The sequence below is a fragment of the Oryctolagus cuniculus genome, chromosome 4 (genome assembly GCF_051225735.1).
Source record: "Oryctolagus cuniculus isolate XC-2025 breed Fujian yellow rabbit chromosome 4, ASM5122573v1, whole genome shotgun sequence".
NCBI classification, from domain to species: domain Eukaryota; kingdom Metazoa; phylum Chordata; class Mammalia; order Lagomorpha; family Leporidae; genus Oryctolagus; species Oryctolagus cuniculus.
In genome coordinates, this window is record NC_142870.1 from 107,578,712 (window position 1) to 107,722,890 (window position 144,179).

The following is a 144,179-nucleotide window of genomic DNA, read 5'->3' on the forward strand; positions in this document are numbered from 1 at the left end:
TCAAATTTCTTCATAGTAAGATTGAGCCCTCAACATACTATCTTTAAAATTTGCCAGCCCTTGGGACAGCCACTCTAGAAATAATGAACTCAATATCCAGTACACTTAATTTCCATAACTGAAAGTTGTAAATAGGTCAACATGACGTAGTCCTGTCCTAAGAATAAGCGTGAATTCCAAAATACAAAGGAGAGAGCAATTACTCATATTTAGATAAAAGAATCTGAATCTAGTGGGAAGCATCAATACTGAAATTTAAATTTAAATAATGGAAGACATTTTGTCTTTAAATGAGGAATGAGGTCATCTTATTCTTACAAATTTGAAAAATAATGTCCACAGGATCTTTTTTCTTTTAAAGATTTATTTGAAAGTCAGAGTTACACACAGAGAGAAGGAGAGGTAGAGATAGAGAAAAAGAGAGAGAGGGTCTTCCATCTGCTGGTTCACTCCCCAATTGACAGCAATGGCCAGAACTGTGCCGATTCGAAGCCAGGAGCCAGGAGCTTCTTCTGGGTCTCCCACACAGGTGCAGGGGCCCAAGGACTTGGGCCATCTTCTACTGCTTTCCCAGCCCATAGCAGAGAGCTGGATTGGAAGTGGAGCAGCTGGGAGTCACACTGGTGCCTGTATGGGATGCCAGCACTGTGGGCTGAGGCTTTAGCTGCTATGTCACAGTGCCGGCCACCACAGGATCTTAAATATCATATTAGTATATTTTAAGATTCTTCAGCAGTAGAAGACAGGCAGAGTTGTTTTTCCGAGATCATGCATTGGAATTTTGCTCACACCGTTCATTTAGTTACTGGTAGATAACTATCTATCTATGATGGTAGATCAGATGGTGTTTTAAGGGAAACTAATTAAAGAATTTCGGAGTCTTAGTGGTTATTTACCTCCTATTTTATTTGAAGGGTCATGAAGGATGGTCATCTTTTATTCTGTATACTTTTGTAGATTTGAAATTTTCACAACAAATGAGTATTTGTGGGTTATTATTTTTTCTCTTTTTTAACTTTTATTTAATAAATATAAATTTTCAAAGTAAAACTTTTGGATTATAGCAGATTTTCCCCCCTATAACCACCCTCCCACCTGCAACCATCCCATCTCTACTCCTTCCCATACCATTCTTCATCAAGATTCATTTTCAATTGTCTTTATATATGGAAGATCAATTTAGTATATACTAAGTAAAGATTTCCTGCTACTTTGCCAAACTAATGTATGAGTTCCAATAGTCTCTTAGAGTTCTTTGGATCCCCTAAATAAAGAATCATGACATCTGCAAAGAGGGATAGTTTGACTTCCTCCTTCCCGATTTGTATCCCTTTAACTTCTTTTTCTTTCCTAATGGCTGTGGCTAAAACTTCCAGTACTATATTGAATAGCAATGGTGAGAGTTGGAATCCCTGTCTGGTACCAGATCTCAGTGGAAATGCTTCCAACTTTTCCCCATTCAATAGGATGCTTGTCACGGTTCTCTTCATAAATGGCTTTGATTGTATTGAGGAGTTTTCCTTCTATAACCAGTTTGCTTAGAGTTTTCATCATGAAAGGGTATTGAATTTTTTTTTTTTTTGACAGGCAGAGTGGATGGTGAGAGAGAGAGACAGAGAGAAAGGTCTTCCTTTTGCCGTTGGTTCACCCTCCAATGGCCGCCGCGGCTGGCGTGCGGCGGCCAGCGCACTGCGCTGATCCAAAGGCAGGAGCCAGATGCTTCTCCTGGTCTCCCATGGGGTGCTGGGCCCAAGCACTTGGGCCATCCTCCACTGCACTCCCTGGCCACAGCAGAGAGCTGGCCTGGAAGAGGGGCAACCGGGACAGAATCCAGCACCCCGACCGGGACTAGAACCTGGTGTGCCAGTGCCACAAGGCGGAGGATTAGCCTAGTGAGCCACGGCGCCGGCCTGGTATTGAGTTTTATCGAATGCTTTCTCTGCATCTATTGAGATAATAATATGGTTTTTCTTCTGCAGTTTGTTAATGTGGTATATCACATTGATTGATTTGCAAAATTGAACCATCCTGGCATACCAGGGATAAATCCCACTTTGCCTGGGTGGATGATTTTTCTGATGTGTCGTTGTATTCTATTGGCGAGAATTTTATTGAAGATATTTGCGTCTATGTTCATCAGGAATATTGGTCTGTAATTTTCTTTTAATGCTGCATCTTTTTCCGTCTTAGGAATTTAGGTGATTCTGGCTTCATAGAAGGAATTTGGGAGGATTCCATCTTTTTCTATTGTTCTGAATAGCTTGAGAAGAATTGGAGTTAGTTCTTCATTAAATGCTTGGTAGAATTGATCATAATGAAAGGACTAAGAGTCAAAGGGATCACATAAACAAGTCTAGTGCCTGCTGATACTAACTGATAGAATAAATAAAGGGGAGAGCGATCCAACATGGGAAGCGAGATACACAGCAGACTCATAGAATGGCAGATGTCCTAAACAGCATTCTGGCCTCAGAATCAGCCCTAAAGGCATTCTGATCTGGCTGAAAAGCCCATGAGAGTATTTCAGGCATGGAAAGCCAAGACACTTTGGGAAAAAAACAAGACAAAACAAAACAAAACAAAAAACTAAATGAAAGATCTCCGCGAGTGACATCCCAGTGGAAAGAACAGGTGATCAAAGAAGGAGGTAACTTTCTCTGAAGGGAGGAGAGAACTTCCACTTTGACTATGACCTTGTCTAAATAAGATAAGAGTCAATGAACTCAAAAAGATTCCATAGCCTTGGAAACTCATGACTGGAGCATAGGGAGATTACTGATGCTATAAACAGGAGTGTCAATTTGTAAAGTCAACCATAGGAGTCACTGTGCACTTACTCCTCATGTAGGATCTCTGTCCTTAATGTGCTGTACATTGAGATTTAATGCTATAACGAGTACTCAAACAGTATTTTTCACTTTGTGTTTCTATGTGGGTGCAAACTGTTGAAATCTTTACTTAATGTATACTAAACTGATCTTCTGTATATATAGAAAATTGAAAATGAATCTTGAAATGAATGGAAGGGGAGAGAGAGCGGGAAAGGGGAGGGTTGCGGGTGGGAGGGAAGTCATGGGGGGGGGAGCCAATGTAGTCCATAAGCTGAACTTTGGAAATCTATATTCATTAAATAAAAGTTAAAAAAAATGCTTGGTAGAATTCAGCAGTGAATCCATCTGGTCCTGGGCTTTTCTTTGTTGGGAGGGCCTTTATTACTGTTTCAATTTCTGTCTCAGTTATGGGTCTGTTTAGGTTTTCTATGTCTTCATGGTTCAATTTAGCTAGATTGCTTGTGTCCAGGAATCTATCCTGTCGCTCCCCCTCTTCGTGGAGGAACGACACAGGACCCTGCGCTGTTCTTTCGTCTGCTCGGCCCTCCCCGGGTTTGCTGCAGGTTCTTCCCGGGTTGGCTGCTGGTCCTTCCCGGGTTGGCTACCGTCCCTTCCACCTCCGTGGAAGGGCGGTTCCCCCTGCCACATTCCCCACTTCCGCGGGGGAGCGGCACACCGCCGGCCGGCTCTCTCGGGGGCTGCACAGGTGTTCCCCTTAGATGTTCCTCGTAGATGTTCCCGGTGCATGCCGTCTCTCTCCTCCTTTATAGTCCTCCTCCGCCAATGCTAACTCGGCTGCCCACACGCCGAGTACGCTGCTCTCCTCCAATCAGGAGCAGGTCCTGCAGCTTGTCAAGTTGGTGAGAGGCAGCTGGGTAGAAGCTGTTGCCTCCTCTCCCAGCGCCATATTGTGGGAGAGCAGATGCATAGAATAAGTCTTAATTCCAGTAACTCAGTCCAGTCCGGGTTGCTCCCCACACTATCCATTTCTGATAGATTTCCCTGTTTGCTGACATACAACTCTTTTAGTAATTTCTTATGATTCTTTTTATTTCTGTGGTGTCTGTTGTTACATATCCTTTTTCATCTCTGATTTTATTGATTTGGGTCTTTTCTCTTCTTTTTTTAGCTAGTTGAGCCAATGGGGTGTCAATTTTATTTATTTTTTCAAAAAACCAGCTCTTCGTTTGGCTGATTTTTTGTAATTTTTTTTGGATTCAATCCTGTTTATTTCTTCTCTGATTTTAATTATTTCTCTTCTCCTACTAGATTTGGGTCTGATCTGCTGAAGTTTTTCTAGATCCTTCAGATGCATTGAAAGCTCATTTATTTGGTGCCTTTCCAATTTCTTGATGTAGGCACCTGTTGCTATAAACTTTCCTCTCAACACTGCTTTTGCTGTATCCCATAAGTTTTGATATGTTGTGTTGTTACCCTCATTTACTTCCAGAAAGTTTTTGATTTCTCTCTTGATTTCTCTATGACCCAGTGTTCATTCAGGAGCATGTTGTTCAGTCTCCATGTGTTTGCATATGCTCTAGGGATTCCTGAGTTGCTAATTTCCAACTTCATTCTGCCGTGGTCTGAGAAGCTGCATGGTATGATTTCAATTCTTTTGAATTTGCTGAGACTTGCTTTATGGCCTAGTATGTGGTTGATCCTAGAGAAGGTTCCATGTACTGCTGAGAAGAATGTAAATTCTTTAAATGTAGGATTGAAAATTCTGTAGATGTCTGTTAGATCAATTTGGGCTACAGTGTTGATTAAATCTGCTTTTTCCTTGTTGATCTTCTGTCCATTTGATCTGTCCATTTCTGAGAGTGGAGTATTGAAGTCCCCCAGTACTATTGTTTAAGTCCCTTAACATATCTTTTAAATAAACCAGTGCCCTGTAATTAGGTGCATATACATTTATAATAGTTACATCTTCCTGTTGAATTGAACCCTTAATCATTATATAGTGCCCCTCTTTGTCTCTCTTAACAGTTTTGTGTTAAAGTTTATTTTGATATTAATATGGCTCCACCTGCTTTTTTTTGGTTTCTGTTGGCATGGAATATCTTTTTCTAACCTTTCACTTTCAGTCTGCATGCATCTTTGTTGGAAAGATGTGTTTCTTGTAGGCAGCAAATAGATGGGTTTTGTTCCTTAATCCACTCAGCCAGTCTGTGTCTTTTAACTGGAGAGTTGAGGCCATTAGCATTCAATGTGACTATTGATACGTAATAATTTTGCCCTGACATTTTCCCAAAGATATTTTCTAGTACATGTTTTGAGCTTCCTGTGATCTTTTGCTGGGAGGTTTTCTTCCTTTACCTTCTTTCATATTGATGGCCGTGTTTCTGTGTTTCTGTGTGTAACACATCTTTAAGCATTTTTTGCAGGGCTGGATGAGTGGTGACAAATTCTTTCAATTTCTGTTTGCTATGAAAGGTCTTTATTTCACCTTCATTCACAAATGGGAGCTTTGCAGGATATAATATTCTAGGCTGGCAGTTTTTCTGTCTTATTACCTGGGCTATGTCTCGCCATTCCCTCCTAGCCTGTCGGGTTTCTGATGAGAAGTCAGCTGTGAGTCTGATTGGAGATCCTCTGAGAGTAATCTGACGTTTCTCTCTTGCACATTTTAGGATCTTTTCTTTATGTTTGACTGTGGTGAGTTTAATTACAATGTTTCATGGTGAGTATCTCTTTTGGTCACGTTTATTAGGGGTTCTATGAGCTTCCTGTACTAGGATGTCTCTTTCCTTCTCCAAACCCGGGGAAGTTTTCTGCTAGTCTGGGAAGTTTTCTGCTAGTATCTCACTAAAAAGGCCTTCTAATCTTTTCTCACTCTCCAAGCCTTCAGGTACTCTTAGAACCCAAATGTTAGGTTTTTTAATAGTATCCTGTAGATTCCCGAAAATATTTTTTAGATTTCTAATTTCCTCTTCTTTTCTTTGGTTTGATTGTATACTTTTCTGTGCTCTGTCTTCTAAGTCTGGTATTCTCTCTTCTGCTTCACTGATTCTGTTTTTAAGGCTCTCTAATGCATTTGTCATTTGATCTATTGAATTCTTCATATCAGTATGATTTCTCTTCATTATCACAGTTTCATGTTCTACTAGTTGCTTCATTTCATTTGATTCCTCCTTAATATTTCATTTTCGTGAGAGAGAATTTATATCCTTTCCAGTAAGGATTCCTGTTTTTAAGAATTTGTTTTTGAGAACTTCTTAATGTTCTTATAAATTTTTTGAAATCCATGTCTTGCTTTTCTTCTATCTCATCATCTTCATAATCTTGAATTGGGGTGTCTTGTGCATTTGGGGGCATCATAGTGTCTTCTTTGTTCTTGTTTCCTCAGTTTCTGCATTTGTTGCTTGGAATTGTGGAGATATTCTTTGGTTTCTTCTTCCCTTGCTGTGGTGGTTTTCTCATTATACTATGACTCTAGATTAAGTGGACTGTCTGCTTTTGATGGATCCTTAGAGGCTTGTGATGGGTGTGGCCAGAGAGCTCTGTTGGGTTCTTCAGGGTTAAGGGTGTGCCAAAGGTGACACACCCAGGTTAGGTGTGGTAAATCTCCCTCTCTCGCTCGCTCTCACTCTCTCTCTCTCTCTTTTTTTTTTTTTTGATTCAGAAGGGAAGTAATTCCACACAGCTGAGCGGAATTGAAGGTAGTCAATGTCTGAAATGTGGCCCCTGTGGGTATAATATTCATCTGCTCTATCCCAAGGACCACACAAAGGATCTGTATAGACCTCAGTGTAAGCTCAAATTCCTCTGCAGTCTCCCACTGGGTTGCCAAGGTTATCAAGTTTGTGTACTCTCCTGAGAGTACTCACGCCTCCAGTACTCCGTGAGTTCTCTCCCACACCCTCAGTTTTTCACAGTCTCAGTTCATTAGCTCCACACATTCACTAGGTCCTAACCTCCTGTTATTTCTCCCTACCAAAGTCAGGTTTTCCTGCTTGGCTGATGGCGGGTGCAGCTTTTATGTATGTCCAGAATGGTGCCTGCTGTTTGTCTTGCTCACCTTCGTAAGGTGAGCGGAGAGAGAGAGACTTGTGTCCATACTGGTCCCTTTTATTTATTTATTTTTTTCTCTCTTCTAGTTAGCCTGGTGAACTTTCCCCAACGTGGTTTCAAGCCTCGTTCCCTCTAAGCTCTTCCTGCCATTTCCCCACCAGTGTCTCGGGCTACTGAGGTTTCGCCTCACCTCCCTTTCCAGTGCTGGTGCATAGACTCCGCGACTGGGGTCTCAAGCCATGGGCACCCCTGCCTTCTATGTAGGTCCACAGTGTCCCACTAGTTCTGGAAGAGTTTCCTCTGCAGTTTTTTTCCCCTGAAACTACATTATCTCCAATTTTATTAAACTATCTTTTCCCAGACTATCAGTGCACGCCCTCACTATTCTGTCATCTTGGAGGACCTGGACTATGAGAATTCTTACACAAACTGGAGAAGCATTTAAATGATTGACAAAGGATTGGTCAACCTTATTTTTAACAATGACTCAACTTTTAACATTCCCTAGAAAAAATAATTTAGCGAGTGAAAAATAAGCCTCTCTGCTTTCGCATCTGGGTTTTGTCAAGTAAAACCATTGCATGAAAGTAGTATCAGCCCAAAGCCAACCACCCAGAATTCATGAAGGACAGCTTCAATTGTTCTCAGTGTTATAATATCAGCTCGTTCATCTATGCATCAAATAAAATCTCTGATTTTTAATTTCTATTTCTGTAAAATAGAGTGGAAGAGAGAGAGGAAAAGGTAGGAGGCAGGGGCCAGCGTTTTGGCACAGTAGACTAAGCAGCAGCACTGGGATCCCATGTGAGTACCGGGTCTTGTCCTGGCTGCACTCTTTCTGATATGCACCTGGGAAAGCAGTGGAAGATGGCCTAAGTGCTTGGACTCCTGAACCCACGTAGGAGACCAAGATAGACTTCCAGGCTCCTGGTTTAGGCCTGGCCCAGACCTGGTTGTTGTGGCCATTTGGAGAGTGAACCAGCAGATAGAAGATTCTTTTCTCTCTCTCTCTCTCTCTCTCTCTCTCTCTCTCTCTCTCTTTCTTCCCCTTCCAAAAAAATAAATACATCTTAAAAAAAGAGAGGAGGAAAAAAACCACATATACACAGCTGCAGAATAGTCGGGAATACATATAAAATGCTATGCACTCATCTTAATGCTTAGCAAAACTAATGTAAAACAGAAGATAAATAATTTGAGGAAGTGGTCGCTATTGCTATTTTTTTGTGGATAGCCATGAGGCAGCCAGGATAATTATTTACTGTTATTTTCACTTTAGGGTAATTACCTCTAATATCACATTATCAAGTCTGGCTTTTCAGTTACTTTATTGTTTGTTTGGCTACAACTTTCTGCTTTCTGCTTCAAGAACTCACATCAGATATACATGCATATACAGTGGAGTTTTATTTATATTTCTCAGGATTTCACTAAGATTTAAAAATTGCCACACAAAATATAATTTAATATTAAATTCAATATTAAAAACAAAATATTAAATTTTATATTAATTCAATCATCCTGTTCCCTTATGTCTTGTGTTGAAAGTAAAACTCTGTATAGCACAAAAGGTGACCTGAGGATAACTGCCCAGCATATTCACGGATTAGTGTTTCAGGCACCAGGCAAACATTTCTCTGCTTGCACTCAGGGGCATTCCCAGCTTCAGGCAGGCAGGACGCACAGCAACATTGCTTTGACACAGAGCAACGTTCGCTTCAACCAGTGACCATAGAAACATGTGATCCATTGCACTGGGAATGGAATACCCTAGACTTCCACCCCCCAGGGAGAACAATAAGCCTGCTTCTGGGCATTCAGTTTTCTAATCACAACTTCCTTCTCACTAAATGGTCTTCAAGTTTTGAATAGCCCAGTCAAAATGTGTTGACACATTGATGAGTTTTCTTCAGTTGATCATTTTCTTTGGTTAGATTTTATATACTTCAGAAATCAAAGATAATTTGGACATTGTTAAATCGTTACACATTTCAGTTGCCTTAAGGATTTGAAAAGGAGCAAAACTAATAAGAAAGAATGCTAATGGGAAGTTCTCAAGGCAGTTTCTCCTTCTTGGCTTCAGGGAACCCAAGAGCGGAATAGTGAATCTGTCAAGGTATGGCTGCCCCACCCTACCCACCAGATGCAGTGCATCCCCGCTTGGTTCTCTCTCTCCCTCCTGACTCATACCCTCTATGGCAACAGAGTCACATGAATTTGAGAAGCAAAAGCTTGATGCTGATGGATTTTAGAAAAACTCTTGAGAGGAAACCTCTGTGTCTTTCTTATGTGCAGATGCAGATACTACTGTGGGGAGCCCTTTTTCTCACTCTCACTTCTCTTGCAAGACAGTAGAATTGTCTTGAATGTGAACTTACTTGGAGACATAGACAAATTGGTTCCTATGCTATCACAGAATTAATGTTGGAGTGCAACCTTGAGTACTGACTCAGCGAACGACCCAGCACCCTCTGGGCTTTGGTTTTGTCATCTGAGAAATGTCATGTTTGACCAGGTGGCATATGAAGCACCTTTCTATTCCTCAAACATACCAGAATTGAGTTTGTTGTTGTTACTGTTTTTAAAATTTATTTATTATTTGAAAGTCAGAGCCACAGAAAGAGGGGAGAAAAGGAGAGAGAGAGAGAGAGAGAGATAGAGAGAGAGAGAGATTCCATTTGCTATTTGCTAGATGGCTGCATTGGCCAGGGCTCGGCCAGGCCAAAGCCAGGAGCCAGGAGCTTCATCCGGTTCTTCCACATACATAGTAGAGGCCCAAACACTTGGACCATCTTCCACTGCTTTCCCAGGCCATTAGCAGGCATCTGGAGCAGCAGTGGAGCAGCTGGGACATGGACCAGCAGGGGATGCCAGCATCACAGGCAGCGGGTTTGCCTGCCACACCATAACACTGGCACCAAACTGTTGCTTTTAATTGAAAGACTTTGCTGCAATGGGATGATCACTAGAACAGATGTACTGGGGCCGGTGCTGTGGCAGAGTGGGTGAAGCTGCTTCCTGCAGTGCTGGCATCCTATATGGGCACTGGTTCAAGTCCTGACTGCTCCACTTCTAATCTAGCTCTCTACTATGGCCTGGGAAAACAGTGGAGGATGGCTCAAGTCCTTGTGCCCCTGGGCCCGCATGGGAGACCAAGAGGAAGCTCCTGGCTCCTGGCTTTGGATCAGCTTAGCTCCAGCCATTACAGCCATCTGATTGTCCCTCATCAGTAAAAGCCAGCAGTGGGGGTTAGCATTAGGGATGAATATTTCTGTTTGCTAGTGCTGCCATTACACAGTACCACAAACTGTATGGCTTAAACAGCACAGATGTATTGACTCACAGTCCTGGAGGCTGAAGTCCAAGGTCACGGTGTGAGTGGGTTGATTCTGTGAGGAAGAATCTGACCCTGCCTCTCCCTTAGCTGCTGGTGGTTTGCTGGGGGTTCTCGTTGCTCCTCCAGTGGAAACATTACTCCTTCTCGGCCTTCATCTTTGCAGGCACTGTGTGATTCCCCCATGTGCAAATGTCCCCAGCTCTCATTCTGTTGAGTTGGAGACCATCCTAATGAGCTCATTTTAATGAAATTCCCTCTCTAAGGATTATGTCAAAATAAGATTGCATTCTAAGGTTGTGGGAGTTAAGATTATAACATATAAATTTGGGGACACAATCCTGCCCAGAAATAGCAGTACCCATAACTGCTCAAGTCCTACCAAATAAAGAAAATGTCACGGAGAGTCTTCTAGGGCCAGCCTCCTGCCACACTCCATCCGCGCTCTCCTGCCTGCTGTTCTGTGTCTAGGACCAGCCTTTGTCTCTCTGGTGACTGCAGTCAACAGCAGTTTGGAGGATTTGCTTGTCACTCAACTTCAGCTTCCATTGGAGGCCACAACTAGACAGGTGCACACTTTCCCGGCCTGACTTGGAGTTATATTATCCAGCCCAATTTCAACACCAAGACTCCCCATCTGAGCCAAAGCTCTGGACCTCCTACACAGCTGAGAGGTAGTGTGAAAAGGAAACCTCAAGTGGTAGATTAAAAATTGCTTGAGAAGCAATAAGGTAAGGTAGGAAAAAGACAATAGGCCAAGGACCAGAGGCAAGATACAAAGACAATAGGCCAAGGACCAGAGGCAAGATACAAATCCAGTTTGTAAAAATGTGTGTTTTGGGGCCAGCCCTGTGGCATAGTGGGTAAAACTGCCACCTGCAGTGCCAGCATTCCATACGGGTGCTGGTTCGAGTCCTGGCTGCTCCACTTCTAATCCAGCTCTCTGCTATGGCATGGGATAGCAGTAGAAGATGGCACAAGTGCTTGGACCACTGCACCCACATGGGAGACCTGGAAGAAGCTCATGGCTCCTGGCTTCGGATTGGTGTAGCTCTGGCTGTTGAGGCCATTTGGGGAGTGAACCAGCAGATGGAAGACCTCTCTCTCTCTCTTCCTCTGCCTCTCTGTAACTCTGTCTTTCAAATAAATAAATAAATAAATAAATAAACATGTGTTTTGTGCAGCCACTGCACCCCCTCGTCCTTCTCTGTTGACTGCCTTCTCACTTTCAGAAGTTCAGGTGGTAGAGAGTTCGCCAGTTCCCCAGGAGCCTCCTTGCTTTCATAGGCACAGAAGCAGTATTACCCAGGACCAGGCGAAAAGACCCATTCACCTCTTATTTTTTCAGAAATCTGGCTTTAGAATTAATTCACTCTACTGGGAAAGCATGATTTTTCAGTTGTCATATAAGGATGTTGGTGCACTGAAAAATAGGAATTAAACAACACACACACAGCGGTTGCTTTTTTAAAAATAGATCAATATAGAAATATCCTGTTCTGTGATGTGTTTCCCACTGATGCTCCATATTCCAAAGCACAGTCAGAAATGACATTTTCTGGAGCCAGTGCTGACATTACCATTGTTAGGGACAATTTTTTAATTGTTATCTATTAAAAGAAAAATATCAGTGTGTTAAGTTCTAAACACTAGCACTGGAATGTTTTATTTTTCTGAAAAGGAGAATTTTATGAAAAATAAAATGTTTATCCTAGACCTTGCCCCACCCACACAACGAATTCCCACTCAAAAACAACTGTAAGCAATTTGGAAGAGATGGGGAACTTGCATCCTGGAGATCAGAGAGAGAGCGCACAGCTGTCTCTTAACTGTGGCCTGAGGACCTATAGGTCACGCAGAGCCCTTTAGGGTCCTTGCATAGGTGAAGCTGTCAGCTATATCTTCCCCTCCCCCAACTGTGTCTGTCATACACTACTTCTGTTTCATATTTAGCCAAGCTCCATGTACAGCTTGACATCTCTTGCCTCTTTTTTTTAAAGGCATTTTTTAAAAGATTTATTTTATTTATTTGAAAGTCAGAGTTACACAGAGAGAGAGAGAGAGGAGAGGCAGAGAAGAGTGGCAGAGAGAGGTCTTCCACCCGCTGGTTCACTCCCTAATTGGCCGCAATGGCCGGAGCTGCACCAATCCGAAGCCAGGAGCCAGAAGCTTCTTCTGGGTCTCCCACACGGGTGTAGGGGCCTAAGGACTAGGGCCATCTTCTACTGTTTTCCCAGGCCACAGCAGAGAGCTGGATCGGAAGTGGAGCAGCCAAGTCTTGAACCGGCACCCATATGGGATGCCGGCGCTTCAGGCCAGGGCATTAACCCACTGCACCACAGGAACAGCCCCATCTCGTGCCTTTTTTGAAGTCACACTTGCACAAAGTATTATAGATTTTCTAAAGCTGTCAGAAGGGAAAAGGAAGAAGATGGGTTGACATTGCACAATCTCCCTCCAACTAAAAATACATTAATTCGTTATTTTCTATTTACTAAATGTCCTGTCTCAGTTCTTTTTGCCATCACAGACTTCTCTCATGTGGGTGCCAGGTGTGGAGGCCACTCTTCCTCTTTCTCCTGAATTCCTCTTTACCATTATTTCCTGTTTTGCAAAACAATTCAGTTCTGCTTTAAATCCTACACCCAAACTTGCAAAATCCAAGCTATCATGAAATCTAGCCAAAGTCTCGTGTTACAGGAGGGTTAGAAATCCTTTGCGTGCCTCACACAGATGGCCCTCAAGAGGCAGGCGTTTGGCCTAGCAGTGAAGAAGCTGCTTGCGATGCCTTCATTTCATGTTGCAGTGCATGGGTTCATGTCTTGGCTTTGCTCTCTGTTCCAGCTTGTTGCTGGTGTGCACCCTGAGAGGCAGTAGATGGTGGTTCAAGTGGTTAGGTTCCTGCAACCCGTTTTGGACACCTGTATTGAGTTCCTAGCTTCCAGGTTTGGCTTGACTCAGCTCTGGCACTTACTGGCATTTGGGAAGTGGACCAACAGATGTGAGCTCTGTCTGTCTCTCTCTTTCTGCTTTTCAAATTAAAAACAATAACAACAATAAAAAAACACAGGGGCCAGTGTTGTGGCACAGTAGGCTAAGCCTCTGACTGTGGCTCCAGCATCCCCTGTGGACACAGGTCCCAGTCCTGGCTGCTTCACTTCCAATCCAGCTCCCTGCTAATGGCCTGGGAAAGCAGAAGAAGATGGCCCAAGTGTTTCGGCCCCTGCACCCATGTGGGAGACCTGGAAGAAGCTCCTAGATCCTGGCTTCAGTTTGGCCCAATTCCAGTCTTTGCAGCCATTTGGGGAGTGAACCAGCAGATGAAAGAGCTCGCTCTCTCGCTCACTCTCTCTCTCTCTAACTCTGCCTCTCAAACAAATAAATAAAATATTAAAAAAATAAAAAGAGCAAAACACAAGGCCCTGAAGAGTTGATGCTGTTAGTGTTAATTCTCCAAAACAGTGTCCTTGAAATTGAACCTCTTTTTACTTCTCTAGCTATTTTCCTTCCCCACATTGTTTACTGCAATCCAAGAGTCAGATACCTAAAAACTCAAAGTTGAGAAAGACATTGTGAAAGGAACAAACCTCCCCTCCCCACTTGACAGAGATAATTACTAAGCCCAACGTAAGATGCTCAGCACTCACCCAGGATGACACAGCTTGTGACAGAGCTGGCAGTGGAGCCCATATCTCTAAAGTCCTTAAACCTCAGCACTCTTTCCACGGCATCAGTGACATTCACAACACTTTTTAAAAGATTTATTTATTTATTTGAAAGGAGAGCTACAGAGAGAGAGAGAGAGAGAGAAAGAGAGAGATCTTCCATCTGCTGGTTCACTCTCCAAATGGCAGCAACGACCGGAGCTGTGACCGTCCAAAGCCAGGAGTCAGGAGCCTCTTCTGGGTCTCCTACCTGGGTGCAGGGGCCATGGACTTGGGCCACCCTCTGCGGCTTTCCCAGGCACTTTAGCAGGAAACTGGATCAGAAGTAGAGCAGCCGGGACTCAGACCAGTGCTCATATGGGATGTCGGTGACACAGTTAGTGGCTTTACCCGCTATGCCACAGCACCAGTCCCAGACATTCACAATATTTTTTATCACAAACAAGTCTGAAGAATATCCATACATGAGGATCCTTCAAAAAGTTTGTGGAAAATACAATTAAAAGGCAGGTTTTTTTGGTGCAAAAATTTTGAAAGCCATGCATAGTTTTTTCATAATACACATGTGCTCTGAACTTTTGGAAGAACAGTTTATATGTGTAAATGTAGAAAATATATGATACTAATTCTGGCTACATCTGACACTTGCTGATATTTTCCATCCTGCACTAGTCTGTTTAGCTTTTTTTTTTTTTAAATATTTATTTATTTATTTGAGAGGCAGAGTTACAGACACAGAAAGGGACAGACAGAAAGAGAGGTCTTCCATCTGTTGGTTCACTCCCTCAATGGCCTCAAAGGCTGGAGCTGGGCTGATCCGAAGCCAGGAGCCAGGAGCTTCTTCCAGGTCTTCCACATGGGTGCAGGGGCCCAACCACTTGGGTTAGCCACTACTGCTTTCCCAGGCCTTTGACAGGGAGCTGGATAGGAAGTGAGGCAGCTGGGACTCCAACTAGTGCACATAGAAGATGCCAGAGCCACAGGTGGAGGCTTAACCTACTATACCACAGCACCAGCTCCAGTCTATTTAGTTTTTAAAAAATGTTCATAACTCTCTAACTTGACCTCAGGCTCTACTAATGAGTTACTGTAAACAGTTTCAAAACAGAGGCCGGGGTTATAGCGCAGTGAGCTAAGCTGCTGCCTGCAACCCTAGGATTCCTTATCAGAGCACCAATTGGAGTCCCTGCTGCTCTGCTTCCAATCCAACTGCCAGCAAATGCACCTGGGAAAGTAGCAGAAGATTATCCAAGTACTTGGACCCCTGCCCCCAGTGTGGGAGACCCAGATGGAGCACCAGGTTCCTGGCTTCAGCCTGGAACAGTCCCAGCCATTGCAACCATTTGGGGGGTGAAGCAGGGGGTGAAAGATTCTCTCTCTCTCAGCCTTTCAAATAAATAAAAATCTAAAAAAGAAAAGTAAAGACTGTACTACAACCCACTCACTATTAATGTTATTTAAAGTCAGGGAATATTCCATAGAGAAGATAAGTTTGTGTTGCAACTCAATACATGGTAAGGTAAATCAAAATAAGTAGATGGCATGGAACAAGATGAGGAAATATGGTGGTTTGTAGCATATAGGTATACACTTGTTTAGGTGAATTATTTGAAGAAATGAAGAGAATAACATAGGAGCCATATGTAATAAATTCTAGCAGGAGTCTGTCGAACAGAATGAATAAGAGATAGAGGGAAATTTTATCATCTGTTCAAAAGTAAAGCTATTTTATAATACAGAGAAAAACCTTAGTTGTATCAACTGTGTAGGAATGGAATGAACCACCGGCAGGGGCTTTCATGTATTCATGAACTGTCACAGTGTTAACAACTCTGAACACTCCCCTCTTGTCTTCACTGTCCCACTCTGAAGTCTGCGGCTTCCTCTTCTGCTCCTCCTAGGTGAAACTCCTCGCGTCAGCCATCAGCTTCTGGGATCGGGTACTTGGGAGACATCTTTCTCCGTTTAGCGCTCTCTCTAGCCCTGTGTGCCGCAGCCCGCGACTTTCAGAGTCCTCACGGTAGCCAAGCTTTGCCCTTGGCTCTGCACCTGCAGCTTCAGGCAGCGCCAACCTGGCATTTTTTCCCCTTCCCTTATCTCTAAGTACTCTCCTCTTGTTCTTGGTGGTTCCCAACAGGCTACTTATACACATACTACCCCCTCACACTGGATCCCTCCTTCCTTTTGAGATCGCATAGTTCCTTGAAGGACTAAGTTCCTTCAAAGTTCACTCCCTCTTCCTCAACAGCCTGCATGAAGTGCTTTGCTCAGAACTCCATTTTGCCTCATTTCCCTGCCCCAGCCCCCACCAGGAAGTACAAGCAAGGCCAAAGCCCAGAGCTGTGAAACTCGGATTTAGTGTCTCATTTGATTGCCGTTGGATATTCCAGCATCAGTGTTGTCCTTACAGTGCTGGCAGAAACTCTATCACTCAGCTGTCTCCAAGACTGCTTTCTCCATCGTGGTTATATTGTAGCCCCTTTCAGAAGCAAGACAGGAATCCTAAAATAAAGAGGAAGATCTGGTTTGACAGCCTTTCTCTCCCTGGATGGACAAATTCCATTCCAGTCCAACCGCTAAGCAAGAGTTTCCTTCTCCTCGTGCTCCCAGTGCTCCGGGTGCCTCTTCCAACCCCCAGCAGCTCCCAGCAACACTTCCAGCTCCAGGTGCATCCCCATCAGTGATTTCGCCTTGCGCTGTAGATGAAGAAGCGACTAGTGATGGAAAAAGGCAAGGGGTAGGAACAAGTCAGAAACTGAGCGGTGCCCGGGAACAACAGAAGGGCCTGTCCATATCTTTCCAGGGACAGGGATATTGAAACCCCTACAGAAATGAATCTAGTGTTCAGAATGAAAGAAACCTAGGACTAACGTGGAGTACAGAAGGAACAGCAGAGTTCAGAGTGAAAACCCAAAGTCTCTAGAGCAGCCAGCTTAGAAAAATACTGAACACTCCTTCCTTCATGTGCCGCCTTCTGGGTAAGTCTCACCCCATCACTCGGATTCAAATTACTTGTTTCACTTCTTCTTCTTTTTTTTTTTTTTTAGACAGGCAGAGTGGACAGTGAGAGAGAGAGACAGAGAGAAAGGTCTTCCTTTGCCGTTGGTTCACCCTCCAATGGCCGCTGCGGCCAGCACGCTGCAGCCGGCGCACCACGCTGATCTGATGGCAGGAGCCAGGTACTTATCCTGGTCTCCCATGGGGTGCAGGGCCCAAGCACTTGGACCATCCTCCACTGCACTCCCTGGCCACAGCAGAGAGCTGGCCTGGAAGAGGGGCAACCAGGACAGAATCCGGCACCCCGACCGGGACTAGAACCCGGTGTGCCGGCGCCGCAAGGCGGAGGATTAGCCTAGTGAGCTGCGGCGCTGGCCTACTTGTTTCACTTCTACAACATTGCTTTGCACTAAAGCACTTCTTTCACTTAAAGTTTAATTGCAGGTATTTATGTTTATATCTTCATGCCTATTTACTTCTATGCCTCTGTGTTTATTGGCACACAGACCCATGCTATGCGCCTAGCAGGTATGTAATAAAGCTCTTGACTTGCAGCCATATCTCTGCTGTATACTGAGTTATTGCTGCCCTTTACCCAGTGCCTCTGCTGTGCCACAACCCATGTTCCCAAGATAATGCTCTTTCCGAGAAGCAAGAGACCAAAGTTCCTAAATCAGCTTGATCTGTGTTCTCTTTCTGGACATTTTTTCATGACACACAGCTTAAAGAATATCCTACCAAACCCAGAAATGTGATCATCAGCCCCTTAGGGAAGGTTGCAATCTCATAAGTTTGTTAAGTGAGAAGAGAGGGCTGCAGAATTGTGATGTTCAAATGGATTCATATGGCTGTCTAGACTATACAAACATTTCTAAGTGCACCTGCTGTGTATTCCCAATAGATGATGCCAGTGTATTTGGTGTCTCATTTAGCGCTTACTAGTTTTCATGTGATATCAAGTATAAACAACAAATGACAATTGAATTGAGAAAAATCCTCTAACTAGAAAATTAGAGATAAGTGTGGGGAGCAACTCGGACTAGACTAAGTTACTGGAATTAAGACTTATTCTGTACATCTGCTCTCCCACAATATGGCGCTGAGAAGGGAGTAAACAGCTTCTACGTAGCTGCCTTTCGCCAACTTGAGTGATGACCTGCAGGAGCTGATCCTGCTCCTGATTGGAGGAGAGCAGCGTACTCGGCATGTGGGTAGCAGAGTTGGGATTGGTGGAAGAGGACTATAAAGGAGGAGAGAGACAACATGCACCAGCAACATCTAAGGGGAACATCTATCTGAAGGAACACCTGAGCAGCCCCTGAGAGAGCCGGCCGGCAGTATGCCACTCCCCCGCGGAAGTGGGGAAAGTGGCAGGGGGAACCGCCCTTCCACGGAGGTGGAAGGGATGGTAGCCAACCCGGGAAGAACCAGCAGCAAACCCGGGGAGGACCGAGCAGACGAAAGAACAGCGCAGGGTCCTGTGTCGTTCCTCCACGAAGAGGGGGAGCGACAGATAAGCACTTACCTTTAATTTGATAAATATGAGTATTTTTAATTTAAGTAGATTGGTAATAGCTTCTTGAAAATCCTTGTCTATTAATTCCATATCATTGTTACTTAGGGGTCCTTTATAATGATAAATTTTTTCTCATTTTTAAGTCTTATATGAGTATTTTCTCTCTCTGCATGTCTAATAAGTCATTCGCAGCATGGTGGATATTTTTAGAGCTGCATTGTTGAAAGGGTGGATTTTCTTTCTTCCTTTAAGTGTTGTTCTATTCTGGCAGGCAGTTCCCATTCCTGCAGATCAGTCTGATGTTTTTGAGAATATTTTTAAGATTTTTTTATGAAAGATCCTGATTTGCATTTACTTTGCAGCTAGATTAGCCCTAATCCGAAAATATTGTTTTTCTTGGGTCTCCACTGCACAGATGCCTAGAGTATACAGAGAGGCCTCCCCTCCCTGGGTGACTGGAACTGGAAAGTCTCAGCCTTCTGGGGGTCAAATAGCTGTTCAGCTTTCAGATCCATCCTGGTGTTTCCTACCCAGTAGCTCTTAGTCTAACTCCATGAAGCAGCAGCCAGGGAATGAGTAGATTAGTAGGCAGGCATTCGAGGGACCACAGTGTAGATTTCTCTTTGCAGCTTCCTTCCCTCTTGTTCTCGGCTCAGTGAGGTGGCCCTGTTGTGCTTGGGTTTCCCCTCCTCCAGCCACAGCCTGAAAAGTGCCTATAGGCACAGAGCTGGGGGTCTCACTTGTTAGTTCCCTTTGCTTTAGGGATCACAGCCATTGCCAATTCAACATCTGAAAAGAGTTACTGAGTATTTTACACCCAGTTGTTTACAATGGGGAGGCTAATCCACCCTAGGTACTTTCTCATGGTTGGAACAGGAAGTAAGGTTAGCTTATTAAAATCTACACTGAGTGGCAAGTGGTTGGCATAGCAGTTAAGGTCTTTTGCTTCGGATGCCCACATCCCACATCCAAGTGTCTGGGATCAAGTCCCAGCTCTTCTTTGAATCCAGCCTGCTGCTAAGGTGATATGTCAGTAATTGGGTTCCTGCCATGCACCTGAGACGCCTGGATTGAGTTCCTGGCTCCTGGTTTTGGTCCAACCCAACCCCAGCTGTTGTGGGCTTTAGAAAGTGAACCAGCAGATTGGAACTCTCTCTCCCTCTCTCTCCTCCTCTCTTTCAGCCTTTCAAATAGATAAAATAATAAATAAATCTTCATTCATCCTTAATTGAGAATATATTCCAGGAATTCGTAGTGACTTTTTAAGACACCTACTACAAATGATTATGCTCTCTCTCTCTCTCTTTTTTTTTTTTTATCAACAAAAGAGACCAAGTTATTTAGCCTAATTACCCTGTAGACATGGTTTCTTTCTTTGGTGGAGCAAGGGATGATCAGGATGTCTGGGCTCTCTGGGAGTTTGTGTAGCCTGAACATGGTGTAAATATCTAGTGACTCCAATAACCCACACCCTTTGTAATGGCTCCCAAAGTGCTTCTCTGTTTGGAAGCTGTTGCCTGGAACTGTTTTTAACGGACTCTAACTAGGAGTTCAACTGAGCTACACCCAATGTTTTATTACGTTTACCTGAAGAGAAACTATCAGGAAAAATATGGATAGGGCACACCGTAGAAAGTAATTCAGACTTCATTATGGTAAGATGAACAGGTGATAGGACCATGACCCATAAGTTTGTTTGTGTAGCAGAATTCCACTTGACGCTTGACTGCATTTTTGTGTGGACGCTAGATTGGGAGGGGAGATTTCTAGCTTTAGCTCCTTTTACATCTCAGGAGCCACCAAAAGGATCCTGATTTCTGTAAACAACTGAAATCGCTGAAGTCACTTCACAAAGCGCTGGGCGGTTGGAGCTTTCCACCTTTTGTTTCGTCCCCTTGGGCTCTGTGACTAACAAGTGCACCAGCTGGACAAGGGCAGTTATTTTCTCCTTTATAATTTTGTTCTCGAGAGTTTGCAAAGGTACTTGGGGGTAATAGAGATTTATGAGTAATCTCCAGGTAAGGCTACTGGACAAGTTCTCAATAGGTTCATTTCCTTTAACCATTCTCCCTTGCCTGAGGTAATACAAACAGAGGAACACACAAATCATCTGGATACTCAGAAGGAGTTGTGGTCTTAACTTTGTGTGTAATTCTTTCCTCAAATATTACACTTACATATCTTGTACTTGCCAATCCGCTGTGGCTTATTTTTTAAAAATAAAAATAATATTTTGTTGCAAACAAACTTTAGGAATATGTTTTTTATGTTTATTGTTTTTTAGCTAGGTCATGGTAGGCTCTGAAAGGATACGAAGTGGACAGGTTTCTTCTGTTCTCATAACCTTGCCACCAAGTTGTAGTGAAAGCACGAATCAGACCAAATTTTTATACAATCAGATATTTATTAAGCAACCATTTATTTGCATGCACGAAGTCATTCACATATTCTGTTCTGAAGAAAACTGGTGAAGTCCAAGCTTTCTGTCCTTTTAGATGCTAGAACAACAATCTTTTTTTTTTTTAAACTTTTATTTAATGAATATAAATTTCCAAAGTACAGCTTATGGATTACATTGGCATCCCCCCCATAACGTTCCTCCTACCCGCAACCCTCCCCTTTCCCACTCCTTCTCCCCTTCCATTCACATCAAGATTCATTTTCGATTCTCTTTATATACAGAAGATCAGTTTAGCATACATTAAGTAAAGATTTCAACTGTTTGCTCCCACACAGAAACATAAAGTGAAAAATAATAGATGATTTTTTAAATGATGATGAAATCAGATCAGACCTATTGTCATGTTTAATCCCAGTGAGAGTCAAGTTGGGAATTGATAATTTCTTCTTCTTTTTTTTTTTAACAGAAGATCAGTTTAGTATACATTAAGTAAAGATTTCAACAGTTTGCACCCACATAGAAACACAAAGTGAAAAATACTGTTTGAGTACTCGTTATAGCATTAAATCTCAATGCACAGCACATTAAGGACAGAGATCCTACATGAGGAGTAAGTGCACAGTGACTCCTGTTGTTGACTTTACCAATTGACACTCCTGTCTATGGCATCAGTAATCTCCCTATGCTCCAGTCATGAGTTTCCAAGGCTATGGAAGCCCTCTGAGTTCTCCGACTCTTATCTTGTTTAGACAAGGTCATAGTCAAAGTGGAGGTTCTCTCCTCCCTTCAAGAGAAAGGTACCTCCTTCTTTGAAGACCTGTTCTTTCCACTGGGATCTCACTCACAGAGATCTTTCATTTAGGGTTTTTTTTTTTTTTTTTTTTTTTTTTTTTGCCAGAGTGTCTTGGCTTTCCATGCCTGAAATACTCTCATGGGCATTTCAGCCGGATCTGCATGCCTTAAGGGCTGATTCTGAGGCCAGAGTGCTGTTTAGGACATCCGCCATTCTATGAGTGTGCTGAGTATCTCACTTCCCATGTTGGATCACTCTCCCCTTTATTTATTCTATTGGTTAGTATTAGCAGGTACTAGACTTGTTTATGTGCTCCCTTTGACTCTTAGTCCTTTCATTATGATCAATTGTGAACTGAAATTGATCACTTGGACTAGTGAGATGGCATTGGTACATGCCACCTTGATGGGATTAAATTGGAATCCCCTGGTATGTTTCTAACTCTACCATTTGGGGCAAGTCAGCTTGAGCATGTCCCAAATTGTACATCTCTTCCCTCTCTTATCCCCACTCTTATGTTTAACAGGGATCACATTTCAGTTAATTTTCAACACTTAAGAATAACTGTGTATTAATTACAGAATTAAACCAGTCATATTAAGTAGAACAGACAAAAAAAACTACTAAGAGGGATAATGTATTAAGTTGTAGAACAACTATCTTAGGTGAAAGATTCAGTTGATGTGGAGATCGCAACATTGCATTTACCCTATATCAGCATTAGGCACAGAAATCCAACTAACTGGAGATCAAGATGTTGGTAATATCCGTACAGATACAAGCTAGAAGACTTACCAGATTCATGTACCTGCCTCATGAGAGTGTTATCCCTAACATAGTGGATTTTAGCCACTTCACATATCCTAAATGTCTTTAATTTTGGAAATATGACTCATTTCTGTCATGTATCATTCTAGTTATTATCTTCATAAATAAAAGCATTTCTTATTTATTTATTTATTTATTTGAAAGTCAGAGTTACACAGAGAGAGAAGAGGCAGAGAGAGAGAGAGAGAGAAAAAGAGAGAGAGGGGTCTTCCATCCGATGGTTCACTCCCCAGATGGCCCCAACGGCGGGAGCTGCGCCGATCCGAAGCCAGGAGCCAGGAGCTTCTTCCGGGTCTCCCACGTGGGTGCAGGGGCCCAAGGTCTTGGGCCATCTTCTACTGCTCTCCCAGGCCATAGCAGAGAGCAGGATTGGAAATGGAGCAGCCAGGTCTTGAACCGGCGCCCATATGGGATGCCGGTGCTTCAGGACAGGGCATTAATCCACTGTGCCACAGCGCTGGCCCCAATAAAAGCATTTCTAATATTTGCCATGCCAATTAGCAAATTGTAGGTATATTTTTGAGGTACATATAGCACACATATTTGGAATAACCATTTCTAGAGGTCAAGATGATTTTTGAACACTAAAAATGTGCATTTTCATTTAAGGTATCAGACTAACCTAAGTCCATGCTAAAGCTATGTGAATGTAAATTACAGATACATTAACCTATTCTTGTACCCAAACCTAAGTATTTCAACTGTAAAAGATCATGTGAAATAAAGCAAAAGAGATTGTGGGCTTCTTCAAACCTGCAATACACAATCTGCTGAGTAAATTTTCAAAGAGGTGATGGTGAGGGTCATGGTGGATAGAACAGGTTATATTTCCTAAACCTAGCTGACCATGGAACTAAGTATCTCATGGGAACAGTGCTCCTTAGAAGGCGTTTTGGCAAATGCTAAGTCTAGCTGAATTATGTAAACAGATTTCAAGGAGAAAACCTGAAGATCAGTGGACTAGTTATGACACAGTAAGAACCACCAAACAATAAGAACCTAACTAAGGATGAGAAAGTGAGAAATCATAGAAAATCCTACTAGACATTTAAAACAGAGAAGTAATTAGGGATATTAACATCACTTTACTGCTTGCCTATAGAGATTTTCATAATCCACGTTGATGTTCTCTATCTCCAGACAGGAATGATATGAATAGGACTCACTATAGAACCTAGTAGTAAAGAGATTACTTGAATGTAACCAAGGGTAAAGCAGTCAAAATTTCTCAAAAGATTTATCCATCCTTACTATCTCTGTACATTGTCCTTCCATCCAATCTTGCACAGAAACAATCTTGTTAGGGTCACTGACTGCCTCTCATTGCCAACCCAAGTGAATGATTTTCAGTCTTCTGACTGAACCTCTCACTAGCCTTGGACACAGCTGATCACTCTCTGCAGCAGGCAGAGGTCTAACATGATTGGCAACCCTAGCTTTGAGCCAGTCTCCCTGGTCCACGCATTAGTCATCACAAAAAGGATGAAAAGTGACTAGGCACAGGAGATGCTGAGGCACCATGGTGTAGCCCTAGACAATACAGCAAGTCAGCACGGAGGGCAGTAGTGTGTGTCCAGAATCCAAATTTAGATCCAGGACACATGGTGAGCTAAAGCCAGTTCCCACAGATTAAGGTCATTATGTTAGAGTTCCATGGTGAAATGGTGTAGCTTTTGACTGGGGCTTCCACAACCCGGCAGAGCCTCATTCTAGACAGGCAGAATACGGTTGCCACTAAACCACCAAAGTTTCCTGGGCTGCTAGAAGAGTAGCAGAAGCCAGTCTTGCTGTCTGTCACCCAGCAAATCTCTTCTGATTTGCTCTGTTAAGAGGGCACTCCGCCAGCTTTTCTCAGAAACTACACTTTCCATAACATTTATGATATGCTACACTGCTTGTTTTCACAAGTCTCAATTCAGTCTTTCTTTTTTGATGTTTATTTATTTTCATCTACTTGAAAGGCAGATATGAGAGAGAGAGAGAGAGAGAGAGAGAGAGAGAGAGAGAGGTTGATTTCATTCTCTGAGTCACTGCCCCAAATGCTTACAATACCCAGAGCTGGACTAGGCCAAAGACAGGAACCTGGAATTCTATCCCTGTCCTCCATGTGGGTATCAGGGTCCCAAGCACTTGAGCCGTCACCTGCTACCTCCCAGGATGCATCAGCAAGATGCTGGATTGGGAGCGGAATAGCTGGTGCATGAACCTGCCTTCCAATACGGGAGGAGGGCTTCCAAGCACTGACTACCCATTGTGCCACAACACCCGCCCCTCAGTCTCTCTTTGCTTGACTTGCACAGCATGGTTTTTCTCTCACCTGTAGTCATTCATCTCTGCTGTGTTTTCCTCATCTTCCATATGTTTCCACGTGGAGCAGCCCAGGGCGCCAACTCTGACCTCTTCTCAGGCACTTTCTAGGTGACCCCATTCAGGGCAGTAGCCTTAAAGCTCATAAACTGACAATTCCAAATTTTAACCCCGTCTTTTTCTCTCTCTTGAACTCTAGATTCATATATTCAACTGACTACCTGTCATCTCTACTTATATGTATAATAGACATCTTCAACTTAATCTGTTCAATTCTGAAATCGTCATATCTCAACCTCCACAAAATGCTACTCCAAAAGTCAGTCCTTGGCACCACGGTGCAATAGGTGACTTTATCGTCCAACCAGCTGCCCATTAAAGAAACAACAATGATGGTCAACTCTTGTCTTTCTCTCAGTTACCATTCTGTGCCCACGAAGAAATCTTGGCTGCAACAGCTTCAGAATATATCTTGTACCACACCACTGTCCACTGCCCACTCTCTGCTTGGATGGCTGAAATAGCCTCTTCATTGGTCTCCTTTCTTCAGGCTTCCTCTTCTGTGTTCTATGCACTACACAACAGCCATGGAGCACCTGAAAACATCAATCAGTTCTTGTCTTTCTCTTCTACTCAACTCTCCAAAGTCATCCTAACAACTCGAGAATAAAATCAAAGCCCCTTCATCGCTTACCAGGCTATCCAGCTCAGGCCATGTGCCCTCTCCGGCCTCATTTCTCACCACCTGACTCTCCCTCTTCTGTTCCTCAAGTTCTCTAGGCATGCTCCTACTCCAGGGCCTTTGCACTTGCTCTCTCCTCTGCCTGAAATTCTCTTCCCACAGAAGTTGGTAATATGGTTTTTAGCTTACCACATTTTGTAGTTAAAAAGGAAAAAAAGACATATTTTTGAAAATTAATTTATTTATGAGGTAAATTATGTTATAACAAATCCACATTGCCCCCCCCACCCCGGGCAGCATATAATGGGATATGCTTGTACATATAAGAGGGCAAGGACAAGTGTAAACTTATAAGATAAAAACCTGAGACCTCACAGGTATTCCTGGATCCAGAATCACTGGATTCCAGTCACTTCAGCTGAATTGCTTTTCACTTCAAAATTTAAATTCCTGCAATTCAGTGAGCAACCTAAGGCACTGGCAGGTCTAATCGTCATGGCCTCCAGGCAGCTTTGGGTCTGGGACCAAGTCGTCCATTGGGCACCTGGGGCACAGGGCCTGGGGCTCACAGAACTTTTAGGAGGACCAGGAAAATGTTTACTTTTTTTTAAAAAAGTATTTTATTGATTTATTTGAGAGGTAGAGTTACAGACAGTGAGAGAGAGAGAGAGAGAGGTCTTCCATCTGCTAGTTTACCTAAATCACTACAATGGCCAAAGCTGGACCAATCCGAAGCCAGGAGCCAGGAGCCAGGAGCCCCCTCCAAGTCTCCCATGCAGGTGCAGGGGCCCATGTGCTCAGGCCATCTTCCGCTGCTGTCCCAGGCCACAGTGGAGAGCTGGATCGAAAGCTGAGCAGCCGGGACACAAACCAGCACCTGTATGGGATAATCACCCATTGTGACAGAGCACCAGCACCGAGCTTTTACATGGGATAAAATGATTTAACATACAATCGTGATATATTCAGCTTTATACCGACACAGTCATAAACTATAACAATAGTTTTTATGAAGCAAGGGGTCCACAAAGCAAAAGTACCCAGGGCCCATGGAAGCCAGTGGTGGCCTGGTTGTGCCGCAAGGGAAGGCACTAGAGTCCAAGATGTTACTGCAAAACTATGAAGTGGAAGCCAGAGAACACTGCAGAGAGATTGCCTCCTTGGGTTTCCCCACGGCAAAAGGAAAACACTGCTTCACAAACATCCCCATACATGACTCCTCCTGCTTAAATCACAGGACAGTTCCTGGACTTGCTGGCAGAGTAGGGGCAGCTGTTTCCTGCTGCCAGGAGGCAGCACGACTTTTGAGGGGCTGGTGTGGTTTGGGTGGTGCATGGAGTACACAAATGCAAAAGGAGCTCTCTCTTTCTGACTGCTCTCTCTCTGCTTCTCAAATAAATAAATAAAATAGCAATGATAGTCACAATAAACGAAAACAGCATAGCTTGGTACAGATTAGGATAGGACGATGCATAGCAGTGTCTGGATGAACCACCCTACCTTAGCACTCTCTCGGAAATAGAACACATACCAAAGTCATCTAGAGAGCTTTTTACAGAGTGAGAGTCTAACATTTTCCCCTTTACAGCCCCAACACTGCCACAGTAAGCCATCGTTTCTGTCACAGTCAGCTATCATTCCTGATAAAAATGTATTTCTCAGTGTGAGGAATCCGGGCAAAGGGGGAAGCCCTGATAACTCATGAAGAGTTAGTGGGGAAAACCTGGTAACTGCTGATATGGAAGACAAAGTTGTATTGAGATAGTGAGCCACGACTTCCTTATCATTTACTGCATCTAGGTACTGTATTGCTTGCACGTATTTCAACTCATTTAGATCTTACCATAATGATACATGGTGGTTATTATTATTGTCACCCCCTCAGGGAGTTTAGGTAACCTGACCAAGCCACATAGCCATGCGCTGGCAGTGCTGGGAGGCAGGCCCCGAGCCTGACCCTAGAGCTTGCACTATGAGCCATGGCTGAATAGAGGAATCAGTAGTTAAAAATGACACCCACACGAGTCACAAATACCTGTCTGTCTGAAGCGTTCGATAAATCTCTCTATTTTATCAATAATGTCATTTGTGTTCTCCACGCCTTGCTTTATATAACTCTAGGAAAGAGCCTGTTTCGTCATCACTGCATTTCCTAACTCAGTGATAACGAAACCCTGCTTGGAGTCAGCCGTTCACCTGGAGGTGCCTCCAAAAGGCTCTTGTTTTAGTAAACACTGGCCACATTATGAAATAGCTGCATTTGCACCTTGTGCTACCACTGGTATTCAAGCAAATCTGGGTTTCTGCATGTCTCCCACTGTTTGCACTAATGTTTCAACATGGTTTTACCCTCTCTGGTGGGTAAAATCGATTTCTCTAGGGCTGGATCTGAACACAGGGACTCAGGCACACCCCAGGTCTTAGTTCAGTACTCCTGCCCTACTGTGAAAAGTCTTAAAAACCCATTGCTGGGGCCGGCACCGTGGCGTTCTAGATTAATCCTCTGTCTGTGGTGCTGGCATCCCATATGGGCACCGGTTCTAGTCCCAGCTGCTCCTCTTGCAGGCCAGCTCTCTGCTGTGGCCCGGGAGGGCAGTGGAGGATGGCCCAAGTGCTTGGACCCTGCACCTGCATGGGAGACCAGGAGAAGCACCTGGCTCCTGGCTTCGGATTGGCACAGCGCCGGCCGTCGCGGCCATTTGGGGGATGAACCAATGGAAGGAAGACCTTTCTCTCTGTCTCTCTCTCTATGTCTGTAACTCTACCTGTCAAATAAATAAATAAAATCTTTAAAAAAAATTGCTTTGCTTCTTTTATTTTCTTATTTTCCTGCTCCTTTTCTGTGGACTTGAGTAGGTCTGCAGAGGCACACAGCTTTTTCTTCAGACTTCGCTGCCCTGCCACACGGCCTTGGTATGGGCTCCACACCCCTCTCCCAACCCAAATGAGAATTGTTACCTCTCAGGGAAGCAGGCAGTCCTTTTGAGAGTTTTTTCTCTGTTAAAGGTATTTTGTACTTCTGGGAAGCACAGGAATGCCATTTTCTGAAGGCACATCACCCAGTCCACTGTTCAAGCATATAGTCCACCCTGATGGAAGACCGGACAACAAACTGTTTCGCCTCTGTATTGATCTGCTCAACTGCTGATGAAACGGGGCCCACGGTAAGCAAGTGCTTTTTCCGCAGAGCACAGTGGTAAGGGCTTATTCTGCCAGTTCTCTTTACTGAGGTGTATGTGTGTTGCAGTTCATATGTCTTTATGATTGTAAAAATAATACATAACTACCAGAGGTATTTGGAAAACAAAGACAAAAAGACAACTATGAAATACTCCAGAGTCCAACTGCCAGAGATAATGTATGCCACTTATATTAAGACATAGCTGTATATCCAGCTGGCCACTAAAAAGACATGTTCTTTTCTTTTTTTTTTTTAAAGATTAATTTATTTATTTGGAAGTCAGAGTCACACAGACAGCGAAGGAGAGGCAGAGAGAGAGAGAGAGAGAGAGAGAGAGAGAGAGAGAATCTTCCATCCGCAGGTTCACTCCCCAGTTGGCTGTAATGTCCAGAGCTGCACTGATCCAGAGCCAGCCAGGAGCCAGGAGCCTCTTCCAGGTCTTCCACGTGGGTGCAGGGCCCCAAGGACTTGAGTCATCTTCTACTTCTTTCCCAGGCCACAGCAGAGAGCTGGATGGGAAGTAGAGTAGCCAGGACTCAAACTGGCACCCATATGGGATGCCGGCACTGCAGGCTGCAGCTTTACCCGCTATACCACAGCACCGGCCCTGAAAGACATATTCTATTTGCTGTTTATTTCCTGTAACTAATTCATTGTGATGTTCATATCATCAGTATTCTTCTACTACATAATCCTTTGTTGATTTATTTAGTTTATAGATTGGATCTAACATTATCTAAATGTAATCGCATAAAATCACTACTATTGAATAGTTAAGTATCATCTGTGTTTCTACTTGATATTTTCCTCTTCCTGGATTCTTAGGTTATTTCCAGTTTTTTCTTATACAAGCAATAATGCAATGAGCATTTTACCCATAAATCTCTTTTTGAAACTATGACTGTTTTCTTAGGATAAATTCCTGGTAGTACAATCGCTGAGTCAAGAACAATGGACATTTTTATGGCCTTTGACACATTTTGCCAACTTCCCCTCCAGATAACGCTGACTTATACCTTCACTGTTTTTTTTTTTTAACTCAATTATTCTTTTCACCTACCCTTTATATTAATACCATGAAATCATGTGCCAACTGAATTCTGAGGTTCACCCTAACACAGGTAACAACTGATGGGTATAAAGGAAGGATGTTGCTGGCACCGCGGCTCACTAGGCTAATCCTCCGCCTTGCGGCGCCGGCACACCGGGTTCTAGTCCCGGTCGGGGCGCCGGATTCTGTCCCGGTTGCCCCTCTTCCAGGCCAGCTCTCTGCTGTGGCCCGGGAGTGCAGTGGAGGATGGCCCAGGTGCTTGGGCCCTGCACCCCATGGGAGACCAGGAAAAGCACCTGGCTCCTGGCTCCTGCCATTGGATCGGCGCGGTGCGCCGGCCGCAGCGCACCGGCCGCGGTGGCCATTGGAGGGTGAACCAACGGCAAAGGAAGACCTTTCTCTCTGTCTCTCTCTCTCACTGTCCACTCTGCCTGTCAAAAAATAAAAAAAAAAAATAAAAAAAAAAAAAGGAAAGATGTTATTTCCTCTAAGGTACCAAGGAATGGGGGAGGGGCATTTCATCTCTGGTTAAGATGCCAGCATTCCATGTTGGAATACTTGGGTTCAATACCTGGCTCTGCTCCTGACTTAAATTCCCTGCCAATAAAGACCCTGGGAGGCAGCAGGCTGGCTCAAGTTATTGGGTTCCTGCCACCCACATGGAGACTTGGATTGTGTTCCCAGCTTCCAACTGTGGCTCTGGCCCAGCCCCAATCATTGAGGCATTTGGGGAATAAACCAGCAGATGGGAGTGCTCTCTTTCTCTAAAAACAAATTTAATAAATGTTAAAAGTAGTTTTAAGGGTAAACCAGGCTTGTTGACAAAACCTGTGTCTCAGGGTTGCTTACTTTAGAACCTCCTTATACCTTTTTTTTAAGATTTGTTTTATTCATTTTGAAAAACAGAATGACAGAGAGAGAGAGAATGAGAATCTTCATATGATGATTCAGTTCCCGCATGGCCTCAATGGCACAAGCTGGGCCAGGCTGAAGCCAGGAGCCTGAAACTCCTTCTAGGGCTCTTACATGGGCTGCAGGAGCTCAAGCGCTTGGACCATCTTCTGCGGCTTTCCCAGGCCATAGCAGAGAGCTGGATTGCAAGTGGAGCATCAGGGACTCAAACTGGTGCTTATGTGGGATGCTGACATTGTAAGTGGCAGATTAAACTCGCTGTGCCACAATGCCAGCCTCTTTCCTTGGAAACTTGGTTGAACTTAACTTGAAAAATGTTGTCCAAAATATTCTTACAATGAGGACACCCAACAATTTGTAGTCAACATCTTTGTCAAGAAAGGAACCCAAAGGCAATTTTGCTTCCACATGCAGTCTGGGTCAATGGGACTTCAGTCGCCACTTTCTGTGCTTTCCGAAATCCTTTTCTACACAAATTATAGAACTTATCAACCCCAAACATTTTATTTTGCCAGTGGGGCTTATCTAGTAATAGCTAGTATTATAGCTTTCAATTGCTTTTGGAAAATTATCTGTTGGGGAAAAGGCTGTTGTTGTTTTTAGACTCCTGTTAAACCATCGAGTTACAGGTAGTGACTCCAGCAATAGGTTTACAACCTGATAGAAAATATATGCCTGTGATTTGCTTGTATAATAAATGGACAACACACACATAACTGAGTTATTGCACACTACTGAGTCATATTAGTAAATTATGGTCAACGTAGTCTTTCTTCTTTCCTGGAACACGCTAACTCACACTAAGCATTTTTCTGATAAAGATTATCTTTCCAAAACATCTGTGCCTCTCCCTTACCAAGCTGTGCATTTATAAATCTAAAATAAAATATGAACAACAGCTCTGATGCTCAAAACAGGAACAGAATTTATAAGTAAAGTTTGTTAAAACAACACTGAAATAATAATTATCAAATAAGTAAAGATTTTTTAAGAACTCCAATAGTGAGACTGGCACCCTCTGCAAGTGCTGATGAGAGTGAATTAGTAAAATCTTTCTGAAAATAACTTAACAATATGCTTTAATTATTTAACAATATGCTTTACTAATTTAATAATATGTTTTATTTATTTATTTGAAGATTTATTTATTTATTTGAGAGGTAGATTTACAGACAGAGATAGGGAGAGACAGAGAAAGGTTTTCCATCTGCTGATTCACTCCCCAGATGGCTACAACTGCTGGAGCTGGGCCGATCCAAAGCCAGGAGTCAGGAGCTTCTTCTGGGTCTTCCACATGGGTGCAGGGGCCCAAGCACTTGGACCATCTTCCACTGCTTTCACAGGCCACCAGCAGGGAGCTGGATTGGAAGTGTAGCAGCTGGGACTCAAACTGGCATCCATGCCGGCGTTGCAGGCAAATGCTTAACCTACTAAGCCACAGCGCCAACCCCAACAATATGCTTTAGTAAACTTACATTTGGGGCCAGCCTTGTGGCACAGTCAGTTAAACTGCCTACTGCAATGCTGGCATCTCGTATGGGAGCACTGGTATCCAGCTCTGTTCTCACTGCTACTGTCTGCCAGCCGTCTTCCAGCTCCGAGTGCTGGGGTCCTGACTCCAGGGCTGCGGCTGCAGTCAACAGCCGCTTACCAATCTTTTCTTGACAGTGAAGAGCTTTTGGCGGCATCTGCTCAGCCACTCCAGCTGCTAGAGACAGAGGAAGAGTAATGTCCATCTTCCTTGGCTGCTTGAGGCCAGGAGTCTCACTATTGCTGGGAATCTCCTCAAACAAGATCTAGGTGACAGTCAGCAAAAATGTGGCATATCCATGATGAACAGTGAAGATGACAAGGCCCCAGTTCTCAAAGGTGGCACCGTCCACAATAAAGGACCCCTCCCCTGCTTAACAGCAAGCTTCTCTCAGCAGCCTAAAACACTACGGACTTGGGGCTGGCGCAGTGGCGCAATAGGTTAACTCTCCACCTGCGGCACTGGAATCCCATATGGGCGCTGGTTCTAGTCCTAGCTGCTGCTCTTCCAATCCAGCTCTCTGCTATGGCATGGGAAAGCAATAGAAGATGGCCCAAGTCCTTGGGTCCCTGCACCCACATGGGAGACCGGGAAGAAGCTCTTGGTTCCTGGATTCGGATCGGTGTAGCTCCAGCTGTTGCGGCCATTTGGGGAGTGAACCAACAGAAGGAAGACCTTTCTCTCTGTCTCTCCCGCTCTCTCACTGCCTGTAACTCTACCTGTCAAATAAATAAATAAAATCTTTAAAAAAAAAATAACGTGAGAGTTATTTGCCTGCCTGTAATAACTTGCTATCTTGTAATCGCTGTCTTCGCTGGACATCCGCCTACCTGTCTGTTAAGGCTCCCTGATTAAACCAGACAGAATCAACTGTAGTCAAAATTGTGACTGGAGCGGCTGGCACTGTGACATAGCAGGTAAAGCTGCTGCCTGCAGTCCCGGTATCCCACATGGGTGTCAGTTTGAGTCCGGGCTGCTCCACTTTCAATCCATCTCCCTGCTAATGCCCCAGTGCTTGGGACTCTGCACCCATGCAGGAGACAAGTATGGAATTCCTGGCTTTGGCTTGGTCATACCCGGCTGTTGCAGCCATTTGGAGAGTGGACCAGGGGATGGAAAAAAATCTGTCTCTTCTTCTCTCTATGTCACTCTGCCTTCCAGACAAATAAATAAATCTTTTTCTTTTAAAACAAATCTGTTCTTGTAAATTTCTCCAGCAACTGTGACCAGCACAGATTGTGAGGAAGTAATACCTGGGTGGAGTGAACTTACAAGAAGCAAGTGGAGCTGCCTGTATGGGGTGGGCACAGTGGGTGCTGTTGATGCCTCCCTCGGCTCCCCATCGCTGAGCTGGTGCCCCAGCTGCTGTATTGGCAGTGCCTTTTCCAGAGAATTGTCTGTGGCCAGTTAGAGTTGCCTCAGGAAGTGTTGTCGTCCCCCGCCCTGTCTCCACATACAGAAATGGTATGTAGCAAAGGCTGACACCAAGCTCCAGTACAGAATAAACAAGGTGGTGCAATCCATGCTCCAGAGCTCCCCCAGGGATGAACCCAGAGTAGGTTCCAGCAGAGCTCTCCTGCCGGCTACGTTTCCTTCCTCTACCCTAACCGGCTTTTGCTGTTCCCCTGTGCTGACAGCTCACCCTCAATAATCACTTGTACAGGAATTCCCAGCTCAGGGTCTGCTTCTAGGGAGTCCCAAACAGTCAACATTAAATATTTTTTTTAAAAAAAAGGTTTTCTTACAATTACAAAGATTTTGATGTCTCAGGTAGCATTTTTTTAATTTTTAAAAAATTTTATTTAAGTTATGCAAGTTTCACATATTTCATATATACAGATTTAGGAACATAGTGACACTTCCCCCCATTCCCACCTTCCCATCCATGCTCCAACCCCCTGTGTGTGTGTGTGTTTCCTTCAAAGAAAACTTTTATTTAAGGAATACAAACTTCGTGCATTTCATAAGTACAATTTTAGGAATATAGTTATTCTTCCCCCCATACCTGCCCTCCCACCCACACTCCCACCCCTCTTCCTCCTCCCTCTCCCATTCCCAGTCCCATTCTCCATTAAGATTCATTTTTAATTAACTTTATACACAGCAGACCAACTCTGTACTAAGTAGAGATTTCAACAATTTGCACAAAAAACAAACAAGGAAAACCTTTCCTCAACCAAGACAAGGGCTGTTCAAAGTCATTGCATCTTCAAGTTAATTTCACTTTTTTTTTTGAAGCTTAATTACCTTTAAAGAAGCACTCAAGAATGATACATCTTTTGCCAGCACTTAGACATAATTATAATACAACTTTTTGAGGACATTGAGTCCTGCTTAGGAGTTAGTACACAGTGACTCTTGTTGTTAATTTAACAATTAACACTTTTATGTATGACGTCAGTGATCACCCAAGGCTCTTGACATGAGCTGCCTAGGCTGTGGAAGCCTTTTGAATCCACAAACTCTGTCAGTATTTACACAAGGCCATAAGCAAAGTTGAAGTTCTTTCCTCCCTTCAGAGAAAAGTACCTTCTTCTTTGATGACCACTTCTTTCCACTGGGGTCTCACCCACCGAGGTCCTTCATGTAGGACCTTTTTTTCCCAGAGCGTCTTGGCTTTCCATGCCTGGAATGTCAGGTAGAATTTTAACTGTAATCCTATATAATTATTCTTTTTAGCAGTGATGATTGACATATTTCAGCTGTTTCTGTTCAATTTTTAGACTTGCCAGAGTGTATTTTGTGGGGAACAAATTTCTCAAAACAACCTATCACTCATAGAAGAAAACAAAGATGCAATGGTAAAAGATTTTATGTGAAATGGTTTGAGAAATACTGCACTATGGATGCTAGTGTTGGAGAGCCACTATGCAAATAGTCCATTAAAGTCTGAGGCAGTGCAGCCAGTGGTTAAAGGTCCCTGGCAGACTGATGTTCAAATCTCAGTTTAGCTATTAATCATTAGTTAGGAGCCTTGCCTAACTTTTCTGTTACCAAGCTTCTTTTTTTGTTTGTTTGGTTGAAGGTTTTTATTTAATGAATACAAATCTTCATATGTACAGCTTTTAGGGATATAGTGTTTCTTCCCCCCATTCCCGCCCTCCCTCCCGCACTCCCATTCCACCTCCCACTCCCTCTCGCATTCCATTTTCAAAAAGATTCGTTTTTAACTGACTTTATGTACTGAAGACCAACTCTTTACTAAGGAGAGATTTCAACTCTTTGCACCCACACAGACACACAAAGTATAAAGTACAGTTTGAAGACAAGTTTTGCCATTAATTCTCATAGTACAACTCATTAAGGACAGAGGTCCAGCATGAGCAGCAAGTGCACAGTGACTCCTGTTGCTGATTTAACAACTGACACTCTTATTTATGAAGTCAGTGATCACCCAAAGCTCTTGACATGAGCTGCCAAGGCTATGGAAGCCTTTTGAGTTCACAAACTCCGTAGGTTTTTAGACAGGGCCATACGCAAAGTGGAAGTTCTCTCCTCCACCAAGTTTCTAATGTGTGAGATGGGTTTTACGTGTTACATGCTTCACAGTCGCAGTGAAAGACTGAATAAAAAGCATTTAGCACAGTGTCAGGCACCTAGAACATTCAATAAACCATGACAAGTAAATGTACATAAATACAAAATGCCTGCCTTGGATTTCAGAGGAAAGGGGGAGGACTAGTTAATTTCCTTGACCACAAAATTCTTTTTATTCTCACCAAGAACAAGAAACAAAGCACACAAAAACAATGAGCTGCAGTTTATAAAAATGCTGATCTGCTAAAACTGGCCATGCTTACTCATCACAATGTGGAGAGCTTTATCTGAAGAATCTGAGCAATGTAAACAGTGAAGCAAGATCGACTTCAGCCAAATGCCCTGAATGACAAACTGGAGCTTTTTGCATTTTTTTTAAAATGAAGAATTGCTAGTTTATTTATAAGAAAATAAGTATCTGCTTGGCTTATATCAACATTAAGTTTCCCTGTTGGTTGCATAGTCTTCTGGCCTACATATTCTTGATCTTGTTGACTTCGTAACAGGTTAGGAGTTAACTTGAAAAAGGGTGGTCTTCCTGCATCTCAGAGCTGAGTGACCCTCCTTGTCCAGCATCCACTGCCCTCCTGGGAGGAATCCCCAGGGCACAGGGAAGCAGAAAGTGAGAAGCTGTCTCCTTGAAGAAAAGGCTTGGTGGCGACTCGATCTCAGGAAAGTCAGTCACTGGGGCCAAAAGCATCCAGCCTAAGGCACTGTGCTTTGTCCATCAGGCACAAGGGGCTTCAGACACAATATGTTTACAAAATTAAGACAATAGCAGGTTGCTAAGGCTTTTATAGTAAGGGCTAAGGCAATATAGACAGCATTTAGCATGGAGGAGAAGCAGTCTCCTCCTGCCCAGGAGATACACATCTCCACCCACTTTGCACCCAAAACAAGATCTGACCCTAACCGTTCCTTGCAGCTTTAATGGTTTCTTGTCTGTAGTGGTCAGGCTCCCTCTGAGTGTTATGTTGCAAGACAAGTTTTCCTGGGACATCCTTTGAAAAACAAGCTCTAAAGAGTGTGTACTTACCAACGGTTTCAAATACCCTGTGTAAGACTGTGTACTTACCAACAGTTTCAAATACCCTGCCAGCTACCCAGTGCCTCCTCTTTGCCTAAATCCTACACTCTTGGTTACAATTTTACCTCGATTTTGTTGGGTGTTCTTAGGAAAGTTACCCCACTTCCACAGGTCAAGGCAAAAGGACCTGTAAATTTGACCTAAGGAAACAGGTTCCTCTTCATTATTTTTCCCCTGGGTTGATAATACGTACAAAGGTCGGTTCATTGGCACTTCCGTGTTTCCACACCATTCTTTTGTAAACACATGTAACATTCAACCGGCATACCTAATAGTAAACCAACTACCATCGCAAGAGCCTAGGCTCTACTACTTAAACAAAATACACAAATTAATAGAAAATGGGAACTTCACAATATAAACACACCGATTTCAACAGGAATAAAAATACAAAGGAGATGTATTCTCTCACTTGCAAAGATGTTGGCAGAGGGGTGGGCATTTGACCTGGTCTTTCAGATGACAGCTGGGACAACTGCATCCCACTTCAGAGTGCCTGGCTGGCTTCACATCTCAGCTCTGGCTTTGGATTCCAGTTCCTTATAATGTGGACTCTGGGAGGCAGCAATGGCAGCTCATGTGGTTGAGTCCCTGCCACCCAAGTGGAAAACCCTGAATAACTTCCCAGTTCTAGGCTTCATCCTGGCCCAGCTTTGGCTGCTACAGAGAGTGCACCAATGGATGGGAGTGTGTGTGCATTCTCTCTCTCTCTCTCCCCCTCTCTCTCACTCTCCAACTCTCCTTCTCAAATATAAAACAAACAGCAACAAAACCCAGCTGCATTCTCTTAAAAAACAAAGATGTTGTAGGAGGCATTCCCCTTCCTGATGATATAGGCAAGAAAGTAGTTAAGGCAAAGAGAAAGAACTGAGACCACCAACCCTCTCCCCGTGATCTAACTATTTTGGAAAAGCTGCACCCAGCACTGATACCATGTGAAAATAATATCATGTGAAAATATGGTTGCGGATTGCATCCCCAGGATCATCTGTAGCCCATTATAAATCATTATAATAAAATTACCATGGTCGACACCCATACTCCCATCATGCTTCTGATGCCTTGACACTTCTTCCCAGCCTCCAGAATGGAAAGAAATGAATTTCTGTTGCTTGCTAGTCATTCAGTATATATAGTATTTTTTGTTATTGCTACCCAAATGGCCTAAAACATTGATCCAGTACAAACCCTAGGGTTTTTTTTTTAAACATGAAAACAAAACAAAATAAAACTGGAGTCCTGGAAATTAGCTGACCAAATCCAGGGCAGACATGGTACTGAGTCATTGTTATGACTCCCCGGCTAAAATGTGTGCTCTTGCAGACCAGACACAGTGACTCATATTTCCTTACATTGCCTTTAGTTTTTTTAAAGATTTATTTACCTATTTGAAAGTCAGAGTTACAGAGAGAGAAGGAGAGGCAGAGAAAGAGTAAGAGAGAGAGCAAAAGAGAGAGAGAGAGAGAAATAGAGGTCTTCCATCCACTGGTTCACTCCCCCAATTAGCCTCAACAGCTGGAGCTGCACGGATCCGAAGCCAGGAGCTTCTTCCAGGTCTCCCACATGGGTGCAGGGGCCCGAGGACTTGGGCCATCTTCTACTGCTTTCCCAGGCCACAGCAGAGAGCTGGATTGGAAATGGAGCAGCCGGGACTAGAACCAGCACCCAAATGGGATGCCGGCACTGCAGGCAGTGGCTCTACCGCTATACCATAGCACCAGCTCCCCTTACATTGATTTTAAACACCAGGTGAATTGCTGGGCTTGGGTAATACAGTTGGTCCTCTGGATCCATGGGCTCCATATCCATGGAGTCAACCAACCCCAGGTGGAAAATATTCAGAAATAATACAGCACCTGCACTGAATCTGTATGAGCTTTTTTTGTTGTCAAAAGTATACTCAAGGATGTGTATAGGTTACATGCAAATACTACACTATTTTACATAAAGAGAATTGCATCTCTGAATATTTTATTGTCCATGGAGGGTCCTGTGACCATTCCTCCAAGGATCCTAAGGTATGACTCTGCTCTATAAACATTTGTAAGTCAACAATATCCTTACCCAGGGCCAGAATGGGTATACACAGATTAAGACTCTGCTTGGGATGGCATCCCATTTGGAGTGCTGATTTTTTTTTTCTTTAAAGCTAGAGTTGAAAGACAGAGGTTGTACAATGTAATACTTTATCCATTTTAGTATTTTTTTTGTTCTAGTACCATTGGTTGAACTCTGTAATTAACACACAATTATTCTTAGGTGTTTAAATTTTAACTGAAAAGTGATACCTGTTAGGAATTTGGTAAACATTATGCTGAGTGAAATAAGCCAATCCCAAAGGGACAAATACCACATGTTCTCCTTGATAGGTGACAACTAACTGGGCACCAAAAAGGAAACCTGTTAAAGTGAAATGAACACTATGAGAAACGGTGACGTGATCAGCCCTCACCCTGATTGCTGATGAGCAATTTGATATGTTATCCCACTTAGTATTTTTTTGTTTGTTCTACTTAATACTTTTGGTTGAATACTGTAATCAATACACAATTATTCTTAAGTGCTAAAACTTAACTGAAAAGTGATCGCTGTTAAATATAAGAGTGGGAATAAGAGAGGGAAGAGATGTGCAATTCAGGACATGCTCAAGCTGACTTACCTCAAACGGTAGAGTTAGAAACATACCAGGGGATTCCAATTGAATCCCATCAAAGTGGCATGTACCAATCCCATCTCACTAGTCCCAGTGATCAATTTCTGTTCACAATTGATCATAATGATAGGACTAAGAACCAAAGGGATCACATAAACAAGACTAGTGTCTGCAAATACTAGCTGATAGAATCAAAAAGGGAGAGAACGATCCAACATGGGAAGTGAGATACACAGCAGACCCATAGAATGGCAAATGTCCTAAACAGCACTCTGGCCTCAGAATCAGCCCTTAAGGCATGCGGATCTGGCTGAAAAGCCCATGAGAATATTTCAGGCATGACACTCTGGCAAAAAAAAAAAAACAAAAAACAAAAAAAACAAAAAAAAAAACCCTAAATGAAAGATCTCCGCGAGTGAGATCCCAGTGGAAAGAACGGGTCATCAAAGAAGGAGGTACCTTTCTCTGAAGGGAGGAGAGAACTTCCACTTTGACCATGGCCTTGTCTAAATATGATCAGAGTCGGTGAACTCAGGGGGCATCCATAGCCTTGGAAGCTCATGACAAGAGCCTAGGGTGATTACTGATGCCATAAACAAGGGTGTCAATTTGTTAAGTCAACAACAGGAGTCACTGTGCACTTACTCCTCATGTAGAATCTCTGTCCTTAGTGTGCTCTACATTGTGATTTAATGCTATAACTAGTACTCAAACAGTATTTTTCACTTTATGTTTCTGTGTGGGAGCAAACTGTTGAAATCTTTACTTAATGTATGCTAAACTGATCTTCTGTATATAAAGAGAATCGAAAATGAATCTTGATGTGAATGGAAGGGGAGAGGGAGTGGGAAAGGGGAGGGTTGCGGGTGGGAGGGACGTTATGGGGGGGAAGCCAGTGTAATCCATAAGCTGTACTTTGGGAATTTATGTTCATTAAATAAAAGTTAAAAAAATAAAAACAACAGTCAAATCACACACACACACAAAAAAAAGACAGAGATTTTCTAAGTGCTGGTTCACTCCCTAAATGGTTGCAATGTGCAATAGCCAGGTCTGGGCCGGGCCAAAACCAGGAGCCTAAAACCCCATCTGGGTTTCTCCATTCCTTTGGGAGATGCCAGCATTTGGGAGGTGGCAGCTTAAACTGCTATGCCACAATGCTGGCCCCTGGAATGCCAGTTCAAGTCCCAGCTGATCTGCTCCTGATCCAGCTTACTGTTAATAAGCTTGGGAAGGCATGGAAGATGGCCCGAGTATTTGTGCCCCTGCTATCCATGTGGGAGACTAGGATGAAGTTCCTGGCTCCTGGACCGAGTATTTGTGCCCCTGCTATCCATGTGGGAGACTAGGATGAAGTTCCTGGCTCCTGGCTTTGGCCTGCTTATACCTGGCTGTTGTAGCCATTGGGAGAGTGAACCAGCAGATGGAATATCTCTGTGTCCTATCTCTGTCTCCTTCTCTCTGTCTCTTCCTCTCTGTCACTATACCATTCAAATAAATAAATAAATCTTTAAAAAAGAAAACCCTACACAATATCATTATCTTAAAATGATGCTAAAAGCTGAAAACCTTAATTTCCTCTAAAAAGAACAAGAGAGACATGTATTTCTTGAATAACTCAGATCTATGCATAAATATTTTAAAATATTAATGTAATTTCAAAAAATAACTGCTAACTTGAATAGTATTCAAGAAAAACCATGTTGTTATATGATATGAGATTATCTAGTACTAGTTTTGAAGACCAGAAAGTCAGAGTGGGGCAGGCATTGTGGTGCAGTGGGTTAAGCTGCTGCTTGGGATGCCCACCTCCCATGGCAGAGAGCCTGGTTCAAATCTGCTTTCAAGCCAGCTTTGTGCTAAAGTGCAGGAAGCAACAGATGATGGCTCAAGGGCATGGGCCCCTGCCACCCACAAAGGAGTCCAGGACTGAAGCCCTGGCTCCTGACTTCAGTCACAGCTGTTAGAGACATTCGGAGAGTAAACTAGCAGATCTCTATGTGTGTGTCAGTCTCTGTCCTTCTCTGTCACTCTACCTTTCAAATGAATGAAAACAAGTAACCATTAAAAGAATTTCAAAGAATTAGAATATCCAAGTCTCTCCTGAAGTGAGAGGGCTTTTTGTACAAAAGCATGTGGTATTGACAAAGCACCAGCCAAACAGAACACTGGACAAGCCAAGAAATTCAGAAACAGCCTCCTGGATACATGAATTACGATTTATGATGGAGTTTGTATGGAAGATGCATGGGAAAATGACAATTCTATCAAGAAAAGGTTCTGGGCTAATTAGCTATCCATTTGGAAGAAAACTAATAGGGGACTTGACTTTGTTCATTTTTGTGTTGCTAACAAAATACCTGCAGCTAGGTACTCATAAAGAAAAGAAGTTCACTTGGTTCACGATTCTGGTGTTTGGAAAGTACAAACAGCTCGGCATCAGCGTCTACTGAGGACTGCCTTATTATGCCACAACATGGAATTTCTGCATCAAGGGTTGGGCAGTGTGCAAAAGGGTCAGGCATGTGAGCTGACCCTGCTTAATAACAACCAGCTCTCATGTGAGCTATTCCAGTCACATGAGAACTGACTCACTCCGGAGAGACAGCTCAAATCCATTCAGGAGGATGGAGCTCCCATGACCCAGCCACCTGCCACTGGGCCCTAGCTCTTAAAAGTTCCACCAACTCAACACCACCATACCAGGAGTCAGGCTCTTAAGATATGAACCTCAGGGAACAAACCACACCCAAACCATAATAGAGGGCCTACCTCACTCCACACCAAAATAAAATAAACATATACAGATGTACAGAGATATTTTATATATGTAAATAGGTAATAGGATATAACATATATTAAAGTATATAGGTTAAAAGCACAAATTTAAGATCTAAAGGTTATATACCAGTTCATATCACTAAGAGAGTGATACCAGATTATTTGCAGCACCCTTAAATAAAAGGGACAAGTATCTAGAAAATATGGAGAATTTCCATGCATGAATTCTTAGCAAGAATTGATAAAACAATCCAAACAAAAAATGGAAAATTAAAAAGATCTCTTTGAGCAATCATTGAACAGGATATGGAAGCCTAAGTGAACAATTACATATCAAAAGATACTCAACTTTATAAGGGAAGGAAAATTAAAGCCACAGTGACATCCCATTATACATCTACCAGACTGGCAAAAACACTCCTTTACTACCAAGTATTGGTAAGAATTCATTGCCATAGGAACTCTTTTATTGCAAGCTGGATTATAAATTGGTACAAGCACTTAAAAAGTTTTTTCTTTTTTCTTCTTTCTTTCTTTGAGAGGCAGAGTTACAGACAGAGGGAGAGAGAGAGAGAGAGAAGGGTCTTCCATCTGTTGGTTCACTTCCCAAATGGTCGCAAATGCCAGTGCTGGGCTGATCCGAAGCAAGGAGCCAGGAGCTTCCTCTGAGTCTCCCACTTGGGTGCAGGGGCCCAGGCACTTGGGCCTTATTCTTCTGCTTTCCCAGGCCTTAGCAGAGAGCTGGATCAGAAGAGAAGCAGCTGGGACATGAACATACTCATATGGTATCCCATATACCGGCACCCGAGGCAAAGGCTTAGCCTACTACACCACAATGCCAGCCCCAGAGAAGTTGTATTTTAGAAAGCAAGAAATTGAGTATCCTCACAAAAGTCAAAATAGCAATTTCTCTGGAAGCAATGAGAACACACAGGAGTGTCTGATTTACTGGATGAGGCATAGACCTTTTTGTATATCAAAGTCTTGTACTAGACCAAGGTTTTACTTATAATCTGGGAGAGTTTCATGGTTTTATGATGATTGCTTAATTATGCATGTAACTATCCTACGCTATCTTCTATATGTATGATATACTTTACAATCAGAAAAACAGTTTTACATTACCAACACTGGACTGAAGATAAAGCAATCTCCAGTCATTACTGTGATGATAAGAACACTGCCCAGGTGGGACAGAGATGCCAGCATCCCATATGAGCAACTCTTGGAGTCCCAGCTGCTCTACTTCCAATCGAGCTCCCTGCCAGTGTGCCTGGAAAAGCAGCAGAAGATAGCTCAAGTGCTTGGACCCTTGCACCCACTCACATGGGACACCCAGATGGAGTTCCAGGTTCTTGGCTTCAGCTATTGTGCTCATTTGGGGAGTGAAATAGCAGATGGAAGATAACTCTCTCCCTCTTTTTCTCTTCTCTCTCTCTCTCAAGCAGCCTTTCAAATAAATAAATAATTTTTTTAAGAAAAAGAATGTAGCTCCGACCTCCTGGCAGCACGGGTAGAGGAGGCAGTGCGGGGAAGAGGTGGCAGCGCCACGGAGGCCACTGAGGGCAGCCAGAATGGATGGCGACACGGCTCGCTGCAGAAGTTTGAAATCGGCAGAATGGAAGAGGCTGGAATTTGTGGGCTAGGGGAGAAAGCAGATATGTTGTATACTGTCAATCAAATGATATTCTTCCACATCAAGACTCAAATTGTGGTGGCACAAGTAACAAGCTTGCATTGGAAGAGGGTGAGAGCAGTGACTTTATAACAAAGAACAGGAATTTGGTGGGCCCAGGACTGCACACAGGAGTCTAGAGAGGAAACTCCTGGGTGAGAAGCTCAGACAGATCCCCGCGATGGTCAGCAAGATTCGGAGTGCAACAGGAACAAAGAAAAAACCTTAGGAAAAGAAGTTGTATTATGATGCAAACCCTAAACACCCTTTCAACCCCAGAGAAGCCGGCAGGTCTCTGTAAGAAATGTGCTGATCTTCTGGAGGAGAGCGGGAATGTTTAGAAGCACATGAAGATTCTGCAGAGAAAAGCAAGCCCAGACTGTGGAAGAAAGTCCACTTGCAAAGTGAACACAGCAAGGCTATCTTGGCAAGAAGCAAACTAGAATCTCTTTGCAGGAGACTTCAGCATCACAACAAGGAGGCAATTGCGAAGCAGGCACCAGGGGAAAGGGAACAGCTAAAGATGGTGCCTGCTAATGTACCTGGGAAAGCAGCAGAAGATGGCCCAAGTGGGAGACCCAATGGCGTTCTAGATTCTATGATTTGGCCCGGCCCAACTTCTGTTGCAGCCATTTGGGGAGTGAACCAGCAGATGGACGATCTCTCTCTCTCTCTCTCTCTCTCTGTTAACTCTGCCTTTCAAGTAAATAAAATAAATCTTAAAAACAACAACTGGCTGGCGCCACGGCTCACTAGGCTAATTCTTCACCTGCAGCACCGGTATTCCGGGTTCTAGTCCCGGTTGCTCCTCTTCCAGTCCAGCTCTCTGCTGTGGCCCGGGAGTGCAGTGGAGGATGGCCCAAGTGCTTGGGCCCTGCACCCGCATGGGAGACCAGGAGAAGCACCTGGCTCCTGGCTTCGGATCAGCGCAGCGCGCCGGCCATGGCGGCCATTTGGGGAGTGAACCAACGGAAGGAAAACCTTTCTCTCTCTCTCTCTCTCACTGTCTAACTCTGCCTGTCAACAACAACAACAACAACAACTGTACGGATGCTAATTCCAGAAGCCTGGAGACCTGAGAACCAGCCTTTCTAACAGGCTCCCCGGGGGCTGTTGGGGCTGATGGTCTGCTGAGCCACCTAGACTATCATGGGTTCTGTTGTCATACTGACTGGAATTCTGATGCCACCAAACATATTACTCTTCCTCATTTATAAAAATGAGATTAATAAGCCTGACCTCATAGGGTTACTGTGATATTTAGAGTTATAATGTTCATCCAGGGTTTAGAAGAGTTCTTGGCACTTAATATTACTCTAAATTTTAGTTATTTTTTTTTTATAAATTGTATTTTCCATGAACTTTTTTTTTAACTTTTATTTAATGAATATAAATTTCCAAAGTACGACTTATGGATTACAATGGCTTCCCCCCCATACCGTCCCTCCCACCCACAACCCTCCCCTTTCCCACTCCCTCTCCCCTTCCATTCACATCAAGATTCATTTTCGATTATCTTAATATACAGAAGATCAGCTTAGTATACATTAAGTAAGGATTTCAACAGTTTGCTCCCACACAGAAACACAAAGTGAAAAATAATAGATGATTTTTTTTAAATGATGATGAAATCAGATCAGACCTATTGTCATGTTTAATCCCAGTGACAGTCAAGTTGGGAGTTGATAATTTCTTTTTTTTTTTTTTTTTTTTTTTTTTTTTTACAGAGGATCAGTTTAGTATGCATTAAGTAAAGATTTCAACAGTTTGTACCCCCATAGAAACACAAAGTGAAATATATTGTTTGAGTACTCGTTATAGCATTAAATCTCAATGCACAGCACATTAAGGACAGAGATCCTACATGAGGAGTAAGTGCACAGTGACTCCTGTTGTTGACTTTACCAATTGACACTCCTGTCTATGGCATCAGTAATCTCCCTATGCTCCAGTCATGAGTTTCCGAGGCTATGGAAGCCCTCTGAGTTCTCTGATTCTTATCTTGTTTAGACAAGGTCATAGTCAAAGTGGAGGTTCTCTCCTCCCTTCAGAGAAAGGTACCTCCTTCTTTGAAGACCTGTTCTTTCCACTGAGATCTCACTCGCAGAGATCTTTTGCCAGAGTGTCTTGGCTTTCCATGCCTGAAATATTCTCATGGGCTTTTCAGCCAGATCCGAATGCCTTTAGGGCTGATTCTGAGGCCAGAGTGCTACTTAGGACATCTGCCATTCTATGAGTCTGCTGAGTATCTCACTTCCCATGTTGGATCACTCTCCCCTTTATTTATTCTATTGGTTAGTGTTAGCAGGTACTAGACTTGTTTATGTGCTCCCTTTGACTCTTAGTCCTTTCATTATGATCATTTGTGAACTGAAATTGATCACTTGGAATAGTGAGATGGCATTGGTACATGCCACCTTGATGGGATTAAATTGGAGTCCCCTGGTATGTTTCTAACTCTACCATTTGGAGCAAGTCAGCTTGAGCATGTCCCAAATTATACATCTCTTCCCTCTCTTATTCCTACTCTTATGTTTAACAGGGATCACATTTCAGTTAAATTTCAACACTTAAGAATAACTGTGTATTAATTACAGAATTAAACCAGTCATATTAAGTAGAACAGACTAAAAAACTACTAAGAGGGATAATGTATTAAGTTGTTCATTAACAGTCAGGGCTATGCTGATCAAGTCACCGTTTCCCATAGTGTCCATTCCACTTCAACAGGTTTCCTTTTTGGTGTTCAGTCAGTTGTCACCGATCAGGGAGAACATATGGTATTTGTCCCTTTGGGACTGGCTTATTTCACTCAGCATGATGTGTTCCAGATTCCTCCATTTTGTTGCAAATGACTGGATTTCGTTGTTTCTTACTGCGGTATAGTATTCTAAAGAGTACATATCCCATAATTTCTTTATCCAGTCTACCGTTGATGGGCATTTAGGTTGGTTCCAGGTCTTAGCTATTGTGAATTGAGCTGCAATAAACATTAGGCTGCAGACCGCTTTTTTGTTTGCCAATTTAAATTCCTTTGGGTAAATTCCAAGGCGTGGGATGGCTGGGTCGAACGGTAGGGTTATCTTCAGGTTTCTGAGGGATCTCCAGACTGACTTCCATAGTGGCTTGACCAGTTTGCATTCCCACCAACAGTGGGTTAGTGTTCCTTTTTCCCCACATCCTCGCCAGCATCTGTTGTTGGTAGATTTCTGAATGTGAGCCATTCTAACCGGGGTGAGGTGGAACCTCATTGTGGTTTTGATTTGCATTTCCCTGATTGCTAATGACCTTGAACATTTTTTCATGTGCCTGTTGGCCATTTGGATTTCCTCTTTTGAAAAATGTCTATTGAGGTCCTTGGCCCATCTCTTAATTGGGTTGTTGGTTTTGTTTTTGTGGAGTTTCTTGATCTCTTTGTAGATTCTGGTTATTAACCCTTTATCTGTTGCATAGTTTGCAAATATTTTTTCCCATTCTGTCGGTTGTCTCTTCACTCTCCTGACTGTTTCTTTTGCAGTACAGAAACTTCTCAATTTGATGCAATCCCAATAGTTAATTTTGGCTTTGACTGCCTGTGCCTCCCGGGTCTTTTCCAGAAACTCTTTGCCTGTGCCAATATCTTGAAGGGTTTCTCCAATGTTCTCTAGTAACTTGATGGTGTCAGGTCGTAGATTTAGGTCTTTAATCCATGTTGAGTGGATTTTTGTGTAAGGTGTAAGGTAGGGGTCTTGCTTCATGCTTCTGCACGTGGAAATCCAGTTTTCCCAGCACCATTTATTGAATAGACTGTCCTTGCTCCAGGAATTAGTTTTAGATCCTTGATCAAATATAAGTTGGCTGTAGATGTTTGGGTTGATTTCTGGTGTTTAAATTCTGTTCCATTGGTCTATCCATCTGTTTCTGTACCAGTACCATGCTGTTTTGATTACAACTGCCCTGTAGTATGTCCTGAAATCTGGTGTTGTGATGCCTCCGGCTTTGTTTTTGTTGTACAAGATTGCTTTAGCTATTCGAGGTCTCTTGTGCCTCCATATAAATTTCAGCACCAATTTTTCCAGATCTGAGAAGAAGGTCTTCGGTATCTTGATTGGTATTGCATTGAATTTATAAATTGCTTTTGGGAGAATGGACATTTTGATGATATTGATTCTTCCAATCCATGAGCATGGAAGATTTTTCCATTTCTTGGTATCCTTTTCTATTTCTTTCTTTAAGGTTTTGTAATTTTCATCGTAGAGATCTTTAACGTCCTTGGTTAAGTTTATTCCAAGGTATTTGATTATTTTTGTAGCTATTGTGAATGGGATTGATCTTAGAAGTTCTTCCTCAGCCATGGCATTGCCTGTGTATACAAAGGCTGTTGATTTTTGTGCATTGATTTTATACCCTGCTACTTTGCCAAACTCTTCTATGAGTTCCAATATTCTCTTAGTAGAGTTCTTTGGGTCCCCTAAATAAAGAATCATGTCATCTGCAAAGAGGGATAGTTTGAGTTCTTCCTTCCCAATTTGTATCCCTTTAATTTCTTTTTCTTGCCTAATAGGTCTGGCTAGAACTTCCAGAACTATATTGAATAGCAGTGGTGAGAGTGGACATCCCTGTCTGGTCCCAGATCTCAGTGGAAATGCTTCCAACTTTTCCCCATTCAATAGGATGTTGGCTGTGGGTTTTTCATAGATTGCTTTGATTGTATTGAGGAATGTTCCTTCCAAACCCAGTTTGCTTAGAGTTTTCATCATGAACGGGTGTTGTATTTTATCAAATGCTTTCTCTGCATCTATTGAGATAATCATATGGTTTTTCTTCTGCAGTCTGTTAATGTGGTGTATCACATTGATTGTCTTGCGCACATTAAACCATCCCTGCATACCAGGGATAAATCCCACTTGGTCTGGGTGGATGATCTTTCTGATGTGTTGTTGCATTCTATTGGCGAGAATTTTATTGAGGATTTTTGCATCTATGTTCATCAGGGATATTGGTCTGTAATTCTCTTTCAGTGCTGCATCTTTTTCTGGCTTAGGAATTAAGGTGATGCTGGCTTCATAGAAAGAATTTGGGAGGATTCCCTCTTCTTCGATTGTTCTGAATAGTTTGAGAAGAATTGGAGTTAATTCTTCTTTAAATGTCTGGTAGAATTCAGCAGTGAATCCATCTGGTCCTGGGCTTTTCTTTGTTGGGAGGGCCTTTATTACTGTTTCAATTTCTGTCTCAGTTATGGGTCTGTTTAGGTTTTTGATGTCTTCCTGGTTCAATTTAGGTAGGTTGCCTGTGTCCAGGAATCTATCCATTTCTGATAGGTTTCCCTGTTTGCTGGCATACAAGTCCTTGTAGTAATTTCTGATGATTCTTTTTATTTCTGTGGTGTCTGTTGTTACATTTCCTTTTTCATCTCTGATTTTATTGATTTGGGTCTTTTCTCTTCTTTTTTTAGTTAGTTGGGCCAATGGGGTGTCAATTTTGTTTATTTTTTCAAAAAACCAGCTCCTTGTTTGGCTGATTTTTTGGAATGTTTTTCTTGATTCAATCCTGTTGATTTCTTCTCTGATTTTAATTATTTCTCTTCTCCTACTAGATTTGGGTCTGGTTTGCTGTAGGTTTTCTAGATCCTTGAGGTGAATAGAAAGCTCATCTATTTGGTGCCTTTCCAGTTTCTTGATGTAGGCACCTATTGATATAAACTTTCCTCTTAACACTGCTTTTGCTGCGTCCCATAAGTTTTGGTATGTTGTGCTGTTATCCTCATTTACTTCCAGAAAGTTTTTGATTTCTCTTTTGATTTCTTCTATGACCCATTGTTCATTCAGGAGCTTGTTGTTCAATCTCCATGTGTTTGCATATGCTCTAGGGATTCCTGAGTTGTTCATTTCCAACTTCATTCCTTTATGGTCTGAGAAGCTGCATGGTATGATTCTAATTCTTTTGAATTTGCTGAGACTTGCTTTATGGCCTAGTATGTGGTCAATCCTAGAGAAGGTTCCATGTACTGCTGAGAAGAATGTAAAATCTTTAGCTGTAGGATTGAAAGTTCTGTATATATCTGTTAGATCCATTTGGGCTATAGTGTCATTTAAATCTACTGTATCCTTGTTGATCTTCTGTCCTATTGATCTGTCCATTTCTGAGAGTGGAGTATTGAAGTCCCCCAGTACTATTGTATTGGGGTCTAAGTCTCCCTTTAAGTCCGTTAACAAATCTTTTAGATAAACCGGTGCCCTGTAGTTAGGTGCATATACATTGATAATTGTTATATCTTCCTGTTGAATTGATCCCTTAATCATTATATAGTGTCCCTCTTTGTCTCTCTTAACAGTTTTTGTGGTAAAGTTTATGTTGTCCGATATTAAGATGGCTACGCCCGCTCTTTTTTCATTTCTGTTGGCATGGTATATCTTTTTCCAGCCTTTCACTTTCAGTCTGTATGGATCTTTGTTGGAAAGATGTGTTTCTTGTAAGCAGCAAATAGATGGGTTTTGTTCCTTAACCCAATCAGCCAAACGGTGTCTTTTAACTGGACAGTTCAGGCCATTCATGTTCAATGTGACTAATGATAAGTGGTAACTTTGCCCTGCCATTTGCCAAAGATAAGTTCTAATATATGCTTTGAATTCCCTGTGATCTTTTGCTGTGAGCTTTCCTTCCTTGGTTTCCTTCCTTTACCTTCTTTCATATTGATGACCGTGTTTCTTTGTTTCTGTGTGTAACACATCTTTAAGCATCTTTTGCAGGGCTGGACGAGTGGCAACAAATTCTTTCAATTTCTGTTTGTTATGAAAAGTCTTTATTTCACCTTCATTCACAAATGATAGCTTTGCAGGATATAATATTCTGGGCTGGCAGTTTTTCTCTCTTAGTACCTGGGCTATATCTCGCTATTCCCTCCTAGCTTGTAGAGTTTCTGATGAGAAGTCAGCTGTGAGTCTGATTGGAGATCCTCTGAGAGTAATCTGACGTTTCTCTCTTGCACATTTTAGGATCTTTTCTTTATGTTTCACTGTGGAGAGTTTAATTACAACGTGTCGTGGTGAGGATCTCTTTTGGTCTTGTTTATTAGGGGTTCTGTGAGCTTCCTGTACTAGGATTTCTCTGTCCTTCTCCAAACCTGGGAAATTTTCTGCTAATATCTCACTAAAAGGGCCTTCTAATCCTTTCTCCCTCTCCATGCCTTCAGGAACTCCTAGAACCCGAATGTTGGGTTTTTTAATAGTATCCTGAAGATTCCCGACAATATGTTTTAGATTTCTAATTTCCTCATCTTTTCTTTGGTCTGACTGTATCCTTTCCTGTTCTCTGTCTTCTAAGTCCGATATTCTCTCTTCTGCTTCTCCCATTCTGTTTGTAAGGCTCTCTATTGTGTTTTTCATTTGATCTATTGAATTCTTCACTTCAGTCACTATCCCAGTTTCCTGTTGTACTAGTTGTTTCATTTCATTTTGACTCCTCCTTAATATTTCATTTTCACGAGAGAGATTTTCTATCTTGTCCATTAAGGATTTCTGTAGTTCAAGAATTTGTTTTTGAGAACTTCTTAATGTTCTTATCAATTTTTTGAGATCTGCTTCTTGCATTTCTTCTATGTCATCATCCTCATAATCTTGAATTGGGGTGTCTTTTTCATTTGAGGGCTTCATGGTGACTTCCTTGTTTTTATTACCTTGGTTTTTGCATTTGTTATTTGTCATACTGGAGATATTTGGTTTCTTCACTGTGGTGCTTTTTCTTGTTATACTATGACTCTAGATTAAGTGGACTATCTGTTTTTGATGGAGCCTTAGGGCTTGAGATGGGTGTGGCCTGAGAGCTCTGTTTGGTGTGCCAAAGGTGACACTCCCAGGTTGGGCGTGGTAAACCTCTCTCTCTCTCTCTCTCTCTTTTTTTTTTTGATTCAAAAGGGAAGTTATTCTGCACAGCTGAACGAAGTTGGAGGTAGTTAGCAGGCAAATGATATACCCACAGGAGCCAGAGATCAGAAGCTCTTTCCCAAGGACCACACAGGGAATCTGTTCGGCCCTCGGAGTGGGCTCAAATTCTCCTTCAGTCTCCCACTGGGTTGCCAAAGTTATGGAATTGTAGTGTCTCTGGAGAGTGCTCACGTGAATTCCGTGAGTTCTCTCCCCCACTGTCTCTTTTTTCACAGTCTCAGTTCAGTAGCACCACAAATTTACTAGGTCCTAATCGCCTGTTAATTCGCCCCGCCCAGAGTCAGGTTTTTCTGCTAGGCTCAGGGCTGGTGCAGACCTGAGGTCGCTCTGCTTATGACATATGTCCAAGATGGCGCCTGCTCTTTGTCTTGCTCGCCCTTGAGAGGTGAGCGGAGAGAGAGAAACCCGTGTCCGTACCAGTCACCTTTTTTTTTCCCTCTCTCTCTCTTCCAGTTAGCCTGGTGAAGTTCCCCCCCCCACCGGGGGGTCGTTCCCTCTAGTCTCCTCTCTCCGCTTGCCTGCCGGTGTCTCGGGTTATTGAGGTTCGGCTCATCTCGCGTTCCAGCGCTGGTGTGTTGAGTCTGCCGCTGGTGTCCCGAACTGTGGGCTCCCACGCTCTCTACGCAGGTCCGCTCCCCTTCCAGCGCCGATGTGTGGACTCGGAGCCCTGGACGTCCCAAGTCTCTCTGCTGTTGTCTGTGTGGCACGCACTCCCCTTCGAGCAGTTGCGCGCAGACCCTGCAGCTTGCGCAGCTCGGTCCCGCGGCTCGGCTTTCACGCGGTGGGCGACCTTGTTCTCCCAGTAGGTCCTCCGATTCACGACCACTGGATCCAGAAGAGTTTCCTCTGCAATATTTTCCTGGTTCTTTTTTCTGAGGCTACCGTAACTCCCCTTTTATTAAACTAAATTTTCCCAGACTATCGGTGCGCGCCCTCACTATTCCGCCATCTTGGCTCCACCCAATTTTAGTTATTTTTAATAGTAACACACAATTATGCCTCTTATGAGATTTATCTAGTCCTAAAAGGAACTAATGAATTACACCAGAGGGCTCTCAGCACAAACATTAGGAAAAAGTATGCCCTGACCACAGCAGGGAGCTGCCACCATTCTCACTCTTTATATAATCTATCCGCACGTCTTGCCTGAACTTGTGAGTTCACAAAGTATTCTAGAAAAACACTTGATTCCCAGAAGACCTACTTATATGGAGGAATAATCTCCCATGTCTTTTTACCAATCAGCTGCACTACATAAGAGGAGATCATTTTTCCAGGAAAATAGCTAAGGCTGGGAATTGATCCAGTTATTTAAAATTGCTGATTAAATCCAACCAGCAAACACTCTCCTAATATAAACCATTTTGAAGCATTGACTGAAGACATTTTGGGGGGAAAACACAAGTGAAAACTTTATTATGGGCACCGTGTTCCTCCGTTCTCCAGCACCATGCTATAACCAGACCGCCAGCCATCTGATTATTGAGGGTAAGGCTATCGTATGGTCTTTGTCCTTTCTTTCATCTTCGTTCTTTGGCATCAAAACGTGCATCCTAATTGCTGGTTGAGCACGAATTGGTTTTGTTTCATAAAACGTGTAGCTTTGTGAAATCCAATTTTAATTAAAATGGATTTGTCAAAGTGGACACAATGGGATAAAATGTGTTTTGTGTCATTTAAAAAGAAATCTGTTGAGCAGACATTGTGGCACAATATTAAGCTGCCACTTAGGATATCCAGGTGCCACATCAGAGCAAGTCCCGACTCTGCTTCCAACCCCGCTTCTTGCAAATGCGTACCCTGGGAGGCAGCAGTGGTCCAGCAGGACTTGGGTTCTTGCCACTCACATGAGACCCAAATGGGCTTCTGAGTTCATGGCTTTAGCCTGGCCCAGCCCTGGCTTTGTGGGTATTTGGAGAATGAACTGGCAGATGGAAGAGCTCTCTCTCATTCTCTTCTGCTCACTCTCTTTCTCTCTCTCTCTCTGCCTTTCAAATAAAAATAAATAAATAACTTAATAAAGAAATTAATGTTTAAACATTCACTATGGATGACCAAATGTAGTAGCAATCTGACATGTTTTACTCCTGGATACAGTTCTTATAGAACATGATTTTTCTCCCACTGAAACTAGGATTAATGGATCATTTCTGTATTTCCAGAAACCCCTTCTTCAGTGATGGCACAGTCTTGATCCTGCCAAACGAAGTGGAATTTTAGAGTATTTTCACTTCTATACCTAGAAACCATTTGATTTTACAATTATTGCATTATCTGCTTGGATGCTATTCTTTATATTCCAGGAATGTTGAAAAACAATGTAATTATTTTAAAAAGGACTCATTCATCTATTTTTAAAGCAGATGAACAAAAAATAATAAAAATCTTTGCTAGAACAGAACCAATCTCCCATGTTTTCATTGCGAGATTAACTACAACTGTGTTAGTGGAGGAGTCAATTACCACTTGTGACTAATTCTGTACCCAAAAATATGGCTTTTAATTGTTCTCCTTTTTATTTTATTTGAAAGGCAGAGAGAGTAGAGGGAGGGAGGGAACAGGAAGGAGGGAAGGAGGAAGGAGGAAAGGAGGGTGATGAGGGCCGGTGTCGTGGCTCACTTAATTAATCCTCCGCCTGTGTTGCCAGCATCCCATATGGGCGCCAAGTTCTAGTCCCTGTTGCTCCTCTTCCAGTCCAGCTCTTTACTGTGGCCCGGGAAGGCAGTGGAGGATGGCCCAAGTGCTTGGGCCCTGCACCCCATGGGAGACTAGGAGGAAGCCCTGGCTCCTAGCTTCAGATCGGCGCAGCACCAGCCGTAGCAGCCATTTGGGGAATGAACCAACGGAAGGAAGACCTTTCTCTCTGTCTCTCTCTCTCTCACTGTCTATAACTCTACCTGTCAAATAAAAAAAAAAAGAAGAAGAAGAAGAAGAAAGGAGGGTGATTCAGAGAGAGAAAAACAGAAGCAAAGATCTCCAATCTGCTGGTTCACTCCCGAAAGGCCAGCAAGAGCCAGGCCTGGCCCAGGCCAAAGCCAGGAGTCAGAAATTCCATCCTGATCTCCCAGCACTTAAACCTTGGGTGTACATTATTAGGAAGCTGGAACAGAAGCTGGGCCAGGCCCCCACTCCAGGTACTCCCATATGGGACATATGCAGCCCATGCAGCATCTTCACTATTGCACCCAACGCTCTCACCTCAGTTCTGATCTTGATCTTTTGTTTTTATCTCTGTATGACAGTGCTACTGTGATGGCTCAACTGCTGTAATGACAAACACTTTACAACTCTCATGGGCCCAAGACTGTCTGGCCTTTATGGGCCCCTTCTTCCATACAAAACATGAACAATTATATTTTATGACTATATAGGTAAAGAGATAAATGTAGCTCTAGCTGCATCCATTATTATATGCTCGTTATTCTCCTATTGTTTTTCTTGTGGTTTTACAAGGAATTAAAATTAAAACATCCTCATGGCCCCCTAAAAGATTCCTGGGCCTTAGGCACTGCCTATTGTGCTTACTGAGGAAATTGGCTGCTAAAAGCAGCTGAGCCCTTGCAAGCATCAGGCTTTGTGGTAGCCCAGCTTCATGCCTTGTCCTAATTAACCTCCATACAACTCTCATGACTTAAATAGTAACATTATTCCCACTTTACAGATGAGAAAACTTCAGCCTAAAGAAGCCACAGAGGAAGTAACCACAAATTCCAGACTCAAATCCAGCCCCTTTTGCTTTTGAAGCCCATGAACTTCATCTCCATACCATATCAGTTTCCAGAAAGGGCTAGCTCAGTAAGTCACTAATCCAGAGAGTGACCTGGGTATCAGGGCAGACGACAGTCAAGGCCTGAAATGGGCTCTTTCCTTCTGAGCTATAAAACAATGGACTTTTGGGGCTGGCACTGTGGCCTAGTGGATAAAGCCACTGCCTGCAGTGCCAGCATCCAATATTGGCGCCAGTTCTAGTCCAGGCTGCTCCTCTTCTGATCCAGCTTTCTGCTATGGCCTGAGAAAGCAGTGGAAGATGACTCAAGTCCTTGGTCCCCTGAAGCCACATGAGAGACCCAGAAGAAGCTCCTGGCTCCTGTCTTTGGATCAGCGCAGCTCTGGCCGTTGCAGTCATCTGGGGAGTAAACCAGCGGATGGAAGACCTCTCTGTCTCTACCTCTCTCTGCTTCTCCTCTCTCTATGTAACTCTGACTTTCAAATAAATAATAAATAAATCTTTTTTAAAAAGTGGACTTCTTCCAGGTGCTTGGGCCCTGCACCCCATGGGAGACCAGGAAAAGCACCTGGCTCCTGGCTCCTGCCATCGGATCAGCGCGGTGCGCCGGCCGCAGCGCGCCAGCCGCGGCGGCCATTGGAGGGTGAACCAACGGCAAAAGGAAGACCTTTCTCTCTGTCTCTCTCTCTCTCACTGTCCACTCTGCCTGTCACAAAAAAAAAAAAAAAAAAAAGAGTGGACTTCTTTCGGCGAACTCAAAAGGCTTCCATAGCCTTGGCAACTCATGACAAGAGCCTAGGGAGATTACTGATGCCATAAACAAGAGTGTCAATTTGTTAAGTCAACAACAGAAGTCACTGTACACTTACTCCTCAAGTAGGATCTCTGTCCTTAATGTGTTGTCCAATGTGAATTAATGTTATAACTAGTACTCTAACAGTATTTTACACTGTATGTTCTGTGTGGGTGCAAACTGTTGAAATTGTTACTTAATATATACTAAATTGATCTTTTGTATATAAATATAATCGAAAATGACACTCTGGCAAAAAAAAAAATGACCTAAATAAAAGATCTCTGCGAGTGAGATCCTAGTGGAAAGAACAGGTCATCAAAGAAGGAGGTACCTTTCTCTGAAGGGAGGAGAGAACTTCCACTTTGACTATGACCTTCTCTAAATATGATCAGAGTTGGTGAACTCAAAAGGTTTCCATGGCCTTGGCAACTCATGACAAGAGCCTAGGGTGATTACTGACGCCATAAACAAGAGTGTCAATTTGTTAAGTCAACAACAGGAGTCACTGTGTACTTACTCCTCATGTAGGATCTCTGTCCTTATGTGCTGTACATCGTGATTTAATGCTATAAGTAGTACTCAAACAGTATTTTTCACTTTGTGTTTCTATGTGGGTATAAACTGTTGAAATCTTTACTTAATATATACTAAATTGATCTTCTGTATATGAAGAGAATTGAAAATGAATCTTGATGTGAATGGAATGGGAGAGGTTGTGGGCGGGAGGGAAGTTATGATGGGGGGGAAGCCATTGTAATCCATAAGCTGTACTTTGGAAATTTATATTTGCTAAATAAAAGTTAAAAATTGGACTTCTTCACCAGCCATGAAATCCTGCAATAATAAAATGCAGATTGAGTGCCCATAATGCAGATGTTGAACATGTTGGGGTACAGTCAACCTGACGATTCCATGATAAACAAAATCTAGAGTTGCAGGATTTTTTTTAAATCAGGAATTGTTGAATTTTATTTTATAAATAACTGTAACTTAGAGATTCTCAAGTTAAATTCACTTTGGAAAATGAAGACATTTTCATTGTGTGGTCATCATTTTCTAGACAGTCACCTTCTTGTGCCCCCATATAAATTCTTCACATTGTATCCTCTTTCTTTTCTTTTCTTTCTTTTTTATTTTTTTAAAAGATGTATTTGAAAGATGGTGTGCAGTGTGGGGGGCTCTTCAATCTGCTGGTTTACTCCCCAAATGCCTGCAACAGCCAGGGCTGGACCACACCAAAGCCAAGAGACAGGAACTCCATCTAAGTCTCCCATATGAGTAGCAGGGAATCAAGCACCTGGGTGATCAGCTGCTGCCTCCCAGGCACATTAATGGGAAGTTGGATTGGAAGCGTAGGAGCCAGCTCTCAGCCTGCACTCCAGTATGGGGTATAGGCAACCCAAGCAGTGTCTTAACCCGTTTCACCACAGCGGCAGCCCGCGTCCTCTCTTCCTGCTGAGCAGGTTTAGTAACAAGTACCAAGACTGATCAGATAGCACAGGCATGGATCCCTTTGCAGACCAGTGGAGCTATTGTGCAAGAAATGTCTGGGTAGGGTCCGCAAAAGGAAAAACAAAGTTCAAGAAACCCTGAGATGTAGTAAAAAGACTGCATAGCCCATAGGTTATGCAACCCAGCATAACCGGCAACGCAGTTGAGACCTAGGGGGAAGCAGAACAAGCCCGCCTGAGTTCCTCAAAGGGCAATTGTCAGGATGATTAACCTTAGTTCCCGTGAGACATACTGACCTCCATTAGTTCAGCTAATGGAAGTGCACAGACTGGCTGTCTTTATTTCCTGGCCAATTACACAGCACTATTTTCCTCCGTGTTCAAGAGAAGTGACCTACAAGCTTTTGAGGCACCAGTCAACAAGGTGCCTAGATACAACTACCCTTCAAAATTATCTTGTTCTCACATTTCTTTGTGGGAAAAATATCCTGCAGCCAAAGATACCGCTCCGTACCCCGGGAAGAGATTGTTTAGCTACAGCCTTCAATAGGAAGGGGAGGAAAATTAATTTGCTGGCTGGCACTCAGAACTGTAGATTTGGTGCCTTGTCTGGAAAAGAGGCAGAACTCACTGTAGGGAACCTGCCCCCCCCGCCCCGATAGAATCTACACTTTGGCCTCTGAAGCTTTGTAAAATTTGAAAATGAAACAGAACTTGTTGTTTTGGTTGGTGGTTGACTTGGAGTGCTTCCCGTTATTGTCCCGTATAGACAAGAGCGAGGGAGGACATCAGTTCCTCGCAGGAGCTTCCGGGGGCAGCTGTCCTTCCTGAAGGAAGAGGCAAAGAGCTGCAACCCACAGAGTCAGAGGCAGTTATGAACTCACGCACTCTACAAATTTGCCAACTGTCATTTAAGTTTTATAAATTTTTATTATTTATTGTTTTAAAGAGAGAGAGACACACACACACACATACACACACACAGAGAGAATCTTCCACCCCACTGGTTTACTCCCCAAACACCCACCACAGCTAGATCTGGGCCAAGCAGAAGCAGGGAGCCAGGAACCCAGTTCAGGTCTCCTGTGTGTGTGGCAGGGGCTCACGTACTTGAGCCGTCACTTGCTGCCTCCTTCGATGCACACTGGCAGGAAGCCAGCATCAGATTTGGAGGTGGAACTTGAACCCAGGCATTCTGATATGGAACAAGGGTGTTGCAAGCCGTGTCTTAACCGCTGGGCTAAACGCCTATCCTAAGTACAATTTCAGTACTGAGATATCAAACTGCTGAGAAAACTCCCTCATCCAGACTTTTCGGCCTGTCCTTCAGTCCTGGGGGCCGGTCAACAAACCACTGCCCCCTCCAGGAAGTCCTCTCAGCACTCACTCATGTCCAGTCTCTTCCTGCACCAATGCCACCACACGGGGTTCCTGCTCATCACTTGCTCCCTCCTTTTTCCCTCTATCTCTTCCCTCCCAAAACCCTGTGGCTTCCTTCCTAAGTACCAAAAACTCAAAACACTTGCAATGAAAGGAACTAAGATGGGCCTCTGGTTGTCTGGGGGGCTGTCCTGTGGGAAATCCAGCTTGTAATAAATGTGAATTCAGTATCATCACAGGTCCCTTGGAAATAAAGGGACCAGGAATAAAGCCGTTGAAGAGCATGGCTGTGTTCTCCGCAGGTGCAGGGAGAATGTTGTACGAGTGTGCCCTGAAAGAGCTCACCCCCGGCTGGCTCCCTCCCTGCTCTCCCCAAGTCCGCTTCCTGGTCCTTCTCCATCATCTCCTCACTGAACTAGCAGCCCTCTTGGCCAGCGTGCCCACAGCAGAAGCCCCAGAGAAAAGGAGGAACCTTCACTCTGATCCCATCGGCATCACTCAGGCCTTCTCAGAAAGCCACGAAGCTGTTTGAATGCCAACTGCACAGAACAGAGATGGGTAAGAGATGTTTCCTGGCCTGCCCGCGAGCACGCAGCTCAGCAGAGCGCCTCATGGCCCAATGCGCTTACACAGTCTCACCTGGCCCCTGCTCCTCCTTCCTTCGAGTCTGGGCTCTTCTGCTCTACCCCTGGGGCCTTCCTCCTGGGCAGGGAGGGAACGTGCTACAGAGGCACAGCCCGGGGGCCAGGGCTGGGCCTGGACTCTGCACAGGCGGGAGAGGCCAGGCACCACCACCTCCTCAGTGTCCCTTTCATGCTGCTTCTGCTCGCCTCTGCTCAGACGTATTCTTCGATGAGCATCTCACGTGTATCGCGTTTCCTTAAAATGAGCCCAAACTGCCGCTTCTAGGAGCTGTGCTCAGGAGTCCCTGTGCTTCCTGCCCCTGATGCACTCTGTCTGAGCTCCTCAGAGAAGCAGGACAGCCCATCATCACCCTGCACAGCTCGGGAGGCCTCCCTGAGCACTGCACTGTACTCAAGCTCTGTGGTGGCTGCAAGAGCTGGTGGGTCGGGTACAGGGCTGTGTGGGCGTCCTGTCCTCATCTATGTCATAGTCTAACCTCCAACCATCACAATGGGGCAAATCTCACCGAAAACAGAATGCTTGACATGTACCTACAGCGACAATGCAGACACTCTAGACGCTCCACTATGCTACAGCCACCAAAGATCGCACAAACCTTTCTGGAATGTCTGCGGCCACCCCGACCTGCAGTGTGCTGTCACATTCAAGACACTTTTCTTCTTGGCTGAAATACTGGTTGGTTGTATCCTACGGTGTTTAAAGTTATTATTTCCAATTAAAAAGAACTGGCTTTTAGCTTAATGGTTAAGACACCAATTAAGATGTTCATGTGCCATACTGGGATGCCGGAATTCAACAACTGATTCTGGCTTCTTATCAACGCAGTCCTTGGAAGGCAGCAAGGATGGCTCAAGTGACTGAGTTCCTGTTACCCACGTGGGAGACCTGGATTGGGTTCCCAGATCCCAGCTTTGGCTTTAACCTAGCCCCAGCTATTGCAGGCGCTTGGGAAGTGAACCAGCAAATGAGAACTTTCTCTGTGTGTCTCTCTGCCTCTTGAATAAGTCATTATTTTTAATTACAAAAAGGAAAGAAGGAAGGAAGAAAAAAAAGGAAAAAAGGTGGAAGGAAAGAAGGAAGGAAGGAAGGAAGGAAGGAAGGAAGGAAGGAAGGAAGGAAGGTCCTTATTTGTCTAACCACCTTTTACCTAAGATTTAGTGGTAGGAAAGCCATGCTTCCCAGTTTGCCTAGAATAGTCCTGGTTTATACCTCTTATCCCAGTATAATATTGCTGGCACCCCATTTTACTACCAAAGCAGCTCAGTTTGGGGGATAAGTTATTTGGCCATCCTCTCATACACTGAGTACATAGTATGTGCCACCATTGTGAGAGGTTCTAATGATGTGATGACACACAGAACACAGTCCCTCCCTTTGAGGAGCTCACAAACCTGGGGAGCTTCCAGATTGTATAGGGACTTCTGAGCAGGTACAATCGGTGGTGGCTCACCCCAACCTTTCTTTCCCTCCCTGGTGCCCATAGTCCAGTTAATTAGCATCTCTAGGGCATCTTCTCACCTTCGTGGCTGCCAGATCCCTCACTTCAGCGGCCTACGAAGACCAGGTGTCCTTCCGAGCCCCTAGTGGATATATTCCCTTTCAGTTTCTCAAGGGGCAAGTTCTTGTGTGGGTTCAACATCCTACATGGTTCTATGTGTCCCTCTACTGTCCCACATGGGTGTCCTTGTGAGCGCCGTGAGTTGCCCCTGTGGACAATGCCCTCTGCCCCTTCAGTGTCCAAAGGGCCAGTGTTTTCCTTTGTGTCTCACGCAGTCACCATTTTGCACCCACCCACTTGGAGACCTTCCTGTGTGTCCGTCCAGTGTTGCATGTCAACTATGGGCCCTTCCAGTAATTCAGACTCTACCAGTGGCCCTAGAGGATTAGACAGAAGCAGAGATCCCGGGAAACGCGTGTGCAAAGCACATTTCTTAACTAGGTTTACAAAGACTGCTTGCATTTCAAAGATTCCGCCTCAGAGCCACCTGGTGCATTTGTTAAAAAGCAGATTCCAAGGCTTGATTCTGGAATCATGTCCTCTGGCTGCTTGAGCGATCTAGAAAAGATCTCAGACTTCATCATAACCTGATTTCAGTGCTGACTGACACGCCCACCAGTGCCATCGGCATGACTACAGCCAGAAGAGATCATAAAAGGTCAAGAAGCAATGGTGTAGTGAGTTAAGCCACAGCCTGCATTGCCAGCATGCCATACGGACACAGGCTCGGGTCCCAGCTGCTCCACTTCCCAGCTAATGCACCTGGGAAAGCACCTTTTCAGACTGCAGAGATATTTAGTATCTGGGACAGATGTTTGAGTGGGCAGCAGATTTTATACACAGCCACTCCATTTGTTAATATTTTCAAGAGGGGCCGGCACTGCGGCATAGCGGGTAAAGCTGCCTCCTGCAGTGCTGGCATCCCATATGGGTACCGGTTCAAGTCCTGGCTGCTCCACTTCTGATTCAGCTCTCTGCTATGGCCTGGGAAAGCAGTAGAAGATGGCCCAAGTCCTTGGGCCCATGCATCTGGCTTCAAATTGGCACAGCTCCGGCCATTGCAGCTAATTGAGGAGTAAACCAGAGGATGGAAGACCTCTCTCTCCCTCTGCCTCTCCTCTCTCTGACTTTCAAATAAATAAATAAATCTTAAAAAAAAGAAGGTTTTGGAGGGGCCGGCACTGTGACATAGCGGGTAAAGCCGCCACCTGCAATGGTGGCATCGCATATAGGCTCCGGTTCAAGCCCTGGCTACCCCACTTCCTATCCAGCTCTCTGCTGTGGCCTGGGAAAGTGGTCCAAGTCCCTCAGCCCCTGTACCCACTAGGGAGACCCAGAACAAGTTCCTGGCACCTGGCTTTGGACCTGTCCAGCTCCAGCCATTGTAGTCATTTGGGAAGTGAACCAGCAGGTGGAAGACCTCTGTTTCTGCCTCTCTCTCTCTGTCTCTGCCTCTCTGTAACTCTATCTTTCAAATAAATAAATCTTTAAAAAAAAAAGGCTTGCGGAACAATGGAATTAAAACATATAAGTTTATTTTGACACAAAAATGTTTGAAAACCACACATAGTTTTTTTGTAATATTCATTTTCATTGAACTTTTTACAGATTCATTATACAAATGAAAATTACTTAGAAACTTGAAGAAACAACAGAATTTGAAGCAAACTAAATAAAAACAAAGTTAATAGCTGAAGAGCATTGATGACCCAGATATTGGAATTAGCGGACAAGAATTGTAAAACTAGTAGGAAGTTTCTTTTTATTCATAATTGAGATTTTATTGGCGCTGAGAATCAGTACACTGACAAATTTAGTTTGCACACAATTCTGAACATACACACAGGAAATCTAAGAAGCTATGAATTGTTTTAATAAGTTTTTCCAGTGACTTTCCAGCTTCAAATTTGGAGGCAAAATTTCAAATTTTGAGCCTTCTTAAGAGGTTATCGAGTATCAGTATCTTCAAAGGTTGCTGTTGCATAAATTCCCACCCATTCACAATTTAATATCATATGCATGACATAGTCAAATTTTCAATTTTTCACAACACATGAACACAATCATTAGGAAAACTGGACTCCCAGAGGGAAAGATGTTACAGAGCACACGGTTCTGACAGAACAACAAGGGGTGGTTTTCTGTAGGAGCCAATTCTACTAAACAACACGGAAGAAGTAATAGAAAATATTCAAGACAGACTAAATGCACAACTCTAACTCCAAATTGCCATTTAGCATGTGTTGTATTGCAGGACATAAAACCCACTCCCCACCTATGGAATGTTAAGCTGACACCCAAGACAGTCAAAGCCTCCACTAATTCAATTCCTCACTATTTTCTGGTTGTACCAAAAAAATAAACAGCCATCAAAAGACTTCACCTTTAAAAAAATCATTTACACTTAAAAAATAATGGGATGAGGTGGGCTTCCCTCCTTTTTAATGTTTCTTCACCCCCATAATGTTTCTAATGCTACTACAAATTGCATTTACAAAATAGTTGATAAAAATAGTCCCCTTGTAGCTGGTGTTGTGGTGTAGCAAGTTAAGCTGCTGCCTGTGATCCCATTTGGCTGCCTGTTCATGTCCCAGCTGCTCCACTTCTGATCCAGCTCCCTGCTAATGAGTGCGGAAAAGCAGTGGAAGATGGCCCAAGTGCTCGCGCCCCCGTATCTGCATGGGAAACAGGAAGAAGCTCCTGGCTCCTGGCTTGCATCGCCCAACTTTGGCCATCGCAACCATTTGGGGAGTGAACCAGGGGATACAAGAGCTGTGTGTGTGTGTGTGTGTGTGTATGTGTTTCTCCTTCTCTTTCTGTGACTCTACTTTTCAAATAAGTAAATTAAATTGTTTTTAAAAAGTCCTCTAGATTGTACAAGAGAGACAAAGAGTACTGATAAGACAGTGATGCATGATATTAATCAGATGTGGCTTCCTTCTCTGTTCACCAGAGGCTGGACTATCCTCATTTTAGGGTCTCCATTTTCTGCAGGCAAATCTTTAGTTTCTTGGTGAGCTACTTTGACCTCTTTCCCTTAGCTCCCCGTTTCCCCTTTGCTTGCACTTTCATGTCCGAAGACCTCTCCTTCCCAACTACCTCTTTGGGCTACCACCTTTGCAGGAGCAGGTTCAGTCGACAACCTCTCCAATCTCCTCTTGGGCTCCTCCTTGGGCCAACCTTCCTCTTGGGCATCTTGGCGGCAGGGAGGGTGCATGCTGGGTGCCTTCGGGGCCGCGGTGCGCTGAGAGCCTGTGCCGAGCTGGGCTACAGGGTCGCTGCTGCTCCTCCTGCTAGCAGAGCTACTGGGGACCCGCAGTGGGGGTGGTGGGAGAGCTGGATGGAACCCTAGAAAGATATTTTTTACACCATCAGAGAAAATGAGTATAATTAGTAAAGGATTAGAGAATTTCAGGAGAGAGGGAATTCTGAAAAAGAACCAGGTGGAAACTGAAACACTTCTATTTCCTAGAAGTGAAAGAAACAATAGTCAACTCAAACATTCATCAAATGGAAGTTAGAGAAAATTTCACATTACAGGAGAAGGAGTCTGTGAACTTGATAAAAAATCATTAAAAAATCCGCAAACTAAACTAGAGGGAAGGAAATTTTAAAAAATAAATAAATAAAACAGACCAGCTTTCAGTGAACTGTGGCAAGGTATTAAGTAATTTAAATGATCTGCATTGAGAGGGGAAATAGTGGGGTATAAAATCTATGTAAAAGATATATTGGTTGAAATTTTACAAAATTTGATTAAAAGCACCACATCAGAAATCCAAGTTCAATAAACTTCAAAAAAAAAAAGAAAGAAAGAAAAGGTGGATGCAAAGAAAATCATACTAAAATTTTCAAAAACAGAAGATAGGAGAAACACCTTAAAGAGAAAAAAAGCCACAATATATACAGAAAAATAATGACAAGAATTGGAGCCAACTCTTTATCAGAAACAATAGGAATCTGAGCATAATGAAAACCTGTCTTTCAAGTGACAGAAGGAAAGATGCAGGAACTTCCAGTAAGATTAGAGGCACTGGCCACTCTTCTGTCCCACAAAGAAGGATCAGAAACTGACAGATGCTATTTAGCTAGAATATCTGGGGAAGAGCATTGGTGTTCAATGTGAGTGAATCAGAAAGACTACGGAATAGGTACTCAGACGGCCTCAAAGAGAAAATGAGGTGCCTTGCATCAATTGCCTGCGGCCCAGTCCAGACCAACTTGAACCTGAGAAAGTCTCCCCATGATGGGCAAAAGTCAACAGTAGGCCTCCATTGACACTGTGGACCTGAAGGTTTTGCTGCAAGGGAATCTGGCAGCCCACATGGGCCTGAGCCAGTTTGGGGGCTACCAGAGAGTATGCAACCATTGCACCATTCCAGAAGGGCGACCCGTTTCACCTTGTCCTCTCCTCCACCCAGCTGCTGCACAATGCTGTTTCAGGACCAAACCTACCCACAGCCCACTCCTGCTGCCATCACCGCGGCAGCCCCACCCCACCATGGGCCTCAGAGACTGAGGCACACAATGTGCCTGCAGCTATGACCCTTGCACAGCACTTAACTCGAGCCAACTGAAGTAACCTCATCCCTGCACCACTGCTGGGGACTGACCGGTATGCATGGCACTCACTAAGACCTGCTGGAGTGGTCCCACCACCACCAGGCCTACAGAAAGTGACAGGCATCTTCCCACTGCTGTATGTGTTGTGTCACCTCAGCCTGGGGCTGCTGAAATGTTGCAAGCATCCAGTCCTTGTTGCTTTGTGCCCACCTGGGTCTCTGGAATGCCCCTGCCCCAACATGAAACGGTTCCTTGTTCCAAGCGCCACACATACCATACTGAAAACCACAGATAACAGCTGGAGACACTACAAGGGCATTTTAAAAAGCTTGTGGAAAAATAGAATTCAAAAACTTATTTTAGAAGAGAATAAAACAAATCCATGTTTAATTTTGACAAAATATACATTTTACATTACATTACTGTCTTTCTTTTTTTTTTTTTGAGAGAAACTTAGAGGGAGGCCCCCACTGCTGGTTCAATCCCCAAATGCCCACAATGGCTGGGGCCAGGCCAGGCTAGAGCCAGAAGCCAGAAACTCAATCCAGATCTCCTGTATGGATGGCAGGGACCCAACCACTTGAGTTATCACCTGCAGCCTTCCAAGGTATGTCTTAGCAGGAAGATGGACTCAAGGGCAGAGCCAGGACTCAAACCCAGGTGCTCCAATATGTGATGCAGGTACCTAACCAATAGGCTGATCACCTGCCCCTTCCATGAACTTTTTGAAGTACCTTCATATACAGATACAGTGTCCAACTAGAACCAAACTCAATGCAGCGTAACAAACTGATACCCTAAGAATATCTTCAGAAGGTTATATTTCACTACAAAAGCTTTCCTACAGAATTGGTAGAGGCAATAGATCCACAAATATCAGCATATAGCCCAAGAAGGATGAAAAATCAAGAGAACATGACACCATACCTGTCATGAACATAATTAGTCTCTAAAAGCAGACCCCAAAGAAAATGATGTTTATGAAATGTCTGAAAAAGAATTCAAAATAATAAGCATAAAGAATCTCAGTGATACACTAGAGAATACACACAGACAATTCAACGAAATTAGGAAAACAATTCATGATCTAAATGAGAGTTTCAGGAAAAATACTGAGATGATTAAAAGAACCAAACCTGAAATCTTTGAGCTGAATAACTTAATAACTGAAATTCAAAATACAGTTGAGAGGCTCAATAGACTATATCAAGCAGATGAAGAATTTCTGAACTTGAAGACAAATTGTTGGGAAGGTACAGTTATTAAGTTCCCACACCATTATGCCCCCTTGTCTGTGTACCTCTATGTCAACAAATGTCATGGCAACTGACAGTAGCACCTGCTCGGCTAGCTGCCTACAGCCCTGTTACGTAAATGTTTGGCTCTGGGACACTTTTATCTGTAAATCTATGTGAGCAACCAGGGGGGCATGACTAGGCACAGCTATTGGTGGATAGGCTACTTGTGGATGAATGTGGACATGTGGATGCAGCTGTATGTGGATGTGAGGCTAAATGTGGCTGTGTGTAGATGTATGCAGATGTCTCTGTGTGTGTGTCCAATTGCCACCATGGACACAAAGACCCCATCTCAGTGGCCCACCTGCCACTGGGGGCTAGGTGCTGTTCCTTGTATATTTCTCACTGTCTCTGTGAGCAGCACACCAAGAGCTCTGAGCTGTTCTCTGACCTGGTCAGAACCTGAATTCGCTTGTGCTGGGCCCTAAGCCCCAGGCAAACACTTTAGCATACTTGACAGGATTCCTTTCAGGGTGTGGAGGGTGGAATTCAGGGGTGGTTAGCCATGGTGCTTGGTGGCTAGTCCCGGTTGGGGCACTGGATTCTGTCCTGGTTGCCCCCCTTCCAGGCCAGCTCTCTGCTGTGGCCAGGGAGTGCAGTGGAGGATGGCCCAAGTGCTTGGGCCCTGCACCCCATGGGAGACCAGGAGGAAGCACCTGGCTCCTGCCTTCGGATCAGCACGGTACGCCAGCCGCAGCGGCCATTGCGGGGGGGGGGGGGGGTGGATAAACCAACGGAAGGAAGACCTTTCTCTCTGTCTCTCTCTCTCACTGTTCACTCTGCCTATCAAAAAAAAAAAAAAATAAGAGTCAGGCTTTCACTCCTGTGAAGTGGTTACAAAGCTTGTAGGAATGTTGGGATACTGGGGAGTGTTTAGCGCCCATTTGGCACACCTTCCAAGGCTGCTGTGCTGTTTGGGGGAAGGGGGTGTCAGGTGAGGTTAGGATGAGCAAGAGCAAGTGACCTTCACAGTGGCAGAGGAGGATGTACAGGCCGCCCAGGCCCTCAACATGTTTGATCCAACCTGCCAGTGTGGGCTTGACCAAAGGATTTGCGTGGGGCCTTTGGCAGCGGTGTGAAAGCCTGAGACAGCCTTCTAGGTTTTGATCCCAATTATGGAAAAGGAGCAGGGACTCGGTACTCCTTAAGTAAAAACAGCTCGCTGCAATGTTCTCTGCCTTGGTGGCTACTTACAGCATGATGGGCACTGCCCTGTCACTGTGGACACCTCATATCCTGTCATTGGCTGGATGTGATACGGGGCAGTGAAGCCACATAGTGGGACAGCACAAATGCCCACGTGGGCAAAGTGGGCTGCCTACTTACAGCCATGCGGAGTTTTAAACACAAGGCCTTTGCAGGGTGACCTGCAAGGGATTTGGGGGCCTGTGGCTTATGTGACTGACAGCACGCTCCCAGAAAACCTCTTGTGTTGAGGCACTGGTACCTAGTATGTTCTAGGAAGGGCCTCTGCTGGTTGCTGTGGAGGTCTGGTGCACAGACAGATCCAGCAGAGGACAAGCCAGCAGTGGACTGCAGTAGCCTTCTGGCTTTCCACAGAGACAATTCACTGGAATCAGGTAATGAACAGAGCAGTCGACGGGCTGAGTTACAAGCTGCATGGTTGGTTGTTGCTAATGAGTCTTCATCTATTGTTACTCGCATAGACAGCTGGGCTCTCTATCAGGAATTAACCCTCTGGATAGTGACACGCGTGCAAAAAAAAATATTAGTAATGCACTGCACCAGGGCTTGTGGGTCCAAGCCTTGTGGCAAGACTTGTGGGAGATGACACATCAGAAATCGCTGTGTACCGCGTGATGGGTCACACGACTCTTGCCTATCCAGGGAATGATGATGTTGATGCCCTTGTTAATGCAGGTTGGTTGGAAAAGGCCCCTGAAAATCATGTGTTCAATGGTTACATCAACAGTTGCTACATACAGAGTAAAAGGTGATGTGGGCCACAGTGAAGGCATAGAAGCTGCCTGTGACCTGTCAGGAGGTTCTAGATGCCTGCAAAAACTGTACTGCTTGTGCCCAGGAACATGCCCGTCAAGTGCCAGGGGTCGCTGGAATGCCCACTGAAACATGGCATAGCTTTCATTGGGCCTTTTTGACCTGGTCTGATAGGTGCAGGTGTGCTGTGACTTGTGTGGACACTGCTATAGGACTGCTCTTTGCGATTCCTGTCAGGTGACCTGACCAGTGAATGGTCCTGCATGCCTTGGAAAGATGATGTGCCATGTACTGACAATCCTTATTAAAAGTGACCGGGGACCAGTTTTAAGGCTCTAGAATGCAAGACAGACAAGCACCTAGGTATTTACTGGAAGCTACATGCACCATAACATCTCCAAGCAGCTGAAGTGATTGAATGATATAATGGACTCTTTTTTTTTTAAGATTTATTTATTTTATTTGAAAGTCAGAGTTACACACAGAGAGCAGATGAGGCAGATGGAGAGAGAGAGAGGTCTTCCATCCAGTGGTTCACTCCCCAGTTGGCCACAATGGCCAGAGCTGCGCTGATCCGAAGCCAGGAACCAGGAGCTTCCTCCTGGTCCCCCACGTGGGTGCAGAGGCCCAAGGGCTTGGGCCATCCTCTACTGCCATCCCAGGCCACAGCAGAGAGCTAGATTGGAAGTGGAGCAGCTGGGACTCGAACCAGCGCCCATATGGGATGTCGACACTGCAGGCGGCAGCTTTACCTGCTATGCCACAGCGCCAGCCCCAAAACAAGATTTTTTTAATTTAAAATTTATATATGTATATTTTTTAAAGATTTATTTATTTATTTGAATGAGTTACACACAGAGAGGAGAGGCAGAGAGAGAGAGATGTCTTCCATCTGCTGGTTCACTCCCAATTGGCCGCAACGGCCGGAGCTGCGCTGATCCAAAGTCAGGAACGAACCAGGAGCTTCTTCTGGGTCTATCACGCAGATGCAGGGGCCAAAGGACTTGGACCATCGTCTATTGCTTTCCCAGGTCATAGCAGAGAGCTGGATAGGAAGTGGAGCAGCCAGCACTTGAACCAGCACCCATATGGGATACTGGCATTGCAGGCGGCGGCTTTATCTGCTACACCACAGTGCCTGCCCTCCCCGGCATTCATGCTTTCAAAAGCTTCAAGAAGATTCCAAGGTGCAGCCGGGATTGAAAATCACTGACATAGTGTGATTCTGTATTACTAATTGGCTTAAATCATCCCCCAGTGACCTGTCACTCTAGCAGAATGTTGACACCCACAGGTCAGAAAGTTCAATCTCCGCAGGTGGAGTGAACACACTTTCCATCATCCATGCCACATCCATGCAGGAGGCAGAGTGGACAGTGAGAGAGAGAGACAGAGAGAAAGGTCTTCCTTTTGCCGTTGGTTCACCCTCCAATGGCCACCACGGCCAGCACGCTGCAGCCGGCGTACCGTGCTGATCTGAAGGCAGGAGCCAGGTACTTTTCCTGGTCTCCCATGGGGTGCAGGGCCCAAGCACTTGGGCCATCCTCCACTGCACTCCCTGGCCACAGCAGAGAGCTGGCCTGGAAGAGGGGCAACCGGGACAGAATCCGGCACCCCGACCGGGACTAGAACCTGGTGTGCCAGCGCCGCTAGGCGGAGGATTAGCCTAGTGAGCCATGGCGCCAGCTGCCCCTGAGGTTTGCGGTGCACCCAGAAGCCACGGGGAGCCATGAAAGCATCATGTGCAATTTCTGTTGCTTTGCCCAGTTCTGCTGCTTTTGCAACAGTGGATTTTCTATAGCGCAGAAACAATCATAAACAGCATATAACAAATGAGCTTGTTTCTGCTGAACCATGGTGTTTTGCTTTTTAGTTGTTTGTACTTTTTATTAAGCCCTTGAATATAATGGAAATTAAAAATGTGTTCAATCAAAACTAAAAAAAAAAAAGAAAGAAGGGAAAGAGGGAGGGAGAAAGGAACAGGGGTGGGTGGATGGAGGGAGACAGGGTGGGAGACAGGGAGGAAGTATCATTTTTTTTTTTTTTCTTTGACAGGCAGAGTGGACAGTGAGAGAGAGAGACAGAGAGAAAGGTCTTCCTTTGCCATTGGTTCACCCTCCAATAGCCGCCGCGGCCGGCGCGGTGCAGCCGGCGCACCGCGCTGATCCGATGGCAGGAGCCAGGTGCTTCTTCTGGTCTCCCATGGGGTGCAGGGCCCAAGCACTTGGGCCATCCTCCACTGCACTCCCTGGCCACGGCAGAGAGCTGGCCTGGAAGAGGGGCAACCGGGACAGAATCCGGTGCCCCAACCGGGACTAGAACCTGGTGTGCCGGCGCCGCTAGGCAGAGGATTAGCCTAGTGAGCCGCAGCGCCGGCCAGAGGAAGTATCATTATATGATTAGAATTGGATCTATGAACTACATGGAATCTGTTCTCTTTGCATTAATATCACTCTAACATGAAAAAAAAGTATGAAGTGGTAAAAAAATTATTCAGAATTTGCCTGGGCTGTGATTCCACTGGTTGAGCTAGGCATGCTGATGGTAGTCGCCTGGGAGTTATCTGCCTGTACTTTATTTGGAAAGGGAGCCGCAGGATAGCAAATGCGGCTGAGGGGCTAGGCCCTAGAAACTGAGGCAGCAGCACTGCTGAAAGCAGCGCCCAAACCCAGGCCAGATAGAAGTCGAGGAGCCAGTTATGTGGCATTTTTGGCCACAGATCCTAAACAAAGCTCCCATGTGCTCAGCAGACTCAGGGTGCCTGCCACTCAGTGAGGAGGCCCAAGGACAGTGCTGGGCAAACCTTTGTTCTGGGTGTGACCCAGCCATCAGCTCAGAGGTGCAACAGGTAGGGGCACCCTCCCTGCCAAAGCAGATCGGTGTGAGTACCCATCAGTCAGAGTTGAAGGCCCAACCTCAAAATGTGACTGTATCTCAAGACGGGGTCTTTACAGAGAAAGCTAAGTTCACCTGAACTCCTTAGGGTGGACCCATTATAATCCATATTGACACAGAGAGTACGACCATGTGTGGACATACAGAGCTGCCAGCACCTGTGAGCCAGAGAGAGCCTGGCACAGGCCGTGCTGCTGCCACCTTGATCTTGGACTTCTGACATCCAGAACTGTGAGGCAATGGATTCCTGCAGTTCAAGCCCCCAGTCTGTTATGCTTTGTTTTAACAGGCAAAGGGAAAGGAACATAGCCAGACTCCCAGCCTGAGGACAGACCTCCCAGGCTTCCCCAGGGACATGCGGAAAGACTTGGGACCCCTTGGGGACAAAGGTTTGAGCAGAAATGTCTCCAGCCCAGGACAAAAATGAGGACAGCAAGCCTTTGGAGGAACTAACTCTTGCTCTGAAATCAAGATTGGGAAATGCTGCCAGCAAGGACTTTGACAGTCTCATTGACTGCTTCCTAGCAACGTGCTTCCTCATAGGAGAGGAGCAGCTGTGTCCCGTGTGGCCGGGAAACTACTCACCACCTTTCCAGATGGGAAGTGAACAGCATAAAAATAATAATATTATTTAAGAGAAAAATCCCTTGGTGTCAAGAGGACTAGCAGCTTTTCTCATTTATAAATGTTGAAGCTAACGCTCAGAGATGGTGATGGGATTCCACTTTTTTTTAAAGATTTATTTATTTATTTATTTGAAAGGCAGAGTTACAGAGAGGCAGAGGCAGAGAGAGAGAGAGAGAGAGAGTGAGTGTGTCCTGGGCCCCAGGACTCAGTATTTTTAAAGCTCCCTGGGGGGGGGGGTGTCAATGAGCAGGTGCATGTGGCTCCTGTTTGCTGGCACATACTCACAAACTGTTTAGAAACATCTTCCCATGTGCAGAAAATTATCCAAGCCTGCTTTCATTATAGGTATGATGAAGCGGTGGCTAAGAGGGTAACACGCACCCCTCAGACCTTCTTTGGCTGTCTATATCAAGCTAAAAGTACTCCAGAATGGAAGATAGCCAAAACTGTTACCTCGGTTTCTTATCACATAATCATCCCACTCACCTGGAGGCACCTACTACAACTGGAAGTGTAGAATTAGAAAAAAATGAAAGTTTATGTTGAGGTACTGTGCAGGAACTTGATAGGTAATGACTTGAACTCATATATGTTGTGAAAGAGAAACTCCTCCTGGCCCTCATACTCACCCCCAACAGGAAAGGGCCACCAGCATAGCTCAAGTAAGAAGGGAATTCCATGTCAGTGCGGACGGTCTGTGGGCTGGAGAAGGAGTTCTCAGAGACTCTAATAAAAGTGTGAGCACAGGGGTGGCCTTAGCTTGTCAGCATGGAAAACTTGCCCCACAGTCAATCAGACAAGGGCCAACTTAGGCCTGTGCTGTCTGTTAACAGCGGATGTAGGTGGCTTCTGAGCACTCCATGTGGCTAGTGTGACTGAGGAACTGAAATTTTTGTTTTATTCATTTGTTAAAAATTATTTTCACTATATTTGAAAAGCAGAGAAACAAAAAGAGATCTTCCACTCCCCAAATGCCCACAACAGCAAGAGATGGGCCAGGCCAAAGCCAGGAACTTGAAACTCATTTCGAGTCTCCCAGAGACCAAAGTACTTGAGCCCTTTTCTGTTGCCTCCCAGGCTGCACGTTAGCAGGAAGTTGTATCCGAAGCAGAGGAGCCAAGACTCAAACCAGGAACTTGGATATGGGCTGCAAGTGTTCTAAGTGGCATCTTAACTGCTGCCCCAAATGCTCACTCCTATTTTATTCTATTTTAATTTAAATTTTAAAACTGGTATTGCAGTTAATGGGAAATTTTGAACTATGTTTGGAAAAGTGTGATATGATAATCTACTTTTCCTACTATAAATTCATGAAATCTGAATACAGTCAAGCCTTCTGATGAAGAGTTAGTGTCTGAATTGCTATCTGCTGAAAGTATGAAATACATGCAGAATTTCAAAATCTTGGTGTGAAGAAGAGAATGCCACTGTTTTAAAAAAGACTTTGGTTGAAGTTGGAATGTATTTAGGATGTTTTGGATTAAACAAAAATATATTATTGAAATTAATTTCACCTGCTTCCTATTGTTTTCCCTGACCGTAGCAATTGGTGCCATTCACTGGGGGCTTCCTGGAGGTCGGGATTTGTACTGAATCCTTTTATTTCTTAATCCTCAGGAGTACAGCTATCCAAATGACCGAGGTGCATGTCCTTAGTCTTTCTGGGTGACATTTTCTGGAACTCCTTGTCTATCACTGCCAGCAAAACCTTAGGTAGGATTAAATCTTTCAATTGATGAGCAGGCTGTGTGTGCACTCTCTATAAATACAGCCGGACAGGTAAGTCTGCATTTACCGTGCACCCTCCTTGTGTCAGCCTTGAGAAAGTCACCCTGCCTCCCGAACACCTTCTGCAGAGACGCCCTCATGCTTCCCACTTGGCAAACGATGTGGCTTGTGAATAGAGCCCTTAGGAAGCCAGCTATGACCGTCAGGAAGCACCAGGGCTGAGATCTCATCCCCGGCAGTCTGAACGCTTGAGCTGTTTGCTGGCACCCCACCCCACACCGTCTTGCCTGCAACACTGCCAGGGTGCAGAGCTGTGGCATGGAGGCCACAGTGTCACCATTGGATCGACACCAAAGGATGCTTTTCCCAATGCAGTCACATCCCCATGTGAAATGGCAGCAGAGAAAATATTACCCTGGTTCTTCGTCTCACATGGAAGAAGAATTTCCAAGTGAAGGCAAAGATTTAAAAGCAAGATTTATTAAAGTCAGAAACCTCCAGCCAGAGTGACCTGGAGGAAGCTCAAAGAAAGGCAAAACCCTATGGAGTATGGTGGTACTGGGGTTTTTAAGCACAATTTTGGGGAAGAAGAAACTTACCGGCTTGACATTCAGTTACAAGGCAAGGACAAAACCCATCAAAAGACCTGATCTGCAGTCTTCTTTGCTGGAGGGGTGAAATAGGTAACTTGTTTTTACAGAAACTGTGAGCTCAGATGGAATCCCCACTCCCCTGCTATTCTTATGATAAAACTGGACGCTTTCAACTTTGCTAAAGATAACTTTTGGAGGAAGAAAGCATTTTGCACCCTAAATTTCCACTGGGACCAACCTGACTGCCTGTCCATCCATCTGATTCCTCACACCCAGACCAGAGTGACCCCAGGCTGTGGGCAGACTTGCAGGGTTTCTGTGGCAGCCTGCAGCCTGACAGATGTGCGGTGGTGCCTGGGAGTTGACAGGGTTTCTGGGCATGCATGGTCCACAAACAGGGTTCAGAAGGCACTTTGTGCTGGAATGGGAGCCCTTTGACTTAAGCACTTTTGGTTCTGAATGTTTTTTTAAAAGGAGTGGCTAACTCCTTGATCCCTGACATTGCTACTATAAAAGAGAAAGAACATCGGGGAATTTTACTCTTGTGCCCTTGAGCTTGTTCTCCAGCAGGCTGCCTTCAGTGTCGCTTCCTGGTTGGTAGTAAATGAAACTGAGACTCCACCTCCCTTCCCCGGCTCTCTGCTTGCCTCACAGTAACCAGCTGCCTGGCTGACATGGGGCATTCAGACCCAGACAGAGGCATGTCCTCTGTTCAGGCCCTGGGGGGCCCCAGTGCCGGGCAGACCTGCGTGCTGATCCTGATCTTCACAGTGCTCCTGCAGTCCCTCTGTGTGGCCGTGACTTACCTGTACTTCACCAACGAACTGAAGCAGGTCAGTACAATGCACAGTCCTGGAGGCTGTCAGCAACGGCCAGGTAGCTGCCTCTCCTGGCCCTCCCAGCTTGTGTCTCCTTGAAGACTTTGCTATGCAAGAAAATGCTCCCTTTCTCTGTCTGTAGACTCAAACTGCAAATGCATGTAATGCCTAGGAACTTCACCAAAGTCCGGGTTCAACGGACTGTGTGAAGCAACTGCACTTGCAGGACCGGCTGCACTAGATTCTTACAGGGGCAGCAAACACAACTCCCAAGGGGGTTTTCTGGTTCTTCCCCAGGGAAGAGAGGCAAAGTCTGGGTCCTCAGTTCAGCCACCTTGGAGTGTTCAATCAGAGTGTTTTCCTGGGCGTTTGTGGATTTATTGTTTTGTTTGTGGTTGTCTTTAAAAAAAAGAAAAAAGAATGCATTTTATAGCATTTGCAACTGCTACCATTCATGAGTGCTTTCTGCTCCAGGCTTTATCAATGCCTTATCCTTCTTGACTCATGAATTCTAGAGAGTGAGGGTAGCTGTGCTGGCACAAGGCCCATGTCTGGTTTTGCTACCAATTGCACATCTGGGGTCGAGTGTGCAGATCCCAGGAAGGTGTTAACATCTTTGTTGAGTGAAGGGCAGCCTTCACCAATGTGGTAGGGGCCACTAATATACAGGCAGAAAGAGCAGAGTCAGGGTGTGATCCACAGGTGATCTTCAGCCACAGAACACTGCTTTTTTGTGTTCCGTGTGCAGCTAATGCCAGTGGAGTCTCAGGCAGACATGGCAGAGAGTTCACTTTCGGGTTCTCCACAGAGAGAAATGCTCTGTATGCACTATATGCTTATCCTCAGACGTCAGTCCTGTTAACCAGCATCGGGACTTTGTTCCCATGGCTTTTTTTTTTTTTTTTTTTTCAAAAATATAGTTGTTTCTGTGCTTCACAGAGAGAAGCCAAACTTTCAGAAGTTATCAAGTAGAATAATATGTGTATGAACTAAAGTCAGAAGCAGGCTGGAATGTCAGGTTTCTTTTCCCCACAAGACCTAAGGGACAGGAGGTACATGGGATCTTTGAGATATGTTTTTGTTCTAGCCCCATGGCATTTCTGTGTTGACAATAAGTGAGAACAAAAAGGCCTGGCATTCTGCCACTGCTTGACACAGCTGTGTTTTGGGTAAAGTCTATGATAAAGAAATTATCAGACTCAACATTTGGCTATTCATGAGAAAATATTTGAAAATAAAATTGTACTCTATGCTCATGGACTGTCTGGGTACAAGCACAAGTATATTAAGCTTTTTGACTATAAGACTTCTAGAAGTATGAATGTGAAAGTACTGAAAATAAGCCAACTCAACTTATTATTCCTTATGTCTGTTTTGCCCAATCAAGTATCATTGAGAGTTACAAGCTGGCAGGATCTTCCCACTCCCAACCCCCTCTCTCTGAGGACACTACAGACCTCCCAAGGAACTGTATTGCCCCAGCTCAGACCAGGCTTTGGAGGTAGAGCTGGGGCTAGCTCTAAGGTCTGCAGGTACCCACATCATGTTCTTCCTTGCACAGCAGTGTCGATAGGGTCAACATAGTTGCATCTTGTGATTTGCGCAACATCAAATGTGACAATTGACTAGGAAAGACAAGGAGAGTCTCAGAAAAATATAATTTGCACAAAAGTCACAGAGTGTTCACTGTCTGTTAAGGAAATGTTAATATTAATTTAGTTATCTGTAGAATATAAATGTAGTTATCTCAGTAGGCTAGACATTTTTCCTTTGCAAATGGATAACAGACTTTGGTTTTATATACAAGTAATTATTAAAATTATGATTATAATCAGATGACTTGGCACATTTAAAAGAGACTACCTATTTCAAAGAAAAAGCATTACTATGACTATAACCACACCTTTAGTTCTAAGTCTACATAGAAGCTTGTAATAATGCAATGTTGGCAAATCTGGAGCCAGCCCAACCTCCCAACCTAACCTTTGTTTACTCACAGCATAAACAGAACGAAGCTGATTTTCCATACATAGTAGCTGCATGAAATTGCACACATTATCAGGTGGTCCAATGTTAAGACTCAGTAACTAATTTTCTACTGAGCTGTGTCATACAATTTTCTATTTTTTAAAAAACAAGATTTAAAGATTTTTTAAAAATGTCTTCAGTACAAATGGAATTTTTTTTAAAGATTTATTTATTTATTTATTTGAAAGGCAGAGTTACAGAGAGAGAGAGGCAGAGGCAGAGAGAGAGGTCTTCCTTCTGCTGGTTCTCTCCCCAGATGGCCACAACAGCTGGAGTTGTGTCGATCCGAAGCCAGGAGCCAAGAGCTTCTTCCTGGTCTGACAAGACCCCAAGTACTTGAACCGTAATCTGCTGCCTCCCAGCATGTGCATTAGCAGGAAGCTAGAATCAGGAGTGGAGCAAGCAGCAGAACCAAGACACTCTGATATGAGATGCAGGTGTCCCAACTGGAGTCTTCACCACTGTGCAAAATGCCCCAACCTGCTCCTGCATTATCTTTTAATTCTACCTTTTTAAGCCCCACTGCACACATACAAAAGAATTCAGTGAGAATTCTAGAAATGGAGGATAATTAACAGATACTAAAAGATTGTTATGTACCAGAAACTTGGGTAAGGATTGCCCTGTTTCATCCTCATGACAAACCACCATGTGTATGATGGCACCAAGAGCAGCCATCATGGAAACTCACTTCTCAGAACCAAGGGTTTCTGGAGCTGCAGACCAGTGCAAAAGCAGCCTCCACTTCCAGAGGTGACCACACTGCCCCAGTCCTCTCCCAGATGTGGTTAGCAAGACGAGAGCCCAACCGGCAGGGTACTGCAGGAAATTCATGGTTTAGGTAAGGAGGATGTGGTGAGGATCAGAGAAGAGAGGCACATCACATTAATAATCACTCACTATTCCCAGAATAACCACAGCACCACCACCCCAAGCACCATGTGTCTAGTCACTAGCCATGGCCAAGGTCAGTGTGAGAAACTACCGTATATGATTATGAAGGAAATATGTGGCAAGGGGGAGGGTGGCTGGAGCTTGATCTCATTGTTTAGAAATCAATATTGGGATATACACGGTGCCGTAGTAAGCTAAGCCTCTGCCTGTGGTGCCAGCATCCCATATGGGTGTTAGTTCATGTCCCAGTTGCTCCTCTTCCAATCCAGCCTTCTGCTATGGCCTGGGAAAGCAGTAGAAGATGGCTCAAGTCCTTGGGCCCCTGCACCCGTGTGGGAGACCTGGAGGAAGCTCCTGGCTTTGGATTGGCATAGCTCTGGCCATTGCAGCCATCTGGGGAGTAAACCAGCAAGTGGAACCAGTGAGGCAGCAGATTATGGCTCAAGTACTCGGGGTCCTGCTATCCACGTGGGAGACCAAGATGGAGTTTCCAGCTTCTGGCTTTGGGCTGGACCAGCTCTGTATGTTGAGGGCATTTGAGGAGTAAACCAGAGGATGCAGATATTTCTGTGTGTGTGTGTGTGTGTGTGTCCCTCTATCTGTAACTCTGCCTCTTAAATAAATAAATCTTGAAAAACAAGCAATCAATATTTATGCATAAAAATATTTAGAAAGACAAACATCAAAGTATTGATAACTGTGATCTCTACATGATAGAATTAGAGGTGTCTTTTTGCCTTTTAATTTTTCTATGTATTATTAGTTTTCTGTGGTGAATGTCACAAAAACATCTATGCCATTCATAAGTCTCTTTTTTAAAAAAAGATTTATTTATTCATTTATTTGAAAGGCAGAGTTATATATAGAGAGGAACAGAGAGAGAGAGAGAGAGAGAGAGAGAGAGATCTTCCATCTGCTTGTTCATGCCCCAAATGACCACAACAGCTTGGGCTAGGTGAGGCTGAGGCCAAGAGCTTGGAACTCCAAGTACATGAGCCATCTTCCGCTGCTTTCCAGGCACATTAGCAGGGAGCTGGATCAGAAGTGGAGCATCTGGGGATAGAACTGGTGTCCACATGGGATGCTGGCTTCAGAGACAGTGGCTTAACCTGCTGCACCACAATGCAGGCTCCTCTTTATATAAGTCTTAAGAGAAGACAGTCACTGTATACGCATAGTCTGATCTTGACCTTGTAGACAAAAGAGATCATTCGAAGTTTAATGAAGAGGAAAGATTTTGAGTGTTTTTGTTTGTTTTGTTTTACTTTTTTAGTGGGTTGGAGCTTTTTTGTCTTTTCCCCCTATGTTTAGAAAAACATTATTTCACTTTTCCATGTTTTCTAGGTTGCCTGTGCATCCTGAATGTATCCAAGCTTCATTAACCTTGAGAAATAATGGAGCCACCTTAGCTTGCTAACCACCCATTTGTGTACAGCCAGGATCTTAATTTTCAAAGTTCCCCTGCCCACCTCCAGAAAATGTTTCTGGAAAGTCCCCAGGAGGTGTTGCAGACATTGGCCAGGCATGGATGTGGGATGGCCCCAGGATGCTAGGGCTCCACCTGTATGTCTCCCAAACCCCACAGGAGCTCACAGATTGCTGCCGGTCACTGTCCCAGCAGCTGTCCACTCTGCTGCCTCCTGAGCCCACGGCACTCTCGCTGTGTTCTCAACTCTTCCATGTTGCCATAGCTTCCAGCTGCTGGGAAGTGAGAGCCTCATTGTGTCTTACACACTTTCGTGACCCAACCTGTTACAGAGGTTGGAGAGCCTGCCTGCTTGGTTTGATCAAACCAATGCCTGCCAGGGCACATTTGTTCTAGAGCAGGAGTCACAAAAAGCTTGCTCTTCCTGGAACCACCCTTTGGACTTGTAACTGCTTCCCACGCTTTCTCCCTTCCTACCTGAACGACCCCACCTCCCTCATATATCTGATTAAGTTCCTTCCTTAGGAAGGTTTTTCAGCTCCCAAGTTGGAGACACAACTGGATGTTTGCAGTAGAACTGCATGAGCAGGCACAAACAAAGAAATATTGTCTCATTCCATTGCCAGTCATACCTGGATTGGCCCTAGCTGTCATGCTTAACTGCATCCCTAGTAGAAGGCTCTTCTCTTATAATTTAAAAGAGGAAAAAAAGAAAGATGTGGAAGGAATGCCTTAACTCAGGTTTGTACATTTGCATTTGAGCAACCCGGATCAAAAGTCTAGGGGGTATGTGTGTCTGAGGACAGAACCATACGACTCTGGCTGGGACCTTTCCTAAAACGTTGCTGTTTTTATTTAAAATGAGATTTTTCTTCTGTAGGAAAGAGTGGATTGTTATGAATTCTCATCCCTCTTTAAGCCTTGCAATATCTTAGGTTCAAATAACAGATAAAAATGGCTATTTTCCTGTTTGTTTTCCAAAATAAGGCACATCAGTAGATTTTTACAAGGGAAGAATGTCTCTTAAATCCCTGTGGTTACAAACACAAAACAAAGTGGGAAAGAAGGAAGCAGAAAAAAAACAAAACAACTTCTGACCTTGTGTGAACTTCCTGTTTGTTTGGTTCCGTTTGGTTTAATAAGTTATCAGCCTGACAACAGAATACTGGGTAGTTTGGAGTGTGTGTGTGTGTGTGTGTGTATGTGTGTGTGTGTCTGTGTGTGTAACAACCAAGGACTTGCTGAGCCAGGTGATGACATTGTTGGCAGTGTGCTGGCTATTGTAAATGTTTATTCTTAATCAGAAGGAGGAAGCAAACTTTCAAATGTGTTTAAAATCTGTACTTAGCTAGCATGCACATTTAAGAAGGCACTGTCAGGTTTCTGGGGGTAACATGGGATAGATCCTGCCATCCAAAATGCAAGAAATCACCTATAACTAGAGTCTACCCAACCAGCCAAAGAAGCAGAGCATTACCCATGCGCTGTAGGGTTGGGTTAGCTTTTATTTAGGATCCGGGAATTTAAGCTGAGTGTGTTGCTTGCCTGATGGGTTTCCAGATTTAGAATGAGATCCATACCATGTCAGTGCTGAAGGGACCTCAGACATCATTACACGGAATTGGCTCAAAACTGTAATGAAGAGCGCCCACAGACGAGGGCAAGGAGCTTGGGAAGCCACTCACAGCCGGTTAGTGAGGGAGCAGGCAAGGGCACCACGACCCAGCATGCCTGACTCATACCATATCCACCTGCGTAGTCAAAGCACAAAGGACAGCAACTTGCTTTTATTTCAGGCATGAACTTATTCAAGATGCCAAACCTCCTCTGAAGCTTCCATCAGTTTCTGCCGTTTTCACTGCCAGATGAACAAAAATAAACGGCCGTGTGCATTATTTTTCCGTCCCAACCCAGATGCAGGACAAGTACTCCAAAAGTGGCATCGCTTGTCTCTTAAAGGAGGATGACAGTTCCTGGGACTCCATCGACGAAGAGAACATGAACAGCCCCTGCTGGCAGGCCAAGTGGCAGCTGCGGCAGTTCATTCGAAAGGTGAGTGACCTGCAGCAGCAGGCTTGGAAGGCTCCAGAAGAAGGACTCTTAGAGATCATCAAATCTAGATTCACTTTGAAAATGGGAAAATCAAGGCCCAGAGCGTTTGATTCCTCCCAGATTCACAGAACTAGGAAAAAGTGGCCCTGCACTAAGCAGAAAGCCCAGGCTGACTCGTGGCCTAGCCTCTGTCCGGACAGCCTCCTAACCTGGTCTCAGCTGTGGATCTTACATTTTGGAAACTGTGGCAGAGACAGGGCCAAGCGTTCAAGGTCCCACGATCCTAAACAACGTGTGGATGACTTTCGTTTTCATCCAGAAGACAAGAGGCCAAATGATGTTTTGTATTCTGGCCACATGGGTTATATCTGCAGTTACATTTATATTTATTTCTGTATGCATAGAAACATGAAGAGGAAAGGAAGATGGAAGAAAGAGAGACTTGGAGAAATCGAAGATGATGGTATCTCACATAACGTCAGTAAATGACAAATTGCAAAAATAAATCTGCTGATGGAAGCTGCTTAAACAGGATTCCTAGCAGAAACATTCTATTAACTGACAGTTTAGTTTACTAAATGCAATTGATTCTACTTTCAACAATGTGACATAACTCTTTATAAGACGGCATTTAATAATATTTGCCTCTGCCTTCCTGAAAAGATCAGGAGAGATAAAAAAAAAAAAAAAAAAAAAGCACACTGTAACCCTGAAGCACTGAACATGCTACCATTGTTTTAAGAATCCTGGGGGAGTTCCAGAGGGGTGGAGAAGGATGTATTTTCGACATGTATGTAAACTCATGGTTTGGGTGCTCAGAATTCCTTTTGTCCATAGAAACTGTTAATGTTGGTGGTTAGGGCTCCAGTTTAGAACTCTAAGCAGGCCTGAAAATAGAGCCCAGGCATCCCCTTTGATGCTGACTTTCTGGGAGATGGAATTGAACTTCCACCTGGGAGTCCTAGAAGCACCCCTGCAACTGTACTGAGTTGGCTGGTCACAGGGGTGAGGACCAGGCAGAGCCTGGGCTGGAGAAGCTCACAAGGACCCTGAGAAGTGAAACTCCAATGTTGCTGGCATCAGAGGCTTGCAGCCCAGTAGGAGAGAGAAACTCGGAATTAGGTAGAAATCTGGAGACTGGGATGGGGCTGGATGCTGGGGCTGTGAGTGGGGAGGGAAGGGTGCAGGGGTGACTTGGGCACATCACTTTCCTACTTTGCTCCCTCACTCTACACAGAAGCTGGGGGAGAGCACCAAGGGCAGGCTCAGAGTGGGGAAAAAAATTCCCCATTTCTTTCAGGCACCTTCACTGAACAGACCATTGCCAATAAACATCTTATGCCCATTTCCTACATTATCTCATTGAATTCTCACAATAGCTCAGTGATGAAGAATCATTATTCTTATCTGTTTTTTTTTTTTTTTAGTAGACATGGAAATTGAAGTTCAGTTCAGTTAAACAGAGCTGGTGCTTGTAACCCATATATATATATATATATATATTTGACAGGTAGAGTTATAGACAGTGAGAGAGAGAGAGAGACAAAGAGAAAGTCTTCCTTCCGTTGGTGCACTTCTCAAATGGCTGCAATGGCCGGAGCTATGCAGACCCGAAGCCAGGAGCCAGGTGCTTCTTCCCAATCTCCCATGCGGGTGCAGGGCCCAAGCACTTGGGCCACCCTCCACTGCACTCCCAGGCCACGGCAGAGAGCTGGACTGGAAGAGGAGATGGACTAGAACCGGTGCCCATATGGGATACCGGTGCCCATATGGGATGCCGGTGCCGGAGGCGGAGGATTAACCAAGTGAGCCACGGGCCGGCATAACCCATATATTTGAATCTAGGCCATCTGACCATGTTCGCAGCCATTCTTTCATTCTGCCCCCATGTGGTAGGAATGACCTTTCTCTCCCCTTCCTGTAGAGAAAGGCACAGCAAAAGAGACAGAAAAATGAGAAAGGGAAATGAGGAAGACAGAAATGTGTGTGTGAGAGAGACAGAAACAGGGAGAAAGACACATACACACACACACACACACACACACACGGGGTTGCAGGGAGAGAAGGCTGAGGTCTCCTTTCCTCCCCTTCCCATCCGCCAGGGCCCATGGGACTGAGCCGAGTCAGAGTCTCCATTTCTGGGGCCAGCCTTGAGGCCTGGGGAGAGCAGGGAGCTTCTGATCTGGGGAGGAGGCGCAGAGGAGGCGGGTTTCTGGCACTCACAAAGTTAACAGCAGTGATGGGGAAGGCGGGAGGGTGGGGAGTGAGAGTCAAAGCCCTCGGGAGTGGCAGAGCAGAATGGAAGGGTTCAGAAGCCGTAGGTGAGCCAAGCCGGGGTCAGCCTGGTAAGAGAAGGGCTCGGTTTTCCCCGTTGGTTAGTACAAGGAGGGGTTTGAGGGGGGTATTTAGCAAAACTACAGACCTTGGTGAAAGATCCTGATGCTGAGGAAGCCTCAGCTACATTCTGAGTCGTGAGAGCATTACGGGGTGTTGCCCGGGCACGTGTGGGTGAGCTGCCAGCATTGGCAGAGGGAGAAACCAGCCCTTCCATCTTCGCGTGTAGGTCTGTCTGTTTCAAGCCCCTGGGCTCTGTCCACAGCACCCACACAGACACACACTCAGACACACTCTGCCCACAGAGGGGATGCACCTGTCAGTCACACAGACACCCTGGAGCACCAGGCTATTCCCTGGGCAGATGGCTCCTTCCCCCTGCTGCTCCAGGTGTAGCTTTTCAAGGACTTCATCCAGAAACGTAAATTTCCCCAGCAGAAGACCAGCCTTTCATCATTAGGTGGAGACCTTGTCCCAACATCCCCTCAGCGCCTGTGCTTGAACAGCTTAGAGCTTTCTAGATCCTTATGTTACATAGAAATTTCCTATTTGGCATCAGCAAGAAGGACCATAGGCATTCTTAGTTTCAACTTTTAGGGAAATTAACAAGCCTTATTAATACTATTTGCAGATGCTTTTGAGAACCTATGAGGAAACCATTCCTACGGTTGAAGGTAGTATGTTTTGTTGTTGTTATTTTAATTTTCTACTCTCAACTTCTTGGCAAGTGAATAGCTCTCTGTCTTTGCCCTGATGCCGATCACACACCCCCACCTCTGACCTGCTCCTCCATCTCAAGCTGCTGTCCATTTCCTTCCCTCTTTGCTGTGGCAGCCGGAAAGTTCAGAACGAAATCCGCCCCACTGGGGTCACAACTTTATTTCAGCTTCATTTTTTTCTTCCCATGAGAATTTTTTCATTTCAACTTCTTCACTTCTTTATTTTTACCTTCTATTGCGCTACAACTAAGCCATCTTAAATCCTTTCTCAAGCACTTCAGCAAATAAAAGATTCCAGGACCTCTGAAGTTGGCTACTGACCACCACCAGGCTCTAGGCCTTTTTTTCACAAAAGAGTCCCTCATTCCACCACTGTCACCCCTGCCCCGCCCCCACATCTCCCAGCTATCTTTCCCCCACCCACAATCCTCACCCTGCGGTCTCCACCCACGGCCAGCTTCCTGTTCATGGTCAGCCGCCTTCTCCTGACGCACAGCCAGTGTTGGTACTGATGCCCAGGCTAGTTTCTTTAGTCCTCCATCTGGCTGCTTTCATTTCTGTCCCCTCCTGCCCTTCACAGCTCCTTGAATAGCTCTTCCCAGAGGCCTTTCCTGGCCATTTTTCTGCTATGTTATTTCTATGCATATACCTTGTTCATATATATATATACACATACACACACACACGTATATACATACATATATGTAATCCATGTGCTGCCTTCTTATCTATCAGATTAAAGAAATGATGTCTGTTTATCTCATCTCTATACACCTAGCTCCTAACTCTACCCCTCAGGACTAGTGGGTTCTGTTTTTCCTCCCCTAGGCCTTTACCTCTCAGTATGTGTGTGCGTGGTGGTGGTGGTGTTGATATGAACTTCATATAATGGACAATCAGCATGTGCAACAACCCGATTGGATGTAATTACCATGCTCACAACACTGTGCTACCATATCCTCTCTACCCAGAAGCTTCCGAATACACATTCTTTCAATGAATAAACAAATAAATAAAATTACTGGATTAAATTCTTCATCTTTGACACCTTATATCCCTGTTTTCCTGTACTAAGACCTGGAAGGCTGAATACATATTGCGGAGAGTCCTAGTGCTGGGGCATAGCCTGGCAGACAAGAAACTGCTTTTTAATATATGTGCTGTTCATGATGTCTTCCTACTTCTCAGCCACCCTTTTGTGATAAACTTCGTCATCACTTAACAGCCCCGATTTCCCTTTGCTAAATCTGCTTTATTAAACACAAAGGGCAAGACTGGGGCCTGGAGTCTAATCTTTCTGATCATTCTCCCAAAGGTCAAAGCAGTGGCAGGATGTTAAACACTCCTCTTGTTCCAATGAGGCACACCAGATCATGATTTATAGTAGGTAAATGTACAATTGCCAGTGTTGAAAGAATAATATTTTTTTTTACTCATCTCTGTAAGGTTTAAAAACCACTCACTAGCCTGTGTATCAAGTGGTATCCATGATACCCAAATATATGTATCCACACATTTTGTTTTGGGAAGTGTTTGCTGTATCCAGTAGGAAATTTCCTCTCCCTAAAATTGCTTTCCCATATCCTTGGCATGTCCTCAAGTGCAAGATATTTATAACTGGACTCAGCTATTGAATAATTAAAGACAAATGTAAAGGCTAGGGGCAGTCAGGGCATGATGAATTATTTATCCAGTGGAGGGTAAAGGTCAAGGGACAAGTCAAGGTTCTGTGACTAATATGTTATTAGCTATGCATCTCCACATCACATTTGGTCTTCAGTAAATAAATACCCATTCACCCTGAATGCTAACATCTAATACCAGATAGGTGGAAGAGATTCTCATTTCCCATTCATTCCTCTCCTGTGGAATTTTATCACCTCCTCTCATCCTCTCTGCTACCAGGCTACAGTAGGGCCTCCTGTTCTGAGGTCTAATCAATTTTAATAGACTGGTAACTTGCCTACTGGCCTCCAACCTTCTCATCTTCTATCAGATCTTACTTGTACATAGGTTGGCTTAAAGCACAACACATATCTCTTCATCTCCAATAACAAAAGCTCTGAGTCTCCTGTGCCATATAAAGTCCCAATCTCTTAGCCTAACACTCAGATTTTCTATAGTTTGGTTCTCATCTAAGCTGGCAACCAAATTCCTCTGAGCTCCTGTCTCAGGAATGCTTTCTGCATCCTTCCTGGGAACTCTGTGTTAGCACTTTGAAAATGACTTTTCCCCATCCCTACAGGCTCCCACCCTGCCCATCCTCATGTTGTTCAGATATTTGTCCTTGTACTTCAAAGAGTTTCTTGTGTTTGTTTGTAGTTCTTCTTCTCCCTAGAAGGGTGCCTAGAACAGGTGCGGTGGGCACTTTGATTGGTTGAAGCAAGTGAATAGAAAGGGTCTCAGCACCAACTCCTTCTCAAACTTTTCACTGACCCCAGCTCTCAAAAAAATAGGAATATTTCTCCTCTCTGACCACTTATTACTCATTTCTATGTCTCATAGTAAATTTTTAACCTCTAGTTCATATTTTCCCTAAAAGACTGTAAGTTCCTTGAGCACTCAGTTAATGCAATCAATGATTAATCTTTGTATCCCTGTATAGCATGGAGTAGTGCCTTTCTCTGGTAATATTTGTTTGATGCAAAAAAATCTAATTTACCTTAACAACCAATGAAAGCACACTTGGAAAATCTGAACTGATATTTAAAGAGGGTATTTTGTTGAATTTGTATTTTTTAGGTTGCTTTGAAGTACCTTAGATGGTGGTCAATAAATATTTTTTCTATTACAGTCTAGTGAATTAGCAATTTTATATGTTCCTGTATGGAATATTGTGACCAGCATGCCACTTCCTGTCCCTTTTTCCACTTGAGAGGAAGGGGTACAGGATGACTGTTGGATACCAGTTTGTAACATCAATGGACAATTACTATCATTGCTATGCCTGTAGAATCAGTAGCAGTTAGCAAAGTGAAAAAGATGATTGAAATGACAAAAATCGGCACCACTCTAATTGTTTGTATACATAAATCAAAGTGAAAATTTGCCAATACCTGGTTATTTATGTGCTCTAAACCACACAGCATGATCATTACAAGGCCATAGTTATTGTTTCTTGTCAAGGGGCCAGGCTCTTCACTTTGTTGTATTCCATTTGAAGTATTTTTCAGAGTAAACATAAATTGAAGTAAACAGGTCATCAGACCTAAACATAGGCTGTGTTTATGAAATCCCATGAAATCAACTTTGAAGCCTGGGTGCTCATAGTGCCTGATGGCCAATGGCTGTGAACAGCAATGTATTTTTTGTGTGCTGATGATTTTCTACCATTTCTGTTTTAGAAAAGCCACAAACTATTCCTTCCCTAGTAAGAGAAAAAGAAAGAGAAAGAGGGCCTCAGAGAGTAGCAGCTCACCTAACTGGGAACAGCTGGAGAAGCTTTATCTCAGTCCCTGCTCCAGGTAAGAGCAACAACACCTGACTTAAATGAAGGCAATGGGAGAATTGCTCCAAATAAGTTATCTCTTTAACGTCTACATGCAACATTTGTATGCCATCAGAGCGACCTAAAAATGCTCAGTAGTAATCAAGTCTCAGATTGACTTCTTTCAAAAGTTAGATTACAGAGCAAACAATGTAAGCAAGTGAAGCTTATGTTTCTTTATTGGCAAAGTACAGAAAATCCTTCACTCATAAAATAGTGAAGATTAACTGTAACACAAACATCTAGTCTTCTGTAAAGCTCCAATAGTTGCCTTTATTATAATGAAGTTTTGTCTCAAATTAGAGACATTTCAGACATCAGTTAACAGATGAAAAGGTTATTTGGGGGGTTTTGTTTCTGTGTCTGTTTTGTTCTTTGCTGAGCAATTTCCTTCCTGGTATTCATGAATTCCTATTTTATAAGATTAACATGCCTTGTCTACAATTGAGCTAGTCATTACAATGCTATTCTTTTTTTTTTTTTTTTTTTTTTTTTTGCTAATAATTAACAAATCTGAGAGTGTTTTAAGCACTTAAAAAGCTACATTTTGGCCGGCGCCATGGCTCACTAGACTAATCCTTCACCTGTGGCGCCGGCACACCAGGTTCTAGTCCTGGTCGGGGCACCAGATTCTGCCCCAGTTGCCCCTCTTCCAGGCCAGCTCTCTGCTGTGGCCAGGGAGTGCAGTGGAGGATGGCCCAAGAGCTTGGGACCCTGCACCCACGTGGGAGAACAGGAGAAGCACCTGGCTCCTGCCTTCGGATCAGCACGATGCGCCAGCCACGGTGGCCATTGGAGGGTGAACCAACGGCAAAGGAAGACCTTTCTCTCTGTCTCTCTCTCTCTCACTGTCCACTCTGTCAAAAAAAAAAAAATCTACATTTTGCACCAGTCATGGAGATAAACCCCAAAATTAAACACCATACTTGTAATTTTTAAAAGATTTATTGTATGTTTATTGAAAGGCAAAGTTACAGAGAGAGAGAGAGATCTTCCATCCACTGGTTCACTCCCTAGATGTCCACAACAATCAACAGTTGTGCCAGGCCAAAGCCAGGAACTCGGAATCTCTTCTGGGTCTCCTGCATGGATGCAGGGCCCCAAGCCAGGTTCCACTGCTTGCTTTCCCTGTCCATTATCAGGGATCCAGAATAGAAATGGAGCAGCTGGATCTCAAACCCTCACCCATATGGGATGCCAGTACCACAGGCAGCAGCTTTACTAGCCATGCCACAATGCTAGACCCATAATTGTATTTTTGGAGGGCCCCTTGCGTTCAAAATCTCAGACAGTTAAAGACTCAAGGATCAGTAGAGCTTTAAATTTGGCTTCCTTTGCCAGACTTTACGTCTTTCTTATTTTGGACTACAGATGCCTTCTGCTTGGATAGTGCCTTTGACTCTGGAGAGCTGAGAAAAACCAAGCATGAACTCAAACAGTCCCACAAGAGTAACAAGCAGTCCTGAGCTCTAGGCTTAGGAAATAGATGACATTTCTTTTGATTTCTTTCTACATTGTGAATTTGAGTTTACTCGCTCAAGAAGGGAACAAGGGGTTCAGGTTCTAAGTTCCACCTGAGAGTAAAAATTGCCATCAGAATGGGCTGTCCCTGGTGCCACTATTCAGAGCTGAGTGTGACAGGTGTGGTATAAGGATCAGGAGAGATAATAGACAGGCAGGGATCTCCCAACAAGTCACATTAATATAGCAGCATCCTGATTTGTGTGTAGAATTTGTAATCCATGTAAGATTGAAGGAACAAGAAGTGCAGTATTAGATTGAAATCCTTTGCACTCTCCACAAAAATATGGGCTGGCTGCACCTGCCGAGACACTCATTGCTTTGCCATAACTCCCATTTGTTAACTCTCTCTAATCTTCATTCAGGCTCCCAGAGTGGAAAGAATTTGGGCCAGAAAATAAGCTCCTGGGAATCATCAAGGAAAGGACATTCATTCCTGAACAATTTGCACCTGAGGAATGGAGAGCTGGTTATCCATCAAACAGGACTTTATTACATCTACTCCCAAACATACTTTCGATTTCAGGAACTTGAAGAAATTTCAGGAACAATTTCAAGAGAAGAGATCAAAAAGAGGAACAAACAAATGGTACAATATATTTACAAATGGACAAGCTACCCTGACCCTATACTTCTGATGAAAAGTGCTAGAAATAGTTGTTGGTCTAAGGATTCGGAATATGGACTCTATTCCATCTATCAAGGAGGAATATTTGAGCTTAAGGAAAATGACCGAATTTTCGTCTCTGTAACGAATGAGCAGTTGATTGACATGAACCAAGAATCCAGTTTTTTTGGGGCCTTTTTGATTGGCTAAATGATCTGCAAAGGAAAAAAAAGCAATCTGCTCAAAGTGACCATTTGTTCTTCAGGATAATATACTATGAAAATATCTGCAATAAGTCTAACAAAGAATGGCAACCAGAACAGAACAGCCTCAATCAAAAACTCTAACACACACTGTTCAGCATCTCTGAAAGGACTTATTCTAGGATCCTCCCAAGGCTCTATCTAATATGAGTTTGCTAGCAGAAATTTAGAGGTTCTTAGCTTCCAAGCAGTTACACCGCAGTTAAAGCTATGTCACCATCTTCTCCTTGCGAAGGTTGCATAAGAAAGAGCAGCAATCCATCTGTTCAGTAGGGATACCACAGTGGTAGCTGCCAGATAGTGTTGACGACATCCCCAAGTTGGGAGAGAAAGGGGCTCCACTGCAGGTTCCTAGTCTTGGGAGGCAATGCTCCATCACGATGTGCAGTGTGCAAAGAGAGTCTGTGTTGTGCAAGACCTTGCAGGATTATAACACACACCTGGATTTGATGGAAATAAGACAATTCCACTCAAAGTACAATAGTTTTATAAAAAAAAATTTGTAAAATTAAAAAAATCATCCAGAGTGAACAGGGTACCGGTAGGAACTATTCCTGAATGACTTGTGCATTTTCACTACTGAAAGTCAGGCTCAACTAAAGCACTGAACGTATTTTCCATAAAGGACTTTGTAGCAAGTGGTTACGTGATCAAAAACAAGGGAATTTGGTTTCATGTGAGCAGAAGAGATGGGAAAGTGGAAATGACAAGCACAAACAAATTGGCAAAAAGGAGCCAAATAAAGTCACTCCCCTTGCCCCCTGCCCAATGTCGATATGTGATATAGATCTGCCTAAGTTTGCATCACTTATTTTGACCTGCAAAAAGAACATTAATTACTGTTGAATTCCAAAATCATCACACAAAACATTTCACCATTTAATCCATCCACTTGGGGGAAAACTAATTGGGTTATTTCTAACCACAGCATAATTGACACTCTTTGGTGGTATGTCCAAACCTTCATTTAAATGGAATACGATCAGCAAGATCTTCAAAAATGCTCATTTGAATTTAAATATACAATGTACTAGAAACACCTGACACTTGTGAACACTCTACCTTTATTTTTCCCTAGTACCAATCAAGTTCTTACATCCTAACAAATCAAAGTATTTGTGGCCCTCCTTTTGAAACCTTCTTGCTAGAATGTAAGCATTGAGATTTCAGGGAACATTTAGTCTCATTTACAATTGTACCCCAGTACCTAGAATATTACCTGAACACAACACCCACACAAAACACACTTGAGAAAAAATGAATGGCTGGATGAATACATAACCATAAGGAAAAGATAGGGAGGTATTCCGTGACCCCTTACACCAAAAGAACATTGGAAAACGCTAGAAGTTTCCGGGGGGGGGGGATCTTTTTATTAAAGATTTAAAACTCAGGAAAAAAGACTAAGAGTTTTGATAACGTAGCATTTGGGGATGGAAAAGAGAATTAATTTTTGCTTTATATTTTTATACTAGGTTGTACAATGTTTTTCAATAAAATGTCATAATGTTAAAGTATGTGATTTTTGTTTTTATGTGCTCAGTTTTGTATTATGGTGCCAAGATTAGTAGAAAGGGAGGAATGATTTCTAATCTATTTTTGGTGTTATCTTTTATCTGACACATCTTAGACAAGATGTGAATTGCTCACTTTTTACTTAATATGCTCTAATGTATCAATCCTTTTCTTTATGGCTACTGTTTTTGTGATAGGTTGAATTATTGAAGTCCTATTCCCTAGTACTTTAGGATATAACCTTCTTTGGAAATAGGGTTGTGGCAAATATAGTTGGGATGAGATAAAAATGGAATAGGTCAGTCCTTAATACAAAATGATTACTGTCCTTGTAAGAAGAGGGAAATTTGGAGGCAGAAGCACAGGAAGGAAACCGGTAACAACAGACCCAGAAATTAGTGTGATACAAGTTCTAGCCAAGGTCCGCAAGCATCCAAGGCCATTACCAGAAGCTGGGAGGAGACAAGGAGGAGCCAGAGCCTCAGGGGAAGCAGGGCCAAGCTAGCACTTTGATTTCAGGCTCCGGCCTCCAGAACTGAAACGAAGCACATTTCTGTTTTTGAAAGCTACCCAGTTTATAATACTTTGTTCCAGGAACCCTAGGAAACGAAACAGCTGATATAGCTAGTCTAAAGTAGCTGATGCAGTGGGAGTATTTCCAGCTGATTATCATATACACATCAGCACGGTTTTCCTAAACATTTAGATGCTTGTCATTGTTTGATAGTATAAGTCAACTGTAGTTTGATTGGTGTGTTCGGTGAGAGAAGGGTAGAATGCTATCTTTTTACCACATAAATAGCCAGTTGTTCATCATTTTCTTTGGGATAGTCCACTCTTTTCTCCACTGATTTTAATTTCATTTTATTCACATACCAAACACCCATAGGTCTTAATCTGTCCAGACTTTTTCCTATTGGTCTGATTGTCCATCTTAGCATCCATAACATCTTTTGGGGGAAAAAAACTGGCAAAATACACAAAACAGAACATTTACAGGGGCCGGCGCTGTGGTGTAGCAGGTAAAGCCTCCTCCTGCAGTGCCAGCATCCCATATGGGCACAGGTTCGAGTCCCGGCTGCTCCACTTCTGATCAGCTCTCTGCTATGGCCTGGCAAAGCAGTAGAGATGGCCCAAGTCCTTGGGCCCCTGCACCCACGTGGGAGACCCAGAAGAAGCTCCTGGCTCCTGGCTTTGGATCAGCACAGCTCCGGCTGTTGTGGCCATCTGGGGAGTGAACCAGCGGATGGAAGACCTCTCTTTCTCTCTCTCTCTCTCTCTCTCTCTGCCTCTCCTTCTCTGTCTGTGTAACTCTGACTTTCAAATAAATAAATAAATCTTAAAAAAATGTACAGTTTTCATTCTTCTCTAGTGCACAGTGCATCAACACTATTGTCAGCCGTCACCATTATTCATCTCCAGAATGTTTTTGTCATCCTAGACTGCTGAACAGGTTAAATAACAACACCTCTCCCTTGCCCCCTTCACCCAGTGCCTGGAAAACACCATTTTACTTAATTTCTTCATCTTTGGTATCTCATGGAAGTGGAATTGTGTGATATGTGTCCCTTTGTGTTTCATTTACTTCCTTAACAGAGTGTCTCCAAGGTTCATCTGTACTGTAGCTTGTGTCAGAATTTCCTTCCTTTTCAAGGCTTACTAAAACTGCATTTAATGAAATACTACCGTTAGTCAGTCATAATATCTTGTTTTAATTAGTTGTTTTACTACAAAGTTTCTTACAGTTATTTATTTATTTATTTGTAAAAGTGACAGAAAGAGAGCGAGAAAGAGAGAGAGAGAGAGAGACAATCTTCTATGCACTGGTTTACTCCCCAAATGTCTGCAACAGCCAGGGTGAGGTCAGGCTGAAACCAAGAGCCTAGAACCCATGTGGGTGGCAGGGGCCCAAGTACTTGAGACATCATCTGTTACCTTCCAGGCACTTTAGTAGGAAGCTGGATTGGAAGCGGAGGTGGAACTCGATCCAGGCACTCTGACAAGGCCTGTGGGTATCCCAAGCAGTGTTTAAACCTGCCGTGCCATAATACCTGCCCCTCTCCCCACCACAATGTACTACAATTCTTTCTATGCATTCACTTTCTTTAGTCCTGTGTTTCAAAATAATGTGAGCTCTTCTTAGTCCTTAATTTTTCTCCATGAATTTAGAAACTTCTTGAAGTCTGCACACAAATACATATACACATGATTTGAGAGACTTTGATAGAATTGCATTGAATTGGTGAATTAATTTGGGGATAGTTTCTATATTTTAGATATTGATAATTCCCAAATACGAACCATCATACCTCTTTTTTTAAATTTATTCAAGAAGCAGAGTTACAGACAGTGAGAGGGAGAGACAGAAAGGTCTTCCATCCTCCGGTTCACTCCCCAAAATGGCTGCAATAGCCTGAACTGAGGTGATCAGAAGCAAGGACGGAGCAAGGATCTTCCTCCTGGTCTCCCACATAGGTGCAGGGGCCCGAGGACTTGGGCCATCTTCTACTGCTTTCTCAGGCCACAGCAGAGAGCTGGATCAGAAGTGGATCAGCTGAGACTTCAACCAGCGCCCATATGGTATGCCGGTGCCGCAGGCAGAGGATTAATTTACTGTGCCACAGCGGGGCCCCAACATCATACCTCTTTACTTATTTAGACTTTCTGAAATGACTTTCACTGAGATTGTATTTGTTTTGTTGTTTTTGATGTTGTGAGTGTGATCTATGTCTTTTAATTCTGCTCTAAGGTAGCTGATGCCAAGAATAGGCATTAACCTTGCATGGCAGCATAATGCAGTGATTAGAAGCATTGTCTGGCTCTGATTTGATGGGGTTCAAATCCTTGCTCTACCACCAACTTGGGCCTGTAAAATGGGAGAGTTGCCATAGTACTTTCACAGAATTCATGCGAAGATTAACAGAGTTTACACATACATTCTTAGCACAGTGCCTGGTAGGCAGCTTTTATTGTTACATTGATTTCTACCCAGAAATTCATACTCAAAGCCTTTGGAAAATATAAGTATTTCCAGGAAAGGATAATACACGATAAAATATAAAGCCAAAATGATTGTAATTTTAATTTAAACTCCATTTTTATTTTCTACAGTACTTAAACCAGAAATGCTGTAAAATTGTCATATTATTTAGTACTTAGTAATAAATATTGCCGCACTGATTTATACCATGTTTGTGAAAATAAACCCATCTTTCCCCACTTTATGATCATTGTCGTGTACCCCACATGCTGTGATATTAATGTTCCTATTCTCAAGAAAAACAGAATGTATGTGTACAGATATAACATCTACATTTGAAGCAAATATGACAAGATGTTAAAAATTACTCAATCTGGGCCAGTGCCGCAGCTCACTAGGCTAATCCTCTGCCTTGCGACGCCGGCACACTGGGTTCTAGTCCCGGTCGGGGCGCTGGATTCTGTCCCGGTTGCCCCTCTTCCAGGCCAGCTCTCTGCTGTGGCCCGGGAGTGCAGTGGAGGATGGCCCAAGTGCTTGGGCCCTGCACCCCATGGGAGACCAGGAGAAGCACCTGGCTCCTGCCTTTGGATCAGCGCGGTGCGCTGGCCGCCCCGCACCGGCCGCGGCGGCCCATTGGAGGGTGAACCAATGGCAAAGGAAGACCTTTCTCTCTCTCTCTCTCACTGTCCACTCTGCCTGTCAAAAAAAAAAATTTACTCAATCTGAAAATTAAAAAACAAAAATGCACAAAATAATTATAAAACTATGTCAATAGGTATTTAATATGTAAAGATGCAATTTGCAATGTTAATAACTTGAAGGGTGCCAAGGGACAGAGCTATAAAAGAAGCAGAGTTTTGGATGCAATTTAAAGCAAGGAGACAGGTAAGGGAATGTGCTTGGATGTTAATAGCAACAGATGAGGCAGGAAAAGGTCACCCACAGAAAGAAACAATGCCCACAAATGAAGCTCATTTCAAAAGCTTGCATAAAGAGGTGTTTGATATCAAGATAACAATAGTTTCAGGCAATGGAAGCAATTTGTGCAGAAACTGATTCAAATATCTTAGAGAGTTTTGAAATCTTAGTCTGAAGAATGACTACTGAACTTTGTAGATAGACTTGCAAAGCCAATGCAAAAAGACGTTATTTATAAAAACCCAGTCAACCAAATCATGGGAGGTCACTGACTGAAAATAATGTTCTGTAATGCAGTTACAAATACCAATAATGTCCTTGACCATGGTGACAAAAGGACAAAAGCCTTTTCTTTTACAAAATGATTTAACATATCTTCTGGTGTCTTATTTGCTGAGCCATACAGAAAAGACAGTTTTTGGTTCAATGCACAAAATGTACAGGTTACGATACACACATTCACAGTTTTGTTAACAATGAAATTAATTTCTCTGGCTTTAAGTGACATAGTAACTTTAAAAAAAAAAAAAATCCTATTCACCAAAGACATGATGAATGTGAAATGACAGCATGATAGTATTATTTTCCAGTCCAGAGGAACCATTACTGCGCCCCCTGGTGGATGCTTTCCTGTCTTGAGCCAATCTTGAGGGACTATCAGAATCACCTGGGGCAATTATAAAACACAGATTTTAGGAGCTGGTGCTCTTTAAATCTTTAAAAAAAAAAAAAAAAAAAAAAAAAAAAAAAAAAAACAACCAAACAACAAGACAGGTTTTTAGAATCCACCCAAAGTTTGTGATTTAGGAGGTAGGGCTTGTAGCCTGAAAATTTGCATTTCTAACAAGCTCCCAGTTGATACTGATGGTGCTGGTTCACGGAATGCATTTTTTCATTTAATTTTTAAATTTTGTATTATAAATTGACAAATTCAGTTGTATGTATTTATCAGATACGAAGTGATATTATGATTTATGAATATAGTATAGAATAAATAAATCAAGTTAAGTAACATATCTATCACTTCAAAAAACACTTTACCTTTTTTGTAGTGAGAATATTTGAAATTTACTCTCAGCAATTTGGAAATTGCAATTTTGAAACCTGAATACGATACCCTATTAATAATTGTATTCTATGCAATAGATCTAAAATCAATCATTTCTCCTATTTAATGGAGACTTTGTACCATTTAACCATCATCTTCCCACTTTCCCATCCCTCAACCTCTAACCATCCCTCCAATCTCTTCTTCTAGGAGTTCTATTGTTTTAGACTCCACACGTAAGACAGAACGTACAGCGCATTTTTTTCTCAGTGCCTGGCTTATTTCACTTACCATAATGTTCTACCGTCCCATCCATATTGTCACAAAGTACAGATTCTCTCTTTCTTTTCAAAGGCTGAAGAGCATCCCATTGTGTATATACACCTGTTAAGGACACTTAGGTCGATTTCATGACTTGCTTATTGTGAATAGTGCTGGAATGAATCGAGTGAATTTATCTTTGACATGCAGATTTCAAATGCCAAATCAGTTCTTCACTTAGCCATACTGATTTCAAATCTTTTAAATAAATATCCAGTAGTGGGCTTGGTGGATTATGCAGCAGTTCTATTTTCAGTTTTGTGAGAAAATTCTGATTTTCCATAATGACTATAATGATTCTCAGCAACTGTATGCAAAGGTTCCCTTTTCTCCACATCCTTGCCAACACTTGTTATCTTTGCCATGGAGCATATTTTGAACAATAAACCTATAAATCACTATTATAGGAATAGGAAGCAGGACATTTAAAAATGGGAAATTAGATGTAATCATGACCCAGCTGACCTCTACCCCCTATTTTCAGAAATAAATCAGCACAGCATTGGGACCTCCTGCTCAGTGTGTCTCTGGTGAAGACACAGTTCAGGAGCAAGAAGCAAGGTAACACTGTCTAATTCACTGGTCTCACTATATTTCCCACTATCCTTGCTCATAAAAGGGCAAAATGATTTTTGGAAGATCCAACAATGGAGCAAACTTGAGGACAATACTTTTTGAAGACAGATTTTAGATTTATAGGATATGGTATATGCTTTAAACTAGTGGCCAACATTTGATGCTTTACTGCTGTGTGTTTATGTTGTTACAAATTCAAATTTAGGTGCCAACAAAGAAGGATGGGAGGAAGAAAGCGAGGGAGAGAAGGAGGAAGAGAGAAAATAAGGGAGGGAATAGAAGGGAAAGGAGGAAAGAGAAAGGAAAAGGGAAAAGGAGAGGAAAATAAATCAGCAAAGAGAAATGACAATTTAGTGTACTTAGTCAGTATAAGCCTGAAATAATTCTTAGAGGAAAGACTTAAACCTCCTGTTCTCCCTCTTGCTCTCAGATGTTGTGGGTTTCCCACAGACTGAGCATTTCACAAGATCAAATGTGACAGTGATGTTTAAAGATATATATTTTTCCACAACATCATCCTTTAAATATTAATGAACTACTGCCAGGTTGGTTTTCATAAGGAAGTTAAGTTCCCAGGTCAGGGAGTAAACAATGGCAGTGATATTCAAATTTACCCTTGAAAATCCTTCAAGTAATTCTGAAGTCATCGTGACCCAATCTCTTAGAGGCAAAAAAAAAAAAAAAAAAAAAAAAAAAAATTAGCATCTTCATTAAAGAGCTATTAGCTGCATTTTCTAGAGAGATGGAGATCAAAGTCTATTTTGAAATAGGACGTAGCATGGGATTCTTTCTTTCCCCAACCTTTTCTCTCTCCTTCCTCTTACTTTACTCCTTTCCTTCTCCCTAAATATACAGTAGATATGTATTGTTAGGATGGATGGATGGATGGATGGACGGATGGATGGATGGAGAGAGAAGATGATGATTATAATGACAGATAGAATAATAGGTATTTGTCCTCACATGATTAGACAGACATTTATTGCTTGTGCATTTGAACTTTCTTTTGATACCCATAAAGACTCAACTAGCAACATTATCCATGCATATAATGAATATATATAGCCTGATGTAGTAAGTTGGAGACTTCAGTGCCTCACTTTGTCATGAATATAACATCTAGACAAAAGATGGACAAGGAAATTGAGGACTTAACACTATAAACCCACTAAAGCTAAAACACATAGACAGAACACTCCACCCAGCCACAACAGAATACACATTCTTTTTAAGTACCCACATAACATTCAGCAGGATAACCATGTTAAATCACAAAACAAGTCCAAGGAAATTTTTAAATTGAAATAATACAAAGAATCTTCTATCACAATTTTGGAATGAAGCCATAAATCAATAACAGGCAACACTTTGAGAGGGATGAGAATGAAAACTCACAATACCAAACCTTTGGGGATGCAACAAAGACAGCAGTCACAGAGGAATTCATACCTGTGAATGCCTACGGTAAAAAAGATGACTTCCAATCAGTAACCAAATTTATACCTTGAGAAATGCAAAAAGAAAATCAAACTAAACCTAAAGCTATAGAAGGAAGGAGACAATGAAGATTATGTTTCTTAGGCAATGTCTGCACAAGCCCAGTTAGGTTTCTATACTGGCCCTGATACTGTTTCTCTTTGGGTACAGGATGGCTTAAGGAGCCAACTGGTTTAAGTGGGTGAGATCTAAGATGGCTGCCAACAGCCGTAAGCTGACACAAGCCTTAGTTCAATCTCATTTTCATGCTAAAAATCACTCCCACCAGCACGACTACAGTTGATAATCATCATAACAACCCAGGGAAGAGACCATAAAGGGACAGAGAAGTAGGTATTTCCTTGATTCTGAGAATTATGTCACTTCTTTCTCCTCCCCAAATTCCTTGAATATTCTTCCAGTTATTTGCATATTCCTGCCCTTCGTATCTGTTGCCGTATATCCACGACTTCTCCACCCCGCAGAATGAGAAGGTGATTTGTGGAGACTCTGCAAGTTGAAAATCAATTAATACAAATTGAATCAAATGGAATACTAAAAGTACTATCCACCACACTCAAGTGAGATTTATCCAGAAATGCAGGAATAGTTCAACATAAGAAAATTGATCTGGTTCTGACTGTGGCATAGCAGGTGAAGCTGCCATCTACTTTTGCTGGCATTCCATATGGATGATGGTTCTTGTCCTGGCTGCACCACTTCTGATCCAGTTCACTGCTAATGGGCTGGGAAAGGCAGTGGAAGATGGCCCAAGTGTTTGGGACCTTGCCATCCACGTGGGAGACACGGAAGAAGCTCCTGGCTCCTGGCTTCAGCCTGGCCAGGTGCTGGCCATTGCAGCCATCTGGGAAGTGAACCAGCAGATGGAAGATTCTCTCTCTCTCTCTCTCTCCCCCTCCCTCCCTCCCTCCCTCTCTCCTTCTCTCCTTCCCTTCCTGTTTCTCTGCAACTCAGACTTTCAAAATAAATAACAATTGGATATTTCCATGCAAAAGATTGACGTTGGACTCCTACCTCAAAGCATATACAAAGATTAGCTTAAAACAGAGCATAGTCCTAAATATAAGAACAAAAATTCTTACAAGAAAACATAGGGGTAAATCTTTATAACTTTGTATTTGGCAACAATTTTTAGATATGATACCAAAAGTACAGACAAATTCAACTTCATCCAAATTGAATATCTGTGCATTGAATGCTCCCATGAAAATGAAAGGATATTTATCAAGGAAATGAAAAGGCAGACAACAGGATGTGAGAAAACATTTGCAAGTCATGTGTTTGATAAGGAACTTATAGCCAGAATAAATAAAGAACTCCATAACAACAAAAAGACAAACAGCCAATTTGAAAAAGAATGAAGGTTAAAACCACAACGAAAGATCACTTCACACCTTTTGCTAAAAAAGCAAAACCAAAAGAGAAGATAACAGGTGTTGTGAGATGGTGTGGAGGAGTTCCAGCCCTCGCACGCACTGGTGACTGAAAAGGTGCAGCTGCTGTGCAAAGCCGTCTCGAGGTTCTTCAAAAAGTTAAAAGTAAGATTACCTGGGATGCAGCATTCCAAATGATTAAAAGTAGGATCTCAACTTGATACTTGCACCCTTGTGCTTATAGCAGTATTATCCACAATTGCCAAGATGTAGAAGTGACCTGAATATCCACTGATGGAAAAATGAGTATGCAAACTGCTGTGTATGCATTATATATATATATATATGTGTGTGTGTGTATATATATATATATATATACACACACACACAGCCATCTGGGAAGTGAACCAGCAGATGGAAGATTCTCTCTCTCTCTCTCTCTCTCCCTCCCTCCCTCCCTCCCTCCCTCTCTCCTTCCCTCCTTCCCTTCCTGTTTCTCTGCAACTCAGACTTTAATACAACTCAGACTTTAATACTCTAATACAGCATTATATAGTGTATATATATATAATACATATATATAATTTATATATAATGCATGCAATATATAATGCTGTATTAGTCAACCTTAAAATGGAAATTCAGTCACATACTACAACATGTATGAAATATGAGGACATCAAGTGAAATAATCCGGTCACAAGACATCCTGGATGAGTCCATGTACATGAGGCATCTAAAGCAGTCAAATTCATAGAAACATGCAGTGGAATTGTGCTTGCCAGGGAATGGAGGAAGGGGAAAATGGGGCCTGCTGTTTCAATATCAACAGAGTTCCAGCTCTGCAAGATGACAAAGCTTTGGGGATCTGTTGCACAACAATTTGAATGTATTTAACACTACGGAATGGTACACTTAAAAAGATTAAAATGGCAAATTTTATGTTGTATGCTTTTACCAATTTTCTTTTAATTTAAAAGGTAGGCAAATTGCAAAAATCCCAAATGAATAAAGGTCTCAAATTGACATTTCTCCAAAGAAAAGATACAAATGGCCAACAAGTGCATGAGAAGATGCTTGCCATCTCTAGTCAGGAGAGAAATGCGAGTCAGAACCATAATGAGACACTGCTTCACACCCACTAGGATGATTATGACAGCAATAATCCGGATAGGGATCAGTACTGCGGCATGTGAATGCCGGTGTGAGTCCCGGCTGCTCCACTTCTGATCCAGCTCTGTACTAATGCACCTGGGAAAGTAGCAGAGGATGGCACAAGTCTTTAGGCCTCTGCACCCATGTGGGAGACCTGAAAGAAGCTCCTGGCTCCTGGCTTCACCCTGGCTCAGCCCTGGCCATTGAGGTCATCTGGGGAGTGAACCAGTGGATGGAAGACCTCTCTGTTTCTCCCTCTCTCTGTAACTCTACCTTTCAAATAAATAAACTAAAAATTTTAAAATAATAATAATCTAGATAGTAACAGGACTGATGAGGATGTGGACAAATTGTCAACTTCATACATTGCTGCTGAGAATTTAAAATGGTGTAGGCTCTGTGGAAAACAGTTGATGGTTCCTCAAGAACTAAAACATAGATGTACCAGAACACAACAATTACACTCCTCAATACATTCCCAAGAGAAGTGAAAAAAGGTACTCAAACATGTTTTTACACGAGTATTCATGGCAGCACTGTTCACAATTCCCAAAGGAAGAAACAATACAAATATCTAAGTAGCCATTGTTTATCCAGATGAATGGACCAACAAACTATAGTATTTACATAGAATGGAATATTACTCTGCCACAAAAAGGAATAAACTATTGATGTGTAAAAAAGTACAATGTGTATGCGTAATAAACTACAGTGTGTATGAACTTCAAAAACATTGTGCTAAGTAAAATAAATCAGACCCAAAAGCTTACATATTCTTCTGATTCCATTTATATGAAACATCCATAGATTCAAAGAGGAGAGAGATGGCTGGGAGGAGGGCAGTAGGGAGTGGTTGCTTAACAGGTTTGGGTTTTCTTTGGGGGAAATGAAAATTTTGGGGAACTAGATAAATGTGGTTATTGTAAAACATTGTGAATATACTACATTTCATGGAATTGTACACCTTAAAATGATTAATTTTATGTCATAAAGATTTCACCTCAATAAAAGAAATAAATAAATACATGATACCATGGATATTCATGCCTTGGATTTTAGTAGAACAAACACCTTCTTTTTGAGAACAAAGATTTTGGATTAAATCAAGGAGGAAAAATGTCTTGAAACCTCAAAAAAGAGCAAGTACACGATGGAAGTGGAAGCCAAGAGCGGAGCAGGACTGGAAGTGACTCTCCGGCTTCTTCATTCCATTGTCTTTCCGAGGACTAGGACACAGTAACAGAGCCCAAGGCTCATCCAAGTGGGAGAGCCAATCCAAGGCACATAAACCTGGAGCCACAAACGTCTGCACACACGGAGCAGGAAGAAAACTTACTTGTCTGGAGTGCTGAGTGCACATGAACATTTTTCTCACATGTTTTCCTTTTTATAAAAATTTTACTAAAATAAAGAGAATGGATTTTATGCATTCCATAGGTATAGTTCCAAGAAGACAACCCCACTTCCCTCCCTCCCATGCTCCCCTCAAATCCCCCTCCCTCCCTTCCCTTTCTACATCAGTTTTTGCAAGGACATAATTTTTAATCCACTCCACATTCACAGGCTTAATTCACCACTCACCATAATATTCAACAAGCAAAGTGTATGAAGACCACAGTTCCACAGGCATAAAAGCACAAGCTAAAAATGACAGTCATATCCCAAAGTGACCGTTTCATTTCTATACATTTGTTTTTTGTATTCTATATTAGTTGCCGTATATCAGAGAAACACGTGATATTTGTCTTTTATGAGACTGGCCTATTTCACTAAGCATAATGTTTTCCAGTTGCATCCATTTTATTGACAAGATTTCATTTTTTTATGTCTGAGTAGTGTTCCATAGTGTATATATACCACATTTTCTTTATCCAGTCATCCGTTGAAGGACATCTGGGTTGATTCCATATCTTTGCTATTCTGAATTGAGCTGCAATGAACATGGGGGTACAAATAACTCTTTCATATGCTGATTTCATTTCCTTTGATTTTTCCTACAGTTGTAAGCACACCCAGCTCTCTCAGTGGTTTGTGGCAGGACTACCATGTGCCCCAACACAGGTCATGAGCGATGTAACTCCAGGGGATGCCTTCTCTTAGACTGTACTGTAAATGGTGCCCTCTAAGTCATGTAATGCCCAGCCTGCATAACCTTCCTTGTGGTCCTTATTTGTGGCCAGAACAATACTATCTGTGTGTGGATAAACTGAAGCCAAGGATGCATTTTTAAAGTGATTCTTATTCAGTAGTTCCCCCAAATCTCTGGAAGAAAAAAACTTCTTTAGATAGGAAATCATCTTAAAGCACTCATCAAAGAATTGACAGAGAAATAAGGAAGAGAAAAAGAGGGAAGGCAGGCAGGCAGGCAGGCAGGCGGGCAGGTGGGAGGGAAGGAAGGAAAGAAGGAAGGAAGGGAGGGAGGGAGGGAAAGGAAAGGAGAAAGAAAGAGAAAAAGAAAAAGAAAGACTAACACTAACTAAAAGAAGACAAAATGCATAAGCAAACAGAGCACCACAAGAGACAGCCATCAAGAACCACAGTGGACACATAGAGACTTCAGATAACAGAATTATCAGAAACCAAATATTAAAGAGCATATTTAATAAGGCTACAGTTATTTGAAAATATAAGAAATAAAAGCAAGCGTATTAATAAAAAATGTAAATGCAAGTGTACTTCCAAAAGTTCATGGAAAAATGAAATTAAATGCTGTTTATTTTGTTGGGAAAATGTGAAATCTGTTCATAATTTCTTATGCATTTTCCACCATCTGTTGGAAGTACCCTTATACAGATTTATAAAATCAACAGTGTGATCATTGAAATCAGAAGTTCAACATTGGAGCCAAAAGCTATCTCTTTGCCTCAAGTTTTGAAATTTAAAGGAAAGAGTGGCTGGCAGCAAGGCATAGCAGATAAAGCCACCTCCTACAGCACTGGCATCCCATATGGGCACCAGTTGCAGTCCTGACTACTCTTTTTCCTATCTAGCTCTCTGCTATGATCTGAGAAAGCAGTAGAAGATGGCCCAAATCTTTGGGCCCATGCATCCACATGGGAGACCCGGAAGAAACTCCTGGCTTCGGATTGGCGCAGCTCTGGCCGTTGTGGCCAGTTGGGGAGTGAACCAGCAGATGGAAGACCTCTCCCTCTCTCTTCCTCTCTCTCTCTTTCCCTCTCTCTCTCTCTCTGCCTCTCGGTGTAACTCTGACTTTCAAATAAATAAATAAATATTTAAAAAATACATATATACATAAAACTTTTATGGGGGGCTGGCATTGTGATGCAATGAGTTAAGTCATGGCCTGAAGTGCCAGCATCCCATGTGGGTGATGGTTTGAGTCCCGGCTGCTCCACTTTCCATCCAACTCCCTGCTAATGTGCCTGTGAAAGCAGCGGAGGATGGCCCAAGTCCTTGAGTCTCTGCACCCATGTGGAGACCAGGATGGAGTTCCAGGTTCCTGGCTTTGGCCTGACCCAGGCCCAGCTGTTGTGGCCATTTGGGGAGTAAACCAGTATATGGAACATTTTCTCTCTCTCTCTTTCTCTCTCTCTCTCTCTCTCTCTCTCTCCTTCTCTCTCTGTAACTCTGCCTTTCAAATAAATAAATATTCAAAACCAAGTTTTATGGGCAAGTATATTTGTGTAAAAAGCATAATGATGAAATTAATGATCACATTACAATTAAAAATTTATTCATCTAACATTATTGACAAGATGATAAAACAAGAAAGGGGTCAGTATTGTGGTGCAGAAAGTTAAACTGCTGCCTGCAACGCTGGCATCTCATATGAGCATCAGTTCACGTCCTGGCTGCTCCTCTTAATCCAGTTCCCTGCTAATGCACCTGGGCAAGCAGTATAAGGTAACCCAAGTAATAGGCATAAGGTGGCCCCTGTCACCCTTGTGGAGATGGAATTTCAGATTCCTGGCTTTGGCCTGGCCCAGCTTCAGCTGTTGTGGCCATTTGGGGAGTGAACCAGTGGATGGAAGATTTCTCTCTCTCTCTCTCTCTCTCCCCTCTCTCTCTTTTCCTTTAAAATCTGTTAAAAACAAGCTACATAATGGAAGAGTATATTTGGAACACATTTAACTGACAAAAGGTAGTTATGACTATGGCCACTGGGTTATTGAATACAATGCCCAACACTGAGTTCTCTGCTGTCAGCAGCACATGACTGTTTGTTGCTCCCTTCTGTGCACGTGCTCCCCATGCTGGACCTCTGTCCTTAATGTTTTGTACTATGAGAATTAACAGTAAAACTTGCCTTCAAACAGTACTTGATTCTTTGTGTGTCTGTGTGGGTGCAAACTGTTGAAATCTTTACTCAGTATAGAGTTGATCTTCTGTATATAAAGATAATTAAAAGTGAATCTCAATGAAGAATGGGATGGGAGAGGGAGTAGGAGGTGGGATGGTTTGGGGGTGAGAGGGTGGGTATGGGGGGAAGAACCGCTATGATCGAAAAGTTGTACTTAAGAAATTTATATTTATTCAATAAAAGCTTTTTATTAAAAAAGAAAACACTTGCTTTACATGTTTCCAGGAGACAAGTCTCCCCATTTCCTTCCTCCCTCTCTGCACACTCTGTCTCCGTCTCCTTTCGTGTTTTCTTTTCATAGGCCTTCCCTGGAGAGACCTGGGCTTTGGCCTTGAACTCCTTCTGTTGTTTTATCTGCTTTCCTTTCCTACTCGTTCAACTTCATGTATTTCAGTTTTCTGTCTCTTCAGATATCTGAACTCTAGAGCCATGACACTGCCTGCTCTACATCTGCACTTGTGATTCTAACAAGATTCTCAGAGGTAGGATGTCCAAACGGCAGCTCCTGATCCTGCCTCTGAGTGTGCTTCTCTGCCATCTCCCCACCTCGTGGCATCCCACACTTACAGTAGCTTCAGCAGAACCTTGGCATCATCCTTGTCTTCTCCCATTACTCATACCCCAAATCTGATCCATCTGCAAATCCTTGTGGCCTTAAGTTCAGAACAGGCCCAGAAGTAGACCACTCTCACCATTCCTATTACCACCGTCCCACTCAGAGCCACAGTCATTATCACAATACCTTCAACTGCTCTTCCCCTTTTGCTCTGGCCAATCAAATGTCCACCAGATGACTCCTGTTAAAGCCTAAATTGTGTCACACCTGTGCTCGAACCTTTGGTGGATTCCTATTTCATTTACCAGATGAAAAAATCCACTTTGATTTACATAGGACTTTTCCAAAACCCTTAAGTACCTTCGTGCTGTGTGCCCATTTCTTCTTTCACCCTACTGCAAAAAACTCTCCTCCCCACCTCGCTCCTCTCCAGCGAAGTCAAATTCCTGGCTGTTCTGCCACAACGAGTTATTCTCCATCCAGGCTTCTTCACTTGCCCTTCTGTCTGCTCCAGAAATTCTTCCTCCAAAGATCCACGTGACTCAAATCATGAATTCCTTTAAGTCCCTCCTGGAAGGGCACCTTTGCAATGAGGCCTTTCCTGGCCAGCCTATACATACGAAACTGCAAACTCTCTCACCACACATACATTTTCTATCCGTTTGCTACTTTTTATCCTGGTTTTTACACAACACACACTAATATACTATGCATTTTGCTTTCTCCTCCATTAGAAATTTCTCATGGGCAGTTGTTTTTGTCTGTTCTATTTAAAGCTGTATCAACTGTACCTACAACAGTGCCCGTCATTGTTAAATGAATGAAATAAATGAATCTAGTATTTAAATTCTTATACTCACAAGTTGTTGTGGGAGCGTAGCGCATCAGCCTCTTCATCCACCACAGATGGGGGAGTAAATTGGTGCAATCACTTTGGAAAACCATCTGGCATCACTTAATATAGTTGTTCATTTACATGTCTACAACCCAATGATCCCTCCTCTAAATACAGCCCCCAGAGAAACTCCTGCACATGAGCAATAGGAATCGTGTGACTGTTCATTGCAGTCTCATGCAAAACAAAAACATAGAAACAACTAAATCATCATTAACAATGAAGTGATAAATAAAATGTGGATATCCATTCAAGGGATATTACACAGCAGGAAAAAATGAATCTGTGACTACGTTCATCAATACAAATGAATGCATAATCATAAGATTGGGAAAAGTTTCAGAATAACATGTACAAAATGACATATAAAGTCTAGGAATATTAAAAATTACCAATATATTATTTAAGGATATTTATATGTGAATCTATATATTAAAAAAAGCTACCAGTATGACAGATGGGTATTTTTAAAGATAAAGCAATGTTACAGAAAGAGAGAGAAAGATCTTCCATCTGCTGGTGCACTCCCAAATGCCCTCTATGATCAGGGTGGGCCAGACTGAAGCCAGGAGCCAGGAACTCCATCCAGGTCTCCCACCTGGGTGCAGGGGCCCAAGCATGTGCACCATCTTCTGATGCTTCCCTAGGCACAGGGGCACAGGGCTGGATAGGAAGTGGAGCAGCCAGGACTTGAACTAGCACTCATATGGGATACCATTTGTCACAGGCAGCAGCTTAACTCACTGTACCGCAACTCTGGCCACAGTATGGTAAATGTTTCACTTCAGGGTGAAAGGGGAGGATGTGAGTCGAGAGGGGTATTGAGCGTCAAAAGCATTGGTCAAGTTTGGGTTCTTAGTTTGGAGGTGGCTTCACAGAGCTGGTCTCCTAGTATCACTTTTTTCACTATATGCATACAGTATTAATAGTTTATGGTATATACCTGTCTGAATGATACTGGCAGTAATGGCAAACCACGGATTTTGGAAGCAAATGCACTACTCTTTGCTCTCCCTATATAGTTTTTAAACATTCATTGGCTCTTATAAATTGCTCTGCACAGACAATGGCTCTGGAGGAGACACCCGCTCCGCTGTCAGACGGGCAGAGGCATCTCTTCTCTCCTGGAGACCAGAAGCGGCCCACTTTTTATCCCTTACCCTAAGCAGCCACCAGGTGGCGAGTTTCCTCCCATTTTAAAGGTGAGAGAGAATAAATTACTTCAGATTCTCTATTTGGTTAACACAAATGTGAAGGGGAGTGGTTTACATCTGGACCACAGGTGATCAGGCCTGGGATCAAGATAATCAGAACATCGTATCAAGTACCTGATTGAGCGCTTGTGAGCCCCACCTCCCGGCTAGGGGTAGAGGGGGCAAGGGAGTGTGGCTTCAGGAGGTTCTGCAGCAGCCTGTGTGTCTTGGGGCCTTATTCACTGAAACAGAGACAGCAACAGGACCCACCTTGCCGGGAGACTGAGGAAATGATTCACGCATGTGAAGGGCGGAGACACTGCCTGGCAAGTCCTGAGTACCCGAGAAGCTTCTTTGAAAATTCTGGTACACAATTTCATTTTCTTGTCTTTCTTTTTTTAAAGATTTTATTTATTTATTTGAGACACAGAATTACAGATAGAGAGAGGGAGAGACAGAGAGAATGGTCTTTCTTCTGCTGGCTCACTCCCCAATTGACTGCCACGGCCAGAGCTGCGCTGATCCGAAGCCAGGAGCCAGGAGCCAGGAGCCAGGAGCCAGGAGCTCCTTCCAGGTCTCCCATGTGAGTGCAGAGGCCCACGAACCTGGGCCATCCTCCACTGCTTTCCCAGGCCACAGCAGAGAGCTGGATCAAAAGGGGGGTAACTGGGTCATGAACTGGTGCCTAAAAGGGATGCCAGTGCCATAGGCGGAGTCAGCCTACCCACAGCACCAGCCTCTACAACTTCATTTTAATTGCTTTTGTGCTGGGCTCCATTTTGCATTCCTCCTTGTTCTTAAAAATCCTCTAGAAAGGCAGATCTATGTCAAAACTGCAAACGACCTAGTTATCACAGATATGTAGATGGGAAACAAGACCCAGCTACTTCCTGCTGGGAGAAATGTCCATCTACCAAACTCCCAGGTTTACAAACCAGATACACTGAAGAGATCACAAAGGAGTTCTTTAAAGATAATTTCATCAGTCTTCTTTAAAAGGTAGGTTTCCTCTCTGCATTAGGAATTTGATTCATCTTATTAAACTCAATGTGCTCCTACCTGCTCTGTGAAATGAGACGAAGGCAGTCTCAGGGCCAGCTGTGAAGCTGACCATTTTGGCTGCTGCACCCTCTGCTCCTCCTTTGCATGGATTTCCCCTTCTCTTACAAGCTCCCCGCCCTGCCTGCCTGCAGCCCACTGTGCTTTGATTCCAGAAGGGGTACGAGCAAGGCTGAAGACTGGGAGGCAACACAAGGGCAGTAAGAGTGCCTTCCTCTGTGTGGGCGGAAGGATGGGCTGGAGCCCTGTCCCTCCCTCACCCCCAAGGAAGCTCAGTGCAGGACTGGCAGGCTGGAGGGTGGGCAGCCTTCTGCTGCGGATCTTTGACTTCAGGGAGCTCCCGTGCAGGAGGAGAAGGAGCCATTGGCTGAGCACCTTCTCCACCCTAGGCACTCTCGTTTGCATGCCTATCTACTCCCCACAATTTCCCCCACAGCGTAGGAATTGGGATGGGCACCTTTTTCCGTATGAACAAACTGAAGTCCTAGAACTAACACAGGAAAGCTCCAGGTGTTGATTTCAGGTTTGTCTGATCCCACAGCCCAAGTGTTGAGCCATGGCTAGGATAGAATATGCCTGGACAGAGGCAAGGGATTAAGCAAGAAGAGCATTTCAAGGTAATTCTGGGAAAAAAAAACCACTAACAGTGCCAGCCTAAGCTCCAATCACACTGCTATACTGCTGAAAATTGTTTTGCTGAGAATCTTTTCTCTTGGTTAATGAGTTTAACTTGCTTACATTTATTGTAACCACTGTAATATTGGGACTTAGCTGTGTGTCTTTACTTCTTAGTTTTATTTTTGTTTTTATTCTTCCACATTCCATGGATAGTTCAAATTCTTTACTAATAATTTTAGAGTTACAAATTCTATTTTTAATATCTGGTGGTTAGCCCTAACTGAAAAGACCCAGAGTTATGCTTATTTCTCAATGTCAGTTTAAATGTTAATAACCCTTGTATCTCACACACCTACCACCAACAAACTGAGAATTTTAGTGAGAGTTTCTTATTTTCTTTTGCACCATCTCCATATTGATGTTGATACCATCTGGAACTTAAGTACTAGATTATATTTTGGTGTTGTTGTTGTTGGGCCACTACTTATTAAACATCAATAAATTACTTACTTCTTCCAACTTGGGCAATGGATTTCCCCAGTTAGACTCCTGTCCTGATCTTGTACCACTGCCTTGATTTCTTGCCCTGCAGTAATCTGGGAAAGAAAATGCCACTGTGTGTGACAGAGCTTTCTTCCAATCCTCAACTAACTCCTCAACTATGGTCCCTGGCGCTCTTCCACTGCAGGCCACATTCCCTGGTGCTGCTCCTGCACCTCTGACCTATCTATCACTGTGAGAGTTTTCCACAGTCTTCTGCTGACTTCTGAGCATGGCTGGCATCCATCAACTTCTGTATCAACCCTGTGACCCAGCAGCATGCAGGGGGGATGCAAGTCAGCAGCAAGTGTCAGATGGTCTGTGCTAGCTGCCATCTTATTTTTTTTTTTAAGATTTGTTTATTTATTTGAAAGTCAGAGTTACATAGAGAGAGAAGGAGAGGCAGACACACACAGAGAGAGGTCTTTCATCCGATGGTTCACTCCCCAATTGGCTGCAACGGCCGGAGATGCACCAATCTGAAGCCAGGAGCCAGGAGCTTCCTCTGGGACTCCCACGCAGGTGCAGGGGCCCAAGGACTTGGGCCATCTTCTACTGCTTTCCCAGGCCACAGCAGGGAGCTGGACAGGAAGTGGAGCAGCCAGGTCTCAAACCGGCGCCCATATGGGATGCCGGCGCTTCAGGCCAGATTGTTAACCATTGCACCACAGCACCGGCCCCTGCCATCTTATCTGAAACTAGAAATTTTAAACCTATCTTATGTTTTCTGCAGGGTTATTGGTAGACTCAAAAAAGATAATGCAAATAAATTCTTAAAAACTTGGTTACATGAATGTTCGCTATGTATTATGGAGAGGTGTTTTTCCCCCGAGATTCGAACAGGCAAGGGATTTGGGGGGAAAAGCAGTATATTGCGCTATTTGCAACTGGCAGACATTGAAGTTAGTGACATGTTCATGACTGGAATACTAGAGAAAGCTTTTTCACTTCCATTCTTTTCTATTTAAAATTTGAATCCCTATTCAAATTTTTTGAACACGACGTACCCAAGAATATCATGCATAATGGGATGGGGACCAGAGGGAAGGCCAAAAGTCTATGTGAGTTCCTTTTCCGCTAGTGTATTGCATTGACAACAAACCTCAAAGAATTAACATGGATATTACTTGTACTTAAAGAGGAGAACTGACTTTCACTGACTGCCTGGTCCATCCTCTTACTATTCTGCTGATCCTCTCTACAAGTTTGCCTTGAAGATAAAACAGCAGGAGAGGTGATATGTCATATGCTAATCATGAATTATTCTATGTTCCTTTAATCATATATCATTATTTTTATGCCATTCTCCAGACTATTTCACTATAGAACTAAACCAAAAAATATAAAAACATACCACCCTGAGATTGCTGCCAAAAGAAATATAAGCGATTTATCATTCTTTAGGGTATTACAGAGAATAATCATTTTCTGTATTCTTTATGCTAATGAGAGAATACTTATTTTTTATTATTCTTTGTAACATTCAACATAAAGTAATAATCAACACATTTTAGAATCTTTAAAATGTGTCCAAAAAGAAAAGATTAAAAACAAGAAAAAACAAACAGCATCAAAAGCTTTATAAAAAACTTTAAATATTTTCCATTTGTGAAGATAAGGCAGTGAGAGCAAAAATAATTTATCAAAAATTGATTCTCATGTTTCGCTTTCATGCTTAAAGACTACATAATTAAATAACAAGCTACTTGAAATATCTGAGTGAAATAATGAAAATAATTCAAATTATCTCATAATAGTTTTCTAAATTTATTTGGAGACTTGATTATTTTTCTTCAATCCATAGTTCAAGTTTTAATTTATTTTTCATGTTGTTGGAAAGACAGAGGGACTGGTGTTGTGGTGCAGTGAGTTAAGACGCCAGAATCCCATATGGGTGCTGGTTTGAGTCTGGCTGCCCCACTGTGAATCTGGCTCTGCTGATGTGCTTGGAAAGACAGCAGAGGATGGCTCGACTTTGGGCTCTTGCACCCACATGGGAGATATGGATGAAGTTCCAGGCTCCTGACTTCAGCCTGATTCAGTTGCAGTCATCTGGGGAGTGAACCAGCAGATGGAAAATTGGTGTATCTCGTGCGCTCACTCTCGCTCTCACTCTCTCTCTGTCTCTCTAACTCTGCTTTTCAAATAAATAAATAAACAAGTAAAATTTTAAAGAAAGGAAGGCAGAGAGAAAGAGGCATCTCCCATCTGTTGATTCACTTTCCAAATACCTCTAACAGCCAGGGGCTGGGCCACACAACACAGGAGCCTAGAACACTGTCTGAGTTTCCCACATAGGTGACAGCAACCCAGGTGCTTGTGAAATTATGTGCTGCCTCTCAGAGAGCTGGAACCAGAAACAGAGCTGGGACTCAAATCAGACACTCTGATACACAATAAGTGACTCAAGCAGCATGTTAACCACTGTAGCAAATGTCAGCCCCCAACCCCTGAGTCCTCAGCCCTCCCTGGTTCAAACTCTAAAGTGATTGATTTAACAGCCTGTAACCTAAACCAAATGCAAATTCTAATTTGTCTTGGATAAAACATCCTGGCTTATTCATTAGGCTTGGCTAGTATTGTAGAAATGTCTGGACCCTGTAGTCTTACAGAGTCCATAAAATCATTTATCAGGGCATAGTGTAAGTACCTTTGGTGAGAGAGAGAGAGAGAGAGAGAGCAGTAGGAACACCATGCTGTTTCTTCCTGACCTGTTGAAGCAAGCAGAAGAGCCCTGATGCAATCTGCCCACAGCACTTATTAGTGAGCGTTCCACTTGGGACGGTTCCAGCGGCATTGAACAGAAGATCCGACTCAGCCAGCACTAATCGCAAAAAAAATCTAAGGGGGTGATTCGGGCTTCATTACACCAGTAACTCTGGCTCATTGAGGATTGAGGAGCCAGTTCTTCTCATGCTTCTGCTTTGCTTTGCTCATCCTGAAGGCCCTGGACCTCACGTTCGCAGGATGGCTGCAGCAGCCTCACGTCCTTCACTGCCGAGGAAAAACTCACAGTCACATTCAGAACTACAGATGTTCCCGTTCCCACATCGTTCGCTGGCAAGGAAAATGGCATGTCCCCGAGAGCCTTAGTTTAATCAAGATTATCCTTGCTAGGCCTGGGGAAAGGCTTAGCCTTTTCTGCAGTATGCAGTCTCCTGATAAGCTGAACCAAAGCAGAGTTCTGATGGCAGGCAAGGCTGCGGGGCAGCTGCAGGAGCCAGAAGAGGCTGAAAGAATTTGGTCCCCAAAGGAGGGCTGATGCCTTCAGGGTATTTGCATTGTGGAAAAAGACTTTGCTTTCAGAATAACTGGGCAACACTAGTCCTTTTTTTCCTGATTTGACATGGCAGCCTCATCCCTGATGATTTTTTAGAGAAAGATAAAATACTATGGTTTTCTCCTAAAAGAGGCAAGAATTCCTTACACAGAGGAGCCACTATTTTTTAAAGTTATTAATTCTTTTTATTTATTATTTATTTGAAAGGCAAACATACAGTGTGGGGTGTGGGGTGGGAGGAGAGATCTCCTGTCCACTGGTTTATTCCCCAAATGGCCACAAAAACCAGGGCTAGGCCAGACCAAAGCCAGGAGCCAGGAGCTTCTTCCAGATCTCCCATGTGGGTGCGGGGGCCCAAGCACTTGGCCCATCCTCCGCTGCTTTCCCAGATACATTGGCAGGGGAGCTGGATGGGAAGTGGAGCAGCTGGGACTCAAACCAGTGCCCATAAGGGATGCCAGCGCTGCAGGTGGCAGCTTGACCTTCTACACCATAGCATGGCCTCAGAGGAGACACTATTTATAACCAAAAGAAATTTGGGGAAAAATATACCTGAGCCAGTTAGGGTACTTTTAGTTTCAATTTACAGAAACTCTACGTCACTGGGTTGGCACAGTGGGGAAATCCATCTTTCATTGCAGAGAATCTAGAGGTAGGGTAGGCTCCAAGGGTGGTGACTTTGCTCCTTCTATCTCGTGGTCCTGTCTTCCTCAGTGTTGCCTTCAAAGTTAGGTTGGTGGCCCTAGTGACTCTAGCTATCACAGTTGGTCAAGGCAATATTCAAAATGGGAAGACAGCCAGCTGCCCTTTAGAACTGTGGGACTTTTTCCAAGATTCCCCCCACAGCATACTTCTTCATCTATTTCATAGGCCAAACTGGGTCGTATGTCCATTCTTGACTCAATCTCTGTCTAAAGGGTTGGTTTGGTAAACATCTAGGGTATCAGAATTCTGGCTACAAGTTTGTCTTTGCTGTGATTGAGATAATCAATCTCACCTCCCCTCTATAATTCTAGTTCATCTAGGCCACAGGTCAGCAAACTAATGTGGCCCACCCCATGTTTGCATAAATGATTTTATTGGAACACAGCCCCAATCATTTCTTTTTGGATTGGTGATGGCTGCTCCCATGCCACAATGACAAGAGCTGAGTTTGTGACAGAGACTGTGTAGCTTGCGAGACCTAAAATATCTTCTATCTGGTCTTTTACAGAAAAAGTTAGCCCACCCCAATCCAGAGTTAACTGCTATCCTCCTATTATTTGCTTTAAGCTGCCTTCTGAAATATATCTTTAATTTTATTATTCTGAAGGAGTAAACCCTGTGCTCATTGTATCCATAGCTGAAGGAGTCGATACATTTTACCCATTTCCCTAGAGCTTTTGCATAGTGAAGAACCCTAGTCTATGTAGGATCCCTACATGAAGTCAAGTCATTGACTTTTCCAACAGATTTGTGCTGCTTGCACAGTGTTCCAGCAAGGGATGTTCTGGACCTAGTTCACACTGGTTTGCAGGAGCCAGTTGTTGGTGTAGCTTTCCAATTCTGCCTCCAGTAACCACCTTATTAGTGTGAAATTGACCACAGTGGGGGCAGTGACCTCAGAAATCAGCAAACATCACAAATAGAAGTTTTGGGGGTTTTGTCCCGGAAGATATGGCTGTTAAACCTTTCCCAGGACACTAGGGCTCCAGTAGTTATGATTACATTTTGCATACCTTGCTGGGTTACATAACTGCAAAGCAGAGAATTTCTGTGAGTGACCAGGGCATCGCCAGTACATTCTGTAGTTTGAAATGAATTTGTAGTCTGAAATAATCAGTCAGTTAAATCCCTCTTGCAAGGAAGTAATGTAGTCTATGTTTTAAATTTTTTACATAGTTTTTGGTTTATATAGTTTTCCCCCTAAACAAATATTTCTCTTAGATTTTTGTGTATGCAATCAATGGGAAGAAAATCTTCTCCTTATACTGTCTGAAAATGCAAGCATATTTATATTATATAATCTACATAAGCCACTTCTATGTAAATAAGGCAAGACTATATCCATCAGTGTACAGCAGTGAAGTGTTCTGATTTCTCACATTGATCTGGGGTGGGAAATAATGCTTACTGAGATCTGCAAGGAAGTCCTAGGCTGGTGGGGCTGCCTTTATATAAAAAGGGGACTCTGTTACTCAACAAATATTTATTAAGCATTGACTAGGTTCCAGGCAATAAAGATTTGAAAAGACCTGACTCCCACTCATAAGAGCCTTATAATCTATTGAGGGAGATCGACATCAAAGGGTACAGTATTAACTGTGAGGCAGAAAGAAACACAAATCTTTGCAAGTGTGAAAAACTGAGCCAGCGTGGGAGGAACTGCAAGACAACATTTGGATCTGGACTGCAGAGTAAGAGGGAGAGAGTTCTGAATTTAAATATATTCCAGGGAAACTTATTGTCCAGTAGATTTTGGAAAACTATATCAGCTATTGTGGCCCTAAGAATAAGAGGCCATTGAAGGGTTTTAAACAGGAGAGGGTCAGGATTAGATTTGCATTTTTAATAGATCACTGGCCACAGGATGGCAAATGGATTGTGGAACAGGCAGAATAAATGCACAGAGGGAAACCCTCGGTGTTGCAGTAATTTTAGTAGAAGACTTAGAGGTATTAACAATGGAAATGGTGAGAACTGGCTGGAATGACCCGATTGGGTTTCCCAAGAAACACGAACGTTACCTTCAGGGAGCTTATAATGTAACTGAAGAGACAACTTACCGTTATCACAGAAACTGTACAATTTGGAAGTAGACCGAGAAGTTCAGACTCTGGGTACCACTGTAAATATGAGAGCGGGAACCTCTGAGAGCAGGAAATAGATCAGGACTCCAATGGTAAGGATTTGGATAGAAATGCTAGAGGCAAGAGGTAGTAAGAAGTAGAATCGTGGGGGAAGGGATCCATAGGGTGGAGATGGCTGTGGGGAGAAAAAAGAGAATATTGTCGGATATGCAAGGTAGGGCTGAATTATGAGAACTCAAGAAGGCCAAATGTTTAAAGAATTAGCCATTAAAAATGCTTTACACAGGAAGGATGCAAATGGAAAAATGGGTTTAAAAAGTTTAGTTTTGCCAGACTTTTGTAGTTAATTAGATTAAGAAAAACTTTCTGCATGGCTGTTGCATGACAAACTGGACTTAAGTAGGTGGCAATTAGGAGTGGAGATGATAGAGGGGAATTAGGACCATCCAAAGGGTTGAGATGATGAATTTGTTTTGCTATAGATATACAATGAACTTGAAATGTTGCTGAGTTTCCCAGTAATAAGTATCCAGTAGGCAATATAGATGGTATGATTTTATTTGCATTCCTCTGCACTATTTCTAATCCCATGTTGTCTTTTCTCTTTAGCCTCCCTACAAGGAATGTTCCCTTATTTAGATAAAGGAAAAATTCTGGTTTCTAAAACACTTGGCAAGACTTTGCAGAATAAAATATTTTGATACATCATCTTAATTAAATAATATTTTCACACAACAAAATTGAATTGCTCAAATGATCATGGATATGTTTGTATTTTTTACCAGTGTTAATAATTAACTACAGGAGCAAGCATTTAGCCTAGCAGTGAAGATACCAGTGTCCCATATGGCATACCAGATTCCATACCAGGCTCTGGCTACTGACTCCAGCTTCTTCCTAATGTGCCCCCTGGGAGGAAGCATAATGGCTCAATAATTGGGTTCCTGTCACCCACATGGGAGACCTGGATTTAGTTCCTGGCTCCTGGCTTCAGTCCTGCTTAATAACAGCCATTGCAAGCATTTAGAGAATGAAACATTAAACATCTCTCTCTCTTCTTCCCCTTCTCTTTCCCCTTCTCTTTCCCCTTCCTCTTCCCCTTCCCCTCCCCCTCCCCCTCCCCCTCCTCCTTCCCCTTCCACTTCCTCCTCCTCTTCTTCTCCTTCTTCTTCTTCTTCTTCTTCTTCTTCTTCTTCTTCTTCTTCTTCTTCTTCCCTTTGTCTCCACAATAAACAAATAAACTATAACTTTAAAAATAAATAAAATACCACTATCATATGAACTATAAGTAGGATTGTATTTTAGTAAGGTTGAGAAGATCAAAATCAATTTATGGTATTTAGCTTCCATTAACTTTATATTCAAGGATACTACAAAATGCTCGTGGGAAATGGAATTATATTTTGGTGAGTGCATGTATAAATGAATCTTTAAAAAGTTCATAGAAATGCATATTATGGAAAAACTGCATGGATTTCAATTTTGTGTACCAAAATAATCTTATTTTTTAATTCAATTTTTGAAATACTCATATATTGCATTCTATAGCAAAATAAATCTAGGGTGTATTGTCCATTTTTAAAAAGAAACTCATATACATGCCTCATTTGCAATATTTTTCTGGTTTATTAATGATTCACCCAGCATTATGCCTTTTTGCCAGAGATGAATGAATCCCTTATCTCTTCATCTTCATACTCCTCAACTCTTCTAAAATAAACTACACCAAAATAACAGTATAGCATTTTTTAATCTGCAGTTTCAAAGATGCAAACACACTACAAATGACACACACCAAAATGTCTTTGTTAAAAAGATTAGCTTCAGAGATGAGAACAACTGTGGAAGGCAGCTGCTAAGTGGGATTTTTAATTTAATGGAATTTGTCGTAACTTTATCAGCAAAGTTCATTTGCTGTGTACCATCTGTTGAGGCTTTGAAACTGCCTTGCTTATATAGAACTAGATTTAACGATTGTGTCTATTCAAATGGAATACCACTGTTTACTAAGTTTTCTTTTACCCACTTATTTTCCAATGCTTTCAGAACCAGTAAAAGATGAATTGTTCAGAAAAACAAACAAAAAACATGATCTAAAGAGCCAAGGAACAGTTCACCAGCCACAAAACTCTGATTTTAAAATGGGCAGAGGATTGGATTAGACATTTCTCCAGAAACAGATATGGTAATAAACGCATGAAAGGATGCACAACATCACTGATCATAAGGGAAATACAAATCAATACCACAAGGAGATGCTACTTTACATCCATTAAAAAAAAAAAAAAAAAAAAAAAAAAAAAAAACCAGAAAATAAGACTTGGTGAGGATGGTGAGGATGCCAAAAATTGGAACCCTTGTGCATTGCTGGGAGGAATGTGGAATGGTGCCACTTTGGAAACTATATGGTGGTGCCTACAATTTTTTTTAAGTAGAACTACAATATGATCCAAAATTTTCTCTGCTGCTTATATACCCAAAATAATTGAAAGCAGGGAATACAAAATACATTTGAGTACCCATGTTCAAAGCAATATTATTCATTATAGCCAAAGGTATAAGCAACCCAGTGTACATTGATGGATGAACGGTAAACAACATGTGGTATATACATATAATGGAATATTATTCAGACTGAAAAGGAAGGAAATACTCACATGTGCTACAACATGGATGAACCTAGAAGGCATATGCTACATTTTATAACCAAGTCACAAAAGGGCAAATACTGCACGATTATACTTAAATAAGATGCTTAGAGTAGTCAATTCATGGTGGCAGAAGACGGAATGGTGCTTTCCCAGTGGAGGAATGGGGGCTTGTTGTCCAATGCATACAGACTTTGACTATGGGAAGAGGAAAAAAAAGTTCCGAAAATGGGTGATGATCAAGATTACACAACAAAGTGAAAGAATGTCACTAAACTGTGCATTTAAAGATGGCTAAAATAGTAAAATTTATATTGTATCTGTTTTCCCACAATAAAAAAAAGTCAATGAGACCCAAAGGAGAATTCTATTAGCTAGAATTAATGGCTTAAAGGTGGCCCAAATTTATTGAATTAGGCAGAATCTGCACTCAAATACTCATCATAGCCTGGGCCTCCAGTGTTGACTACACTGTGGTGAGTGTTGGTATTGATGGACTTCCTGATGCCAAAGGTCAAAGTAAGGAAGGAGAGGCGATTCAGAGAAGGTGCAGAGGGTGGGCTCTTGGAATGTCTTCCCAAGGATGATCCTTCACTTTTGTCCCAGAGACAGTCTGGAAAGTCATTGAGCCACTAAGGAAGCTTTCAGGATGTAGAGAATAGATTTCAGGGGTTCAGATAAAGGGTACCAGTTAAAGGGGTTCATGATAAATTACATGTGGGTAGTGGAAAAGGAGAGGCATGTAGAAAAGATGATTCCTTGATCTTGAACTTGCACAGCTGGATGGATGTTGGCATCATCATTGAGGTAGGGAACATATCATAAGATCATAGTTCAGTTTGGAATATGGTGATTTTATGATGCACCCAGATCCCAATCTAGTTTGAGATGTGTTGATTTTTAGGTGCCCTTGAGACATATAAATGAAGATGGTAAAGAGTTTATAAATTGTTTAGAGCTCAGAGGCTTATCAGTAGAGAGCTCTAGGCTTATCAGTAGAGAGGTAATAAAGGAACTCAAGGGCATTGAGAGGTTGCAGGATGAAGAAAAAAAGACTTGGCATGAGCCTTAGAGAAATCAAACATTTCAAGACTGGATAAAGAAAAATGAGCCCTTAAAAGAGTATAGAGGGACCGGCGCCACAGCTCACTTGGCTAATCCTCCACCTGCGGTGCCGGTACCCCGGGTTCTAGTCCCAGTTGGGGTGCTGGGTTCTGTCCCCGGTTGCTCCTCTTCCAGTCCAGCTCTGCTGTGGCCCGGGAAGGCAGTGGAGGATGGCCCAAGTGCTTGGGCCCTGCACCTGCATGGGAGACCAGAAGGAAGCACCTGGCTCCTGGCTTTGGATCAGCGCAGTGCACTGGCCGTAGCAGCCATTTAGGGGTTGAACCAACGGAAGGAAGACTTTTCTGTATGTCTGTCTGTCTCTCTCTCTCACTGTTTAACTCTGTCTGTCAAAAAAAAAAGAGCATAGAAGGGCTGGCATTGTGGCATGGTGGGTAAAGCCGTCACCTGCAGTGCCAGCATCCCATATGGGCACCAGTTTGAGTCCCAGCTGCTCCACTTCCTATTCAGCTCTCTGCTATGGCCTGGGAAAGCAGTGGAAGATGGCCCAAGTCCTTGGGCCCTGTGCCCACATGTGAGACCCAGAGGAAGCTCTTGGGTCCTGGCTTCAGATCAGCGCAGCTCTGGCAGGTGGCAAATTGGGGAGTGAACCAGAGTATGAAAGACCTCTCTCTCTCTCTCTCTCTCTCTCTCTCTCTGCAAAATCACAATCCTTGTTAAGTTAAATTTTCCTTCCATGCCATTTCTGACCAATACAATTGAGCATAACGATGAGAAAACAAACAGTCCTGTTGACTGGTATTATTTTAAATTTATAATCATTAACTTCAAGTGGGTCCTTTTTGCTGCCAGCAATGGCCAATTCTCATCTCACCCATAGCAATATCTGATACAACTGATCACTCCTTCCTTGGAATACTTTCTTCACCATCTTTTAGAATATTATATTCTACTGGTTGAATTTCTACTGCAAAAGAACTTTGAAGAGTTCTTTCTCATAACTTTGGCCTCTAATGATTGGTGAGTCCCAAATATCAAGGTCTTTGCACCTCTTCTCTCTCTTGGCTATATTCACTTCCTAGGTTATCTCAAATAGCACCCTGATTTTAAGCATTACCAATTTCTAATCACTCCCAAATTTTTACATCCAGTCCTGAACTCCATACCAGTGTATCCAACTGCCTTCTTAAGTTCTCTACTTAAAATCTAATCTACTGCATCAAAAATCAGATTCTTAACTTTCTCCTCACAACCTCTTGCACCTCAAATCTCTCCCATATCAGTTAGTTAATGGTAACTCTATTTTTGCAGTTGCACACACCAAAATATAGGTATACCTTAGGCACCTATAAGCATAGAATATAAGTTCTACCTTTCAGACATGCAGAATTCAATGATTTATCATTACTTCTGTGTCACTACTCTGATTCAAGTCACCAACAACTCTTGTCACCCTAATGTCGTGATGTATGACTAAAACAGCTTTCTAAAGTATCCTTCCTACTTAATGTAAGTCAGACTATATTACTCTTCTGCCTCGATTCCTCCAGTGACTTTCCATAATCATCAGAATAGAAGCAAAATCATTACTCTGACTCTCAAGATCCTTAACTATTTGGTCCCATCATTTCTCTGAACTCACCTATCATTCCTCAGTCTAATCACTTCACTACTGCACATTGGCCTTCTTGCTGTTCCTCCAACAAATCCTGCTGCTGTGTGAATAAGGGTTTGATCAAAGAAGCAGAACCACTAGTGGGGAGATAAAATAAGGGATTTATTTTGAGTATTTGATCTAACACAATTGAGGTAGAACAGCTTACATATGGTTGTTGCTTCTGTATATGCTAGTTCTAGAGTCATCAGGGAAGAAAGTTGGAAAAAAAAGATACACATGAAGTGGGGGAGATCAAGGACAATAAGGACCTTTAGGAAGGACTGGAATAGATGTTGAAGTAGAACACACACATCTCTTTTCAGAACTCACAGTGACTTCTTAGCAGCGTCCACTCTAGCTTCCTGCTGTGGGTGACCTACAGAAGTCAGTACCCTTTCTCATGGAGCTAGGCATGCATCTGGCTCAGGAGATGGAGACAAGGAGAAGACACACACTAGGAGCTGGGGGCGATGTGGTGCTGGCTACTGCCCAAGTCAACAAAGGTGGCAACTGTATGAGCTGCAACAGCACCTGGCACTACTTCAGTCTTCTAAGCAAACCAGCACCTTCTCAACCTGGCAAATTTCTCTTGCAGGGAATCCTAGCCAAGAACCACACATGGAAGCTCTTTGAAATGAGCATGGCTAAACTGGCACAGTACACAGATACCATGGTTTCCCCAGGACCTTTGTAGTTCACTGCTCCTCTGCCAAGAATGCCATCCATTCCACTCCTCAACATTTGCTCAAAAATCATCTTCCCTGGCCACCTTATATAAAATTGTCTTTCTTTTCAAAATTTTCCACTGATTTATTTTTCTCCATAGTACTTATTACCATCTAACATGCTATCTGTTTTATATTTTTATCTTTTATATTCTTTCCCATATTAGAATATAACAGTCAAAAGGACAGATATTTTTGTTATTTTCATTCACTGCTGTATCTTCAGTGTCAAGACTAGTACTGGGCATATAATAGGTACTCAATAAATATTGTAGAATAAATGAATGAATCTCAAAATCTTTTCATGAAAACAGATATAAGTCATATACAAATGATCTGGAACTATAATAGTGTTATATTTGAGGAGTTTCATGAATCAAGTCCTTTGAAATTCTGAGGGAAAATGATATCTGAACTAAAACTGCTATGTATTATTTGTGGCATCCCCTCCCCTAACTCATAGGTTGAAATTTTAACCTCCAAAGTGAGGGTGTTAGATGGTATGACCTTTGGTAGGTGAGTGGAGTAGGTGATGAGAATAGCAGCTTTGTGAATGGGATAAAGTCCTTATAAAACAGACACAAGAGATCTACCCAGCTGCTTCAGCTGCCCAGGGAAGCAGTGAGAAGACTGCTATCTATACATCAGATCATGAACCTTCACCAACCACAAAACTTCCCTTAATCTTGAGCCTTTCCAGTCTCTTGGCAGGTGAGAAATGCAGTTCTGTTGCCTACAAGCCCTCTGGTATTCTACTATATCAGTTTGAACAGACTAAGCCAATAACTCAACTCTCAAGTTATTCTGGTAGAATAATGATAGATGTGATATTATGTCCCCAACATTTTACTTCCCTATACTTTTTCTCAGGAAATTATTGGAGAATGTATTCCTTTTGAAGAGAAGGCAGTCAAGAAAAAGGAAGACCCAATACCTAGCCAGACAAATGTACCAGGCAAAGAAAGTACAGAAGATAATGATGAAGAAGTAGGACAATTACCTATGCAGCAGGACCAAAGAGCATTAGTCCAGACTGGAGGAGGAGAGTGGAGGTCTCCAGAAATGTTGTCTCTGAGAATGGATGAAATTCAAAAATGACCTGTTGTGCTGGAACATAGTGAGAGGAAGAGTAGTGGTAGTTACATAGAAACAAGGCAAACAGTGCAATGCGGTAGTTACAACACAAAAGCAAGCAAAAGCATTTCATGAAAGAAGAATGTTATCCTAGTATGTTGTGTGGTTTGGATTCATTAACATCGACGTCAGAATAAAACATTGGATGTTGAAGATAAATATGATCCAGAATTACAGTATGATTGTATTTGGAGGATGAAGCAAGAGGAAGTGTGTGTGTATGTGTGTGTGCACGCACGTGCACATGTGTGCATGCATGTGGGCTCTCACATGTACTCACACCCAGGTGATACATATGGATTCAAAGTGTAAAAGTACTACAAACTATTCTTCTGTAATAATAGGTCAGTAAATAATAGCCAGTGTCATAATGGTTTAGTAAGCCTTTTGTAACTACTTGAAATTATAAACCTATATATGTAACTTTAATAACTATTAATAGATCCAATTAGGTAGTAACTAGCTTAAAGAGACCACAATAAAATAATGCTTTATATCAGATGTAAAAATAGTTAAATGAGCACCTATGGAAATATAGAAAGTCTCAAGGAAATATCTATGTGGAAAAGTCAGGATGAGATGGGTTCCAGATATTTTTATGACATATTTCTATTTTAAATAAGTACATATGAAAGATTTAAAAATGCTTTTCTAAGCTGTGTAATTAGTTAATTATTTATAGTGATAACTCACGATAATTTGCCTCATTTATTAATTGGAAAAACTATTTTAGGTACCTGAATGCTAAGATTAATTTTTTTCTGGAAGTACAGCTTTTGTACTCCTCTGTTGATGTACCTGATATTAAATCTTTATTTCTACAGCTTGTTGATTGGGAGAAAGAATGATATGTATTTCCTACTTTGAAATATGTGCCTGATATTATTTAAATGGCGAAGCATTATGTGGTAGAAAGAGTACAAATGATGAAGCCAAATATATTGGTACCTTATGTACACAGCCTGAAGGAAACATTAAAAATCAATTTTATGTTTTATGAAAAGCACAATATAGCACTTACATTTCCTTATAAACCTTCTTAGGGGTCTTATATGTATACATGTGATTTTAAATGAAATATAAACTTAATCAGACCAATGTTTACTTTAGGTGCTCTACAGCTTGCAAGACACAGTGCTAGATTTTTTTTAAATTTATTTATCTACTTGAAAGTCAGAGTTACACAGAGAAAGAAGGAGAGGAAGAGAGAGGGAGAGAGGTTTTCCATCCGCTGGTTCACTCCCCAGTTGGGCGCAATGGCCAGAACTGTGCCAATCTGAAGCCAGGAGCCAGGAGCTTCCTTTGGGTCTCCTACGTGGGTGCAGGGGTCCAAGGACTTGGGCTATCTTCCACTACTTTACCAGACCATAGTAGAGAGCGGGATAGGAACTGGAGCAACTGGGACTCAAACCGGTGCCCGTATGGGATGCTGGCACTGCAGGTGACGGCTTTACCCACTATGCCACTGAGCCAGACCCCACAGTGCCAAATTTTATAGGTCATATAAATAAAAATGTATCTTTGCTTTCAAATCACTGACAGTCTGACTGGGGCTATATGGCAAGGATTACAAATCATTGACCCAAGCTTAAACCCTAAGAGTGATTATGTGTCTTGTAGGAAAGAACATTTCCCCAGGGACCAGTGCTGTGGCATAGCAGGTAAAGCTACTGTCTGCAGTGCCAACATCCCATATGGGCACAGGTTCTAGTCCCAGATGCTCCTCTTGTGATCCAGCTCTCTGCTATGGCCTGGGAAAGCAGTACAAGTTGGCCCAAGTCCTTGGGCCCCTGCACCCTCATGGGAGTCCTGGAAGAAGCTCCTGGCTCCTGGCTTCAGATCAGCACAGCTCCAGCCATTGCGGCCAATTCGGGAGTGAACCATCGGATGGAAGACCCCCACCCCTTTCCTTCTCTCTGTGTGAACACTGACTTTCAAATAAATAAATAAATAAGTCTTTAAAAAAAAAAGAAAAAGGAGTAATTTCAAATTATAAGAGAAGAGGTGGACTTGTTAATAAATGATGTTGAGAGGCCACCACTGTGGCTTAGTAGGTTAAGCCTTCACCTGAGGCGCTGGCATCCCATATGGGCATAGGTTCAAGTACCGGCTGCTCCCATTTCTGATCCAGCTCCCTGTTAATGGCCTGGGAAAGCAGTGGAAGATGCCCAAGTACTTGGGCCCTGCACCCACATGGGAGGCAAAGAAGCTCCTGACTCCTGGCTTTCGATCTGCCCAGCTCCTGACATTGCAGCCATCTGGGAAGTGAACCAGTAGAGGGAAGATTCTTTCTGTCTCTCCCTCTCTCTGTAACTCTACCTCTCAAATAAGTAAATACATTTTAAAAAAATGATATTGAAGCAACAGGATAGCCATTTGGAAAAATAAAATTGGATCCACACACCACTTCATGCACCAAGATAAACTGCAAATACATTCAGGAATATAAATGTCAAAAAACAAGCACAAAATAATAGAACAAAGCAAAGATGAACTTATTCATAGCCTGGCAATAAGTAAAGACCTTTATAAATATGATTCAAAATCCAGAAGTAATAACAGAAAAAAAACTGATAAATTTGATGGTGTATAAATGTAAAATTCTTGCATAACAAGAGAAGAATAGGCCCACAAACAAAATTTAAAAGACAAATGAACAGTCAGGAAAATATTTTTAATTTATTTATTTCAAAGGAATATCTCCCACACAAAGAGAGCACCTAAAATCAGTTTTAAAAAGAATAGAAACCTGACAGAAATATCATAGGCAGCAGACAACACAAAAAGAAAGGCAAAAAGCTCTTAAACCTGGAAAGGTGCTCCATCTCACTCAAAATAAAAGAACGCAAATTAAAATCACTGAGAAACCATTTGTCATCTAGAAAATTGGCAAAAATCTAAAAGATGATAACACTTGCTGAGATTGGGAGAAACCAAGCATTTTCATTCATTGCTAGTAGAAATACAATTTGATACAACATTATGGAGAAAACGTAGCTATATCTAACAAAATTACAGACACCTTTAACCTGTGATTCAACAATCCCACTTTTACGACTCTAATGTGAAGTTTTATCTGCTATACTAAATCTCCAAATGTATTTTCAGAGCTCAGATTCAACATTTAGGCACTATATATCACCTCTCAATGCTTTATTTATGGCATTCAATAAGTTGTATGTTACCATGTGTCATTTATTCTTTTATTAAACTGTAGCTTCATTTTATATTACTTTATAATATATCTATCTATGTAAAAATTGACATATGCAGCATTATTTATAACTGTAAAAGATAGCTAAAGCACAGAAATATACAATAATCATTGGTTTAATGAAATTGAAGTACGTATCCTAAGGAAAACTATGCAACTTTTTCTAGACCAAGTACATTAACACCACTTTTTTTTTAAACTTTTACTTAGTAAATATAATTTCCAAAGTACAGGTTATGGATTACAATGGCTTTTTCCCCCCATAACTTCCCTCCCACCCGCACCCCTCCCATCTCCCACTCCCATTAGCACCACTTTTTAAAAAGAATCTTGATATTAAACAGTCCCAGATATAATGCTCAATTAAAAAGGCAACATAGAGAACAAACAGCCTACTACCTTTTCTGTAGAAAACAAACTCACACACTTTTTTAAAGATTTATTTTATTTATTTGAAAGAGTTACAGAGAGAGGTAGGGACAGAGAGAGAGAGAGAGGTCTTCCATCCGCTGGTTCACTCCCCAAACAGACTCAACAGCCAGAGCTGAGCTGATTCGAAGCCATGATCCAGGAGCTTCTCCGGGGCCTTCCACGCAGGCGCAGGGGATCAAAGACTTGGGCCATCTTCTACTGCTTTCCCAGGCCAGAGCAGAGAGCTGGATTGGAAGAGGAGCAGCTGGGACTAGAACTGATGCCCCTGTGGGATGCTTGTGCTTCAGGCCAGGGCTTTAACCCACTGCATCACAGCACCAGCCCTACTTACACACTTCTGAAAAGAAAACATGCACAGGACAGGTAGATTAGTCACTAAAATTGTAAAATTATATCTTTTGGGTAGAATGTGAAGAAAGAATGCTTTCCTGAATATAGTTTATTTTAAAGTTTGAACTACCAAATCATGTAGATGGCTTACACATTCAAAAATAAAGTTGCTTAAAAATAATTCCTAAAATTGAGTGAATATGAAACAAATGATTTGTACATAGAATTGGAAACATAATTGGACATAGAAAAGCATTATTTTAGGTTATTTTAGCACACAATATTTGTGAACACTTAGATTATAAGAACAACAAACAGTTGTAAGAAAATTTCAAACTGTCAATTCTATTATTAATAGGAATTTATTATTAAAGGGATGTTACTAGATTGAAATAATTTAGTGTGAATTAAAAATAAGCATGCATATGTCATTAGAAATCATGATGCTCAGTATAAATATAAAATCAAAAAAATTAAGTACATAATTGTAAATGGAACTAGAAGTATGAGTATCTATACAAACTTATGACCTCTTAGACTTTTTATTTGAAAATAATCCAAACTTATAGAAAATTATAGGAATGATACAAAGAAAATCATCTTCTCAATTTTATATATTATAAATGTTTTATCTCATTTACTTTATCATTTGCTCTATCCACACACATGCGAGCTTTTTCAGGAACATTTAGGAGTAAGTTGCATAAACCATAGCTGAGTGTGCATTTATTAGAATAAAAACATTCTCTTTCTTACAGTTGTCAACTTCAGTAATCAGCATTGATTTCTTACCTCTTTGTAACCCACTATCTGTATTCTAAATTTACCAGGTGACCTAATACTGTCCTGTACAGCAGGGCCAGTTTAGGATCTATACCACAATCAGAAGTACATTTAATTGTTATCTCTCTGGTCCCCTTTAGTCTGGAACATTTTTTCAGTTTCCCTTTGTCTTATAAAACATTGACTTTTTTAGAAATGAATTTTAAATAGGCTATTACTCATTTTGAGTTTGTCTGATGTTTCCTTGTGATTAGATAAAAGTTATGCATCCCTAGTTGAACACTATGTAAATGACATTGTGTTCTTCCGAGGATATCACAGTGATAAAGTTAATTAAAAAAATTTTATTTTTAATTTGGAAGACAGAGGCGGAGTGGGGGAAGAAAGAGAGACAGAGATTATAAATACAGGACCTGTCTGGGTTTTATTCATTATTTGATTCCCAGTGCCTACACATATTTAAAGACAGTTTTATACATTACATAATTTTGTTTTTTGTTGCCAATAAACAGATCACAATTTTAATAATACTCTCTGTTTCTTCTTGATCATGCAATACAGATTTGTCTGTATTTTAGAAAATGGTCAAGCTCAGTTAAATGGCTGGCTACTTTAGCTAATGTGACAAAATTTTATAACAATAGTTTTTTGGGATTTTTTTCCACTTTTCCATCTTTAGTACTAAATGGACTAAAAACACCTCAGACTGTCTTTTCTTTTCCTGATCCTTTTTTCTTAGACAATAGCTTCATGTAGTATTTTGATTTACTCCAGTCTATTGCCTTCCCATTTCTGTGCACACACATAAACTAATGTAGGACAGGGAGTATTAAAGTCAATTTTTTAAAAGATTTATTTTATTTATTTGAAAGAGTTACATAGCAAGGAGAGCCAGAGAGAGAGAGAGAGAGAGAGGAGAGGAGAGGTCTTCCATCTGCTGGTTCACTCCCCAAATGACCGCAATGGCCAGAGCTGAGCTGATCCGAAACCAGGAGCCAGGAGCTTCTTCCAGGTCTCTCACATGGATGCAGGGGCCCAAGGACTTGGACCATCTTCTACTGCTTTCCCAGGCCATAGCAGAGAGCTGGATCAGAAGTGGAGCAGCCGGGACTAGCACCAGCACCTATATGGGATGCCAGTGCTTCAGGCCAGGGCTTTAACCCTCTGTGCCACAGCTCCGGCTCCATAAAGTCAAATTATTTAAAAAATAAAAACTTGCTAGTAACTGGTAGCTTTTACTTAGCTGTAATATTATTTAATTAGTAACTTGAAATAAATTATTTAGAAAACCAATTTGGTCCAATTTCCATAACATTTCATCCGTCAAGCCTCTATATAGTGTATACATCACAAATTGCTTTTATTCAAAGTGTTTTTTTTTTTTTTTGTAGTCTGTCATTGTGTGGGAGATTTCATATACTTAAATGATATTTTATGTGCTTTCATCCAGTCTGAGGTCTTGGTGGAGTAATTCTTTTTTTATTTATTTTTATTTTATGTATTTATTACTTATTTATTTTGAGAGGCAGTGAGAGACAGAGAACTCAAATATACCAGTTTACTCCCCCAAATGCTTGAAACAGTTGGGGCTAGAACAGGAACCCAGGAGCCAGGAACTCAATCCCCCCCCCCCTTGCATATGGATGGCAGGGATCCAAGTTCTTCTTCTTGCTGTTTTTAAAGATTTATTTATTTAGTTGAGAGGCAGAAGGGGGGGGGGGTCTCATCTGACGGTTCACACCCCAAATGGCCACAATGGCCGGAACTGGGATAATCTGAAGCCAAGAGCTTCTTCCAGGTCTACCACACGGGCACAGGGGCCCAAGCACTTGGGCCATCTTCCACTGCTTTCCCAAGCCATAGCAGAGAGCTGGATTGTAAGTGGAGCAGCAGGGAACGGAACCGGTGCCCAAATGGGATGTCGGCACTGCAGGCGGCGGCCCACCCACTACATCACAGCGCCTGCTGGGATCCAAGTTCTTGAGATAACACCTGCTGCCTCGTAGGAGTCAGAAGTGGAGCCAGACCTAGAACCCAGACACTCTGATATGGGATGCAGGCCCCTACAAAGCGGCGGATTAACCGTTAGGCCAAACGCCTCCCTCATTGTAGGCTTTTAAAAATGAACAGCTTCAGCAGTAGACACGGTGTAAACCATCTAGCAAAGGCAAGTACAAACGCACTGAAACTCATAACAAAAGCACGTGGATACTTAAACTTTAACAAAAGCACGTGGAGTCCGGACGGATAAGCGTGGACAGAATGATCGAGGCAGTGACTTAACACGGTTGTGCGCTTCCTGGAGGAGTCTTCCCGCTCTCCGTGCGCAGGGCTCAGGCGTCCGAGGCGCGAGACGGAAAAGGTGAGGGCTGCAAGGCAGCAGCTCAGCTCAGGAGCTGCTCCGCGCCGAGTAGGGGCCGGGCGCTGGCCGCGGTGCTGAACGCCGGAGCAGTGCACGGAAAGGGGACCGGCGGGTGTGAGCTCCACAGGCCCACGTCTTGCGAGGGTGGATTTCTGGCTCTGGGGCGAGTGCAGGGGGGAGTCCCTTGTGACCGCAGAAGCGGCCTAAGACCCATCCCCACGGGGCGAAGCTCCAGCCCCTCGATAGCAAGCGCAGTGTTTATGGGTTGAGCGCCTGCTATGAGCGCGACACCTGGCCTGTACACCAAGTGGTCCCGCTACACCCTCGCAATCCAAAGAAAAAGAACCAAAGCTCGGAGGGTTGAAGACCTTGCTCAGAGGAATATAGGTCCTATATGTATGATCTCCCTTAAGCTTGTCCCAAAAAAATGTGTACTGCGCACCCTCCACGAGCAAGCCTCACAGACCCCGCCCCTCCTCTACTTGCCGGCGCCATCCTCCTCCTACCCTTTACTCCATCGCCCTTCGCCTCCCGCCATTGTGCATCAGGCAAAAGTGATGTCCGCGGAGTGCAAAAAGGTCTGGGATTCAGGACAGCGTTTATTCACACAGCTTCCCTTAAGCTTTTGGAAATCCACACAGCTTGTTGTGTGGCCTCGGACAGGTGTTCACGTCTCTGCACCTGTCGCTCCTGGTGTTCTCTGCGAGAGACTTGCCAGGTACGCACCAGTCTCCGCTCGGGTCTGAATACACACTCCCTACTGCTTTCCCCAGTCGAAATGGGCGCGCTCGCTTTTTCTCTCCACTAGGTTCAAACCAACGCTAACTCTTGTGGAGGAGGAACTCAGAAGCCCGGCTGCTGAAGGAGTCCCCACCTCCGCCGTCAGGATCCTCCCCGTCCCGCAGTGAGACCCGTGCTTCCTCCAGCACACCAGCGCCCAGGGCCCCGGGCCCGAGAGAGCGCTCTCTACACTCCCACTTCGCTGCGTCTCGCTTCTGCGGAACACACGCACTGGGTCGCTAGCGGTGTGTGAGATGGAACAGCAGCGCGAGTGTGAATGCGAGGCCGGGCCAGCTGGACTGCTCGGTGACAGGTGCGTGTGTGGGCCCCGGCTGGGTTGGGAGCGCGACTTTGGGGGAGAGGGCGGAGGAAAGGGGAGGTGCCAGGGACAGCAGCGGTCACTCTCTCCGTCTCCCGCTCCCAGCTCCCCTTCTCCCCTGCAGCTGCGGCTTCTCTCACTTCCCTGTTTCCTCGGGCAGCATCCTCCCGCCTGCGCCCGCTTCTGCACTCTCCCGTGCCTAAAGTGACCTCCTCGGAGACCAGCTCGGTCCAGCCTCCCAGCGCCGTCGCGTCCCAGAACCAGTGAAGCTGAGCCTGGCAGCATGTGGAACGCGACTCCCAGCGAAGAACCCGGGTCCAACCTCACGCGAGCCGAGCTGGGCTGGGACGCGCCCCCAGGCAACGACTCCTTGGCTGACGAGCTGCTGCAGCTCTTCCCCGCGCCGCTGCTGGCCGGCGTCACAGCCACCTGCGTGGCGCTCTTCGTGGTGGGCATCGCGGGCAACCTGCTCACCATGCTGGTGGTGTCGCGCTTCCGCGAGCTGCGCACCACCACCAACCTCTACCTGTCCAGCATGGCCTTCTCTGACCTTCTCATCTTCCTCTGCATGCCCCTGGACCTCGTGCGCCTTTGGCAGTACCGGCCCTGGAACTTTGGCGACCTGCTCTGCAAACTCTTCCAGTTCGTCAGCGAGAGCTGCACTTACGCCACGGTGCTTACCATCACCGCGCTCAGCGTCGAGCGCTACTTCGCCATCTGCTTCCCGCTGCGGGCCAAGGTGGTGGTCACCAAGGGCCGCGTGAAGCTGGTCATCTTGGTCATCTGGGCCTTGGCTTTCTGCAGCGCCGGGCCCATCTTCGTGCTAGTCGGCGTGGAGCACGAGAACGGCACCGACCCTCAGGACACCAACGAGTGCCGCGCCACGGAGTTCGCGGTGCGCTCGGGGCTCCTCACGGTCATGGTGTGGGTGTCCAGCGTCTTCTTCTTCCTGCCTGTCTTCTGCCTCACTGTCCTCTACAGTCTCATCGGCAGAAAGCTGTGGCGAAGGAAGCGCGGCGATGGGGCGGTGGGCTCCTCGCTCAGGGACCAGAACCACAGGCAAACCGTGAAAATGCTGGGTGGGTCTCAGAGCGCCCTCGGGCTGGGCTTTCTCTCCCATGCTTCCGCCCCCGCCCCACCGTGTCCATTCCCCCAAAAGTCTCTCCTGTTTCTCTCGGTCTCCGTATGTTTCTCAATATTCACTCATTCTCATTCTCTCTCCTCCACTCCGTTCCATCTCTTCCTTCTTCCTTCCCACCTTACTTTGTCAATGTCTTCACTGTCTCTTCTTGGTCTCTCTCTGCCTCTTTGTGTCTCTTTCTCCCCGTCTTTCCTTTCTCATTTTCATGGAATAGCGTCCCATCTTTCTGTTTCCCCAAGATGAATTTTGTACCAGCCCACAATCTTGCTTCAAAACTGGGATATTTCATGAATGTCCAGTGATCTTTAAGTGGCAAAGGTGAGGTTAATTATCCTGCCTCAAAATATGTGGCTATCAAAGTTATAAAGAAAAGCAGGCATTAGATCTAGAAAGTAGTGGGTGGTAAAGACATGATCAATTGGGGTCGTTCTGTTACAGTTGATTCCTTTTTCTTCAACATTGTCATTTGTTGTCTGCCCTGCGTTTTTTCAGATAATCACATAATTTGGTTTACCCTGCTGCTGTCTTGTAAGGCATTCGGTGACAAATCAGTGCTGAGGTCTCTTTTCGTTTGTTTTCATGAGCACCTGTGTTTCCAGGTAGGATAGACTAGGTTAGACGAGTACAAGCAGGAGAAAAGGAGATTTGTAGAAGAGGACAGACTCAGCTGTCACCAAATGGCACTTCAGGGTACAGGATCACACCTGGAGTGTGCCGAGTACTTGTTGCATGAATTCAACTTCTTTAAGTATATGTGTTTGGTACAAGGGAAATAACACAGAATATGTTCACCTTCAAGGAAGATATTAATTCTGTTCACTTTTTATGCTTTATTATTCAGTCAACATTTCATATTTATAGGCATATTTAATGTTTCTTAGAAGTCATACCATGATGATTCCATATTTGCCATTTTACAGTTCCTGGATGCTGTATATTAAAGTGACAGAGTTCATTCAAGGAATGTCAAAAATGTTATTTTCTAGAGGAGTGGTTGTTTTCCGTATGACTGACAGATTGTGAACCTGCTGGAGTCCTCCAGGGGACCCTAAGCTCTCACCTATGAGAATTGCACTGCCACTGTGGAGCTGAAGTTGCTACTATGCAACTGAGTTTTGAAAATAACCTTAATAATTTCCTTTAATTTTATTTTAAGCCATTACTTTCTTCATTGATGTCTCAGCTCCAATGGTATTTTTCTTCCTTAGCAGTTTGAAAGGAATCATTAAAATGACACAAGGAAAAAGTATTATTTTCTGTCATTTTCATTCTGATTTCTGAATTTTGAAAAGTTAATCTAATCCAAAAAATTAAAATTTTTGAAAAAAAGTTCTCTTCCATGAGCAAAATGAGGACTTAAATGGATGATAGTTAGTGTCAGTTAGTGTAATGCCAACTGTAGGAGACATAAAATTGTCCACCTCAGTGATACTTAATCCTGACTGCATATTTAGTCCTTTGTGAAACTTTAAAAAGAAACAAAGAAAGCAAAAGGCAGGTGCACTGGTTCCCTGATTTTAATTTAGTGAGTTTTCATTTTTTTAAAGTTCCAAGGAGTTTTTCATTTTTTTTAAGGTTCCCCAGAAAACTGACTCACAGCTATAGCTGAGTATAATCACTGCCTCATACATGTGTGTGTTGTGTTTAAACATAGAAAACAGGGGAATATTGTGAAAAACTTGTCAAGTCAGTTGAGTCAATATGTCAACTTGTCTAGTCAGTTGAGTCAATATGTCAGCTCAATCACAGAGTCATTCAAATATTTGTTAAGTAGAAATGACTGGGAAACTCAACAAGAAATACGAAACTGTTGCCCAGATAATTTCATCCTTGTTACAATTCAGGAATGAGACAGAGTAGAACATAGTGTTTCTCTGAAGTCAGTGGTCTTACTCCACTCCTGCCTATTTAGAGCCAAATGAAGTCTTAAGGTAGGTGATTTGTTGTGCTGTTTCTTTCACTGACCCTCTCCCTCCCATTGTCCTTTTAGCTGTCGTGGTGTTCGCTTTCATTCTCTGCTGGCTGCCCTTCCACGTAGGGCGATACTTATTTTCCAAATCCTTTGAGCCTGGGTCCCTGGAGATTGCTCAGATCAGCCAGTACTGCAACCTCGTGTCCTTCGTCCTCTTCTACCTCAGTGCTGCCATCAATCCGATTCTGTACAACATCATGTCCAAGAAGTACCGGGTGGCGGTATTCAAACTTCTGGGATTTGAGCCTTTCTCCCAGAGAAAGCTCTCCACTCTGAAGGATGAAAGTTCTCGAGCCTGGACAAAATCTAGCATTAATACATGACCGAGCACGTGGCTGAACAGTCATCGCTTATTATTCTCAACCGGAAGCCATAGCACAGCAGATCTTGGGAGGAAGCTGAAGGTTACTTTTGGAATTAGGGACACATAGATCTAGAAACAACTGGGGGGAGGAAAGACAGATGTGAGCAGTTAGATTTGATTGCACACTCATCAGTGCTCTCATACACTATTCTTGCATATTCACTGCCTATGACTTTGTGTTCTGCTGCTGGTGCTGGTGAGGGTTTTGCAATGCAGAGGAAAGGGAGGCACAGAGCGGGCAATGTGAACTCTTACTGGTGGGTAAATATTAAATCTCATTTGCTTTTTCATAACGATCAAAATTATTTGATTAGAAAAATTGCATTAAAATAAAAAATTTCAAAACATGACCTTTAGAAGCTAGCAATTTTAATAAAACTCTAGAGCAGTACTGCCCCACAGAAATACAATGTGAGGCACATAAAGCATCAATATAAAATTAATGATGAGGAATTTACATTCTTTTTTTACACTAAATCATTAGATCTGGCACATTATTATAATTACTGTCCATTTCAATTTGAGCATTAAGATTTAATCAGCAATCTTGATATATTTAGATTTCATAAAATTTAAAGATGAAAAAGTAGATTCAAAAACCTAAGTTGTCTAAGCATGCTTAAAGTTTTTCCCATAACTTAAATGAGTGTACATGCGTAAACTTGAAATGCAAATTCATTTTCTCAGTTGCTCAGGCCACATTTCAACCGTTCAGTAGTCAAATGTGCCTCCAGGTTACCATTATAGAACAGTATAGCTCCAGGGTATCCACAGAATTCTCATGCATCCTATATCAGCTGTTTAAAAAGAAATATTCTTTCCCGGAAATGTTTTTATACTGAATTAGCATAGCAGAATTTTCAAGAGATAAAACCTGAAAACCACACCAAAATGCCCCATTTCTCATGGTTGGAAGAGAATGGAATGTGTAAGATACATTTTAAGCTAGCTTAAGTGCATGTGTTAATATTCAAGAAAGGAGACTTTATAACAATTATCCACAAATCACAAACTGCCTTACTTGGCTTCACAAAACTTCTCAAGCTAATCATACGGCTTCAATTTGTGAATAAGGGAATAACTTATAACTTATTCTGGCAAGCCTGCAGGAAACTTAATGAATATAGGGATTTTTCAAATGGTGAATGCATGCCTATGCGAAACACCCAGAATCCTCCATATGCTACTGCTTATTGATGTTTAAAACTTTTTAGAAATCATAGGAGTATTGATTTCAAAATGCCCATGCCATGCCTGACTTAGTTTTTGCTGTTCCCATTTCATTGTTTGTCTGATAGACATGTTTACACAGATTTCCAGTCTCTCATAATCATAATCATGAATGAATAGATGCCTCCAAAAAATATTGTATGTTATGGTTTTAAAGCTAATGTTTTATTTCTATTTACAATGTTCTATGTACAGATAACCCTATATATATTAAATATATTATCCTAAAAATAATTTCTTCATAGCCCTGTGCACTGCCAAATCATACAAGCTGTTCCTAATGAGATCTTTGGCTCAACTATGAAACTGGTTGGGTAATTGAAGAAAATTATTGCCATGATTTTTCTTATCAGAAGGAAAAATTATCATGCTGAAATAATTGTTTTGGAAATACAAAATGCAATCATAATTAAAATAATTTCTCTACAGAAATTTATGAAACCCTTTTCTATACTGAAACTGCATCATCAATTTGGTCCAAATGCAGAATTTTACAAATTGATTATTCAGTTAGTTCTTAAGAGTACCTGAAAAGTTTGAAAAGGTATATTAACTCATTTAGATCCATGGTATACTAATTAGCACATTGAGAATTATTATCCTAAGTAGTGCTCAGTAAATCCCCCAGAACTAACTCAGCTTCCTGAAGCCTTAGGGACATAGTCCATTTGAGAAGAAACAAGCAAAAACAAAGAACTTGACCTTCATAACACAACTGATAGATCTGGAGAAAAACAAAGTCAACTTGTGATCCATTGCTTAGTCTATTCAGTGGTCCCCCTCTCTTAGGGCCCCTGCCTGAAATCTTGACTTAACTCACTTCCAGGGTAGAGTTTACTTATCCCTGTACCATCAGGATGCCATCGCTGTCTTTCACTGGTTAATCTGGGATCTCAAAGACTATATTTAGAGAAGCAGCTCTCTAATGTGTCCTTCTAAACCATTGCCTTTTTATTATTTGTACCTTCTTTATTTTGTCATACTCCACAAGTTGTTGTTGTTTTTTTAAAAGATTTATTTATGTTATTTGAAAGAGTTATACAGAGAGAAGAGAGGCAGAGAGAGAGAGAGAGAGAGAGAGAGAGAGAGAAAGAGGTCTTCCATCTGATGGTTCACTCCCCAATTGGTTGCAATGGCTAGAGCTATGCCGATCCGAAGCCAGGAGCCAGGAGCTTCTTCTGGATCTCCCACATGGGCGCAGGGGCCCAAGGACTTGGGCCATCTTCTACTGCTTTCCCAGGCCACAGCAGAGAGCTGGATCAGAAGTGGAGCAGCCAGGTGCCCATATTGGATGCCTGCACTTCAGGCCAGGGCGTTAACTCACTGCGCCACAGCGCCGGCCCCCACAAGTTGTTTAAGACTCAGGGAGAAGAAGAACTTACACTGAGGAAAATTGCTTCTAAAAATCTGTCACTTCGCAAGCGTTGCATCAGTGCCTGGTAGTGGTTAATAAGCCAAGGATTTTATCCATAGTGAATTCACAATCCTGTGTGTCTTATGCTGCAGGGTGTCACTGAGACCCCAAAATTGTAAAGTAAGCATCTCCAGTTGCTCCCTGCCATTTCACAGGGCTGTTCTTACCACTGAACTCTTGGGTATTTGACCAAAATAAATTCGAAATGACTATTCTCACATGAACCACTCAGCTTTGTAGACATAGCTAATGTGTCTGCCAGTGGTAATTACAGCTACAGCTTTCTTCATTAATGTGGGGAAAGAAGGGAATTGAGTTCTTAAAATCTGTTTCCGTTTTCCTGGCTATCCAGCAAAGAGGAATTCGTCACACCTTACACTGTGTCTCAAAGCCAAGATTGGAGCGTTCTCACTATAGGAGGTAACTGTTTTATGAGGAAGAGCTTTTAACAACTGCTTTAAAGAAAACGTTGGTTGCCATGAGTTACTTCAAATTTGAAGTTTATTGGTGATGAGATTTAGAAGCCCTTCCAGTGCCTAGCAACACGCTGAAAACTCTATAGCAACTTTTCATTGTAATGAAGGTTGTTGAGATGTGATCTGACTTAGAATTCCATTTTTCATGCAAATGCTTTTACTAAATTCTGAAATCATTATAATTAACAGTTTTTTGTTTAACATGAACAGTTTTAACTATTTTATTCTTTTCCATTGATCCACATACTTGAATTTAACATGAAAAAACAAAACTGTGAGCTTTTTTGCAAGACTGGTGCCTGAAAACACTCTTGTCTTTTTAAAAAAAAACAGTGTGTACACCTTTAAAATGTGACATACATATTTACATGTATCAAAATTTCTTATCACAATGTCTAAGTGAATAGACTAGAGCTTTCTGTTCTGACTGTATCTAGTGTAAATAATGTCATAAATAATAAAGATAGAGATGGTGTCATTAAAAGATAACCTGTATCTAACATGGTTCATTAGCAAATGATTCTCCTATGATTTCTTCACAATTTAAATTGCAACACTAGTCAGGATGTACACAATTGTGACTTAGTGACTAGTGATAAATGGTAATGCAGTGAATTGGTAACAAATCTTTCTTATCCAATGAATAAACTGACAGTCAAAGGCAACAGGGAACAATGCACTGATGACCAATGCTAACTATTATGGCTTGCATAACTTTCTTATTCACATTAAATGAAATTCGGTCACATTCATTCTTGGCAATAACCTAAGTATGGAGCAGGTGAAGGGGAAGATTTAGCTGCCACTTTGCTTTTGTGCTTTTCTTTGTATCTCAGACTTGCAGCACACAAGGGGCTAGCCCTTTCACCTGACAGAATTGTCATCATCCTTAAAAAAATAATTGCCGTGACTATGCCCCTCCCAATTGCTGAATATTTGCGGGAACTCCAATTCCTAGTTTATTCTGTGACACCGTATATTCTTCCACTCAAGGGACTACCAAATATTCTCTGAAATGGCAAACCAAAAAGCCCTCAAACAGCATGCCTTCTGCAACTGCGCAGAAACTCGCACCAAAATGTTCACCAGCCTTCTTCCCAGAATTCCTCTCTCCCCCAGCCACAGGGAATGCATTGGAGAAAAGCGGTTTGAAAGATTGCCTGTGGTTAAAACATCTTTAAGCCAAAACAGCTCTTCAACTCCAACAACAAAACATCTGTATTTTTTCACGTTTGGCAGCACTGTAAGTTTAGTGTACTAGCAAATGCTTGCTCATATAAATATAACCAAATAGTGTAGTCTCACTTCACTGCTTTGTAATGTATGCTACATCTATATAAAATTTAATATTGTACTTGGCTGATTAGTGCTCTTAAAATGTGTCATAAATGTTACTGATGGTGTTTGACTTGTATTTCTTCGTATTTAAGGATTTTGTGATTGTTAAAGAAGAGTTTATTATCTCTCTCGTGTACTGTCTTATAAAATGAGGTTTTCGTTTTCTTTCCTTTGGATGTCTGTAACCAAACAGTGGCTTAATAAACATCTTTTCAAAGGATGTGGCGACTCTTCCCACTTACACTTATAAATCTTGGTGTGCAGGATATTTTACCTCTACTCTTGTCCTAGGTTTAGTACTGTCCTGTTAATTCTGAAATACATATTTTACAAACATGAGGAAGCATTGTGGTGAGTTTTATGAGAGTATGTCAAAAAGCTCATGGAAAAGATGAAGTTAAGAGATAATTACATTTGTTATGCCAAATATTTTGAAAGCCCTGCATAGTTTTTTTATAATACACATTTTCCTGAACCTTTTGAAGACCCCTTATATGTACAAGTTTCAAAATATTTTGCACCAAAATAAATTACTCTTTTAAATTCATTTGTACAAATTTTTGAAGTACTCTCATGTTTCTCCAAGGGCTCCAATATTTAACAAAGAGTGAAATAATCCTAGTAAATGTTAAGATGAGTAGGGCTGTGATGGATTGTGTCCCATGCTCTCACTACCTCCTGGGCTCTTCCTGTCTCCTGGAGGGCCAGTATGTCCTCTGTGGCATCACTAATGTGTGCACCAAAGACCCCGAGTTAGGGGTTCTGTGTATCTTACACTAAGAGGCTATGCATTGATGATGTTCAGATGAGTGAAAGAATATTGTCACCTGGCTGTTAGCTTCCAGGCATATAGACTCCAGGGACTAAGGAAAGTTGGAGCTAAAATTGGAGCACCAATAACGGTGGTCAACTGAGAGTCCCTAAAATATCCTGCTACCTAGTATCACCATCATTTCAACTTAAAAATCACATAAAACTAAAGTTTCAAAGAAAAGTATAAAGGACATAATCTCAGTAAAAAAGATAGTCATGGTGTGAAAATCCAACATATTTCTGCAAATAACAAAATCATACATGCATGGCATTAACATGAGTTAGTTACAATTTGGAAATATCACTTAAGATATAAATAATAAATAATACTCGGCAATAATTAATAATACATTAAAATAACCCAAAGAAGCACATCATGGGATTTGTTTGTATTGGTCCACTGAAGCCTCTTTCAACATCTTCTGGTGCTTCTGTCTACCTCTCCTGCAGCTCAGTGTCAGTCGATATGCATCATGTTCTTTTAGCCAGACAGTCCCACAGCAAACCCTGGATGGACTCTGTCAAAAAAAGAGGGTAGCAGGCCATGCCAGGACCTGGCTGTCTCACATTTTGAGGTTAATCCACAAACTCTGCTTTCCCCTTGCTCTCTGACTCATAATTCATAATTGATTCCTGAATTCACAACCAGCTTCCTTAAAAAGAACTGCCAGGTTAATTCTAAGTCATTACACATCTCTCGAAGAACAATTTGACAGTATGGGTGAAATGCATCCAGATTTCGCATATGCTTTGGTCCAGTAATTTAACAGTAAGATATTATGGAGAAGCACAAATATTTATCTATAAATAATGCAATGGTGTTTATTGCATTTTATTTATAATTTTAAAAACACAAATGTAAGGGAATCAGTTGATTAAATTACAGTAATGATAATACTTAATATTTATGCAACACTGTGCTAAAGGCTCCAATTCATTTTCTCATATAATCATTCCAATATACCCAGAAGGAAGTCCCTCTGTGTATGGGAGTGCGAGGGTCACTGAGACAAGAGAAGATTTGCCACGTGGTCAGGAAGTACAGGGCTGGAATTTGACCCCAGGTGGGAAGGTTCTAGTGAGATTCTCAGGCTCTCATTTTCTCAATTCTGGAGCACTATGTTGGCACTTAAAAAAAAAGAAATGATGTAAGAGAATTTTAATATCATGGGTAAAATGTTTACTTAATATTAGTAAGTAAAAAAGCACATTGCCCCATCTTGGAAAGAAAATAGAGTAGTCTGAAAAAACATAGCTTACTAAAGTATTACAGTGTTTCTCTGACATTGGTTGGGATGTTTTCTTCTTTCTACTGCTCCAGGGTTTCCAACATTTCCATGAGAATGTGTGTTGTGTTGTAATAATGAGTTACTACAACACAGAGAGTGGCTTCCCTCCCAGTCCTGCCCCAGGTCCTGCTCTCTGCTCTCAGGCTCTGGCTGCTTCCAGGATCATGTGTTTGCCTGGTTTCCATGAGGATTACAGTCCTCAGGGCAACATCCTTCATGCCCAGCCCCAGCTCTGAGCTCAGCCTCCACAGCTCTGCAGTGGGACACCTGCTCTTGCCTGGGAATAACAGTTACCGGGAGGTGTTAGGAGAGGGAAGCCATCCAGCACCGGGTCCACATTCCAGCTCTGCTGCTTTGTGGCTATGGCAAATTCCTTAACCTCCTCTGCCATAGTGTATACCAGACACCTGCTAGGCTCATTAAATGACTACAATTAAGGGTGGACATTTGGCTTCCACTCCCAATTTCAGCTTCCTGCTAGTGCACACCCCAGGAGCAATAGTGATGGTTCAAGTAGTTGGGTTCCTGCCACCCATGTGTGAAACACAAATTAAATTCTCAGTTCCTAGCCTGACCTAGTCTTGGCTGTCACAGGCATTTGGAGAGGGAACCAACAGATGAGGAAGATCTCTCTCTCTCTCTCTCTCTCTCTGCCTTTACAAAAGTAAAAAATAAATAGCCATGTTCATCATTTGGTCATTTGGCAAAATATTAAGCAGCTCTATTCTGGGCTTCCTTTCTCAGGTACTTTGTTGCCTTTAGGACACGTCTCTAGACATCTCTGCCTGCCCCTGAACTCAGCTGGGTAGAGGTCTCCCAGCAGCTTTATTGATTATTTACAAAATTTTAGAGTCTATTAAAGGCAGCTACAATTTTTTTGTAAGGCTTGGTAATTTATCTGGCCAAGGTGTCGACATTTTCCAAATGCAGCAGATATACATACTCTACAGGGATCCGTTGAACCCTTTCCCAGGACATTTGCACCTCTATTGTGGAATGAAAAATAATTTCAGGCTCAGTGAGCAGGATATGAAAGAGAATGGAACTTGATGCATCTT

General features: G+C 42.9%; 2 protein-coding genes, 1 long non-coding RNA gene and 1 pseudogene across 4 annotated transcripts; 3 read left to right on the top strand and 1 right to left on the bottom strand.

Moving 5' to 3' along the window:
• Positions 1-38,644: 38,644 nt before the first annotated feature.
• LOC138849525 (gamma-taxilin pseudogene) lies at positions 38,645-60,168 on the top strand (annotated as a pseudogene).
• Positions 60,169-62,710: 2,542 nt separating this feature from the next.
• LOC149127067 (uncharacterized) lies at positions 62,711-74,931 on the bottom strand. The gene is made up of 2 exons (XR_016232552.1): positions 74,862-74,931; positions 62,711-64,540 (listed from the first exon to the last, which is right to left on the bottom strand). It is a non-coding gene; the product is annotated as an uncharacterized LOC149127067 (long non-coding RNA).
• A 462-nt stretch (positions 74,932-75,393) lies between these two features.
• Positions 75,394-92,518, top strand: TNFSF10 (TNF superfamily member 10). 2 transcript variants are annotated; one of them, XM_002716426.6, is made up of 5 exons: positions 75,394-75,688; positions 81,936-82,073; positions 85,039-85,081; positions 88,471-88,590; positions 90,500-92,518. In XM_002716426.6, the coding sequence occupies exons 1-5, from the start codon at positions 75,530-75,532 to the stop codon at positions 90,949-90,951; spliced, it is 912 nt and encodes a 303-aa protein (XP_002716472.2). In that variant the 5' UTR covers positions 75,394-75,529; the 3' UTR covers positions 90,952-92,518.
• Positions 92,519-133,363: 40,845 nt separating this feature from the next.
• On the top strand, positions 133,364-136,521 carry GHSR (growth hormone secretagogue receptor). The gene is given in 2 exon segments (NM_001099968.1): positions 133,364-134,163; positions 136,216-136,521. Coding segments are annotated over 2 exon segments (1,101 nt in total). The 5' UTR covers positions 133,364-133,367; the 3' UTR covers position 136,521.
• Positions 136,522-144,179: the final 7,658 nt, after the last annotated feature.

Coding starts and splice junctions, on each gene's coding strand:
- TNFSF10 (XM_002716426.6), top strand. CDS start 75,530: ATGGGGCATTCAGACCCAGACAGAGGCATGTCCTCTGTTCAGGCCCTG. Junction 82,074..85,038: donor TGCGGCAGTTCATTCGAAAG/GTGAGTGACCTG, acceptor TACTATTTGCAG/ATGCTTTTGAGAACCTATGA. Junction 88,591..90,499: donor TATCTCAGTCCCTGCTCCAG/GTAAGAGCAACA, acceptor ATCTTCATTCAG/GCTCCCAGAGTGGAAAGAAT.